The 144,179-nt window shown below is 33.7% G+C and overlaps 1 protein-coding gene and 1 pseudogene across 1 annotated transcript; both read right to left on the bottom strand.

The window, feature by feature from the left end:
- Positions 1–73,566: 73,566 nt before the first annotated feature.
- Positions 73,567–73,680, bottom strand: LOC128999187 (U5 spliceosomal RNA; annotated as a pseudogene).
- Positions 73,681–91,592: 17,912 nt separating this feature from the next.
- Positions 91,593–137,474, bottom strand: LOC128997854 (enhancer of polycomb homolog 1-like). Its single transcript, XM_054423623.1, has 13 exons — positions 136,920–137,474; positions 130,098–130,236; positions 127,602–127,702; positions 122,619–122,759; positions 117,000–117,259; positions 113,296–113,425; positions 111,974–112,174; positions 111,641–111,798; positions 111,161–111,328; positions 109,310–109,442; positions 106,272–106,827; positions 105,310–105,427; positions 91,593–98,715 (listed from the first exon to the last, which is right to left on the bottom strand). The coding sequence occupies exons 1-13, from the start codon at positions 137,070–137,072 to the stop codon at positions 98,607–98,609; spliced, it is 2,367 nt and encodes a 788-aa protein (XP_054279598.1). The 5' UTR covers positions 137,073–137,474; the 3' UTR covers positions 91,593–98,606.
- Between the last annotated feature and the right edge of the window lie 6,705 nt (positions 137,475–144,179).

Genomic DNA, 144,179 nt, shown 5'->3' with positions numbered 1-144,179 from the left:
GGTACAGTTCTTCCTGTTGTGGCCCGAGCCGCCACACCTGAAACAATTCTTGGATAGGTCGGGTCCTTTACAGTTTCGGGAAGAGTGACCAAACCCGAGGCAGCGAAAGCATCGCGGTACAACCACCCTCCGTCTGAGCCTGCAATTGACCCATCCAATTCTCAGGTGTGTGAGATTAAGCAGCTTGCTGGCATCTTGGTTTCGCATTTCAGCGATAGCTATGCGTTGCTCGCTGCGGTTGGGCCGCGTAAGCCATACTTTAAGGGAGTCGGCATTTTGGATATCAGGGATGGCCTTGTTGATAGCCTCCCTGACTTCAGCCTCAGTCGAAAGACCGTCAAGGTCCCGGATCTCCACCGAGGTCCTAGGCTCGAGTTCCCGAACAGTACCGTGGTCCCCCAGAGCCTCTCTGACCTTTGCAGCAAAAGCCACTCGGTCACCAGATTTCCCCAGCTCGAGGAGAACTTTCCCATTCTGGGTACACCTGATTGACTTAACAATCGTATCCGTCTCCTCTGGCTTGGCCTTAGACTTGAGTCGACCCAAGACTTCAGCAAAAGAGCGCCCCCCTAAGGGGTTGATCAGGATTGCCTCAGCCCTGGGCTTTCTCGGCCTGGGTTTCTTTGAAACAGGGGGGGCCTTTCCACGAACCTCCCTCGCCGGAGCAGGATCAGCAATCTTTCGATCTCTTGCTGCAGGTTCTTTGTTAGAGACAGCCTCCATTCGTCTCAATTTCCTCTTTTCTTTGCGGGAAAGCCTCTTCTCCCAGTTACCCACATTTGATGGTGCCACAGCAGAGTTCATAGAGCTGCTTCCGTCAACCGTTGGGAGAGAGGCAAGCTCCCTGGTCTGCTGAGGGCGCTTCTTTAGAGCTGGAGTGTGCTCAGTAGGGGGTGTCATCTGGGTGGCCCTGTCCTCGACCTTCTGCTCAACATCTGACAGAGGCTGATTGGCCAATTCAGGAAGATCGGGGCTCTCCGCTGGTGAGCTCCTTGCCCGTTTCCTTTGATTCCCGCCCTTGTCGTTCAGTTTAGGGGCTAAAACTTGGTTCACAAGCTCCCGTTCATTAACTAAAGCCTGTCTCATCAAGCCTTTAATTTCGAGAACTCGGGCAACCCGATCCTTCACCTTTGGGAGACCGTCCTTGATTGACCGGTTTACGTTGGTCCGGAGCTTCAAGGTTCCCTCCATATTATTGATGAGGTCCATCATCTCTACCAGGAGGTCAGACTCCTCCTCATCAGCATCGTCGTATTGTTGACGGTAACGCTGAAGTTCAGGATCCGACCTCTGGGGGCTGATTTTCGGCGCTGTACTTTCCAGGAGGGTTCCCGTCAACGCCGGTTCAACGTCTACTTTTCCTTCTCCACTTGTCAAAGGAGATCTTAGTGGGGGGAACTCATTTGAGCCCTTAAAGGTTGCAGGTGGTGGAGTTGCCTTAACGTTGTTCGCTGGTGGCGACCTCTTGACCTTGGAGCTACGCCCAAAAGGGCTCCACTCCTTTTCCGACTTCGATTTTTGCTCATTTGAGCTGCTGTTAAATAATGTGTTGGGTGGGGGGTTTTGACAAGCCATACATGTGTTTACCAGCGCATCGTGCGGCAAGAGACGGCCCGGATTTAGTCAGGAGCGGGTATACCCTCGGGGACAATCTCCTACCCCAGTTCCCCGGGGCCCGACCTCCGTTTGCCCAGCACCGGATACCTGACGTGCCGGGGGTCACCTGTTGCAATGCAGAGCCCGACCTCTGCATCCATGCCGCACTTCCTGACCAAGGACCGAAGTGGCTGGCTCCTCACGACACACTGGGAATGCCCATCGGCAGTGCAGAGCACACATCAGCCCCTGCAACACAACAGGGGCACTCCCAGGGACTCCCAGTGAGGACGTCAGTCACCCTTTTAGTCGCCTCTTACGACAAGCCCGGGAGGGCTGCGATCCTATTCTAACCCCGAAACCGCAGGGGGTTCATTTCTGCATAGTGAGGCAATGGCAGAACTCACTGTTAATAAAATACTGTTTTAAATTAAAATATGTTGTCTTCACGCTAATATAACAATGCCTTATTCGGTGAATGACTGTAAAGTGTGGCTAGACTTGGATTCAAATTTATTTAAAAAAATTCTTTTTAGTGAAAGACATAGTCTTTGATCTATTTTTTATACCTGTATAAAAGGAAAAAATATAGACTCGCCTTTCTAGTTTTGAATAAAATTTTGAAATGTATAATGTATAGCTCAGTGTTTTGTTACGAGTTAACACTAATAAAAGTTTTGCTAAAAGGTAAAGGTAAAAGGTAAAGGTTTGAATAGTTACGATTAAAAACATCAAATTTCGTTGATTATTGTAGGACCTTGGATAGAAAGCCATCAACGAATTAGTTGTAAAGGGGATAATGACAGCCTTACGCTTACATACACGGTCGTCAGTCATGTCAGTAAATATCTGTTCTTACATCCTCTTACAATCACAATCATCGAAAAATCAACGCAGTTTTTAATAGCAAATGGACTCTTAAACATAAGTTGCCAGAGTGATTGATTAGTTACCGAACAGTTCATAGTCTGCACCCCTAGATGATTGATTAGTTACCACACAATCCATAGTCTGAACCCCTAGATGATTGATTAGTTACCACACAATCCATAGTCTGAACCCCTAGATGATTGATTAGTTACCGCACAGTCCATAGTCTGAACCCCTAGATAATTGATTAGTTACCACACAGTCCATAGTCTGACCCTCTATATGATTGATTAGTTACCGCACAGTCCATAGTCTGAACCCCTAGATGATTGATTAGTTACCGCACAGTCCATAGTCTGAACCCCTAGATGATTGATTAGTTACCACACAGTCCATAGTCTGAACCTCTATATGATTGATTAGTTACCGCACAGTCCATAGTCTGAACCTCTAGATGATTGATTAGTTACCACACAGTCCATAGTCTGAACCTCTATATGATTGATTAGTTACCGCACAGTCCATAGTCTGAACCCCTAGATGATTGATTAGTTACCGCACAGTCCATAGTCTGAACCTCTATATGATTGATTAGTTACCGCACAGTCCATAGTCTGAACCCCTAGATGATTGATTAGTTACCACACAGTCCATAGTCTGAACCTCTATATGATTGATTAGTTACCGCACAGTCCATAGTCTGAACCTCTAGATGATTGATTAGTTACCACACAGTCCATAGTCTGAACCTCTATATGATTGATTAGTTACCACACAGTCCATAGTCTGAACCTCTATATGATTGATTAGTTACCGCACAGTCCATAGTCTGAACCCCTAGATGATTGATTAGTTACCACACAGTCCATAGTCTGAACCTCTATATGATTGATTAGTTACCGCACAGTCCATAGTCTGAACCTCTATATGATTGATTAGTTACCGCACAGTCCATAGTCTGAACCCCTAGATGATTGATTAGTTACCACACAGTCCATAGTCTGAACCTCTATATGATTGATTAGTTACCGCACAGTCCATAGTCTGAACCTCTAGATGATTGATTAGTTACCACACAGTCCATAGTCTGAACCTCTATATGATTGATTAGTTACCGCACAGTCCATAGTCTGAACCCCTAGATGATTGATTAGTTACCGCACGATCCATAGTCTGAACCCCTGGATGATTGATTAGTTACCACACAGTCCATAGTCTGAACCCCTAGATGATTGATTAGTTACCGCACAATCCATAGTCTGAACCCCTGGATGATTAGTTGATATAACTAGATGATAAAGTTACCGCACAGTCCATACATAACAAACCAAGCCCATAATAGATTTTTGAGGAAACAATTGTTTTTATTGAAAGTAACCCTGTCCTAAACCAATACATTTAGTTGACCAAATAAAGTGATTCAAACAGTAATTTTTGATCTTATCCTGGTAGACATTTGTTAAGAAATGAATACAATTTTTTTCTTTCCAAAGTATAGCAGTCTGCACCTTTGTTAAAACCAACGAAGTTTGCCTTTAATTAAGGAACGGGCAGGAGTAATTGATTATTACAACAGACCGAAAATATAACTGCTCTAACGGCAAGGTAAATTGCGAACTTTTATATTGGTAAAAAAGAAATATTTTACGACGTTATTATTACAACCCTCAACTGTCCAATCACTTAATATAAATAAACTAATAATTAAGCTCAAACCAATTTAAATGTTTAAATTTTGTGCAAGAAATTGAACAAATAAAAGAGTATCATAGCTTAAATAGTTGGGAGATGGTATTAATTTGGGAAAACCTAAAAAAATACATAAAGCTCGGTAAAGCTTGGAATGGGTGCAATAATTATCTTTACAATATGAAACTATCTTCTAAAACTACAAGTTTAATATTTTTATACGTCCACGAAGAGGTTTACATTTTTGATTCTTTATTACTGGCCTATTTATGCATCTAAAGCTTTGAATCTTTACACAACTATAAAGTAGTTTTTTTATTGTTTTGTAAGAATTCCAGCTTCCTTCTAATTGTAGAAACAACATGGCGGCATATTAAAGATTGTATTAATTTGGTTATATTGTCTTTACATATTACCTAGTTTGTTTACTGCGTTAAAGTTTTACACTTATTTTTGAAACAGCTATTTGATTGAAGTACATTGCTTAAACCGTAAAATGTTAACTTTAACCAAGTGCAGTTTTGATGAAGCTTGAGTTAAAAGAATTACTTTTAAGCAATTATAAATGTATTACAACACTACCAGTTTCCAGCAAAATATGTCACCTTGGTTATAGGTAGATTATTTAACAACTGTAGATAGAACTAGGTACTAGGTACTGTAGGTAGAACTAGGTAGATTATTATGGTGGTACAACTATTTAAGCAATGGTCTAACTGCTTCTGTGACGTCACCAATAGAGATATTCCCCTCACAACACTTTATTTTTAAAACATTAAACATCCTTCTTCGAACTAAAATTTCACTAAAACTGCACTCATGAGGTTTAGGTTATTTTTTTCTGCCTCAATGAATATTTTTTTATCAAACTGGATTTAGATAATAGAGTGAAAGTAGTTTTGTGTCCGCGCGCGTAATGTTGAGGTAGGCGATTGGCGGCGGCCGTGTGACGGGGCAAGCTAGCGCCCTTTGACCCGGCTTATCAGTCTGGACCGTCTGGACAGTCCAGTGGAGACGGTGAGCGAGGAAGTTTGCGAATTTTGCTTGAGTGTGTGTCGTGGATCAGTTGTGTAGTAAAGTTGGGTAACTTAGTCACGAGGGACGAGTTTCTTTATACTTTGGCTGAAGAGATGACAGGTAATATCTGAAGAATAATTATTCCCAATTTTTTTTTACAAGAGTTAGAGTTTTAACCGCGTTGGTATTATCCTGATACCATAGGTAGGGTTTGTGTTTGTCAATGGTAATACTACAGTAGGGTATATCCCTATTGGTTCGGGGCATGTGCTAAAGAACATATAATAAACTATTATTAAGTTTTATGATTATTATTTTGCTATTTACTCCCAGTTAATTATTTTACTGATAGCTAGTTCTATGCCACAGGATCCAGCGTATACAGATGACTGCACGTGGCCAGTAGGCATTAACTCGGAATAGCCTACTAATAGTATCCCAGCTTATAGCACGGTGATGGTAGTAGTGTTTTTATAAGTTGATAATGTTATGATAATAATTTAACCAGACCGCTTGTTTGTTGATATCGGTAGCTTGGAGAGGGTAGTAACGGCTATATGACATATTGAATGTATCTTATTTATCACACTGCTACTTGATAGTTCAATAATTTAACATAGGCTAGATTGATTTGGATTACGGACACCAGCTACTAGATGTTTAGTTACCGTACTTATACTTTGATTATTGTATATTGTGTAGACAACTGTTTGATTGTTGAGTTGTGTATGGGATTTTAGTGGTCGAGTAGAACCCGCCTGCGCCTGGTGATAACGTGCATTTTACGCCACCCAAACCGTGGGTACGGATACGTTTTATGGTGCCGACACGCCAGCTGTGCTGCCCGCTAGGGCCCCTGGCACAATGGGAGGTACATGGTACGTGCTAACTATGAAAATCATATCGTTTGTAAAAGACTGATATGTATAATGTTCTTCTCTGCGGATTGAAAAGAAATAGTACCGTTTCCCAATCAAGAATGTAGATTAAGTAGTTAAATAGCTTTTAGTGGGAAATGCTCCTTTAAAATAACAAGATCTTATTACCTAAGACAACCACAATTTTTTTATACTACATAGGAGGAAGGTATTCTCCACACTAAATTGGTCAGATTTGAACCCAAACTCTTCAGTCAACCACACGCCGACTACTAGAAATTCAATAAACGAAAATAAGGTACAGATTTTAGGAGTGCATTTACAAAATAACTATTTTGAGTTATAAAAACGAGATGTATAAAAATGATAAAAATAGTTAATGTACAAAAAATTCAACGGGTGTGAATTTACCTCCAGGATGGAACAGCAGATTCTAAGTTCTTTCATTTAAACCGAATGCATAACTAAAACAGTAGAAGGGAATCATGAAAATATGGAATCATTATATGTGCCTAGCTCATTTTTTAATCTCACCCATAAACAAACTTTTACAAGGTTTGGTTTTATTTCTAAAAAAAAAAAACACGTGTTTGATAGCTAATGTGTTGATAAAATAAGGAACCTTAATAATCAGAATTTCTACTTTAGGTATATGACACATAAAATTAACGATTCTTATGATATGAGTAATTTTTGTATACATCATAAATTATTTCTGTGTTCTCTATAAATTCTATAAATTTCCCAAACATCACTTAACTAACTGTTTTAGTTTGCTAAAACGTTTTTCTCTAAACTATATGAATAAAATGGTTTTTATTACATTTATACATCCAAATAAAGCCCTTATATTCTGTCATTCTGTTGTCCTTATTCAGAGCGCTTAAAAAGATTAACTGTTTTATCGGTATTTTATTTCAGGATTCACGGCCTGCAATGAAAGTCGCATCGCATTGCCACTTTTATTCACGGTTAACGTTCATTACGTAATATAAAACCCCAGCAAAGTTTAGAGGGAGGGTTGGGTTATGAGTCCCGTTTTTCATACAAACAACCATCTTTATCATGCCTAAGTAAATCTGACTTTAGCTAAACATGCAGGGATTTAATACCGGTGAATAAAGGTAACTACTCAAACTATCTACCTAACTAGTTATAACAATCGTCAGTCATAGGTACAAAAAAGATATTAGACCATATCACATTAATCAGGGTATTTTTCGTGTTTACATTTTTCCTTCTCAGATGTAATATTTTATACATATTTTATTTATAACTGATTTCAGTAACCGCGCCTTAGCCCAAATTCTTTACACATAAAATACATTAATATAAATTTCTGTCTGTAACATGATCGTACTGTACCTTGAATTTTCAAATTTGTATTGTTAACGTATTGTTATAAATTTCTGCCTGAGACGTGGTCATCCCTTGAATTAACTAATTTGTATGGTAAACGTATTGTTATAAATTTCTGCCTGTGACGTGTTCATCCCTTGAATTTCCAAATTTGTATCGTAAACGTATTGTTATAAATTTCTGCCTGAGACGTGGTCATCCCTTGAATTAACTAATTTGTATAATAAACGTATTGTTATAAATTTCTGCCTGTGACGTGGTCATCCCTTGAATTAACTAATTTGTATAATAAACGTATTGTTATAAATTTCTGCCTGTGACGTGGTCGTCCCTTGAATTACCTAATTTGTATGGTAAACGTATTGTTATAAATTTCTGCCTGTGACGTGTTCATCCCTTGAATTTCCAAATTTGTATCGTAAACGTATTGTTATAAATTTCTGCCTGAGACGTGGTCATCCCTTGAATTAACTAATTTGTATAATAAACGTATTGTTATAAATTTCTGCCTGTGACGTGGTCATCCCTTGAATTAACTAATTTGTATAATAAACGTATTGTTATAAATTTCTGCCTGTGACGTGGTCGTCCCTTGAATTACCTAATTTGTATGGTAAACGTATTGTTATAAATTTCTGCCTGTGACGTGTTCAACCCTTGAATTTCCAAATTTGTATCGTAAACGTATTGTTATAAATTTCTGCCTGAGACGTGGTCATCCCTTGAATTAACTAATTTGTATAATAAACGTATTGTTATACATCTCTGCCTGTGACGTGGTCGTCCCTTGAATTTCCAAATTTGTATCGTAAACGTATTGTTATACATCTCTGCCTGTGACGTGGTCGTCCCTTGAATTACATCATTTGTATTGTAAACGTATTGTTATACATCTCTGCCTGTGACGTGGTCGTCCCTTGAATTTCCAAATTTGTATCGTAAACGTATTGTTATACATCTCTGCCTGTGACGTGGTCGTCCCTTGAATTACATCATTTGTATTGTAAACGTATTGTTATACATCTCTGCCTGTGACGTGGTCGTCCCTTGAATTTCCAAATTTGTATCGTAAACGTATTGTTATACATCTCTGCCTGTGACGTGGTCGTCCCTTGAATTACATCATTTGTATTGTAAACGTATTGTTATACATCTCTGCCTGTGACGTGGTCGTCCCTTGAATTGCCTAGTTTGTACCGTTACTATATCAAACATACCAGCATTTAAATACTTGGTATGTTGTTGGGTGAAGCTGAGGCCAACATCGAGGGCCGCATTCATTTTTCTTACAGCCTACAGTTTTTATTACCGGACCAAGAATTAAAGTATTGAACAGTTTCTAGTGAAAATTTAAATAATTCTATTATGTATCAACAAAATACTATTTGAATGCAATTAATACTTTTACGCCCTGTTTTAAGACTCCATTTTACCACAAGCTTTGTTCCTGTCATTACTTATCACCGATATATAGAGTATTCCGTCTTCATCTTCTAGACAGGGATCTAATTCATTCTAATAATTTAATTTATTTTTTTAATTTCATTGACGGTTAGTTATTTACTCCAACACATTGAAATTGTTTCATGATAAAGAAGCTACAAGTTTATATCTTTTAAACCCCCCCCCCTGTTTAATCTTTTTTACGGATTAATTTATCAATCTTATTAAATTATTTTCTTGAAACAAACTTTAACTTCTATTATGATTTTTGATACGAAGCCGTTTTACCGTGTCCTTAACAATCTGTAGGTTGCCAACTACTTAAAAAATAGTCAAGGTGATGCAATACCATTATACTCGAAAGTAACTGCATATTATTAATAAAGTTGTTGACGATTCCAAGCCAAAAGAACCAATAAAACCTACGGAAACGAGCTTGCAGTTAGGATCGAAATAGAATAGGTAATGTGTGACTCAAATCGTAAAACAGTAGCATAATGCTTAAAAGACTTAAATAGGGCTATAAAATATTCATAATTATTGTACTTGAATAGCCATTAAAATATCGGTTGGGTTCAAATGTAGAATTAAATCACACAAGTTAATTATTTAGAACAAAAAGTTCGTCTAAAAAATGCAATAAAATATATACGACTCTATGTATATTTACTATGTTTGGATAACACATGTTTTTATACCAAGGGAAACGCGAATAGAAAACCGCGATGGCATTACTATGACCTATGAACTTCTTGATCAGCATTGTGCACGTTATTGAATTTACTGAAGCACCTAAAATACCTACACCTGAAACATATATTTACACTTATACTTTTCACTCACAAGACGGTAGATGATGATCGATTTTGCCTATTGGGTCTGATGATGATTGGAATGTCCAATCGAAATCGATCACCACTAACATATTTTATATGTATATACCATCATGTGAGTGAACAGCATAAGTCTACATACACGTGTTGTTTGACGTATTTTTATGTACTTTTGGTACTATGTAACTAAACATTAGATCAAAGATTAATCTAAACAAGGCTAAACATGTAGATGCCTACTTACCATAGTTAAATACCTTCTAAATATCATCCAATCTTTCTTAGCTCAACATTCGGCTCACAATTATACATATTTATATAAATAATATTAAGAGAAGCTTACTAAACTTTGAAATTGGAGATATAATTAATGTAAAATTATCTAATTAATTTATTCCAGCTAAATCTATTTAGTTGTTACATGACTATACACAGAATAGACTTCCCATGTGATAGGTTTGAAGCCAAGAAAATAGATCAAGTTCAGGACCATCTCACCGGAGTTTACTAGTGTATTGGGTTGAATATTAATATTAAAACCAATGCAGTATCATAGCAAACAGCTGATTGATTTATCACTTTACACATTATATTGTCATTATTTGGCAACTATCCCAACATATTGCACCACGTTATGGTTGTAGGTAAGCATAGTATTTACTTATTGTATTTCAGACACAACAACATCACTGAGACTGGATGGACTCTAAACAACGCTTGATTCCATAGACTTGACTACCGTACTTGTAGAACACGAGCGAGCTAGTCTACTAGTAGAGACAGCTTTGGGCTTCTGTTCTTGAGGTACCTTGGTTCAAATCCCGTCACTTACGAATGGCGTTTGGTTATATTCATCAACCTCTCTGGCATGAAGTATTGTGTAAACCGGTCCCGGGCTGGAGCCTAGTGTACCAGGATGTGAAGGTATGTCATAAACAAACAAAAAATATATAAGTACCTATATCAAATACTTTGGCTAAACAATAAACTTAAACCATACTTGTATTTATTGAATAAAAATATGTATTGTTGTAGTAGGAAAAATAAATTTTAGCCATATTTAAATCATATTTAGTAAAATTTAACAGCTAGGGAATTCAACTCTGACATAATTATTTTACTCATTTATAGAATAAAGATATGTATTGTAGTAGAAACAATAAGTTTTAGCCATATTTTATTCGTATATAATAAAATTTTAACAGCTAGGGAATTCAATTCGGAGTATATTATTTGATTTATTTATACAACTAAGATACATATTTGTTGGGGTTTTTTACTTATCAAATCAACAGCCCTATGTAATATTCAGGTTCTTTGTGGGGAGTTCACTTATGCAGATATGTATAACTTCTGAAAACTCAGGCAACATGCAATAAAACACAATGACCAAAAACAATGCATGCAAATAATGCGGATCACTGTTTCAAGCATAAGAGAACCAGCCTATACAGGCGAAGACATTATAATTCATAAATATGGAAGTAATTGTAACAATGGACAGGTATTATGGTAATGAGTAAAATAAAATAAAATACTAGAGCAAAACGTAAAATACATGACAATACTGTGGGCCATATCAAACATCGCAACATTTAAAGTATGAACTATAAAATTCTTAATAAAATTAATAAATAAAAATCATAGAACAGTACGAGCTATGACAGGTGTTTTATTAAACCTATAGAATGCAGATGTATCAGATTGGATAAAAACTAGATAACAAATATAAATCAATAAATAACAAACAAGCATGGTATTTAAAGCAGTTTAGTCTAATCTAACATGAACAGCATGCTACAATCAGTTTCATACAACTCATTAATACTGTAGAAGGGATTTTCAGCATACCAAACACTTATATTTTTCTTAAATTTATCGAACGGTACTAAGTGAGCATTAATGGACAGCCTATTAAACAGTCTTATACCAGTGTCTTTATATGAGGACTGCACCTTTTTCAGTCTGATGTAGGTCCGATTTATTTTAAACCTATTCCTAGTTCTTGGTCATGCACATGCCAGGTAAAAGTATGACTAGAAACATTTTTCTTAACATGCAAAATACAAAACAGTATATACAAATTTATCACAGTAGGAATCTTTTGAGCACAAAATATAGTTTTACAGTGTGCATTGGGGTTTGACGGATACAGTGGTAACTTGGGTTAGAGATTTTAGAGATCCTTGATTATCAGGACCGATGTTTTCGCAAATGTTAGGCATTACAAGGGATTAGTAACAAGCAAAGTAGTGTTGATAATAGTTGTGGTTATGCTCTACTGGATATGTTGGTACATATAATACGTAGTTGCTGCGCTATGCAAATTTAACAAGTTTACATTCAAATTTTTAGTGTATTATGCATTGCCTTTCCACACACGAAGCACGTCGTCAAGGCTCACAAAATTTTAAAGGAAATAAATAATTCAACATGTTCCTTTATTTCCTTGCTACGTTGCCTAAGTATGCTTGTGTACTTTTTCGGTATAAATTATCCCGCAGCATATTTTACAAAAAAACCTTTGTTGTACCCTTAATAGCATTTTTATTAGAGCTGATATCACTACAGTCTTTGTATAAATATATATAGTTCACCCGGCTTTTTGTGGTCTAAATATATTTACAATTAATGTCGTGGTTTCCTAAATCCAAATAGAACAGATAACCAAACGCTAAATATAAACTGTACAGATAAACCACAATGAATCAAACAGTTTAACGTGAGTTCAATTTTGAAAAGGAGTTTTACTACCTTAAGATAACTCTTTCATCCAAAATCAAATGTTTTCAAGAGAACACATTCGTCAAAAGTATCCAAACTAACTTTTACCAAAATAAATCATTGTTGCTGTATGAAAAAATCCTGTGATGAGAAGAAACTCTTTTTTTCACAAATTTGAGATTTTGCTAGACTGCTAAATTATTAACGATTGTTCCAAATAGTTTTGTTTTTGGCAAAAGAAATTAAATAAATCCCCAAAAAATATAGTAATATTGAGAATACGAGCCTCCTGTTACAGTAAAATAAATATAACTAGTAAAATTACCATAAATAGGTGTGGTAGAATTTCTTTTGTAAAATTTAATAATAGAATAGTGAGGTAAGGACGTAGGTGGGCGTATGCTCCAGTAGCAGTGCAGCAGTGTTCGGTGCAGCAGCCAGTCACTGGACGACGGTCAGCAGAATCACACTGAGGACGATGGACGACGATCGAGATACAAATTTCTCCAACGTACTTTCTACAACGTTTTTCACAATTTTTAACATTTTCTTCCACGCGCTGCTGATCCCCTTCAACGACACCTACTTCAGACGGACAGGGATTGAGATTAAGATGATTCTGTGCTTTTTCTCCTGGGTCCTACTCGTCGGTGCCGGTACGTTACGACTGATATCTCAACACTAGATGAATGTCCTAGTTTATTAATACTATATTTAACAGTTAGGATTTTTGGTGTGAATAAATTTTCCGCGAATCTTAACGAAGGCTACTGATTTCCAAATTAAAACTTACCAACTAACTTCCAGCTATATTTTCAAGGACATTTTTGCAAATTGTCTAATTTGTGTGAATTTTGGTGTTAATTTGTTATAATTAATATTTGTCTTTAAAGCGGGTAAGTATTTTTCAATACACTTATAAGTGACATCACTAACTTACATTTTTTCGTGGTTCAGTAGTAAGTGATAGGTGATATTTAGGTACACATTAGTGCATTTTGTATATACAGAAAAATCTGCGAGATATGGTACTGAGTAGCCAGCTTATCTTTTTCTACATGGCCCTTTACATTTTAATTTATATTCCAAATTAAAGTGCTATTTGTACTTGTAAATGTAGGTCCCTTATAATATTAATGTGTGTAACGTGTACACACATTAATATTATACAGGGTGTTTTTTTAAAAACTTGCATCTTTGTTTATGTAAAAACCGCAATAGATAGAAATATGCAGTTTGCGGGAATCATCTATTGACGTAGGGGGCCCAATTGTTTTGAATTCTACGTTACATTCACATTCCCCCCCTTTCCCCCCTGCCACCAACTTAATTTTTTTGAATAGCAAGGTACCCCTTGTGACATATCAAATAAAAGAGCATGAAAAAAGAAAATGTTTAATGAAAAAAATTGAAAATCGGTTCATAAATTTGTGAGATATCCCCCCTCCTCCCCCGAAACTTAATTTTTTTTAATAGCAAGGTACCCCTTGTGACATATCAAACGAAAGAGCATGAAAAAAGAAAATTTTTTGGTGAAACAAATTTTAAATCGGCTCATGAATTTGTGAGATAATCCCCCCCTTTTCCCCTACCCATAACTTGCTTTTTAATAGCAAAGTACCCACCCTTGTGACATATCAAATGAAAAATAAATTTCACCAAACATTTTCTTTTTTTATACTCTTTCATTTGATATGTCACAAGGGGTACCTTGCTATTAAAAAAAAAATAAGTTCCGGGGAGGGGGAGGGGGAAATATCTCGCAAATTTATGAACCGATTTTCAATTTTTTTCATCAAACATTTTCTTTTTTCATGCTCTTTCATTTGATATTTGTACAAGGGGTACCATGCTATTTAAAAAAAATAAGTTGGGGGCAGGGGGGAAAAGGTGGGGAATGTGAATGTAACGTAAAATTCAAAAAAATTGGGCCCCCTACGTCAATAGATGATTCCCGCAAACTGCATATTTCTATCTATTGCGGTTTTTACATAAATAAAGATGCAAGTTTTTAAAAACACACCCTGTATATAAGAGGCTTAAATAAAAAAAATTCGAAACTCTTTAGTAATTGTTAATACTATTAATAATCAATAGTTAGTAATGTTTTATCTAAATACAGGGTGTCCAGTCATAAGTGTTAAATACATCATAGTATAGTGATTGAATTATGCCATTTGAGTTTCCCAACTCAATAGGTAAGGGAATAAAAGATACATTAAGATTTTTTTTTATAATGGAGGTTTTTATGAAAAAAGAAACTTATGTTACTTTGCAAGAAAAACATGTTTTGTTAAAATAAAGGTCATTTTCTAAATTAACGAAAAATTTACGATAAGAATAATCCATAAACATTGTGGTATTGAATGATATTTTACTAAGTATTTTAACGAAGAAAACAAGAAATAAATATGAAAATCCTTATATCAAGGTTGAAAGGATTAAAAAAATGACCTTTATTTAACAATACATTTCTTTCTCGCTTAGAATAGAACCAAGCTGTTTTTTTAAGCTTAGAATAGAACCAACTTAGTTTTTTATAAGCTGTGTCATAAAAATTACCACTATTCAACAAAATCTTAATTTATCTCTTAATCCCGTTTGAGTTTGGGACCTTAAATAATCGTCCTTCAGTCACCATTATCATGTAGCTTGGCAGATAATTATATTAAACACTTATGACCGGACACCCTGTGTATATAAGTTCTTGATATACCCTCGGTAGCACATTTAAGTTGTACACTTTGTATAGGAATTTATTGAGGGATGTTTATGAACTAGTATCATACATAGGTGCTAAACTTGACCATTTTATTTATTATTAAATCATATTGTATATTTTCTTTACCGAACAGTTAGTCAAACGTCATATACCTATAACTAGCTTATACTACCAAGTGTTAAAATAGCTAATGTGATTCATCGGTCACCTAGGTACCGCAGCCTGCAGCAATGACTTATGTTCCATTTTCACAGTCAATCCTGTGCTGGAGTCGCCATTAACGACTGTACGTGCTCTAACAACAAACATCTCTAGTTAACAACCGGCGTTTTAAATCAAAACCTCATTATATACAGCAATAACTCCGGTCTCATAACAAGGCTCCTTCGTGGGGACAATAATGTGGTTGTTAATGTGGAAGTGACGGAGTTTCATTGGGTCCGAATTGGATTTGGTATTTTGGAATGTTAATTCATAGGGATTACTGATATGTTTACTACTCATAGTAGAACTTTGAAATTTTAAGTGTTTTGGGGGGTCACGACTCGAAATCTTTGTAATCTTTTAGGTCCCTACACAAAAATAACAATACAATTAATCATGTGGGGATGCGTCTTAAACTTAAAATTTACAATATTTAGAAGAAAGTTACAATAACATAACCTGATAGATTATAGTAAATAAACTGTATCTGCAGTGTGATACAAACTTTCTCCTATTACCTATGTTTTGGAAGTTACTGTGGCATTTCATAAGGAAAATCACAAAAGTTGCTATAACCTTTGAACCGTAATTTTTTCAGCTATCGGGATTGCACTATTTTGTGTCGAGCTACAAACAAACTAAATTTTTCAAAATTAGTTGAGCAGCTTTTTTTAATCCTATTAGACCGTTATTTAATGGCTTTTTCTCTATATACTATAGGTTTAGGGGAAGATAGTAAAAATCCTCCTTTGACCATCTAAGTGAGCTTTTAAAATTAGATCTAGTGTTAAAGTTGGGTTTATATGGCAGTTTGGGGGTTTCCTTCAAAGGATAATAAAGTTATCTGAACTCAAATAAAACACACGAGTTTCTAAATAATATTGAAATTCTTGAAATTCTTAGAAAGGTCAAAAAACAATGTTTGAAGCTATACTGAGTTTTACTGTTATTTGGCTTTAAACTGTAAACCTGATTCATTCTATTATTTGAACCTACGGGCCAACATTAAACATTAATAAAATATATATTCTAATAATATAAAAAAATATCAAATTTCAATATTCCCTTTGTAAGTTTTACTTTATAGAGCTCGACGATGACTTTGAACATTTGCGTGGTGCTAGTATTAAACGATTATATATCACAATATGCACATTGTGATATATAGTCGTTTATATATATGTTGTTATGCCATTCTCTGTTAGGCATTTTTGGACTACGGACGCGAGACTGGTTGAGGTTCCCGGTGAGGTTCAAGACTTTAATATTTGTATTTTACTTACATTTACGACTTTCCTGTAACTATTTATTATTTTATTTGGGGTTCTTAAATTATATTTTAAACGTTGTCGCTATTAAAATAGTTGATTGATTATATAAATGTCTTGTTTATTAAAAATATAAATACTTTGCTTCCATTTGCTTACTTAATACAGTACTTTCACATAGTTCTTCATGGGAGATACACTGTAAGGTAGCCTTTTAAAACCCCTAACACAGTTGGCCTTAAAAGATTTACTGTGTTGTGGTAAATACAGCATAGCCTTGCCTCTGGTGTCATGTGTTGGACTCTGGTGGTGAAATCTGAAAGATGTAGTTTTGTGTGGATAAGTAGTTGGTAAATAAACAGGTTTATTACTGTCACGATATAAGTCTGATGAAGAACGGTTTGAAGAGTTCGCATTCATCCACTTTACACATAGTTCTCAAAATTTTCTTTTGAAACGTGAAAATTCCATGTACCCATAAAACTATTCCATAAAAAATATAAGATTGGACAAAAGCAAAATATGATAGCCTCTAATACTCATCCCTTACAGATTAAAAGGCTCTAAGCTTCCACATTAAAAAGGACACTCTAAAAATTTTCTTCCAAACACCATCTATATAATCATTCTAACCAAGTCTAAAATCCAAGTGAAAACCAAGAAGCTTTACGGATTTAGAGTTAATAAAGTTGGGGTTGGATAGTATTATCAGGATAGTACTGCAGATAGTTAATACTTAGAGTTGTAATACTTTTACCTGCAATGCTTAGCATTGCAAAGCAACTATTTTGATGCAAACTAGACTTGAGCAGTGTTGTAAGCATGATTAGGCTCTCCTCAAGAGTGTTCAGATTGAAAAATGATGAAAGTAACGTGGTATCATCATATGACTGTCTTACAGGGTATGCTGCAAGGTAGGTCATTAATGAAAACTATATAAACAATTGTCTAAGAATTGAGCCTTGCGGAACACCAGTTAGTTGTTATAGTTAATGTTGTAGATCGGCTAAAATAAAAAGAAACATATTGTTTGCGTTTAGACGGATAGGACTGCAATAGGTTCAGAGAAGCATGTGAAATAAATGACATAGTAAGATAGTTTGATGTTCAGCAATAATCAAAATATTTACTTAGATCACAAAGCTAACTGACATGATTCTTTATTTTCGAAAGCAGTAAGAATATTGTCAAGCAGAGCAGACACAGCAATGGTTGTTGATTTCTTTAATCGAAACCCAAACTGGTAGGGACCAAATAGATGATTAATAATTTCGAAATAATGATTGAGCTTTCTTAAAATATCATTGTTTTACCGAGTTTAATTCAACTGTTTTAAGAACTCACCTCAGTTATTATTTAAATAATAACCTGGAAATTATTAAGGAGGAGTTGAATTTGCACACGCAAGTACATGCGTCTTACATGCATGCATATGGAGCGGGTGTATAGAAACCAAGGTTAATAATGATGTACGAAAAGTCGTATATTTTATGAGGTAGGCTAAACACCGCCCTCTTCTAAAGGGAACAGCCAATCGCAAAGCTGATGGAACAGTGGGCATCAAGAGGTGATGTCATACCACCTCAGTGAGTCTTAATACTTCAAACCGCTTTAGAAAGTTATCTATTGATAGAATAGTTAAGGGTTCTAATTCCGTTCAAATTAATGCCCTACTGGGTCAATGTCTTTCAGGGATATAGAGAAGTATTTATGTTTGTATTTTTATTTACTTTTATGGTCCATAACAAATTGAACATAAATAAGTCATTGAATGCACGTCCTTAGTTTTTCAAATAATCTAGAAGACCATCACCGATTCATAAATTGTATACCTACTTCATTTGTTTATAAGTTCACATGTTTTAAGCCTTAAATTTCAGAATTCGTTTACGATTCATTAATGCTTCGGTGAATAACAAGGTCAAGGAGATTCATAACTAGATATTAGCTAAAATAATATTGGAAAGAACATTATCAGAAAGGGAATCTAAATTCACATGATACCTATACCTGTTAAGGGATTTGCAGTAAACTGATATTTTTGTTACAGGAGGGTGGCTGATGCATCTAGGATATAGAATCTACCTAGTACACGAAGGCAGAGAACTGGAGTTTGAGAGAACTGTCCGGAACAATGAAACACCTCACGCCCAGGACCAGGGGACTGCAGCGGGGGTAAGTTTGATGCTGTTTTATCGTGTTATAAACACTAATTGGTACGTTTTCTCTGTTTCCAAGTCGAAAAACAGAGAAAAAAATCCAGTTAGCTTCACCTTTACATTCGGTTGTCATTTCAAAGTAGATTACAACTTTGTCTAAGGCAATTTGTCGTTTAAGTCCATCCAATCACATCAAAGCTACTGAATTGAGGGGGAAATGTAATTATGTCAGTAATAAATATCCTAATCGAATGAAACAAATATTAGGTATCCAAGATTCAACAGTTAGCAGTCCACATAAAATCAAATCAAAATCAAATCCATTTATTGCCATCAACATTATAAATACGTGTATAACAACGTCATACAATTTCATCACAGTATGTCTATTAGCCTACTTAATATGTTCTACAAATTCTTTGACCTTATACACACATAAATCACACAAAATCTTTCTAATATTAAATTTAAATTATTGTATTTCAAGAAATTTAATGTGAGCAGGTAACATATTATACAATCTTTTGCCAAATTCACTAAAGTTATTGATTGTGGTCATAAAATTACATTGGTTTGGACGGAGAAAAGTGTTTTGTCTGGTAAAATGGTTATGAACCGAATCATTTGTAGGGAACTCTCTAATATTATTTTTAATATACAGTAAACAATCTAAAATGTACAGAGAAGTGACAGTTAAAATTATAAGTTTCTTGAATAATGGATTACAATGTGTTTCACTGTCAACATTGAATATTGCCCTAACAGCTTTCTTTTAATTTCGTCAAACATATTAAGATATCCAGACGAAGGGGCAATATATGTAGCGAGTGTAACAACAATTAATTTACCATCAGTGCACCAGGTTCGTTATTTGGTCTATCTGTAACCACAACTACATCATTCTGTCGTTTGAAAACGTTAGTTAAGTAAATTCATGACAATCATACCTGTTAATATAGATGCGTTTTTTATATAATTCCATTCATTCAAGCTCTCTATAGGCTGGAGTTGTGAACAAATATTCCTAAAAACAGTACTACTATTTTTGGCTGTAAATAAACTCGTTCCAAGAGGATTTTTTGTTAGGTTAGGCTAAGTTACGATGGTCTAAGTATTGTTGAATGCGCAATCTAATATAGTTTTCGAGACATCAGGGTTTTACTACAGATCAACATATGTTTCTTCTAAAGTATTTGTGGTATAGTAGGGTCTAGTTTTACGCTAAAAATGCAAACTTGAAACAAAAGATATAGATAACTAAACAACTGTACGAAAATATAATGTTAAATGCAGACAGAGTAAAAAAAAACACCGAGAATGATAATACTTATACCGGGGGATTAGTGATTGATCGTTAAATGTATGGTTTAATTACGTGAATGAGTGATAATTTAAAACAAGTTAGGTTAGAAACTGACAAAGAACAGAAACTTTCTATTCCATAGAAACATGATATTGTATTGCATGTGAAAGTCACCTTAACCTAAGAATACACGGTACTCAAATGAATGGAATCCAATTGGTGTGGAGCACTGAAATTGCTCAGCTATGACAACTGCAGAATGAATAACAACAAACGATCATAAAATGTTAAATTTAGCGGTCTTTACTGCGCGCACCTGCATCACCTAACACTTACAAAGGTAATCTGGAAATTCGTTTGGAAATTTATAGTTGTAAATTTATAGTTTTTGCTTCATAAATACAGAATAATTTCAAAAATTTGGATAAAGAAAATCTTTGTTACGTTCTATTTATCCTGCAAAAGATCAACTAATTTTGTAGGAGTTTTGATTCAAAAATTAAATCATATATTTCATATATTACTTTAAAACTCTGTTTTATGTAGTTGTATTTATATTTCAACGTATATTTATTAAGTCATATTTATTTGTTGCTGACTTATAACGTGATGAACTGTTTTAGGGAAGGTCTTTCAGAGATAAGGCACGAATTATTATTATTATAACTATTATTTGCTTAGACTACAAATATATTTGTGTATAGAAATATAATTATAGTACTCTTTCTATATTATTATCACTAATGTGATGTTTTATTTTTCATCCATCCACACTTTTTAATCTTCTCTTATAATTGTTGTTGTTTTAATTGTGTAAATAATATACACTACATTATTATTATATGTTGTACAGATTTTGTTGTGTTTTGCCACTAACAAATAATTATGTTATTGTTGTGTCATTGTACTTATCAATTGCATGAGCTTTAGCTAGTTCTGTTCTAAAGCTCATGCAATTGATAAGTACAACGTAGTGCTGCACAGGGGGAGCGAGCTGGCCTAAAGCTAGTGCGTGGGACTTCGGTGTCTGAGGTCCCGGGTTCAAATCCTGCCAAATCACCAATAAATTGTATCCAAATGATAATGCGGTAACCTCTACAATGTGAAAAACAATCCCGGGCTCGTGTCTAGCGGCCTATGACAAAAAAAAACTAGTGCTGTACTGATACCATGGCGTTACAGTAAAAATAACACATCGCCTGGGAGATCGCCGACCTTGCACTTTAGGATGAAATTGCTAGAAAACATTGTACCGATCAGATTAAATAATGAGGGGGCTCTTCTTGAATGAAAACCCGTACAATAACAACGTTAAGCCTACGTTTTTGTAATCTCATGACATGCAAGTCTGGACAAACACTTAAACATTATTTTCTATAAATATTTTTTATTTTTGTTCTGTCACGTCAAATGCCTTGATTAAGTGTTCAGTATGTACATAGGTATTTTCTGTTTCTATTTATCATGTTAAACTTTACAAAACTCTCTTAACTAAAAGTGATATGGGTGAGTAAACTTAACCTTTTTTCTAGGCATATGATAAAACTTCCCCAATATATATCGCTTGAGTCATCGTCTCTATTATTTGTTTTATTAATTCTTATACTGTCAAATACGTTGTTATATAGTCTGTTTTTATTCCTTATAATCGTAATTGCCATTTTTAGTGGCTTTAATAATTTTTTAATAATAAGGTATATTGTGACGGATACAAATGAGGAGCTTTCATTATTAGCATTTGATATATTTATATTAGTTACGTTTTGCCCAATAACACTTCAACTGTGATCACGTACATAAAAGATCTAATCTGTAATACTGTTGACAAAATTTAATTTTTGAATGGTTAAATGTATTACAATATTAATAATTTTGTTCAAATCCTACATACATTAAGTTTAGAAAAAACTATAGGGTGGGGCAGGGAAATATCCATACTTTTAACATGGCACTGTGAGTAGTAGGGGTGTGCTGGAGGAATGGGGTTAGGCTCCAATGAAGCTTTTGTTTTGGGAATTTCTAAAAATATCACTATCAGTAGTAGATATGGCTTGTTCGAGTGAGCAATGTGCTTTTGCACTCGAGGTGTATTTTTTTTTTAATCAGTCTATTGTTGCTGTGCAGCTACCATTGGCTGTCAGGTTATCGGGTGGCCTGTCGCAAAGCTGTTACAATTTGGTGAGGATGAATTACTTTCGTGTATGTGGTGGTGTATTGCGAAGGATATTTGGAGCTCAAAGAACCGTCCGGAGTCCTGAAAACATTGACCTTGTCAGAAGATCGATTTTGCAGTCTCCTCAAAGTTCTGCTTGTAAGCATGCATCCGCGCTGGCGTTGTCTAATCGTACTGTGCCTCGTATTCTCCATGAGGACCTACACCTCCATCTATACAAGAGGATAGTTGCTCATGAACTCACACAACGGGACTGGCAACAACGAATGCAGGCATGTGAAATCTTAATTGCGGGACTACCTCATGTTGCTTGTGTTTTGTGTAGTGATGAGGCACACTTCCATATTCCTGGAACGGGTAAATAAGCAGAATGTGCTCTATTGGAGTGATGCTAAGCCTAGGGTAGTTCATGGGAAGGCCCTAGATGCCTTGAAGGATGCAATTCACCTTGAGTTTTGCCTCTTTCCACAACACATGCTTCACAAAGTTATTATGAACTCCGGAACCAGAATACAGCAAAGCATTTAAGATTAGGGACACCACTTGCAGGATATGCTGTTTAAAACCAAGTAAAGTAACTCCCAGATGTAACCTTTTAATCTCAATAAAAAGTTTGGTTCTAACATTTTTGGCTGTCTTTTAATTTACCTTTAAAATTAGGGATACTTCCCTGCCCTACCCTGTATTTTGACCAATTACTAAACATTGATACAATTTCACAATATGCGATGCATAATATTCACTGCTAGGTAAACCACCTAACTTAACAAACAATGCCAAAACAAATACAAAGTAAACATATCTGACAACTGTTTGCAGAATATTCCCCAAACCACAACTATGGATCTACCCTCAAACCTCAACAACGCAGGGGAGAGCAAAGTATCTCAAGCTCCTAGAACGTCTCTGCCACGCTTCCCGAGGAGGTTGGTCAGTCTAAACGATCTCAAACTCGACGCCCCGATCAGAGACCTGAAACTAACCAATTTGGTAAGAATCATTTTCCACATTTAGTTTCAATTCGTGGAAAGAATAAATTATACTTTCATATGTATCTAATCGGTTCAGATGCATTATAGTGTTATGCCTCGAAATACTTGGTGGTATTTACAAGGAGCTTTAGCTGCCAAATCATAAGTCATATCTATTGCTGAGCATAACAAGGTACCTAATAAATTATATAGTTACTTTTAAATCACACTTAATGTGTTAAAACAAAACATATTTTAATTCAATTTATAATCATTTTTTAGGTGGTCAACTATAGTAATATATTTCCTGGTTTTGTAGGGACTATAAGAAATTAAAACCAAAATAATTTAATGTACTATGAAATTGGTGAATCATCAGCCTCTTGAATATCATCATCTGGGTTAGTTGATAAGATTGAACAACAATAGCTCGATATATGGTTTAACTTTAAATTGCTAGAATGTAACAATCTCATAATTATATTTTTACTTTAAAGTTCAATGTCTTCAAGTGACTTGTTTAATTGGACCAAGATAGTTCTAATGTAGCAACGAACTTGTCCAATTATATTGACACTTGATTATATCTTATTATAATTTGCAGCGTAAATACGATGCAGCAAAGTGTCCTATTCCAAAGCTACCAAGGCAGAAATCTGTGGTTACGAGACAGACTAGACTTGCTCATCTAGAAAACATTATGAAAACCCTGGAGGAGAAAAAACTACTCATCCCACCCCCAGACATACCATCTGGAACCGTGAGTAAACAATCTATTACATGGGATTTTTCTGTCAGTTTCTTAAAATTGATTTTTTTTTTGTTATACTATTTTTTAATGTAAATCTCAGAGTTTTCAAATCTTCACATTTATTACCTTTAGTAACGTGGGAAATTAATGAAACGCCAAACACATTTAACACAAACACACACACAGAAACACATTTATACAATGGGAAGTCATTAAAAAGATTATATCATGATATAAGCGGTAATAGTCTTGGTTTTAGTTGGTTTATAAAAGCAAAGACAACTGTAACTGTCAGAAATAGTGTGTGTTCTTCATTCAAAATGTACACACAACAATATCATTTTGTTTAATACTGTAACATTTACCTAAGTTTTTCGTATTTAATCTTGAAACATTTTCATTCACTAATTGACCATCAATATACATTAATAGTCGTCTTTTAATTGAACAGCCTTGACACAAATAATTTTTAATTTCATGCTGGACACGTTTCTGACTTATGACAGTTCATCTTCAGCAGCGTTTAATAATTTATTTAAAAATTACATAGCACGACTCTTGACGAATATTTACACACGTATATAGCCTAAAAAAAATAATCAGCACTTCGGTATATTAGAGCAAACATATTGAGACCGGTCAACATTCTTAGCCATAACTAATTATCATTATCATTATCAATTGAGATTGCACTGTATGTATTTCAACCCAAATATGGGTGAAGGATAAGTGTAGAACGTTGAGAGATGATCTGTATAGCTTTGTTACTGACTATGATCAACCGTTTCATTAGACATGACTAGATCATTTTCATGAACAGCTGGGTCCAGTTTCGGACTATCAAAAAGCTGCATACTTTTCTCAGGATCGAACCACTCAGCTACCAAGCAATATAAATTAATGTCAGTGGTTCTATGTTTGAAGACCAACCAAACTATCCAACTTCCTTTTAGGACTTTGCATCATTGTATATTTCTATAATATAAGCACCAATCGGCATAGAGTGAATGGAATTGAATTTAAAAAATGGAAGTTAAATAATTAGATAAATTTATTATTGAATTGCAATTGAATTGGAGCATTGTTCGTAATGTTAATGTTTGACTTTACTTACATTGTGGATGTTGAAGTGCTGGCTTTCGTTTCAGAACAATGGACTGGATGAAAATATAAAACCGGATCAAGAAAGAAAAGAGGAAATATCAAACAATCAGGAGCTTATAAATCAGGCATCAAAACGAAAGATGGAAAACGAAGAACGAGAAAAGAGTGAATCTTCTTCAGAGGAAGTTGAAATCGTCTCCCCCCAGGTAGGTTAGAAAATCTATTTCAGTAGTCAAAACATTAAGCAGTAGAGAATTTCTAAATATTAAGGATTTATTCAAAACGTGACTTAAATATATTATAAACGAATATTATTAAGTGAAGATATCAAATGTTGTTTCAGCCACCGAAGGTCAAATTCACAAAGAAAATCAGAGCAATGTTCGATTGTGCTAAAGGAAAACCAAGGAAGTTTTTCAAGGTAACGTATGAACAACACTCTATTACATGTCTTTCACGACCGCTTCATTTAAATTATGTATTTTAATTTCATTTAATAAATGAACCTAATTGCATTGAGTGTTCAATAATAATTTAATTACGTAAGAGATATAAAGAATTTATAAACGAAAATGGTTCGTCGTGATCTTTAATTATTTTCAATAATTTTTTTCTGTCACCTTGGCTTATATTTTCTGTTTCACAATACTATATAAGTGAAAAGATGTATAAGAAGTTTTGGACTGTTTCATGTTTCATTTAGAAAGTATTTTTGTTTCAAAGTAATATTCACCAAGAAGTAATTTCGATGCATTCTTTATAAACGTAATACTCTTAGTTTTATCCATAAATGCAAGAATAAAACATCCAGTACATTGCATGAGAAAAACGTTGATAGTAAGGTGAAGACGTTTTAATAAAAAAGTTAAATTTAATAAAGTAAAAATAAATTAAATAAACGTTTCATTTTAAAGTTCACTTTCTTGTCAACTTGAATTTTGTAGCTGTCTACTTAAAAATGTATACAGAAAATTTAAACATTTGTTTTATTAATAATCCATAATAGAACTGTATATATACTACGAAGTTATATACAGGGTGATTTTTAAATGAGTTCCCCCCTACTTTTTTCTACATTTCTTAAGATATCAACTCCGGACCACGTCAGATCATTGTAGAGTAGTAAGTACTTCATTTTGACTGGGTATAAATTGTTGACCGCCATCTTGGATCCGCCATATATTGGATACAAAGTTTTTTTTTCAAATGTAAAGGTAGGGTTTTGACCCATTATTCCAAACTAAAATTTTACGCTGATTACAATGCCGCAAATAGTTTTTAAAAATCTTAATCCGTTCTAAAGTTATAAGGACTTTTATAACTTTATTTTTAGCCCATTTTAACATTGTGCATTAACAAACTAAGACCATAATCTCTAAATAGTGCTAGATAAAGATAAGTATACACCACCAGTCATTGTCGACCTATTTTCAATTGGTTATGATGGATGTATTTTTTTCGGCCGCCATCCTGGATCCGCCATATTGAAATGTGACAAATTAATTTAAATATGAAGGTGGTGTTGTGACCCATCATTTTGAACTATTTTTTTATGCTGAACTCAATGCCGCAATCCGTTTTTGGTTATCAAGCTTTCTTAATGAAATATTAAAATTATCTTATTTCAAATTTCAATTATTCAAAAACCAAACATGCAAATGAAAAGCTGATTGCGGCATTGAGTTCAGCATTAAAAATTAGTTCAAAATGATGGGTCACAACACCACCTTCATTTTTAAATTAAGTTGTCACATTTCAAAATAACGGATCCAGGATGGAGGCCGAAAAAAATACATCCGTCATAACCAATTGAAAATAGGTCGACAATGACTGGTGGTGTATACTTATCTTTATCTAGCACTATTTAGAGATTATGGTCTTAGTTTGTTAATGCACAATGTTAAAATGGGCTAAAAATAAAGTTATAAAAAGTCCTTATAACTTTAGAACGGATTAAGATTTTTAAAAACTATTTGCGGCATTGTAATCAGCGTAAAATTGTAGTTTGGAATAATGGGTCACAACCTTACCTTTATTTTTGAAAAAAAAAACTTTGTATCCAATATGGCGGATCTAAGATGGCGGCCAAAAATTTATACCCAGTCAAAATGAAGTACTTACTACTCTACAATGATCTGACATGGTCCGGAGTTGATATCTTAAGAAATGTAGAAAAAAGTAGGGGGGGGAACTCATTTAAAACTCAACCTGTATATACTACAATAAACGTGTATGGGTAGTATTGTGATATTCTACAGTTAATGTATATAGTTAGTATTGTGATTGTGATATTTTACAGTTAATGTATATAGTTAGTATTGTGATTGTGATATTTTACAGTTAATGTATATAGTTAGTATTGTGATTGTGATATTTTACAGTTAACGTATATAGTTAGTATTGTGATTGTTATATTTTACAGTTAACGTATATAGTTAGTATTGTGATTGTGATATTTTACAGTTAATGTATATAGTTGGTATTGTGATTGTGATATTTTACAGTTAACGTATATAGTTAGTATTGTGATTGTGATATTTTACAGTTAATGTATATAGTTAGTATTGTGATTGTGATATTTTACAGTTAATGTATATAGTTAGTATTGTGATTGTGATATTTTACAGTTAATGTATATAGTTAGTATTGTGATTGTGATATTTTACAGTTAACGTATATAGTTAGTATTGTGATTGTGATATTTTACAGTTAATGTATATAGTTAGTATTGTGATTGTGATATTTTACAGTTAATGTATATAGTTAGTATTGTGATTGTGATATTTTACAGTTAATGTATATAGTTAGTATTGTGATTGTGATATTTTACAGTTAATGTATTTAGTTAGTATTGTGATTGTGATATTTTACAGTTAATGTATATAGTTAGTATTGTGATTGTGATATTTTACAGTTAATGTATATAGTTAGTATTGTGATTGTGATATTTTACAGTTAATGTATATAGTTAGTATTGTGATTGTGATATTTTACAGTTAATGTATATAGTTAGTATTGTGATTGTGATATTTTACAGTTAACATATTTAGTTAGTATTGTGATTGTGATATTTTACAGTTAATGTATATAGTTAGTATTGTGATTGTGATATTTTACAGTTAACGTATATAGTTAGTATTGTGATTGTGATATTTTACAGTTAATGTATATAGTTAGTATTGTGATTGTGATATTTTACAGTTAATGTATATAGTTAGTATTGCGATTGTGATATTTTACAGTTAATGTATATAGTTAGTATTGTGATTGTGATATTTTACAGTTAACGTATATAGTTAGTATTGTGATTGTGATATTTTACAGTTAATGTATTTAGTTAGTATTGTGATTGTGATATTTTACAGTTAATGTATTTAGTTAGTATTGTGATTGTGATATTTTACAGTAAACGTGTATAGTTAGTATTGTGATTGTGATATTTTACAGTTAATGTATATAGTTAGTATTGTGATATTTTACAGTAAACGTGTATAGTTAGTATTGTGGTTGTGATATTTTACAGCGGACTAAGCACGTCAAGTCTCGTGGATCTCCACCCTTAATATCAAGTCGAGGAACATCTTATATCAGATTGGATAGTCTTGACCTGATCCAGGTAAATATATCACCCAACTAACCCAGAACGTCGCCTTAAACGTTTGAAAAAATACACAAAAATAAAATAAATTAATTTCATTTGATTGTTTATCACTATGTTTTTACAAACGATATTTTAAGTTATATTCAATAAAGGTTTAAAATTTACTTCTAAAAAAAGCTCCCCTTGCAACACATCTTGTTTTGCTATGATAACAGTAAGGGGATTTCTGCTAGAAGCAATGAAAATAAATGAGTTTTTCATAAATATGTATACTTTTTACCTATAACTTGTATATCTTGAACAGCTATCAATCTGCCTTTATAAATAATAAGAAATGCATGTAACTGTTATAATACACTTTACGGTTTAGGTTTGACAATATTCAAATTCCTACTAATAATTTGATTGTATTGTCGAAACTGACAAAAAACAAATTTGGTATATTTAAATGGAACCTTATTAATTTAAAGGTCATGTAACATAATAGATGAATATTTAATTTGAGGGAATGGTGTGTTACATATCTTCTTTCATTGCAACCAGCTATGATATCAAAACGCGATTTATGATTTGCCTAACATTTCCAAAAAACTCATTATTTTATGATGTAACAGTATTTCTAAAAATTTTTTTAAATATTAATTTAATAATTGTTAAACAAACAGATAATGTAAGAAACGTTTATTTTACCTGACCTGATTGAATTTCATAATAGATTTATAATTCTAATTAATGTTAAAATCTATTCCTAACCATCCAAATACTCAAAATATTTATGAAATTTTATTCTATGAAATATTGGTTATCAATCCATATACAGTAACCAAAAATAAAAGTTATAGTAGGTAATTTTAAACGTTATGCTAAATGATATGATTAAGGTTGTTTTTGTTCATGTAGGCCAACGATAAAATCGCTCTAGACCAAGTTTCGGACATTGACAATGATGGAACAAAGGCTTCAGCATTGATCCCAGCATCTAAGGTAAATGTACCAGTCAATCAAAAACCAATAAATAAAGTAACTTAAAGAAACCATTTTAATTTCATTTTGAAATTATGTAAAACAGTTATTGTGGTTTGTTTGTAGATACGCATGTCACTGTTACAGTGTGAAAATCAAAGCAAGTATGTTATAACATGTTGAAATTTATTTAAATAATCTTGGCTATGCAATTACAAGGCCAACAAAGGACTATTTTTCTCACTTGTTTCAACCCCAGCACATCTAGAGATGAGTTTGAAGAACATTTCTCAACACTGAACAAAACTTGTTCAAGAGAATATGCGGATGGAACGTTAGTTAATGGATATGAAACTTTTCCAAAAGGTATACTTTCAACTTTGGTTGGATTAAATGGAGCGTTATTTTGTAGTTCAATCGGATGAACCTAAGTTACACTTTATGTTGCAAAGAAAGAACATTTCGATTCTGTAAATGAATAACTTAATAGTGTGGCTCGGTAGGTATGTAATATAATTCTTTCTCGAATTAATAATAATTTTTTTTCTATTTAAAAAACAAAGCTGTAATTTGGAAATAGTTTGTTGCTATGGTATATTTCCTCATCAGGTGGGTAGCAACGAGCGGCCTCTGCCTGTGGGGAACTTTGCTGCTTCTGGGGGTGAAGAGGGACCATCTAAGGTAAAAAACATCGATACGATTGGTCTCATTTATAACTACATATCCTTGGACAGTATGGGTATTACTAAATATTCAACCAAATTAATTTGACATAAGTTTAATTTGACCTAGATTTAGAGCAGAGATAACAATACGTAATAATCTACCTAACCCATGTAAGAAGTGATAACCCTAACTGTAGTTTATATTTTTCAACAATACATTACAAAATACTTGTATTTCTTATACCAAGTGTTCAAAAAGTCTGGACACCTCTTAATATCTTTTTAACCAATTTTTTTCTCAAATTCGAACTTTGCACAACTACATGTATGTATAAAAACTACTTTTTGCAAGTATTACAATTTTTTTACTTCCACAGGGGAATGGCTCATGAGGATAAAGTACAAAATCCGTAATGTAAGCATAGGTTGCACGTAATTAAAGCGCTGGTTAAGCGGGGTTCAATGCCGGAAACCGCACCTCAAAAGGTTCACCCGTTGCAAAATGGCGGTCGTTTAAAGTTTCTATTGATATTGGTGTTCATACAAGTCAAGAACCCCCTTTATTTATTTTAGTTTCCGGCATTGAACTACACTTAACCACTAACTAGTTCTTTAAAATGATGTGCATATCAACCTATGCTTACATTAAAGATTTTGTACTTACTCCTCTTGGGCCGTACCCCATGGAGGTAAAAAATTGTAATGCTTCCAAAAAATGTTTATACATATATGTAGTTGTGCAAAGTTTGAATTTTCTGACCAAATTGATTAGAAAGATATTAAGAGTAGTCCAGACTTTTTGAACACCCGGTATAAACAATAATAAATATAAGTATTAGAGCTTCATTTACATATATCACGATATAAATAAATGAATAAAATAGCCGGTTTTATAATTGGCACCACTGTATACAAGAGTATTCTCAAAGTAAAACAACTAAATTGATTGTACTGTATTTACAACAATTTCTCTTCAAAATTTGGTATGTTAGTAAAATGGTTAGTTGTCAGCTGCTACTGATAAATAAAGGTAATCTTTGCCATTGATGAATAAAAAATAATAGGTTTATTTAAATAAAATACGTTTAACCAACCCCATCTTAAGCTTGTGTAACTTTAGACTCTTCAAAAACTATTAAATTAAATCAAAGAAATGTTTGCCGAAGTATTAAATGCATTTTTAAAAACATTTAGCTTACCAAGAGTAATATACGCTCGTTCAATTTAAATGCACGAGTGCATACATGTACCAAATAAGAAAAAAACTGTACAACCAAATTATTTTTATATTTCAAGTAAATGGCCAACTTTTTCCTTTTTCATCTTTCATTTGCACGGGAAAACATAACATTTTTAACAAATAAACTATGTATACCAACCATATAAACACAACTTAACCGAAAGAAAAATATATAAAACATAGGAAAAATAAAAAGTAAACAATCCAGAACAAAACAAAGACATACAGAAATAACAAATTTGATTGATTTAATCTAGTAATTTTGTGTAAGTACTGTAATACAATCATTTTACGTACACAATTGTTAAATTTGTGTTGTAGCCATTTTATAACATATCACATAGAAAGACAGCCATAAGATAAACATGAGTGTACGTATCTAACCTTTAACTACCATACAGTGAACATAACCTTGTTGTATATGATCGAATAGATACTTAGACAATAGTTATTAACAATTCTGACACTTGTTTAGCTTTGTTCAAACTAATATTTTATGTCACAGTTTAAGGAGTTGTCAGATCCTTCAGCCCGCCTTGGACATTTTCAGGACATTTGGAAATGGATGAATGGGTAAATGGAGAAGTCTCTCTACAGTACACTGCACTTAAGGATTATCTAATAACTCTTAAGTTTATATTAGTTTCATAGAGTAAGATAGTTCGTAAGGTGAAGCTCATTAAAGGGACCATCAAAGAATATTGAAAGTATATTTTGGTAAAGCAACTAATTGGAAACTTTATAAAATGTATTACAGCTTACAAATGTTGGAAATAAACTAAACTTGATATTCCACTGAAAATTACTAAACTAACAGTGTACTGAATATAAAATTCCACTGTTTGTGTAAATTCGCATACCTACTTTTGGAATGAAAATAAAAAATATCAAATTATGCCGTATTCAATATTCTAAAGAGGAAAACATTCCTCAGCATGTGTTGTGATAGTTCTTCAATAGTATAGATTTCACATGTTTTTTTAGTATAGTTTTTTGTATGGATATTTTTATGGTTGTTTGCTTCAACCACTTTCAAACTTGAAAACTATTATTAAGTTGGATACTTTTGGAAATAAAACTATATCAGTACCATATGGTACCCATACTTTTAATTTTTGTTAGAGGGACTACTTAAATGATTTACTCTGCTACAAGCTACGTCGTTATGTAAACAAACCCAAACAAAACAGCAAGAGTTACAACTACATGTTCATCGAATTGAAAATAGCTCAATTTGATTTCCTACAGTTTACAATGAGTAATTTGAAATACGGTTTTAAGGATACCTACTCATTATCTGAAATGAGTACTTAGATTGTTCAAAGATCCACAGTCGTTCTACGTTAGAATATACAAATTTTTGAGTTTTTCATGGGTAAATTTACTGAAATACCACTTTGAAAAAAAAATCTATTGTGTTCATTAAAATACAATAAATAAAACCATTAATTATTAATGATTTACTTATTTTGTATTTTAATAATGTCCTATATACTATGTTACAAAACTTGTACTATTAAATATTAAATTTTATAATTTTAACACTACCATTTTGTAAATGTATGACAAAATAGTACAATATATCACCAGAAACAGAGATGATACCTTGCTCCTATAACAACTGAAAACTAACCCGAATTCTCAGCCACCCGGACCTGAAGTAGGCCTTATATATGGTAATTAATTACAAAGTTTAGTTTATTTGTAGAGATTTGCAGAGGCAGTATTCGTGCAGATCCGTTGCCCATTTTTACATTCAACATGTAAAATATTAAGAGCTTGAGGGATTATTTTACTTGACATAGCTGTCACAATTTGGGCATTACTATCATCATCAATATACTACAAGGGGGTAAAGTCATATTACCATTATGCTAGTGCACCTTTATTTTGAATTAATATGTTAATCAGTAATCCATGAACTTAGTACTAGTAGTACCTTCAACCAGATATTAACTAGATATAACTAATTAAGTTCAGTAATAGAGTTCATTAGTTACCATTTCCCCCATACTTTGTATTCAATGGAAGCAATAAACCCTCAATATTTGACCTAAGTATAAAGTAGGCATGATTCTTTCATCATGAGCTAGAATGTCTAGGGGAATTCACTTTCGTGACCGAGATTTCAAAACTTGTTTCCATTTGTTTTAACCAGTAGTGTATACAATAGTTATCATAATAAAGTTTTCATAAGTTAATAAAAGTTAATAAAATTATAATTTGAAATTACAGTAGTTCAATGGTGTGTACGACTATAGCATGCTAGCGAGTGAAAGGTATAATAAATTACATAATTGTTTTGTTTTAGTTTGAAGATGATGGGAAAGAAGGACCGCCCGTCAGTCACTTTCAAAGGCATTATGCGATTCGGGTAAATAAACAATTGGCAGAACTAGATGCAGTAATAAAGATTGGGGCAGTGAAGAATGGTTTTGTATTACTTATTTTAACACTACTGTTATGTGTTAGTTTATTTTATTTAATACACATACAGTGGAACCTTGATAAGCAGACCCTCGGGCCTCGATAACAAGTCACCCTTGATAACAAGTGTAATTTTCAAATCCCCTTAAAATTATTTTACTCCTAATTACATGTTATTACAAACCTCGATAAGAAATCAACCTTGATAACAAGTCTTATTTTACAATCCCCATGAGAGTCTTGTTATCAAGGTTCTACCGTATTTCTCTTTGACATGTATATTGTATATTACGTTACTAATCCTAAAATAGGCGAAGAGTCGACGGTAAAACGTGTTAAGTCACTTTTTACTCATTTCTGGGTCGTGCTGTACTGGTGGCTGTTTTGGGGTACTAGTGTTCTGTCTGACCAGACAGCTGATGTGTTGTTTTGTTTGCCTGCCTTCGTTTTCCGGGAAGACACATACAGAAAAAATGTGTAAGGTTCTTAATAAAAAGGAAAGAACGTGTTAAGTCAGTAGGTTAACACGTTTTTTGCTGCTGCAAGAATAATAAGCACGTTTTCCCTAAAAAAGATAATAATCAAGCCTATATTTTTAGCTCATGTTCATTGTTGTTTTGTGTTATTATTATTTTTACATTTTTACAAAGTGTTGTCTCCACACTTGTGCCAAATTTAATTTTCTTACTACTTTTACTTATTTTTACTACACAAGATTTAAACCATTAAAACCGTCTCCTGTAAATTCATAAAAAGTGACTTGGCATGTTTTCCCACGGGATTACCATACGAGTCCGATATATGTACACATTATGGACGAGTGTCGTACGATATTTTAGGCCATAATACTCTAAGCTAACATAACAAAAAAATCCGTACGAATCCTTATATATTCCCACCGACTAAAGGACTAACAATGACTACTCATAACCTCAAAGAGAGGGTTATGTTTTTGTTTATAATCACTCATTGACAAATAACATAAGCTGGTTGGTGTCCGGTAAAATCTTATTAAAGGACAGTATTACGTAATTAAATACCATTTGATTAAGCTGGTGACAATCAGCTGTTTTCTGGAGTAAATCCTTGCGTTGGGAAGTTCGTTAAAACAGTGTAGTGGCGTAAAAGATTTTAAGAGTCTTAAATAAATACATAAATCTAACAAAAGGGAACAGTAATGCCCTTATTAACTGCTATGGATATATCTAACACATATTTACAGTGAATGTGGATAAACATTTTATAAAAACATATTTTTGTAATTTTTTAAATATTTCAAATATATATGAGGTGAAGTGAGCAGAGACAGTGCTTTATGATTTGGTATGGGTGATGCAAACCAGGGGTTGCAATGTTAATGAACGATTCAATTATTTGACAGTTGTATACTGCGTAGTATATAAATAAAAATGTCTTTATTGAGCAAGTGTTTTTCTGATACAATTTTGCTATTCAAAACAATGTTTGTTATTATTCTAATTAAACTACACAAAAACAATCTACGAAAACAATCGAATAAAAATCTGTATATTTAATCGATTTAAACAATCTCTGTTGATTGCACGAAAATAATTGGACAAAAATGGCTACATTTTCTGTCTTCTTGTATTTGTATAATAATTCCAAATGGAGAAATCTGCTTAATTAGTTGAGAGCTAAAGACACACTATTCAAAACTTTGGGTTCATACAGTATACAGAAACAAATACGGGTTCACATTTGTATCTTGTTTTTCATCTGACGAACTCGTGTCAGTTTTATGAAGTGTATTTCGATAAAAATTTAAAACACATGATAAGTTAGATATAAATTTTTCCTACAGTTACCTGACAATGTACATGTTCTCTCACTGATTTGAGAAAGCAAAGTGGCCAATTCGCTCATCAGTGAGACAATGTTAACATGGTCTCACTCTAATTACTTTGTCTCACTCACTCCAGATTTGCAACGTGAAGGCACGAAATAGTGAGCGCGTAACATGCAGACAAGGTCGTATGCGCGCGAAATACGTTGGCAGCACTGGCTGTAAATCAGCTGATCAGCCAGTTGTATCATTAAATGTAATATTAAATTAAAAGTTTACTTCTGTGTAAAAATATGTCACATTTCTTTACCAATTTATTTGTTTTATGGTAACTGTAGGAAAAATATAATGTGTATCTCAAGTGCAAAGTGCAATTGCCTCACTCGAGAAACCATTTCCGTGAGTAAGGATTTCTCTCGAGTGAGGCAATTGCTCCCTTTGCTCACTAGTTGCACAAATAACTATTTACTTTAAAGTTTGTTAGTTTAATTTAGTTTTCAATTTAACATAGACATTTTTGGTATGTTTCAGAGAAAAAACAAGCCACCGCCGCTAGATATTCGATCTGTTTCTGCAAACACTTTTGAGGGATTGCCACCTCTTGCGTTGAAGAAAAGAAAATAATCTTGGAAAAGATCATTGAGCGCCATGAATAGGCTATGACTGGCCCATGTATTAACTCCCCAACATCACCATTGTGGAAGATTAGAGTTTGAAATTTATAATTTATACAAAAACTATCACATCTATATTTTCTAGTTTGTTAGTACTTTAGCAATTCGGTTAGAAAACAACGTTATGATAGGTTAAAAGTGGATTTTAAAACAAAAATAAACTTTGATGAAACCCACAGTGACAGGATTTCTACTATTATATTAGATTAGATGAATAATATAATGTGTTTTGTACTCCCAGGCGAGCAGGTTTTATTCTCTTAAAGATGTTGTAAGTTTAATTCATGGGCTAGTTATTTTTATCGTATTTTAACGTCCGTATGACGTTTATATGTTGTATTTGATTTGTCTATATGCCCAGGGCCGGGATATGTTCCCTGTAAGTGCCTCTATGTTTAGATTAGCTTGGCCACAACCGTGTGCCTTTTAAATGTGAAATAAAGCCTTAATGTTATTCTTGCTTCTTCTTTTACCCAATTAATATTTATGTTTATAACGCGTATGGTTCGTTACCAGTTCAAGGGATCTAATCCAGTGGTGAGTAAATGTAATATGCAGCGAGTTCTAATACAGTAGATGTACAACCTCGTGCATTATTCTTATCACCATCCCGCTAAGTAATGTTCTGGGCAGTGAAAATGTCCGCAATAAGCCTTTGAACAATATTATAGAAAGCAAATAAAAATGGAGTATACAGTCTGTATCGATATAACATTGAATAATTCTGAATCAAATTGAAAGTTTTGAATACAATTATTACCAAGCAAAAGAAGTATGTTTTACTAATTTATTGTAGATGTTTAAGATGGAATTTGCTTTCTGCAAAAAAGAGGTGTTAAACACAAAAGCCCAGCTACACTTCAAGTATATCAAGTATATATTAAAGATTCATAAACGAGATATTGCTTACTAAAATAGTTTTATTTTGATATTTATAATATACTTTTGTATGATAACCTTGTTCCGACCCCTATTGTTGCCTTTGTTCTGGGTAGACAAAAGGAGTTACAAATTGTATTCAAGAGAAGACTTTTTGTAAGACGTAAAAGGTCTTCCTACGAACCTTACTTTGACCAAAGGAACCCAATAAATGACATCCTATCCTCAACTGATGTAATGTATTTTTACTTTCTTTTTTAAAACAGTAATTATTATTATTTTGTTTTCTCTATTACATCTTTTATATAATACTGATTACAGTAAATAAACAATATTGTATCGTTATGGGCTATGAAATTCAGATTCATTCTGGTAAGAAAATTAAGACATTCTTCTTTCTCTCTTTGGAGGCGTTCATGAGAAGAATATCACCAGAGTAAAATTATAGATAAATATCGCTTATACAATAAAAAAATAAGAAGAATGCAAATCACTCTTCAAGTAAAAGAGAAACTAAGGACCGTAGGGTGATATGAATATCTAGAGGCAGAGTTGAGAGACATTCCGTACAGAACTCGCACTTTCACGTGAGCAACAGCTTGATAATTGTTGCCGTTGAACTCGTTTGTAACAAATGTTTACCTTCAAGTACTAGAGAAACTAAGGACCGTAGGGTGATATGAATATCTAGAGGCAGAGTTGAGAGACATTCCGTACAGAACTCGCACTTTCACGTGAGCAACAGCTTGATAACTGTTGCCGTTGAACTCGTTTGTAACAGATGTTTACCTTCAAGTAAAAGAGAAACTAAGGACCGTAGGGTGATATGAATATCTAGAGGCAGAGTTGAGAGACATTCCGTACGGAACTCGCACTTTCACGTGAGCAACAGCTTGATAATTATTGCCATTGATCTCGTTTGTAACAGATGTTTACCTTCAAGTAAAAGAGAAACTAAGGACCGTAGGGTGATATGAATATCTAGAGGCAGAGTTGAGAGACATTCCGTACAGAACTCGCACTTTCACGTGAGCAACAGCTTGATAATTTTTGCCATTGATCTCGTTTGTAACAGATGTTTACCTTCAAGTAAAAAAGAAACTAAGGACCGTAGGGTGATATGAATATCTAGAGGCAGAGTTGAGAGACATTCCGTACAGAACTTGCACTTTCACGTGAGCAATAGCTTGATAATTGTTGCCATTGATCTCGTTTGTAACAAATGTTTACCTTCAAGTACTAGAGAAACTAAGGACCGTAGGGTGATATGAATATCTAGAGGCAGAGTTGAGAGACATTCCGTACGGAACTCGCACTTTCACGTGAGCAACAGCTTGATAATTATTGCCATTGATCTCGTTTGTAACAAATGTTTACCTTCAAGTAAAAGAGAAACTAAGGACCGTAGGGTGATATGAATATCTAGAGGCAGAGTTGAGAGACATTCCGTACGGAACTCGCACTTTCACGTGAGCAACAGCTTGATAATTATTGCCATTGATCTCGTTTGTAACAGATGTTTACCTTCAAGTAAAAGAGAAACTAAGGACCGTAGGGTGATATGAATATCTAGAGGCAGAGTTGAGAGACATTCCGTACAGAACTCGCATTTTCACGTGAGCAACAGCTTGATAATTGTTGCCGTTGAACTCGTTTGTAACAGATGTTTACCTTCAAGTAAAAGAGAAACTAAGGACCGTAGGGTGATATGAATATCTAGAGGCAGAGTTGAGAGACATTCCGTACGGAACTCGCACTTTCACGTGAGCAACAGCTTGATAATTATTGCCATTGATCTCGTTTGTAACAGATGTTTACCTTCAAGTAAAAGAGAAACTAAGGACCGTAGGGTGATATGAATATCTAGAGGCAGAGTTGAGAGACATTCCGTACAGAACTCGCACTTTCACGTGAGCAACAGCTTGATAATTTTTGCCATTGATCTCGTTTGTAACAGATGTTTACCTTCAAGTAAAAAAGAAACTAAGGACCGTAGGGTGATATGAATATCTAGAGGCAGAGTTGAGAGACATTCCGTACAGAACTCGCACTTTCACGTGAGCAACAGCTTGATAATTGTTGCCGTTGAACTCGTTTGTAACAGATGTTTACCTTCAAGTAAAAGAGAAACTAAGGACCGTAGGGTGATATGAATATCTAGAGGCAGAGTTGAGAGACATTCCGTACGGAACTCGCACTTTCACGTGAGCAACAGCTTGATAATTATTGCCATTGATCTCGTTTGTAACAGATGTTTACCTTCAAGTAAAAGAGAAACTAAGGACCGTAGGGTGATATGAATATCTAGAGGCAGAGTTGAGAGACATTCCGTACAGAACTCGCACTTTCACGTGAGCAACAGCTTGATAATTTTTGCCATTGATCTCGTTTGTAACAGATGTTTACCTTCAAGTAAAAAAGAAACTAAGGACCGTAGGGTGATATGAATATCTAGAGGCAGAGTTGAGGGACATTCCGTACGGAACTCGCACTTTCACGTGAGCAACAGCTTGATAATTATTGCCATTAATCTCGTTTGTAACAGATGTTTACCTTCAAGTAAAAGAGAAACTAAGGACCGTAGGGTGATATGAATATCTAGAGGCAGAGTTGAGAGACATTCCGTACAGAACTCGCACTTTCACGTGAGCAACAGCTTGATAATTGTTGCCGTTGAACTCGTTTGTAACAGATGTTTACCTTCAAGTAAAAGAGAAACTAAGGACCGTAGGGTGATATGAATATCTAGAGGCAGAGTTGAGAGACATTCCGTACGGAACTCGCACTTTCACGTGAGCAACAGCTTGATAATTATTGCCATTGATCTCGTTTGTAACAGATGTTTACCTTCAAGTAAAAGAGAAACTAAGGACCGTAGGGTGATATGAATATCTAGAGGCAGAGTTGAGAGACATTCCGTACAGAACTCGCACTTTCACGTGAGCAACAGCTTGATAATTTTTGCCATTGATCTCGTTTGTAACAGATGTTTACCTTCAAGTAAAAAAGAAACTAAGGACCGTAGGGTGATATGAATATCTAGAGGCAGAGTTGAGAGACATTCCGTACAGAACTCGCACTTTCACGTGAGCAACAACTTGATAATTGTTGCCATTGATCTCGTTTGTAACAAATGTTTACCTTCAAGTACTAGAGAAACTAAGGACCGTAGGATGATATGAATATCTAGAGGCAGAGTTGAGAGACATTCCGTACGGAACTCGCACTTTCACGTGAGCAACAGCTTGATAATTATTGCCATTGATCTCGTTTGTAACAAATGTTTACCTTCAAGTAAAAGAGAAACTAAGGACCGTAGGGTGATATGAATATCTAGAGGCAGAGTTGAGAGACATTCCGTACGGAACTCGCACTTTCACGTGAGCAACAGCTTGATAATTATTGCCATTGATCTCGTTTGTAACAGATGTTTACCTTCAAGTAAAAGAGAAACTAAGGACCGTAGGGTGATATGAATATCTAGAGGCAGAGTTGAGAGACATTCCGTACAGAACTCGCACTTTCACGTGAGCAACAGCTTGATAATTTTTGCCATTGATCTCGTTTGTAACAAATGTTTACCTTCAAGTAAAAGAGAAACTAAGGACCGTAGGGTGATATGAATATCTAGAGGCAGAGTTGAGAGACATTCCGTACAGAACTCGCACTTTCACGTGAGCAACAGCTTGATAACTATTGTCGTTGATCTCGTTTGTAACAGATGTTTACCTTCAAGTAAAAGAGAAACTAAGGACCGTAGGGTGATATGAATATCTAGAGGCAGAGTTGAGAGACATTCCGTACAGAACTCGCACTTTCACGTGAGCAACAGCTTGATAATTGTTGCCATTGATCTCGTTTGTAACAAATGTTTACCTTCAAGTAAAAGAGAAACTAAGGACCGTAGGGTGATATGAATATCTAGAGGCAGAGTTGAGAGACATTCCGTACGGAACTCGCACTTTCACGTGAGCAACAGCTTGATAACTGTTGCCGTTGAACTCGTTTGTAACAAATGTTTACCTTCAAGTAAAATATAAACTAAGGACCGTAGGGTGATATGAATATCTAGAGGCAGAGTTGAGAGACATTCCGTACAGAACTCGCACTTTCACGTGAGCAACAGCTTGATAATTGTTGCCGTTGAACTCGTTTGTAACAGATGTTTACCTTCAAGTAAAATATAAACTAAGGACCGTAGGGTGATATGAATATCTAGAGGCAGAGTTGAGAGACATTCCGTACAGAACTCGCACTTACACGTGAGCAACAGCTTGATAATTATTGCCATTGATCTCGTTTGTAACAAATGTTTACCTTCAAGTAAAAGAGAAACTAAGGACCGTAGGGTGATATGAATATCTAGAGGCAGAGTTGAGAGACATTCCGTACGGAACTCGCACTTTCACGTGAGCAACAGCTTGATAATTATTGCCATTGATCTCGTTTGTAACAGATGTTCACCTTCAAGTAAAAGAGAAACTAAGGACCGTAGGGTGATATGAATATCTAGAGGCAGAGTTGAGAGACATTCCGTACGAAACTCGCACTTTCACGTGAGCAACAGCTTGATAATTATTGCCATTGATCTCGTTTGTAACAGATGTTCACCTTCAAGTAAAAGAGAAACTAAGGACCGTAGGGTGATATGAATATCTAGAGGCAGAGTTGAGAGACATTCCGTACAGAACTCGCACTTTCACGTGAGCAACAGCTTGATAATTATTGCCGTTGATCTCGTTTGTAACAGATGTTTACCTTTAAGTAGCCCCAAAACTTCTCATTCTCTTTTATTACCCAGGTCAGAAACAGATTACTGTTATATCACTTTAATAGAATCAGGCTGGCCTAAAAATAGTACTTAAACAAAATAAAAAGGATAAGAAATTGGTTTATTTTTATTTTGCGAATATTATTTGTTCTATAAGATATTTTTTGATTATTTCATTTTTTTGTATAATTCGAGGTAAGATTATTTTCATGTACTTCTTGTCTTAAGTCAATACCTAACAAGATGATTAATAATTAACAACTTTTTATAAACTACGATGTCAATATAATTTTTTTTAAATCTATTTAACGTTTGCATTTGTAAGACGTGACTATACAGAAGAGTTCTACAGCCATAAGTACATTTAAATATAACTTAGGAGTAATCTTTGTGTGTTTACTTTTTGCATTCAACATATAGTTTAGTTTTAGCTGACCATTTTACTACTTTGCACTCCTTAATATTTTTTTCTACATATCCTCCCGTAAAATATCATCTAGTAATATCTGGAGTATATCTGGAGAGGTTGGCGTTAAAACTTATAATCTGCACTAATAGCTAATTTTTAAATTTGGAACTTTATTCTATGCCAATATGAGATATTACCGAGATGGCACAAGTATTGTTTAATCTCTTAAATACAATAATCTAATCATGACCATCAATGAATGTTTGACTTGTACTGCAGGCTGATAGGTCTGATGAGAGATTATCTGATAATTGTGCCCCAAGGGATCAAGATGTTGTAATGTGAACGCCTAATATGTTAATCGAGCAACTAATTATATGCTCTCAAGTGTTAAGTCAATCATTCTGATTTATGTCAGGTATCATAATAGAATACACATATATTCTACAGGGTGTTTGCAAATTGTCTGGACATATTTTGTAAACTTGTTCCTTGGGCTAAGACAAAAATAAAATGCCACATAAGTATGGGTCTAAAATGCCTGGATTTCTGTTCGTCGGTATGTTTGTAATTTTTAAGAATGATTTTATATCTTGGGCATTTTTAAAGACATAAACTTCAAAATTGGTATAAATGTGTATTTTAGTAGGTAAAAAGACCTTACAAAGATTCGTTCCAATATCTCAAGCCGTTTCAATATGGTGGCCATTTAAAATGTTTAATGCAACGTTTCATAAAAACCATAAATATTAAGAAAATTGTTTTTGCAGATCAAAAAGATAGAGAATCTAAATCCAAATCAAATGAGGTCTTGTTTGTTAAAATCGGATGACAAACGACCGAGTTATCAGTTTTCTTCTACATTCGATTACGCAATTTAATAGGACATCCATATTGTTTATTATTTGTTATTTTACAGAGCACTATATGTTCCCAATTACTATCACGTTTTTGAATCCTTTTACAACAACAATTAACTCCAAAATAATAACTCGAAATAAGATTTTTTTAAATTTTTTGTCCTATTTATTTTATTTGTAAACTAACTATTATGACAATACATTATTTCATACATCGTTTATTAAACCATAAACATAGCTCTTATACGCACCATTCTCTGTATAAGCGGTTTAATAATTTACTCATTAGTTAGCTTAAGGACTGTTCACACCGGCGTAGCCAGACGTATTAATACTTTTTCGGAATACGTAGCTGACGTAGCTCTTAATGTAATTCATAGAGAGTGTTCACACCGGCGTATTAATACGTGAGCTACGGAAGCTACGGCGCTGCCGCTACGCCGGCTAGCTACGCGTAGCTCGCATCGCCGAATACGCGCATGCGCACTAGCACACCGGACTGTCACCGCCACCCTCCCTCCACCTTATAATAAATTTATTTAAGCGGTAAATGTTGGATTATAACACAAAAATTAAGAATCACTTTAAAAAATCATTAAATCACTATAACAGGTTTATACTCAATGCTATAACATAACAACCAAGAAAACTTTATATGATCAATATAATAATACTTCATCATACGAGTACCTAATGTTCACTAACATTTTGCTTGTAAATCTCCTTATCAAAAAAGTCTCTCTATGGCTTATTATGGTTCATATTGTGGGCTGATATTTATGAAACATTAATGAATTATTTTTAGACATAGGCCTACGTCTTACTTACACCATAGAATATTTTATCATGTAATCCATGGATGAGCAAAATTATTGCATGTTTTCTGATAATATTTATTTTATATTATAATATATCACAAGTTTTATAGTCTACTACTGTATATACGGCCTAAAATTAGAGTGAAACATGTTTATCAACATTAACTCATTAATCAACAGACTTTTCAGGGTATACTATAAAAGCAGCAATTGAACCGTGACAATCTTAACTGAAATCCATAAAACGCTAATAAAAATAAACAATAAAATTACAAAAAAAATATTATAATAAAATAAACCAACAACAGCCGGCTCACCGGCTACGTAGCCGTCAGACGTAGCTGCGGTGTGAACAGTGCACGGTCAACGTATTAATACACCGAATACGTCTGCAGACGTCGGGCTACGCCGGTGTGAACAGGCCTTTAGCATACAAAGCTATTTTTTTATCACTATTTAATTACCTAATGGGCTATAGTAAAATGTTCTTAAACCATATGACAGGCCAATATTCTCAAACCTAGTTTCTTCTATACCAAACGAATTAATGAGGATTAAACATCTGAAACGGTCACAAAATATTTGTTAAGCTTACTTTGTGCATTGTGTAAAGTTTCAGATTTTTGTATATAAGTAGGCAGGTAATGCGAAATAAAACCTCTGAACCACTTCTTGGGACATCCTATACGTGTGTATATTAATAATTATCATAATTACTTTTAATAAAATGCTTTAGATACTAATAATATCCCAAATTTGGGACTTTCGCAGAAACAGTACTGAGATTTTTACCGACAAGGTACAACGATTTTAAAATTAATGTGTTGTAGTACAAATTGAAGTAAAACATTACTGCAGCTATTTTGGATGCCAAACTACATGTATAACTAATAAAAACTGCATTTATCTACAGAAATACAAACAGAATAAATTCAAAATTATGTATATTTTATGTTGAATTAATAGTTGTAGCCTATTATTTCATGGAAACACGAGCAATTATGATTTATCAAAGTGCACTTTCATGCTAAAACGTTCTGTAGCTTGATATAACCTAACTGCACAAAGTTTGTTCCAAAGCTTACTTACGTTTTACCAATGAGAAGATTAACAAACTTTATATATTGTTGAGGTGTTTTAATGTCAGATCTAGGACTAAGAGGTTTTCAGTGTTCACTTTGACAATATAAAATGTTTGGTAACAGACATGAATGATACATAATATAGCAATAACGTTCATTATAATTAGTGTCTGTAGTCCTAGTGGAACAGCTAGGTTCCCTCGTATATATTTTACGATTATTTACTGACAAACTCGAATCGATTGGTTTAAACTTATCATTAAAGGTTCAAACAGTTTTCCAAACTAAATCACCATACATGATGTGTCAACCTAAATTAAACGAGCGTTATTTGTAATTAGAAGAGCCTCACTAATCTCAAATTACAGTAATAGTCCTCTCCTATAGTTAGAGGATGTTGTAAAATATGCTGCGAATTCAACAAATAAATGACAAGATAAACAAGTATAAGTATGAACAAGTATAAAAAGAAATGTTTTGTAAACAGTTTTGCTAATTGCATAATTTGTAAATAGATTGTTAAATATAGTAAATTTTAGTTTTGTTTTCTTAGCTATTCCCTAATGTTACATCATGACTCACAAAATAAATTAGTACAATATACTTCGAGCATTATTGTTAAAAAACATTTACCCATTGTTATAAAGATAATGGCACATTAATAGTAATTAAAAATCTGTGTGCATTACGTATTCCTATTGATATAAATAATCCTTTATCGTAATAAATAAATATTTGTACAAATAATAAAATTAAAAATAAAACAAAATAACACTACATACAATACATAACATATCAAACGCAATAATTATAAATTTAAAAAAACATACGAATTAGTGTCCGTCCTAAGTGTCAATATTTTTAAAACATTCGTGTTTTTAATAACAATAACAATTGTGACTGTATAAGACAAGTAGGAGGCGTGTAACATTCACTGTTATTATGTAATTTTGTGGTTAAAAGTTTAGTAAATTATGTTCCTTAATAGAAGCAATTACAAGGCAAATCTTAGTTTGACGCAAAGATATAACTAGTAAAGTTTAAGACCTCATATAAGATAAAGTTAAAGCATTTACGTTTGAGTGATTCAAATGGTAAAGTCGTTTGCGGTTTAGTGAGTGTGAAACAACGATTTGAGTTTAATCGAATGGAAACTTAAGTTCTCTTAAATGATTTGCCAATTTCTGAGACCGAGAGTATGATCTAAGGCTGATCTTAAGACGTTATAATACACTCATGTCAAAGAATGTATGGATACATTTCGAAATGTATAAAGTAATTTGTGTATAAATATAGGCTTTGGGATTTAGGATGTCTACATTTATGATAAGACAAATATTCGTATGCTAACTTGAAAAAAATTGTAAAACGGCTTTGGTATAACATGCATAAATAACACTATTGGTCACAAAGTAGCCTCTTACAGGTTTACACATTTCAATAAAAACATTTCAAACCCTGACGAAGATAGTCTTCCCCTCATAGTATTATCCTTTTATCCATCAATACAGGTCACAATAAGGTCACTCTTGGTTTTGGCGTTTAGTTCAAGTTATTATTTTTTATTTAATAAAATGTTTAACCACGCAATCTCCCCGAAATTATGTACATATTATATACGTACAGAGTGATAATTAAGTCTTAGGACGACTTTATAACTTTAAAACGAAAAGAGATGTCACAACCAAATTTGACAGAGCACTCCTGGTAATAGTAGGCTACCTTTTTGTGGCGATTGGATGTCACACGCTATAAGGTACGCTAGTTGCAAATTCAATGAATCTTTGAACATCTTGTCATTTTTTAATCGATTGTCCATTCGTTGGTCCGAATTGTGTCAATTATTGTTTTTTGCTTTAATTTAGCTTTAATTTTAACCTTTAATTTGATGCACATATCAAATTATGCTTAACTTTGAGATTTTCAACATACTCCTTATGGGCAGTCCCCCATAAGTGACATCTAATCACCATGTAATCATAAAAGTAGCTTACCATTACCAGTAATGATATGACAAATTTTGTTGCATATTTTTTTTTTTAAGTTATAAAATCGTTTCAAGACTTAATTGTCACCCTGCGTATGGGTGTAATATATATATTAATTTCTTTAAAAACTCACGCACTTTGTTCAAGCCGAAAATTAAACAGAAATAAGTTTAGGCACCAGAATGCTTAAACATACCAAACAGAGAAACAGTGAAACAAATGATTAAACAAGTAAATAAAGTAACGAGTTAGGAATGAAGAATACACTAGATAACACACCGATCGGATCAGAACTCCTGACATTTTAAATTTATTTTAACAAGGATATTTGATTTACTCTCTTCCTACACAACTCTCTTTCCTATAAATCTATATAAAAGCAATTAAAATTAACAAGGTTTAGTTATTAAAGTTCTTACAGAACATTTTCTTCCCATGATAAATAGCAAAAGATCACCATTTAACTTTATACGATAATTTTTATTTCAGAAACGTCAAATATAAAATTCCTTTGGATAGTACAACTTATTTGGAAAATATATTTCTACTTACAAAACGAAACAATAACGTGCTGCCCAATAACCTATATTGATCTCGACTAGATAATTTGGAGATTTGGCATTTTGTGACATTAATATGGTGTTTTATTGATGTTTAACACAATAAACACAACTCGTTGTGATATCACAAACCAGATATCACGTTACGGATTAAGACATAAAATAAAATCCATAGAGTTATCAGAGAATCAATTATATCTAACGATGGAACCACGTTCGTTGCTGAGCGGTCGAAATCGACCGGTGCCGGCTGCGCGCCAGGTTCTACGCGGTCGAAATCGGCCGTTCCCATGATTAACCTTAAAACAGTCAGTGTGAGTTCAGCCATTGACACGGAACTTAGAAGCCTGTAGCTTAGAATGCGAGCTTTATTTTGGTGTAGATTGGTACTAAAGGGCCTCCCACAAGTTCTTTATCATTCTACTTTCCTCATTATGATCATTTCAAATCAAACAACTCAATGTTTATTACTATTTGTATATATTTTGTGCATAATAATACAGTATTATTATTATGGCAAAAGTATTAGTTATGAATAATTAATTAACAATTAGTTAAATATATCTCCTCTCGTAAGGTTTATTTATTTGCGGTATGGATATAATTATATAAACTGTTTATAGAGTAAGTTTGAATGATTGAACTGTTTAATCATGTAATGGAAATCATATGTAAACGTATTGAAATATTTGACAGTATAATATTTTCTATCATAAAAATGATCATTAAATATCATCATAATTTTTAAAATATAATGTAGTTTATTCGTATTAACTTTTATCAAAAATATAAATGCACTGCCGAGTGATTTATTTTACAATTCTGGGTTTTGTATCGAAACTGTTGAAGGAATGTAATAAAACGTCGCATCAGAATATCTTGAATATTACATGACAAATTGTTGGTATTCGTTTAGGGGTTTCGTTATTTTTTCTTGTTGATTTTAGTTTTTTAGAAAATTTGTATGTTGAAACATTTCCTTACCATTCCATTTTTTAAGAGGTTGGTGGCCTCTTTTAACCTTGCATTCGCCCGTAGACTACAGCAAAGCAAGGTGTATTGCTTATTGTATTAGTGTATTGTATACCTAGCCGGTACAGTACAATGGTGAATGACCAGGATTCGAACCCACGACATCGCCGCCTCGGGCCCAGAGTCAGTGACGCCACCAACTGACCTCATCAATCACCTGATTGAAAGTTATATTTGAACTAATCGGCGTAAGCGATATTGGTAATTATGATTAAATACAAATCATAAGTATTACTAAGCAGAAGAAAATAATGTACTATAAAAAGAAACCTCTATAGTATAAAATATAGTAATAAGTATAAAATGAGACCCCCTATTATACCTCACGATTTCTACTTCTGATCAAGATAGAATGAACCGTAAGCTGACATTTGATCTTGTTTGTCTGCACTAAGATTATAACTTGCCTTTGACAAACAAGTTTTGTCCACAAGTTTGCGCTACGTTTGACATTTGTTCAACAGTCTGTAAGCTTCTACGAATCACATTTAGAAGCAGTTGTTAATCTTGCTGTACAGTAGGCCTACTAACGCCTACATCGGATGATTGGTCAATGTTCGTGGAAAAGCTCATCACGAAACTGTCTTTGCCAACAAGAGGAGCGCCAATATACAATAATATTTATTTGAGAAACTAGTGCGGTTTGTATAGTGGAGCCCAGTGTTTAAAAGCAGCAAACTGGATTTTATATCATTTATGTCCATAAACCATCGCTAGTAAATAAAATTCACAAAACCCTATTTTCAACAGTTCGTTGACTTATGACACGGTTCGGATCTATTTCCAGGGAGATTTCTTACAAAATAAAGATAACAAATGAAATTAAAACGGACCAAGTTAAATTTAAAATGTGCACAAGTGAATAAATAATCTATATGTTTATGGATGGAAAATAGTCTAATCCAAACAGTAAGTTTATACTACAGAATATCTACTCTAATTATATATGAAAAGTGAGGGTAAAACTGTGTCAGGCGACGATAGAATAATCAACTAAGACAATATCACCAAATTGCGCTATAGTTGGCTACACCAGGACTATTATTGCTGGTACGAAGTCTCCTTATACTTCATAGCACATGGCTGGGTTAAGTTATGTTTAAATTGACCAACCAAAGTAGATATAATACCAGAATATGACCCCACTTTCGGCGTTTTAGAGGCACTTTTAGGGCACTTTTTATAGGGGAAAAATGAGAAAAAAATGGAAGAGCTTTTTTTGGCCACTTTTTTTAAAGACCCAGCTCTCGACCTATACACCCCTATATAAATTTTCTACTTTTGTTAATACTAAAAATCACGTCTGGAAATGGTGAGCTTTTTTTGGCCACTTTTTTAAAGACCTGGATCTCGTCCAATACAAGCCTATATAAATGTTCAAACTCCATTAAAATTTCAAATCCACATCCATTCCCATGTATATTTTCAAAATCATGTGAGGTTTGTGCGCGAACTTGGGCACGCTTATGGCTATGTGTAAACTATGCCTGACTCAAATGAATGACTGTGAGTGTAACCTAATGACCCCAATCAAAACCAATTGTCAACATTCTCTGTCTGTCTGGCGCCAGTTTGTCTGGGGCAGGTTTAGACAATTACCAAATATGTTTGATTGATTGACCTCAATTATTCAATTGTTCAATTTCAGTTTGTTCAATTTCCATTGTTAAGTTCTAAATTAATTTAGACAATTTTGTGGTATATAAGGGGGGCATTCTACGGAATCATCACTAACTCTTCCACCTGGATCTTCTTGTTTTGGTAAGTCTTTGACATCTAAGCTAGACTATTGTAATATGTTGTCGCGTGTCGGGTCATGGGATCAATTGGTGATGTAATTGATGCTTGTACTCATAGGCCTACTCTGTATTTCTTTTAACTTAGGAGTGTAGCTAATTTCCCGAGTCCATTTTTCAAAACTTAGCCGAATTGAGTCACTAAGGAACTTGTAAAAAATGTATATAAGTCTATTTTTAAACACTTAGAGTATTTTGAACAGTCACTAAGGAACTTAAAATGTATATAAGTCTATTTTAAAAAACTTAGCCAAATTCACTCATGACTTTGAGTCAAAAGTTTGTACAAGTTATTATTTAAAAACTTAGCCGAATTATACTCACTATATAATTTTGTCGAGTTCCTTTTAACATAGGTAACATAGTCTTCTCTATAACTAACACTCACTCTGTATATATGTAGACTCAGCATTCTGAATTGCTAAAAAGTATTTTTACTTAAGATTTTGGATTTAGTTTTGATTTAAAAAATTGCAATTGCCAAATTTTATTGTATGAAATTGTTTTGAATATTAAAATTTAAAATTCTGATTTAAATTATTATTTCCCATTAATTGAAATTGTCTAAAATGTAATTTCCATCATATAGAAGATGCTAACTTTGTTTTTTAGTTACATGTCAACTGTGTGCTGCTTCTCTATCCAAAAAAATAACTTATTTTGTTATTACTATTTTTAAGTGAGTCAAAAGTGCTAAGTTTTTAATTATATTCACTATATAATTTTGTCAAGTCTCCTTTAAAATAGGTAACACTCACTCTGTATATATGTAGACTCAGCAATCTGAATTGCTAAAAAGTATTTTTTATTTAAGTTTTTGGATTTAGTTTTGATTTAGAAAATTACAATTGCTAAATCTTATTGTATGAAATTGTTTTGAATATTAAAATATAAAATTCTAATTCAAATTATTATTTCTCATTAATTGAAATTGTCAAAATGTAATTTCTACTATATAGAAGATTCCAACCTATTTTTTAATTACATATATAAAAATGAAGACTACATGTCAACATTGTTTTGCATCGCTCTCCAAAAAAAGCAACCTGATTCGCCACTACAAGGTAATACATAAAATGAAGGTGAAACTGTGCAAAGTTTGTGATATAATCTGTGATAATAACATGGCTCTAAAATCTCATATATTACAAACTCATAAGACTTGTAATTTCTGTAAAAGAAATGTTGTTGGTCATTTTAAAAGACATGTAAATTCTTGTAACAAATGTCCATATACAATGATTAAATTTGTTGGTGAATCGATTAAAACTGAACTTAAAAGTACTCTTCAGTCTTGTCCTCTACCAATAAAATGGACTTTAGTAAGGAGAATCAAATTTATAAAATATACAATAGATCAAAATGGAAAATTAGTTAATGAGAAAGAATGTATTGCAGATTTTAGAAGCCTTACTACCTTAACCATTGAGAAGAGAGATTTAAAGCCTCAAATTGAAAATGCCCTTTTAAAGATTGATGCTTCCATACACAAATATCAAGCCGAAGGCAGTGGATGGATTTATGACCATACTAAATATTGGCAGTTGCACGTTTACAAGTATAAGCCCCTAACTCCAAAGTCATACATTCCCACACCAAAAAGTATTAAATTGACAAAAGCAGTTTTAAATATAAAGAATGTTGATAATAAATGCTTCCTTTGGTCAATTTTAGCAGCTTTACATCCAAGGAATGCTAAACATGCTAATAGAGTCTCTAACTATGCACCCTACGTAGGTAAGTTGAACATGACAAATATAAAATATCCCGTAAAAATATCTGACATAGATCAATTTGAAAGAAAGAATAATATAAGTGTTAATGTATTTGGAGTTGAAGACCAAAAATTTATATATCCATTAAGAAGAACCAAACTGAATAGTAACACTCATATAGATCTATTATTATTACAACAAGGTCGTAAATCACATTACTGTTTAATTCGTGATTTTAATAGGTTAATGCTACGGTCAACAAAAGATAACAGTAAAAAGCATTTTTGCAAGTTTTGTTTACAACATTTTTACACCAAAGATAAATTGGAGTGTCATATAACATATTGTAAAAACTTTGATGTCCAACGAGTGGAAATGTCTAAACAAGATACATTACAATTTAAAAATTATAAATATCAACTTAAAGCCCCATTTGTAATTTATGCTGATTTTGAGTGCTTTATAAACTCTAACAACCACACTCCATCTGGATTTGCATTTGTCGTAGTAAAAGATTCTAAGATTATTTCTGAAGAGTTATATAGTGGCGAAAATGTTATGGATGTGTTTTTCGAAAGGTTGTTTGAGACTTATGACTTCATTAAAAATCAAATGGCAATATATATCCCCCTTGTAATGACTCCTGAGCAAGAGGCATCTTTCCAAAACTCAACACATTGTCATATTTGTGAAAAGCCTCTATATTTTGATAGGGTACGGGAACATTGTCATTCAAATGGCCAATACCATGGAGCTGCCCACAATGATTGCAATTTAAACTATAAAGTAACAAAGAAAATACCAGTATTCTTTCATAACTTAAAAAATTACGATGGACATTTAATTATGCAACACTTGGGAAAGTTTAATCGTAAATTAAATTGCATAGCCAAAGATATGGAAAAGTACATTTCATTCTCTGTTGATGATTTAGTATTTTTAGATTCCTATAACTTTCTGTCCCTTCCATTATACAAATTAGCTTCCAATTTAAATACATTTAGATTCATAGACAATCCACTACTACAACGCAAAGGCGTATTTCCCTATGAATATATGACAGGACCAGATAAGTTTGCAGAGTCTCTACCTCCAATTGAAAAATTTTACAGTACTTTAACTAAAGAACATATCTCTCCCATCGAATATGAACATGCTAAAAATGTCTGGACCCATTTCAATATACATAATTTACAAGAATATCATGATTTATATCTTAAAACAGATGTATTGCTACTGGCTGATGTGTTTGAGACATTTAGAGACCTGTGTTTAAAGGATTACAAACTTGACCCCGTACATATGTATTCACTTCCAGGACTAACATGGGAAGCTTGTCTTAGAATGACTGGTATAAAATTACAATTATTTCAAGATATTGACATGCATTTGTTCATAGAAAGTGCAATCAGAGGAGGAGTCAGTATGATTTCTACACGTTACGCTAAAGCCAATAATAGATATATGGGCAAACATTATGATCCCAATCAAGAAAGTGTGTATTTAATATATTTAGATTGTAACTCGCTATACTCCACAGCTATGTGTGAGACACTACCCGTGGATGGATTTCGTTGGACGAATGAGATAGACTACAAAAACAATCAAAATGATGAGTTTGGATATATCTTAGAAGTTGATTTAAAATACGATAAAAGCTTACATGATTTACATAATGACTATCCATTAGCACCTGAGAAAATGAATGGCAAATTAATACCTAATTTAAATGACAAAACTAAATATATTTTACATTATAAAGCATTACAAAAATATGAGGAATTAGGTTTGGTTGCTACAAAATACTATAGAATTTTAAAATTTAGACAATCAAAATGGCTTGCACCCTATATTAATTTTAATATTGAAAAACGCAAATGTGCTAAAAATGATTTTGAAAAAGACTTTTACAAATTGTTAAATAATAGTCTCTTTGGTCGAACAATTATGAACCAACGCAAGTTTCGTGATATATATCTCAAGGATGAGTCACTATTAACAAAATATGTCACTAATCCAAGGTTTGACTGTAGCAAAAAGTTCGATAACAATTTACATGCTATACATTTAAATAAATTAGTTGTAAAGTTTAATAAGCCGATATATTTGGGAATGACCATTTTGGATATTAGTAAAGTAATAATGTATGATTTCCACTATAATTATATGTCAAAATTTAAGAACAAAAGATTTCTTATGACTGATACAGATTCTTTAATGTATTCTATAGTTACAGAGGACTTTTACAAGGAAATAGAAAGTGACTTGCACTATTTTGATACCTCTGGATATAGTAAAGACCATTTCTTATACTCTGATAAAAATAAAAAAGTCACAGGCAAGTTCAAAGACGAATTAGATGGTCATATTATGTATGAATATTGTGGTTTAAGACCAAAGTTATATTCTTATATTCCTCTAAAATGGTTATATGAAGAAGACAAGCAAGCTTTAGAGGTGAAGAAAGCTAAAGGAGCTGATGGTGCCACTGTTAAACATCTCCTCAGACATCAACATTATTTGAACTGCCTTGCAACTGGGCAAGATTACTATGAGAATGTGACAAGAATTAAATCTACAAATCATCATCTTCAAACCTTGACCATGAATAAGAAAGTACTATCCTTTGACGATGACAAGAGGTTTATTCTGGAAGATGGTATCAATACTCTTGCGCTTGGTCATTATAAAATTGATCAAACATAAATCTATATTTGCCATTATTCTTTGACCTTTCTTTGTCTATTACAAAAAAGCCATATTTAGTTTTATCCCAGCATTGGTGGCAGAGATTTCTAAATTGGTTAAATGAAAAGTCATTACCAACATGATTGTTATATACATGTTTTAAATTTAAATCATCTTGTTTAAATAATATTAGGAAATTTACATTATCACGTAAATGTTTGTGTACTTTGCTGTAAGATTGACACAAGTAAAAACAGTTAATATTTTTATGTCGACCCATTGAAAAAAATTGTGTAATATTTTGACTATTTATGTCATCAAATACAACAACTGACTGTGATTTTACATCATTTGGTGTGATTTCACAGTCAGTACACGTGTGTAATTTCACTTCGTCCCACAAACTAAATATTTCAATTATTTTTTTATATTTTTCTTGTTCTAAAGATTTAGATATTAAATATAAGTTTGTAAATTTTAATGTTTTCTTACAATTAAATTGTAAATTACAACCGTCTTCCCACTTCCACTTGGACCACAAATAACACATCGAATATTGGTAGGAAATAGACCCAACTTCTTTGGTATATTTTCCTTAGTATGTACTATTTTAAATTTATGTTTTTGTTGAATAAAAGACATTTTTTATATAATAAAAATGGTGAAAAATGATAATAAGAAAACATGTAAAAAAGGCAAAGGTTTATTCTTAAAGCCTTACAGGGGTCGAGGGCTATTGAATACTCTTATAAATAATCTTCCATTTCCACTTCACATACCATCATATCGGTACTGTGGACCTGGAACGAATATACGTCAAAATCTAGCCAAAAATGTACCTCCAAAAAATAAGTTAGACTCTTATTGTAAAGAGCATGACATATTCTACATGAATAATCCCGATACCGCTGCTCGGAACAAAGCAGACATGAGATTAGCAGACTTAGCTTGGACTAGAGTAACGGCGAATGACGCAAATCTTGCTGAAAGAGCTGCAGCTTATGCGGTGACAAATTTGATGAAGGCAAAAGCAAAAATGGGAATGGGATTAAAATTTAATAAAAAAGATGGACAACTACCAGCTGTTAGAGGCCGCAAAAGACGTGCCTCACTTCCGGGGGGTGTACCTAAAAAACAAGCTAAAAAATCTAACACCAAAAGTAAAAGAGTGCGGAATAGTTAATTTAGACAGTTCATCTGGCACACATTGGACAGCATATCGTAAAAATAAAGATATTGTAATTTATTTTGACCCATTTGGAATCCAACCTCCAAAAGAAGTAATTAAATATTTTGAGGGACATAAAATATTCTATACAACCGATCAAATACAAGATTTAAATAGTTCTATTTGTGGAATTTTATGTTTATCATTCATAAAAAATTTTTGTTTATAAAAATGGATTCATTTACAATAACATTTTCGGGTACAGAGCCAGAGCTAAAGTCAGTGTTCTTTCCTCCCATAGAATTAAATGATGATTATGTAATTGGATTAGTTGATTTTCAAAGTTATAATTCTATATTTAATGTGAAAAAACCTCTAAATACTTTAACATATTACAAAGTAGAGAAAAAAACATTACCAAAGGGAGAGATCTTAGTTGATGATTTAAACCAGTTATTAGATGGTAAACTTAAAGTTATAATACATAAAAATGGAGAAGCATTAATTAATACTAAAGTCAAACTTTTATTCAAAGGGCTTATTCCAAAATTAAATAAACTTAAAGGCAACAAATTAACCATTGGAGAAGGTGATGATGTTTTCTATTATGACCACAAAGCTCCAGTTACAATAGAAATTTCTGAAGGAACATATGAGGTGGTTGAGCTTGCAAAGGAAATTCAAAAGCAAATCCCAGACTTTTTCCTTACAGCTAATAATAAAACTATGAAAGCGACATTACTTTCTAGCCACGTGTTTGATTTTACAAAACCATGTTTAGGGTCTGTTTTATTGGGATTTAAAGGTGTTTCTACTCCTGGTGTACAGTTTGAATCTACAAATAAAATAAACATTAATAATGTAAATGTGATTAGAGTAAAATGTAATATTGCAAACGGGTCCTATTTAAATGGAAACAAATCACACACCATACATAGCTTTTATCCAGAAGCTCCTCCTGGCTACAAAATTATTGAAGTTCCAAGAAATATTATATATTTTCCTGTAAATAAGAGAAGTTTAGATGTTGTCAGTATTACATTTGCCGATCAGCATGACAAGGCAATTGACTTTAATGGAGAAGAAACTACAATTACTTGTCATATAAAAAAGATATGAGAATTTATAAGAATTTATCTATAAGTATACAAAATGCTAGGTTCCTACGATCAATAGGACTAAAGTTAAAATTTTCTATTAATAAAAATGGAAGATTTTCTAGACGTTACAGGGAAATCCCAATTCGACGATAGTGTGGTTAAAATTACAAATCACTCCTATGTTCCCCATAACACTTTAGCAATAAATAATTCTGATGAAATTCGAATATGTATTAATAATCAAGATTTGCTAACTCTCCCATGTAGGAGTTATCTGTATATTAAGGGAGAAATTGAAAATCATGATAAAGGTCATTTTATAAATAATGCATTTGCATTCTTATTTGATGAAATTAGATATGAAGTCGCAGGTAAAGAAATAGACATTGTAAGAAACCCAGGAATTTCTAGTCTTATGAAAATATTGAGCTCTTACAATAAAACAACTAAATTGTCAAATGTGGCATTTGATTCTGACACGAATTTAAAAGAGTTCCATAAAAGTGGCAAGTTTAGTACTTGTTTGCCATTAGAACTGTTAATGGGTGTATTTGAGGATTTTAATAAGGTATTAGTAAATGTCAAACAAGAATTGGTGTTGAAAAGATCCAAAAATGATTTGAATTGTATATTAACAACCACTAGTGCTCCAGCCAGTGGTACTGCTGATGCAATTCCCAAAATTATACTTAACTCAATTCAATGGGTGATGCCACATGTAATACCATCAGATGGGGAGAAGTTACAATTACAAAAGATGTTATTGCAAAATAAAAATTTGCAAATTGCATTTAGAAGCTTAGAGTTGCATGAACTTCCATCATATCCCAATACTACAAGACATACATGGTCAGTAAAGACATCTTCAAGTTTGGAGAAGCCTAGGTATATTATATTTGGTTTCCAAACAGCTAGGGATAATAGTGCACGAAAAAGAACTGATGAATTTGATCACTGTAAGTTAAAAAATCTCAAAGTATTTCTAAACTCTGAATATTATCCTTATAGTGATTTAAATCTCGACTTTGAAAATGGAGATGTCTCTAAAGCTTATGAGATGTTTATGAGGTTTAGAGAGACTTACTATAATACTATCCCAGATCCTATGATTAGTAGGGCTGAGTTTATGAAGAAATATCCACTAATTGTAATAGACTGTTCTAGACAGAACGAAACAGTGAAGGAAGGAATTGTTGATATTAAATTAGAGATTGAAACTGCAGAAAATGTACCAGCAAATACATCTGCATATTGTTTAATAATACATGATAAAGTGTTTGAGTACAATCCTTTGTCAAATGAGATAAATAAAATGTAAATAAAAGATGAAAAACATTCAACAAGAATTGGTTGACTCTGCAAATCAAATACGAGAGAAATATAGAGCTTTAAAACGTGGCAAGTTTCTAGAGGCTGAAGAGAGGTTTCAAACATTCCAACCTTTAATAGAGCCATTACAAGAATTAAAAAAAATCGCCAAAACAGAGAGGCCTCGAATGGAGATTCTCCCAATGACTCCATCTAGAATACCAATAATACCAAGATTACAACCATTACAGCAATCCACCCCACAGAAATTAGATTTTGGTCTTTTAGCATCAGACTATTTAGGAAATTACCTCAGTAAAAGTAGTATGACAGACACTACATATGGTATTAGACGAGAAGCAAATAAATTTTTTATTGGAAATAAGGAAGTTGACATTGCCAATGATGATATTACAATTGCAAATAAAACCTACAAGGGGACAAAAGGTTTGTGGCAATTGTTAACTTTAAAAGAACCTGAGGATTATACTCCGGCTGATTTGCAAAATTATAAAGAAATTTTGGAAGCTACAAATGGACATTTAAAGAGTTACAAAGATGGTGCACCAATTTCAAGTAATAGACATACTAAATATCTTAATATAATTAAACCTCTATTTAAGTCTGTTGGTGAAGGTTTGAGACAAGTGACTGGTAATAAAATAGACTATATTTATTGGGATGATCCTAATGAGCTTGTAGATAGGTTAAGACTTCTTTGGCTAAGTCGCCAAGCCGGTAACTCAGGAGTGGATAATGAAATAGATTCCATTATTGAGGAATTGAGAGAAAGTGGAATTATTTACTAAATAAAAATATGTTTATAGATAAATTTTATCGTTTATATAATCCATATAATAAGCCTGCAGAACCCAGGGCTAGTAGTGAACCTACTTTAAATTTACAAGACGATAGTTGGAATGGTTTAAACCGTAAAATTGGTAACGTTAAAGATGGAGAGTTTGTAGATGATGTATCAACTTTGGGACAGACATTAACTAGAAAAGGTGATGTCTTCTTACAAGGTAGAACTAAATATGAGTTTTTAGAATCTAAGAATAAAAATTGGAATGCTAAAAAACAGAAAATTACTAATGTGGAAAAGGGTGAAAGTTTAGATGATGTGCCCACTTTACAACAGACTTTAATACGAACAGATGGTGGTACATTTGTACAAGACAATAATAATTATGAATTTTTAGAATCAGAGAATGGTATTTGGAATGCTAAGAAACGGAAAATTACTAATGTAGAAAAGGGTGAAAGTTTAGATGATGTGCCCACTTTACAACAGACTTTAATACGAAAAGAAGATGGTAAATTTGTACAAGACGATAATAATTATGAATTTTTAGAATCAGAGAATGGTGTTTGGAATGCAAAGAAACAGAAAATTAGTAATTTGATGGAAGGTACAGATAGTAAAGATGCTGTGAATGTTTCACAAGTTCCAAAAATGGAAGCAGGCTATTGGAGTTTTAATAGTAAAAGGTTAGTACGTGTTAAACCTGCCATTGATGACACTGACTGTGTTATAAAAGAACAGACTATAACTTTTGATAAAAAAGAAAAATGTTGGGATGCCAAAAAACAATTTATAAGAAATCTACCAGAGGGGGAACATTTGGATGATATTTGTCTAATGTCACAATCTATGCATTACGATGGATCAAAATTTGTATATGGAGAAAAAAATTTTAATTTGATGGAATATAATCCTGATTTATTAGTTGCTGACCCCACATCTTTGAGTGGATTTAAGTATATAGATAATAGACCATATATACCAGAAAACTATGTATTTAAAAGAATGGAAGATAATCTATTGATTGGGGCTAATGGTGATGTATTTAGAGTTACAGGAAAGGATGATGTTATAAAAAATGAATGAAATTGCATACGAGCTTCATAAGCCTGCAAGAAAGAATTTCATTAGAAGGTCTTTTAAAGTATTGGGTATAAACGAAACCATACAAATAGATTTAGTTGATATGCAAAACTATGCTAGAGAAAATTCTGGCAATAAATATATTTTAACTTTAATAGATACATTTTCTAAAAAAGCTTATGCTGCTCCACTAAAGAATAAGACAGGGTTAGTGGTTACAGAAGCCATTAAAACCATTCTACCAAAGGGGGTTAAAAACATTCAATCTGACAATGGAAAAGAATTTTTTAATCAATATTTTAGCAAACTAATGAAAAAATTAAATATTAATCACTATCACACATTTTCTACAACTAAGGCTGCAATTGTGGAGAGGTTTCAGAGAACTTTAAAGAATTGGTTATATAGAGAATTTAGTGCTCAGGGGAGTTATAAATGGTTGGATTTACTTCCAAAGTTAATTCGAAAATATAATAATAAAGTGCATAGATCTATAGGAATGAAGCCTAACCAAGTGAATGTTAAGAATAGTAAATATGTGCATGAGAGGTTGACTTCTAAAGTAGTGCAAGTTAAAAAGCCAAGATATAAGGTAGGTGATAGCGTAAGGATTTCCAAATATAAACATGTTTTTAGTAAAGGTTATACTCCAAATTGGACAGGGGAACTATTTACAATAGCAGAAGTTAAGAATACAAAGCCTGTGACTTATATCTTGAAAGATGAAAATGGCAATATAATCAGGGGAGGCTTCTATACAGAGGAGTTGTTAAAGACCAAGTATAAGGACATGTATTTGGTAGAGAAGGTAATTAGGAGAAAGGGTGATTCATTGTATGTCAAATGGCTTGGGTTCCCAAGTAGCCAGAACTCATGGATTTCCACTAAGGATGTCCAAGGGAGCACATCATGAACTCGGGCATGCCCGAGTTCACGCACAAACCTCACATGATTTTGAAAATATACATGGGAATGGATGTGGATTTGAAATTTTAATGGAGTTTGAACATTTATATAGGCTTGTATTGGACGAGATCCAGGTCTTTAAAAAAGTGGCCAAAAAAAGCTCACCATTTCCAGACATGATTTTTAGTATTAACAAAAGTAGAAAATTTATATAGGGGTGTATAGGTCGAGAGCTGGGTCTTTAAAAAAAGTGGCCAAAAAAAGCTCTTCCATTTTTTTCTCATTTTTCCCCTATAAAAAGTGCCCTAAAAGTGCCTCTAAAACGCCGAAAGTGGGGTCATATTCTGGTATTATATCTACTAACCAAAGGTCAAATAAATTAAACAGTGCAAAAGTATCGTTTTGCTGAAGTTCAATACTTATCGATGGCCTAATTTAATTGGTTCTTGATGAAAAATATTATGATACTGCACTGAAAAAGTATGTACAATAACTTATATTCTCATTTATTCGTCAAATCAATGGTAGGATTTAGATAAAACTTTTAAAGGGGAAATAGTTTTATTATATGGTAAGACACTATACAGAGACACTTGTATTGTAGTAGTGGTGAACCCAGAATATGACCCCACTTTCGGCATTTTTTGGCTCATTTTTAGAGGGCATGGAGACGTTTATAGGGGCACTGGAGACGTTTTAGAGGCTATATGTTGGCATTTTTGCACTTTTTCTATGAGAAAAATTGAGTATATTTTTTTAGCCACTAATTTCAAAAATCCTGATCTTTGCCCATAAATCCATTGTAAAACCTTATTTCTTACTTATTCCCTATATATATATATTCGAAATCAAGCTTAAAAAGCAATTTCTTATATTTATTGACCCATACAAGTGTAAATTTAGAGTAGTGGTGAACCCACAAAGATACCTCACATTCGGCGTTTTTGGACCCAGGACTTTTGAAATTTTTTGGCGAAAAAACACCCCAAATAGATAAAATATGATGGTTTTACCCCATTTTTGGCGTTTTAGAGGCTATATGGGGGCATTTTTTGGTCAAAAAATGTTATTAATACTGAAAAAACAAGCCTGGAAAATGGCTCATTTTTTGGCCACTTTTTTAAAGACCCGGTTCTCGGCATGCGAACTCGGGCATGCTCCTAACCCATAGGCACACTTCTGATCCCCAGCGATGACAAACTAGAAGTCTTATGAAAAAATGTTTGAAACAAAAATTGAGTAACATCTAATCATCTATAAAATTCTGTTGTAATTCTGTCGACATCTCACTCTATTAGACCGGTTTGCGACATTATTTGGGTGTGACAAGCAAGTAACTGTTTTATAAGATTTTCGATTGTATAAACATTAAAAAACCATTTATGATTGTTGTTCGAATGTGAGTTAATAGAAAATGAGCATACGCATAACCACTGGTACGCCTACTTCAAAAAGCTATATGAGTTAGGAATAGCTCATAAAATATCTTTTTCCTACAGTCACCCGACAAAGTAGGCTTCTTTGCACAGATTATAGTACAGAAAGACTTACTTTGGCACACAGTTTTTACTTTCGCACACACCAGTTTTCCAACCAAACAACACAAAAACAGCGTGCTTTTATTAAGCACGTAATCCGTGTACGCTTGAAAATAAGTTGGCAACACTTAAAGATGTTACGACTTCGATCAGCTGGTGTAGCGTTTCCCATTTCGTTCAATGTTTGGATTTAACCTAACCTTAAAACGTGTTTTACTGTATTTGAAAGACTAATCATTTATATGATTTATAGTAACTGTAGAAAAATTTTATGTGTAACAGTGTGCACGAGTCCCAATAGTTACACAAATAACTATTTCTTGCACATAGGCCTAATACAAGAGAATAACAATTCCATAACTTATTAGGATCTTTTCTGGCATCTAGTTACAAATTATTAGTTAACTGTAATTTAACGACTGCAAACTATATGTCTCCATTTTGTTTTGTGATTTGGATGTGATTCTACCCTCAGATGAAAAGGTACAATAGTTATTTGTGCAACTAGTGAGAAAAGTGAGCAATTGACTCACTCGAGAGAAATCCTTATAAATCGAGTGAGGCAATTGTACTTTGAACTCGAGTTGCACATTATACTTTTCTTACAGTTACCATAAAACAAATAAATTTGTGAAGAAACATAACCTATTTTTACACAGAAGTGAACTTTTAATATAACATTTATGTGAAGTGACAAATACAACAGAACAACAGCTGACCAGCTGATTTACAGCCAGGGCTGCCAACGTATTTCGCGCGCATACGATGTTGCCTGCATGTTACGCGCCCACTATTTCGTGCCTTCACGTTGCAAATCTGGAGTGAGACAAAGTAATTAGAGTGAGACAATGTTAACATTGTCTCACTGATGAGCGAATTGGCCACTTTGCTTTCTCAAATCAGTGAGAGAACATGTACATTGTTAGGTAACTGTAGGAAAAGATTATTTCTATGTTGGTACACAATTTAGCCTTTGGAAAATTGTAAAACTATTTTGAAAGAGCCTCTGAAAATACAGTTGTTACGGTTCTTCCAGTGAAGAAATCATTGTCAAATCGTATACCACACGTATATATTTTCACTATCGCACCCTTTTTAAACGTCTGTGTATGAAAATAGTGACGCAAAAAGAGATAGGAATAATATTAATGGACCTTTAATTTTTTTCAACGATGTTTCAAAAAAAGGTAGGGTGGCATGTTCCAGTTTCCTGACATCGCAGTACCGGATATGTTGGGCGTGTTTCGTGTTTGCTTTGGACATGTTCGATAGTGTGTCGACAGATTAGAACAAGTCGGACGTGTTCAATGTTCAGTGCTCGTGATGTGATAGTGATGTTCTATTGACAAGTCACTAGTACAGTAATGATTGCAATATCGATTTACACTTGAACACTGTACCATATTTGAAACATGAGTACAAAAATGACTTGCAAACAGATACTATTTTACTTCCTGTACTGTAAAACGTTGGATCTACAGGACTTACAATACTTTTTTCAAACCAGTAATTGACACTGGGTAAGACACGATTAAAGTGATTAAATTAAACTTGCATTTAGACGCATATTCCAGAATGAAATACTGTAAAAGATTTAATGTGCTTATTACTTGAAACCTCTTAATTTATATGTCCTTAGACGGAGAAAGGAATGCAAATTGCATTTCCATATCAACTGATTGCCCGTTGTTATTTCCCAAACATTTTGTTTATTTTCATTACTGTGTTGTTGTTGGAAAAATGACAACCCCACAAAAAAAATTATTTTTGTTTTATTGCCAGCGATTTCAGTCAATATTAAATACAACGAGTGTGTCAAAAGACGTTGCAAAGGCCATTTGCACTCGTGTTACACATAATATATTTCCTATAGTCACTATAAAGCGTATAATTAATTAGTCTTTCAAACACTATACAACATATGTTAGGTTATGTTAAACCCAAGCGTTGCACGGAATGGGAAATAATGAACCAGCTGATTGTAGTCGTAGTATCTTTAGGTGTTGCCACAGAAAACGTACTAGTACGTTTTCTGTGGTATTACTTATTTTCAAGAGTACACGTATGAACGGTAATAATCAGTATACACAGAATAAACAAGTAATTTTGTAACTTTCTTACTTACGCACCAAGAAGAAAACAGTTCGTATGCTCGTTCATACTTCTTTTTAGATGTTTCAAGAAACAGGTTTAATGAAACACGTTTTGCAGTTTCTGCTATATATTTCTTCTGGTGTACACATATATTCACAATCACTGAGTTCATTATTCTCAACATATTAGGCCCACTTATAATTATTCTTTAAAATACTACACTTAAGGTTATGTTCAAAACAAGCATTGAACGAAAATAGAATATAAACACGAAATGACAGGTTAAATCATAGTATCAATAGTCAATCAGCTGATCATAGTAGCAGTATGTGTTGCCAACCTATTTCCAAGTGTACACGGATTACGTGCATAATAGAACCACGCTGTTTTGTGTTGTTTGATTGAAATACTGATGTGAGCCAAAGTATAAACCTCTTTAATTTAAAACGCCCTACATATTGAAGCAATTAAAATGGCGGATAACAAAGTCTAGAAGTAGATTTAGCTCACCGAGTTTATGCAAACAATTATATTATACAGTTAAAGGCCTTTGGACATGTTTATATTGAAAATATTTTTTTGCCAAACTGATATTATTTTATGCTAAAATGAGGTAAATGACAAGAGGATGGCAGTGATAATGGACTGAACTTTTGATGCTAATCTGTTTATGCTCTTTAAGTGACGCTTTTAACACCTTTTATAAGGAGCAATAAAAACTGCAAAGATTTAGAGTAATAGCATTAAACATTGTGTAATAAAAAGATTCTAGGTTCTGGCATTTTTTACATAATGTGTACGGTATGCAATATACAGGGTTAGTAAAAAGTGTGGAGACCCCCTGTTATTTTTTTAACGGTCCATACTAGAAAAACTAAACTCGGCACACCATTATGGCATGTTATGAAGTACTTTTTGGGCATAACCGCCACTTGGCGTTCATCCCCACAATAGGGAATTTTGGGGGAAACTCAAAAATTTCAAATACAAAGACCCATCGAGTGACCCCTCATTTCGAAGGTCCTGGTAAAAGAAAACCAACAACGCAAACTAGAGGTCTCTATCTCAGTTCAGTAAAAATTGGCAGCCAATTGAAATTCTCATAAGTTCCCAAACCCAAAATGGGGGATTTTGGGGGAAACTCAAAGATTTTAAATGATTATCCCCATCGAGTGACCCCTCATTTTGAAGGTCATAATAAAGAAAAAGTAACAACGCAAACTATAGGTCTCTATCTTAACACAGTAAAATATGGCAGCTAATGGAATATAAAATGCAAGTTATTTCCGATTTCTAAAGATTTCAATCAGCTTCCATCTTTTACTGGATTGAGATAGAAACCTCTAGTTTGCGTTGTTAGTTTTCGTTTACCAGGACCTTTAAAATTAGGGGTAACTCGATGGGTCTTTGTATTTGAAATTTTTGAGTTTCCCCCAAAATCCCCCATTTTGGGGATGTGCACCAAGTGACGGTTATGCCCAAAAAGTACTTCATAACATGTCATAAAGGTGTCCCGAGTTTAGTTTTTCTAGTATGGGCCGTTAAAAAAATAACAGGGGGTCTCCACACTTTTTACTAACCCTGTATAATATCTTTCATAATGTTATGTTCATAACCTTACTTTAAAAATTTTCATTCCAAATAGGATTTATGTATGCAGAACAAGGCTTAATGATTATTATTAACGTTAATTGTGTATTTATTAGGAACAATAATATACAATAATGCAATAATACAATAATACAATAATAACAATAATACAATAATAACAATAATATTTAAGCTAGTTTTTACTTTTACGTTTATACAATCATATAATACTGACATTTTTTTATTATTTCGGAAACTGTAATTTTTATATTTGTCAGTTGTTGTTTAGCCATGATATTCATCATCTATGTTCGCATGGTTCCTTTGTTCCCCATGACCAAAACAACAGTGTGTCGACAGGTATTAATGTAGTATGTATGTCAATGATTAATTATTGTTAAGCACAATATATCTCCAAGGAGCACCTGACATGTTGCAACAGGATGAGGAAGGTGTTTTGATGGGAGAATCTAAAATAGTTTAGGTCTTCATCAAGAATTATTTGAACCCGTAATAGGCAAAACATCTGATAATGAAAGGAATGTCATTGGAACTATGCAATTTCTATTACTATCCTTTATTTATTATTTTTCGTCTAGTAATGTTAGTTATTTTTTCAAAGTTAACTTATTTATTATGAGCTACAGTCCTTTACATATGGACAGTGATTGCACTGTTTTATAGACAAGATTAATGGGCCTGGACAAAAATATAAAATATGTTGCTTCGTGTTTAAATTTTACCTAAATAAAAAAAAACAGTATGCAAAGAGAATCGAATAATTGCAAGATTGTGTGCTCAACGCAAACACTTTGTGGCAAAACAGTATTACAGTACTAACATATTAAAATATTGCCATTGATTATGTGTTAATTGGATTCAGTACTAAGAAGTGGACAATTAAACCACACAACCCTAGTACATAAAGTGATTTGTGCTCTGATTAATAGTTCGATTGAAAGACTTTCTTATAGCCTTATAAGCCTTATTTTAGCAATCTACTTACACATAAATTATGTGTCATCCATACATAATAAATGTCTCTTACTCTTCTACCTAGGAATTGTATGATACAATTACATATACGGGTTTTGGCTTTTAGTCACAGTCACAGGATACTGGAATCAAACAGGTAATAAATGAGATTTGAAAGGGTTCACAGAATCGAATAATAAGGTTATCTTCGAATTATACTGACTATGTGGTTGACATTTTGCATAAAAAAATGTAACGTGGTTTCCTTCCCCCCATGCGTGTAACTGACAAACTATTCAGGATATTAGTATTCATATCATTCAGGGTCTATATATAATATTGTTGGGATATCCCCTAGAGAATAATTAATAATTTGAATTAAATGTGATAGATACTTCAAAATTGTAACTATTTGGTGTCATAGTGAGGGGTTATTCCGGACTTTTTTCCGTTATGATTAGTAAAAAATAAGTTTTAACGACGTTTCGTGATTTAAAATCCAACCCCGTCCTCAGGTGACAAAGTGTATAATTATAACAAGATTGCTAAACATACCCAGCTACCGCTGGAAACCCACTTCGGAAAACCACATAGAAAACTAAGTAGTCAGAACAACATAGAAACAGTAAAATCTTAACAATACAATAAGTTAGAAAAAAATGGGGACTTGATAAACAACATTTAAAATAAAATCAATTCAGCCAATTTATAATCGTGAACGATCCCCAAATCATGGCTTCTTTTACAGACAGCAAAGGAGGAGATAAAGTATATTTTCCGCTCCAAAAATATTTGTTGTACAGTGACACATTGCTTCATTACAGCACCTGTAGAGGTACATTGACACTTGTCATTACTTGCATGTGACTTGTAATAATTACATTATCTCTACGTCACGTCAAGTGACAAATTACTGTACAGTGACACATTGCTTCATTACAGCACCTGTAGAGGTACATTGACACTTGTCAATACTTGCATGTGACTTGTAATAATTACATTATCTCTACGTCACGTCAAGTGACAAATTACCTTACAGTGACACATTGTTTAATTACAGCACCTGTAGAGGTACATTGACACTTGTCAATACTTGCATGTCACTTGTAAAAAGTACATTATCTCTACGTCACGTCAAGTGACATATTACTGTACAGTGACACATTGTTTAATTACAGCACCTGTAGAGGTACATTGACACTTGTCAATACTTGCATGTCACTTGTAAAAAGTACATTATCTCTACGTCACGTCAAGTGACATATTACTGTACAGTGACACATTGTTTAATTACAGCACCTGTAGAGGTACATTGACACTTGTCAATACTTGCATGTCACTTGTAAAAAGTACATTATCTCTACGTCACGTCAAGTGACATATTACTGTACAGTGACACATTGTTTAATTACAGCACCTGCAGGGATACATTTGCATATACTTGCATGTCACTTAATGTTACTATTAGAGATAAGTACATTATCTCTACGTCACGTCAAGTGACAAATTAATGTACAGTGACACATTGTTTGATTACAGCACCTGCAGGGGTACATTTGCATATACTTGCATGTCACTTGTAATAAGTACATTATCTCTACGTCACGTCAAGTGACAAATTAATGTACAGTGACACATTGTTTGATTACAGCACCTGCAGGGGTACATTTGCATATACTTGCATGTCACTTGTAATAAGTACATTATCTCTACGTCACGTCAAGTGACATATTACTGTACAGTGACACATTGTTTAATTACAGCACCTGCAGGGGTACATTTGCATATACTTGCATGTCACTTGTAATAAGTACATTATCTCTACGTCACGTCAAGTGACATATTACTGTACAGTGACACATTGTTTAATTACAGCACCTGCAGGGGTACATTTGCATATACTTGCATGTCACTTGTAATAAGTACATTATCTCTACGTCACGTCAAGTGACAAATTAATGTACAGTGACACATTGTTTGATTACAGCACCTGTAGAGGTACATTGACACTTGCCAATACTTGCATGTCACTTGTAATAAGTACATTATCTCTACGTTACGTCAAGTGACAAATTACTGTACAGTGACACATTGTTTAATTACAGCACCTGCAGGGGTACATTTGCATATACTTGCATGTCACTTGTAATAAGTACATTATCTCTACGTCGACCATTTGTGAGCTTTAATTGTCTCACTAAACATTTCAACGAGTTGATACAATTAATTGGCCTAGGTAGGAAAGCAGTCGTTTTTTGATGATTCAAAGATTAATGTTTCCCCTTCCAGTCCTTAATTTACGGTCACTTAACAGCTTTGCTCTTTCTAAAAGTATTGTTTTGCTTCGCCTCTAATTTATCACTAGCTTATCAAACTCATTCCCCTCCATTTACCACACAACTTTTGTGCAAACAAAAATTCTTTCAGGAATTCCTCTTTCTTGTCGCTTTTATTGTTTTGAGCCTCCATTAAGGGCCAATTCATTATTTTTCATGTTTTTTTACATCCGTTTACATTGTAATAAACCATACCATAGTACATTATAACATATTAATACAGTAATAACAAGAAAACAAGTAAAAAATACTAAGTATGAGATCAATAAACATTTTATACCTGAAAGCAATGTAGCTTACATTATAAACCTCTTGTAATCAGACCAGTTAGACAACTTACTCCTTTGTCAACTACATACTATAATTCACACCCACACACTGGTCATGTTGTTTCCAGATGACATTAACAATAATCACACAAGATACCGAAGAGCAAATACGGTTGTTTGATGAATATTTTAAGAGGGTCGTATTATATTATATTTGTTTTGTAAAAATGTTATTTTGACTGAAAGTTTTCACGAAGGAATAAAGTCCCTTGTGAAGATAAAGGAACTTTCCCAAACTGAAAGTCTTTCCTAGGGGGCTCTGTTGTGTCCAAGCTTCACATTGGAGTTGTTGATAGGATTTCATATTAACGATCTGTTTTTAATAAATGTATTCACATAGCCAGTGTTCGAATATATTTTGACAAATAAATTAAGCATCATGTGCCGCTATAAGATTTTAAACGATTGTTCACTTTTAAACCCATGAACACCATTTAGTTAGTAGCCCTGGATTTTGCATATTCCATTGCTGCAACCTCGCTTGTGCTTGCATCCCCTCGACTTATCGAATGTCCTTCTGTATATAAAGAAAACTAGGGTTATGATGGTCTATGGTGCCTCGGATCGTAGTTATAAACTCGACTTCATAATGACTTTCTTTGAAAACCACATATGAAAATTTTACTTGAATGAAACGTATAGAGTAACCAAATTTGTTAAGAAATCGTAAATACAGCTTTTTTGAAAACAATGTTCGTACTTGATTTTTAGCTATTCTTTTATTTTACCTTAGTCAGAAAAGTCAAAACAATATGTAGTATACAAAAGTCGTCAACAAAGATTCATTCAGTTAATTTAAAACTGGTAAGAGTGTTCTTTTTTATTATTTCCTAGGGTTATGGGATGAACAAAACACTATGTATGCATATACTAAATATTGGAGCAAATGTGTGAAACCCAATTTTTTAAATCGAAAACCATGTTTTATACCTGTTATATTTTACAGTGACTTAATGTCCCTTCTCTTGCCTTGTTTTAACTGTGTAAGGTTATTACGTTTCATAGATATTTTAGACCCAAGTTTCTAATTGTTTATGGATTTATTGTCGTTATAACATATAAAAATTCCTATGTAGGACGCAACATCATAATTTGTAATGTTAATTACTGTGATTCCACACCAGCCATAAATTTCAGTATGAATGAATAAACAACAAAAGTAAAGTATAACAAAAATGCCGTTAATTTTTTATTGTATTTATTTTTTTTTAAATACATCACCAAGTAACAAAATAAACTGTATGTGTTTATTGTATTCAGTATTATGCTATTTGTTCGTGCAAAGGATGTATTTAGTGAGTGACTGTTAACCCTTTAGTAAACTGCAGCCCCTTCCACATAGATATTTCCTAAACCTCCCCTTAATGATCACCGTTTACACATATTGCTTCCCATTAGACCCTTCCTGCCAGCCTCAAAAGTGCCACGAACTTCATTTGTACTTATTCCAGTACATTTATAAACTGGAATAAAGACTTAATTCATTAATAAATTCGTAATTTTAGGATAGGACAATCTTTCAAATTAATTAGTGAATGTATATTATAGTTAACAAAGAGGGCAGTCCATTGTTTATATACTTAACATCATCATTGCTTTCTATTACTTATAAATTAAAACCTCATTTTATATTTCATTTCCTTACTTAAATAAGCCATTCTTTTCATTAATGTAACTCTATGCAAAATTAAGTTGATTTTATTTTATTTCATTACTCTTAACGAACATTTATATAGTAATGTATTCTGTTTAAATTATAAATAACATTTATTTATTTTGTTTTATTAGTATATGTGTTTTACTTGATTTTTAAAATTTAATATTTTTATGTCAATTTGTCATAACATTTGATTTATTTGGCTAGAAGTAACATTTACATCTACTGTGTTTTAAACTTTTATGCCGTGAGCATCTATTGAAATATGCAGCTTGGATTTGTGGCAGCCAGCAAGGAAGTTTTCCCATCAATTGTATAATGTTTGCTTGAACTATTTTACCCTAAAAAGATTTTCGGGTTGATTCCATAATTACTTTCTAATACAACTTTTACCAAAGTATGAAATCGGTTTGAAAAAGGGGAAAATATAAAGATAATGAGATTTCTTGTTAATTAATTAGATTTTTAGTTTTTATTTAGTGTTTAAACAAACAAATTTCTTTTGAAATAATATTTTGTTAAAAGCACACATTTTGCTACGACGTTTCAAGCAACTACATTAAACAAAGCCACATCAAAACCTAGAACATTATTGCAACTGTTTAGCTAAAATTCAAATCCCTAATGATCATAATAATTAAATAATATTAAGTAGTGTAATATTAAGTGAGTGTAGCATATCTTTCGCAGAAATTCACTTAATACAAACCAATCAACAAATGCACAGGTATTGACAGTTGTAACTTGGCCAAGTTTTGCAAAGTTTGACGCACAGCCCACCGATACTTAGATGTTCTTCTTGACAGGTTTAAGCTTTTAGGGAAATATGTCATGTGTACTTTAAAGTATTATATTTAATATTTGTTTATATAACTAAAATAGTACTTACAGTTTGTGTGTATACAGAATCTGATGTAGGTACGCTTGACCAATCTTCAACACTCTCAAATGTACAATTATGTGGGGGTGCTTAGGTTATATTTGTATGTCTAATGTGGTAACTATCGGGGTTTCACTTTTCTAAAAGCCTATTACTTCAATCAATAAACAATCACCTCTAAATGAGTTTATTTCAACTAATAATTGTATGATTTCGTACAAATATATTCCGTTGTACATACACATATCCATTTATTTGTGTAATAAATCTATTATAACATTACGTTTGTCACACTAGTTTGCACCGGATTGCTTTCAAACTAAGTGACTGGCTCACGAGCAACATATAACCATTGAAAATAACGTTAAACTCAATGTAGACTTAATAAGTACAATAAAAACGCGTTATTTTATTTTTATAACAAACTATTTTTTACTGCTTGAAAAGTAAGATAACGTAAAACGTATCACACAAAACCCTTGGTACAGTTTTTTGTTTTTTTTTTGTCCTAGGACGCTAGGCACGAGCCTAGGATTGTTTTTCACATTACTTCAGGCTAGACCTAGGGGTTGCGGCATTATCACTTAGATAAAATCCATTGGTGACTTGGTGGGGATCGAACCCGGGACCTCAAGGACTGAAGTCCCGTGCTCTAACCACTACGCCAGCTCGCTCCCCCTTTTATTTTATTTTTTTTTTTTTTTGTGGCCCAATCCCATAAGGATCGGGTGCAGAAAAGAAGAAAGTAGAAGAAGTAGAAGAAATGGTGAAGAAAGTATTAAAAATTTGTTTATAGACTCACCGTGTGTTCCCCTCCACGGAAATCTTTAGTAAAAGGCGAAAGATTTATTCGTTTTGAAGGGAAACCAGAGTACAGTAAGAGTTAATATTGATAACTTAACCTTAGCCATCAAAGGATATCAGAATGTCACTAGTTTTGAGGCGTACTAACCTACCTTGCTAACCTGTTGGTTACTCGGAGTGCAAAATATCCATCTAAATGTTTAAAATAATTTAATGAACTGACATTAAAACCCATGATCGCAGTAGTTAAGATAGATGTTATGCAAATTTACATAAAAAAATAAAACACTTAGTCGGAAGAAACCCGAAACCGCTTATAGAATTTTCAGAACTCAAACGCATACACTAGTTTTTTGTAGGTTTTATTTTATGAAAATCCGTTTTAGAAAGTGTTAAGTAACTCCTTCTAACCTGTCAACGTCATTCCATTTCATATTAAACTGACGCAAAACTAAAAGCCTTCTCAAAATATAAAGAGTTTGACGTGCTAATCTTGGGTCCATTAACGGCGCGATCTCGTTCGTCCTGTTCTGACTCTATCAGTGTAGTGTAGTTTCGTCCTGTTCTGACTCTATCAGTGTAGTGTAGTTTCGTCCTGTTCTGACTCTATCAGTGTAGTGTAGTTTCGTCCTGTTCTGACTCTATCAGTGTAGTGTAGTTTCGTCCTGTTCTGACTCTATCAGTGTAGTGTAGTTTTTAAATCCTAGCACTATTATGGTATCTAATATCGAGAAAGTATGTTTCAGGTTTTTAGTAACACATACGTAATAATAAATATATAACCATATCGTGATAATGCAGCAATCGTTGTTTTCTTGGCAGCTTCTTTACCTTTAAGACCACTTAAAGCCTTTAATTGGGTATTTTCTCGGAAAGAACACCTCTCGTTAAGTTTTCTAAAGACGATGCTGTAAAGAAAGCTAACCCTTACTGTTCGGATTTCTTTCATTTTGTGAAATAATCCTTTTTCTATTAAGGACACACAAAGCCCTTCAGAAGGTTAAGGAACGGATTTTCTCGCAACTTATAAAATTAATTACCTTCTTTGGCTCAAGGACAACAGATAGGTTGTATAAGGAAAGCTTCAAAAGCTTTAAATTTTATGGGTTTAAATTTATCAAGGATTTATTGATATTCTGTAGTTATTATTTTAAACATATACATTAATTGATGCTACTCAAATACAATTAATAGTACCTATATTCGCTGTAATTTTAGTTTTAAATTATAAGAAAATAGCGCGTTGATTTTAGCGATATGTCTTAGCTCAAATTTGCGTCATTGTATTTTATACATACATAGATAGTTAAGGATTGCAAGCCCATCAAATCTTCCTCAAAGATTATCTTTAACTGTAGAGTTTTCACAATGAAAAATCATAAATATTAACACAATGTCCACCCAAATAGGAGACCATTATGTATTTTAACAAAAGACACTCCACTTTGATGAAAACAGAAGCGTTTAAACTTCAAATCGGATCCAAAGTAGAAAAGCTTTTAATGTAGCTCCTTCCAATATATATATTCAAGGACAAAATCAAATACTCAGCTGAAGATTACGACCCAGTCTAAGTTCCTGGGTTGATTTTAATATTTAATGTTGGAGTTTATAAGGAATCTCAGTAATTTTTCGTTACCGTACTTGTATTCCAATCTTTGTTTACATTTTCTCATATGTAACTCAATTATTTACGTTCACACATAGTTACGTCATTCGTATATAGATTGTTTGGAATTAAGACTAGCTAAAAGTAACTTATTTCTGAAAAAAAAGAGAAAGTTACATTGCGAGAAGGGTCTAATAGGGAACGTTTAGTTTAAAGGTGCCCAACGACTGGTCATCTGTTTAAGACTAGCTATTTCTTTTCAGTCCAGAGTTCTTGCTAAACACATTGACACCCCAATATGGGTGACCATTTAGCTTAATTAAAATGTCTAACACTTTGAAGCAAAATCTTGCGTATTTTGGGATTGTGTATAGTGATAAGACTTTCCAAAACATAGTTTGCACAAAATGAGTTTTTAAATTGCCTCAAGAGTTCCATCAGATAAAAATGTTTCATAAGTAAAAGTATAATATGTTGGAGTATGTGGGGTTACTAAAATGTGTGTATGATGACTAAAATAATAATACTTACGCATATTTTCAAAGATTTAACCTTATCCATAGTAAATCAAATCCGTTTATACAGGGTGATTTGTTCTCAGTGTGACAAAATTTTCTTGATATAAGTACAAAGTAAATGAAGTGTGATGATGCATATGAAATGTTCCAAGTCTCAAAATCAGCGTCCCAAAAATTATTTTATGTTTTTCAAAAATAACCATGCTTTGAAACTTAATACAGCAATTTCTCAATTACCTGTATATGGATTTGAGTAGATAATGTAATTTTCGTGTTCTACATTAAATTTTGAACTCCGACACTTTCTTGTATACAGGGTGTGAAAAATGCAATAGACCATTGTTTTTAAAATTTTTATCAAACATCTTAATTTTTATCTTTGAATCTATTTACAATGGAGTTTTTACAACTGATCCTCCGTCATTTTCTATTATTATTGTTCAAAATTTAATGTAGAACACGAAAATTACATTATCTACTCTAATCCATATACAGGTAATTGAGAAATCGCTGTATTAAGTTTAAAAACATGGTTATTTTTTAAAAACATAAAATAATTTTTTGGGAAGCTAATTTTTAGACTTGGAACATTTGATATGCATCATCACACTTCATTTACTTTGTACTTACATCAAAAAAATTTTGTCACACTGAGTACAAATCACCCTGTATAATAAATAAACTAGGTTCCTTAACATGTTACGTACTAAAATACTTATATCTTTGAACGAAAAGTAAGGGTCCAACTAAAAATTAGCCAACCACTTATCAACATTATCAAACAGAATTGTACAATTCGTAATTCAATAAGATTTTTACCTTATTTGAAAAGCAAGAGGTTTCAACCTATTCAGCCTTTGCCAAGCAGAAAGCACTTTAACCCTTCACGTCAGCAGAGGCAGCAGATATATGCATTATCTATAACTGGACTCAGCACAACAGCTGTTTTCTATGGGTTCACCAATATATCATTAGTTCGACATACTAGTATTTATAAAGCAGTAAGCTTGAAATAGTATTACTGTTTCATTCTAACATTTACTTCATTAAAACAACTATGATATGTTCGTTATTCTGTAATTGTTTTTAATTAATTAAAAGATTAATTTGTTAGTGGTACTATTCTTATTGATTTTATACCAGTCAATAATTTACTCATCGACAAAATCAATATAAAACTGTGTTATCCTATACCAACGTGTGAGTAGGGTTCGCGGGCACAACGTTTTTGTATTAATTAATGTGTTTACATTTTTTTTACTACTTAAACTGTATTTATTATCCGTACCAAAAAGTAATTTTAAATATATATAGAAATTTGACGTAACTTTTAAAGTATTCACCCGCCATAGTTTATCATCACCTTCAGACAGGAAAATCACTCATTTAGTTGCTACATATTTCAGTAATTACTGTATTGTATTGTAACTCTGATCTCATGCTGTATTAGCCATCTTGCACACCTATTACTTTTACAAATCTATATTCACTGTTTTGGTTGTTACCATTAGTTGAATAAATAATAAATAAGTTTTATAATTTAATTTACAATCAAATTATATAACTAATTTAAGTTATTTAGACTATTTCAATTATTTACAAACAATATACATACAGGGTGTCTCACGAGAGGTGTCTCAAATTGATTACGGAAAAACGGCTTAACGTACAAGGATGAAATTAAATTATTTCCCGCTAAATTGACCCAATAACGTAAAAATATTTTTAACTTTTTCCCAATACAGGGTGTGCCAAAAAGTGAGTGTCACTAGTTCGAATCTCGGAATTTTCCTATATCAAATGCATGTTATTTGGGTGGCCCAATTTGAAACCCAAATAACATGCATTTAATATAGGAAAATTAGGTTTTTTGTTATTTATGCAAAACCTAATAGAGATACGAAGTAAGTGTAAATTACAAAGTTGTTAGGAATTGAAAAACCTATAAAATGATGTGCCACTTGACATATGTTGCTATTTGATTTTTTTTTTTTAAATGAACATTTGCAAATTTTCAAAAATATTTTTTTTTTAATTTTTATAATTTCAAAAAACCGTTACTTGTAGCATATCAAAGTAAAGCTAATTTCATAACGAGTAAGAAAATTCAGCCGGAGAAGGGATAAATGCATTGGTATAGGAAACACAGAGTATTAAAAAAATATAGTTTTTTTCCAAAAAAAAAAACTGCCGTCATTTTGAAACAGAAAAAGATACCTAATTTCTGTTTTGCCAAAATGTTTGTCTATCAAATACCTTTAAAATGATGTATAACATGACATATGTTTACATTTGAAAATTCCGAGATTCGAACTAGTGACCCTCAGTTTTTGGCTCACCCTGATTTGGGAAAAAAGTTAAAAATACTTTTACGTTATTCCTTGAGGTTGATTTAGCGGGAAATAATTTTATTTCATCCATTTACGTTAAGCCGTTTTTTCGTAATCAATTTGAGACACCTCTCGTGAGACACCCTGTATATTACAACATTACTGAGGTGGGGTACGTTATTTCAAGGTATATTTTAAACAAAGCTTACAACATAATTTTTATATTCTGTCTGGTCGAAACATAGATTGAAACTAATACTGAAAATTTAGTAACCAATTGCATATAATTGATACCAGATTTGATGGCGAGCACATCAATATTGCTTCCAGTTCGCTTCCAAACCCGGTAAGTAAAGAATGTAACTCTATATTATATACACTGAGAAGTTAAATTGATATAAACCCAAAACAAATGAATTACACAGTCATATTTACTTTGATGGTTCGAAGTTGGGTCTCGGGCCGAGCATAACAGGAGACGATTAATCGTTTTACTTGAAAAATAACTTTTAATTGGGAAACTTTGATCGACTTCAGTTAAATTAGTTTCTAGCTCGTGTGTTTGTGACATTAACATATTTTGAAATTTTGAAGTTTATACAGGGTGAGGCAATGAGAACGCCACAATTTGTTTTAGCTGTCACATGTTAATTGTTGCAACAACGAATGATCAGCTGTGCTTATAATATCAATTAAACTATGTCATTTTAGTAAATATTATGCCTGAGGCTATTAACACTGAGATTTTGGTGTGGAAACGTATATTAAAAATAGTGATTCCTGTGCAAAAATCCAGAATTGTTTGGACCACATTCCATCCTTGGTCAACATGGCACTGTTCCCGATTGGAAAACAATGGTGAACTGGGTAAAATTATTAAGGATAAACTCTTAAACCTAAAAAATAATCGGTGGGTGCCGCAAAACTCTTTGTATACCATCAAATGTTGAAAGAGTGCGAGTCACAGTAACTCAAAGTCCAAAGGGATTTTCCAGGAAGCTTTGCTTGAACTGAAGCTAAGAATCGTCCAAAAACTAAAGTGAACCTGAAGAAATGCTGGAGGAGTATTTGATGGAGTTGTGCCTTGAAAGGAATGTCAAGTAGGACAAGGACGTCACTTGCAGGATTTTGTTCACAAGGAATGGCAAACGACTTTGTTAAGTTAAAATGGCAAAAGATAAGCTGTGTTTTCATGTGCTATTTATATCTATAGGGTGAATATTATTTAGTTTGTATAGCTTATAAATTGGGGTGCTTTCATTGCCCCACCCTGTATATGAGTTAATTGATAGAGCTGCTTGTTTTGTGTGGTCGTTAGGTAGAAGAGTGAAATACCATATAACATGTTTTGGGAAAATCTTTCATGGATTTTAATTGGGTAATTGAAATAGTTAGAAATTACTACTTAACATAAATCGATATTTACAAGTAATAATTGTCTACGGGTAGAAAGTGTAAAATCAGTAGCCTGCTATCCTTGTTATGAAGAACAAAATTAATAAACAATAAACTATCATATTACTTTTAGACGAGGGAACTCTTGAAAAAAAGTTTGTTCTCGTTTGAAAATGTGTATCACCGTACTCATTGACGGGGTTCAGTCATCACTATAACCAGTTATTCCCCAAACTAACCTTTAATGAATTAGGTTAATTCGATGTAGCGGGATTAATCAAAACTAATTTATTATTTTATTTACTAGTAAAACATATTTGTTGACAAAAGCAACAGTCGTAGGAATATACATTTGGGAACCGTGAGAAGGACAGCATATGCAAGAGACAGACATGTAATAATTTATAAAGCCACTAATCCCTGTGTTAAATGGAATTGAGACAATGCATTAAACTGTGTTGTTAGAATATCAGTATGCCAAATCTTGTATAAAGTAATTTAATATAATATTTTAAGTGTCAAAATATTTATAATGTACGATTTTATGATTTATTGTAACTATAATAGTAAAATTGAATATACCATGAGCAAGTACCTTTCAAATTCTTTTGCAATACTACATAAAAACTTAATATCCTTTGCAACGAATAAATCAAAATCAAATAAAATAAAACCTACTAGATAAACAAGTATTCTTTTGTATATTTTAAAATATTCAAAATTATTTTATCATACAAAAATACATTTTAGTTTGAAGATTTTGCTTAGCGAAACACAACGGCGAAAACCCGACTCTAATAGCATGTTTCGTTCCGAAGTTATGATTTTTAAAAGTCTAAAATTAAAATCAATGACATTCCATAGTAGAGATAAATTTAAATACCCAAGGACTACGTCGCGAATGAATGGCGTTCCGCGATAAGGACCTTTAAGCCGATAAGATAACGGAGCTCATTCATGCGTTATCTCTTTAATGTTTAAAAACCTACCTCATATATTGTTGCTATTTTATCAATATTCGAAATGCTGCCATTTTTGACTCGGTTGTCCGTTTGAGGTCGGGTTTGCGGCATTGTATTTTTGTAAAATACATCTTTAATTTGATGTGCATATCAAGCTATGGTTACCTCGCAGATTTTCTTATGATACCTGATGAGGTACCAGAACAAATGATTTTTTAACAAATCATCACTGAATAATGCTTATAATATTTTAAAACCAGTGAATTTGTCTACCCATGCTGCTCCGCAGCGTTGAAATAAATATTATATCCGATAAATAATCAAATTTATGATTTTTGATTGAGTAATACACATGGGCACATACAGGGGGTGCAGCGGGTGGCTAAAAAATAAGAAATAAATTTAATACCAATAATGTTCTTTAATCACCTGGGTTTAAAAAATTATAAAAGTATGTTCATAATGTATATGGTCATTACTACAAAATGTTTCAAACTGATGTTTAACCTCAAATAATAGTTGACTCACAGATTTACCATTCTTTTATACTTTAACAAAACTATTCGGAAAACAAAACTTCAACTTCCGTGACTGTTATCTAGCCTTTATTCAATTGTAAATTTATTTTTCAGATATAAATATATTTTCAGATATTTTCCTGGGGAAGGCCCCGGACTACCCAGACGTTCGTTGGGCCTTTATATTGCACTCCACTGTTCCAAATCCTGCGGGCGCCCATGGTAATAGGCTACAATATCTTGAACTAACTGATTTAACCGATCAATAGCTTAAATTAAATCCTATAATTTACTGATTGTTTTGAGTCTAAAACATATAAAAAACTATAAACAATACTGGAGCTAATGATTTTTAATCATAGAAAACCCTTATAAAAATAATATTTATGTTGGTTTTTCACCTTACGTTTGCTTGAAACTCGTCCGGTTTGAATAACTAATAGCTTTAAATGAAAGCCGGTGTTTCAATTAAGGTTCTTAAGACCAAAATATATAGGATTATATAATTATAACTGGTGAAATACATCTTGAATTAAAGTAAGAATTCGAAAATAAATCAAATTCATGTTTTTTGGTCTATTAATACAGTAGATAAATATATGCTTATGCTTGATGTGAAATTTGTGCGTGTGTATACCTCAATCATGAAAATCGGTCGGGTTTAAGAGCCAAACGAAGTCGGAAAACAAAAACCAAATTTAACTCACATAACAAATACTTAGGGAGCAAGTTTTGTTTACATAAGCCATTAATTTTAATCTTAATCTCATTAATCTTAATACTATTTAAATAGGGTATAAACCTAACACTTTCCAGGAAATATTTGGAGAATACTCGTTATATATATATATATATATAAATTATTGTTATATCTAAAGAGTGATTTTCTACTGAGCGTGTTAACTTCGCCAGTACGTTCTATTCACTAAAAGGAACAAAAAAATCCTCTAAACCTATGTCCGATTTTCAACCGTTTGGCTGAAATAGGGGGTTTTGTGTGTGTGTTTTTTTTTTTATTAGACTTTGCCCAACAATTTATGTAATAAAAACATAACCAATTACTCTAGAGAGTTATAGTTAAAATCATAGGAAAGAATATTAAATTTGCTATAAATCAAAGGTTTCATGCAACAATTATACCATTACATAGTCCGGTTCATATCCAAAATAAAGTAAAGATGCTATTTAATTAATTAATTACGTTAATTTCTATGACCCCACTTTGATACATGAACCTACATCTATGCAATGTTGAAATGCATAAAAAACTTAATCATTTAATAATCTTTCAAAGATATGCTATTCAATGCTATTATTGCTATAAACCAGTGAAATATTATTAATAAACTTCAATAAAACACGTCTACAGATTTTGTTTTTGCAGAGTTTTTACTGTTAATAATAATTACTGTATTACACCATGTTGTATTATATTGAAAAATCTGATACAAGTTGAACCATTATTTTAACTTTTAATTATTTATTAAAATTAACTAAATTCATAAAATGTATAAACTGCAGTTATTTTGCATTTTCAAAGATGTAGTTTGTTTTATTCTTAAATGCTGTATAACTAGTTTTTCCTTGTACTTGCTTTAAGTCAGCTGTTATTGATTTGTCATCTATAGCTAGATATTATATGACATTCGGTTTTGGTGATATCACAACACATTTTAAAGTACGGTAGACTCCCTCTTATCCGGACACCTTTTAACCGGATATCGGTTTGACCGGACTACACTCGGTAAGTGACAACTCTTTATCCGGATAATTTTTATCAGCACATCGGTTTATCCAGACTAGATTGGCAGGAAGTGGGCGGTACTGAAACGACTGTTCTTGTGGGAAAGATTTGAGACCAGTGATTACGTGTCTAAATACAATGCTCTCCTAATTTTAAGGCAAATACTGTATAGAGTAAGCATTTAAACGGTCCGTTTTAACGAGATTTTGGGATCGTCGGTTTAACAGGGAATACGTTTTTATGTTTACAAGGATGTAATGGCTTAGATATTGTACCTGGATTTAGTCAAGAAAACCTTTTTACTCGATGTTAAGAACTTGAGCGACTTCCTTTTATAAACCTGCCGTTACTTAACTGATGGGGCGAAACAGCTGTCTTTGTCAGCAAAGTCAGAGACTAATGTTTCTCTTCACCTTTTTTTATTTATTTATAACATTTAGCTTTTTTATCGTCCTATCTTTTAACTCACAGCTCCCCTTGTTCAATTTTTCTCTCCATGGGCTTGCATACCCTTATAAACTACTGTTGCATAATTGACTCATTGATTTTCTTACTCAGGGATATAAACACAATTTTCCAATTAAATATATATTTTTCGTGGGTACTAGACTGTTAAATTAGTACAAGTATATTTCACCGCAAGTACAGAAAGTGACATTTTCCAGTGCGCGTTTAGGTTTCATATATGAGGAGCACCAAATTTAGCAGGTCGAAGCCGTGAGAGTGAAGTCGAGGATGGTAATAATTGGAGCAAGTGCCGGAAAATCACTTTCAGTAATTGATATAACCGATACTTGTCATCACGTCGCAAAGAATACACACATATAAAAACAGACTCAATTAAATTAACATCTTTCCCAGTTGAGATTTGTTGTATATAATAATACAAGAAAATTAGTATTAGAAAACCTACTTAACAACGTAAAAGTTCAAGGTTATATTTACTTGTAAAACTAGATTATGCCTGTTCTGTTTACATTCTAATTGCAAAACAGTATAACAGCTGATTTGAATAATTAAAATAAATGGCAAAGAAATATTAGCCTGCGTAGTGTCCAATAATGATCTAGTGGTAGAGTGTGGGGATTCAGTGCCCGACATCCCGGGTTCAAATCCAGCCAATCACCATGGATTTTATCTATGTTATAATGTCACAACCCTCTAGAACTAGCCTGAAGTAATGTGTAAAACAGGTGCGGGGTAGAAACTTGTGTCCTAGGATATGAAGGTGATGCACAAATGGAGAACTGATCGAGACACAGCCAAAGTAAATGTAGACTTTCCCTAGCTCTAAATCAGAGCTAGGAAAACAATTATATTCTTTGATATCAACTACCATCGAACTTTTTGTATGGAGTAATGAAAAATTATTTTAGTTATCTTTATAAAATAACATTCAGATTATGTATGCAACTTGTCAGTTCATTAACAAATCCTCCAAATTATGCACAGCCCGAAAGTAAGCTACTCGGATGGTAAAAGCTGCCGATAAAAAACTAAACAGTAATGAAACAAAAACTTTGCTCCATTAACATTGTGCACCGTGGACCATTAACTTCATTGTCTGCCATTTACAGACAATACCTCCAGCAAAGATTAACCATTAATAAATTATCAATGCAATGTAATGTGTAGGGTATTTTAATGCATTCACATGCCTGGTTATATGTTTTATCAAAGTGTGTTCTGCAAACAAATCGGATAATATCACTAATTACATATTTATCATCATTATATATTGTTCTTTTGTACCGTAAGAAGACCATAGATGAAGTAATATAATATTAATAAACAGTAACAATTGTATTTTCGATGAAGATTTTTCAACTTTAGATACATTATTGAAATTAGTTTAACTCAGTTAAATTAAATGCACGATTTAGAATGCATTTTAAAATATGCAGGTTAAGCTGAAACCCGCTGTGAGTTTGCATATTTTCTTATTTTCAATCTTCTTATTTTTGAAAGACCCAGTTTAATATAATAAATATATAAGATTACTCGCTAATTATTATTTCCTTTGATGTAGTTTACAAAAATTCAGAAGCACAAAGGAAATATGCAATCTTTTATATAATAAATAAATAAAAATATGTGTATACAAATTTTAAAAATTTTGTTTTTGGCCTCTGGGGATATTTAAATAAAAAAGTAAATAGGTCCAAGGTCTAGGTCTCACCATGCCCCCTAGTAATAGCTTCTTCCCTATAGAGAGAATTCACTTAAAAAGGAACCGTTATCGGATTAATTCTGTTAAGACCTTTAAAACCATTTACTGAATAATAGAATAAATAGGTTAACTAATTAATTAATTGTTTTTAAAGTTAACTAGACTACTTTATGTTCTGTTTCTGGGGATTCAGGTGTGCATTAGCTTTTTAAAGATAGTACGGTGACAAACAATGTTATCACTGTTTCCATCCAGCTCATTGCAGTTTGAGTTATTTGTATCAGGTTACCTCAAGACAACTTAACTCCAACTTAGGCTATAATATGGGTTTGGTTAGGGGGTCGTTACTACAATACTAACCTTAGCATCTTTTAAATAAAGTGTGTTTAACAGAACTCTTTATTGAATACAATTGTTTAATTATTGCTAAAGACAGTACAAATTTAGAACAAAAATAATTATAAACAAAACATAATATTTAGTGGATAGCACAAATTATTTTTTGGATATCTTGAGAACTGGTAATTAATGCTTATATGTTACATGAACCTACTTGTACTTGTCCTGATTTGATATATTCGATGTAAGAAAATTTTAGATGCATCTCTTCAATAAAATAACATAAGATGTAAATATTAAACGTAAAATTTTTCTATTTGAGAAAACCATCACGTCTGGACTAATATAATTATGTCTATTCTGTACTAAAATCCGGCAAATTTTTAATGATGAATAGATAATAAACCTTTATATGTTTCCTAATTTTGCTGGGTTAAACCTTCAAAGGAAATAAGTAAAACACTCAGTCATTAGAGGCTAAGAGACGTTTCAAAATTGTTCAGTCGCAAATGCTAAATAAGGCTAGGGATGAAAAATAAAATATTTCCTTTGTCTTTTCTTCATGTTTAAGAGATTTTTACATCAAAGGAAATTGGGAAATAATCCGTCATTTGAGGCTGTATTTTAAGGTTAAACATTTATATCTCAAACAAAACTATCCAACTCACAAACACTTCAAAAAATATATTTAAAGGCCTCATTTAACTTTAATGATCTGTACAAAATAGAAAAATAGTATGGTAAAATACCCTGCCACAGTAGTCTTACATAATAAGCGAATTTCCATTTGCCTGATTTGATTTTCACTTAAATCTATTTAAATAAAATTTTGTTTAACAACTACCTAGGTTTTTTAAGACAGTGTAATAATGTGTGTTTTTCGTAAAATATTGATAGCACAAAGTAAATAAAGTTGCCAAGTTTCATTTTGATCAAACTTGGAAAATTTTATTATATTTTCATATACATAAATATAAGCAAACTACAACAGTTTACTTATTCTCCATAAGAATGTTGTGGGAATTTTAAGTAGATAGTTTATTTTTATTTTACCCTTACGCATAATAACGCTTCTATATTATTTTTTTGTGTTTTATAAACTCTTTAAAATAGTTTGATAGAAATTGGTATTTTTTTTGTTTTATAGTCAAAAATGGGAAAACCCATTTTTTACCACACAAATCCCTGTTATTAGTTGTTTAAAGTCTACAAAAAGGTTGAACCTAGTGGGAAATTTTATGTTATGACTCTCAAAAATGAGAAAAATTAATTTTTACCCATAAACCCCGTTTGCATGGTCCGATCATGCTGATTTGCAAACTTGTTCAAAACAAACTTGGTTTTATATGTTTGTACCAAATTGTATCAACATCGGATGATTTTTGCTGGAGTTATCGTGCTAACAGACACATACTGTATATGAAAATAAATACAGGGTGTCCTGGTGTCCACAAAGTCTTGGTCTGGTAAGGAAACCGCATAGTATGAAAACAAGTGATAGTAGGATAAAGATTTATTTACAGATATAACAGGTTACTTCTTAAGATTTTATAACTATGTACAAACATAACACAACTGTACGTGTGCGCCTCCAGTGGCTTGCAGATCTTCTATCTGTCTTTTCAGTTTGTCCCAGGTTTAGGCAGCATATCCTGGGTTACAGATGCCACAGAATTCCTGAATTTCTCCCGCAAGTGTGTGTAAATTATGAACCGGGGATGAATAGACAGTGTCCTTTCCAAATACCCACAACAAGAAACCCATGGGGTTTACATCGGAGGAACGAGGTGGCCATTTGGTCGGGTCATCACGCCCGAGCCAGCAACCGAGGAAGTGAAGATGAAGAAATCCCTCTCACATTTAGCCCAATGAGGCCGTCTTGCTGAAAAAATTATCATAATAAGTTGCAGTTCTTATAATTGAGGGACTACATACAACTCCAACATAAGCAAGTAATAGCTTGTACAGTATGTGGTTTATCTTTATCTGGTGGATTGTTGCAACAAACACCTTTACAATTCTGTACTTTTGGCTCCGTTCTTCCTAAAAAGACAACCACTTTTACACCCTTTTGCACACTTAAATGAGATTGTGTTGAGAAGATCTGGAGGTGCGGCTTCAACACATGTTGGATTTGGAATTATCCCATGCTTAGATGACTTTCAGCTCCAATCAGTAGGCCTTACCTTCCGCGTGGTTGAATTGAGTCTTCATTAGTTCCTCGTAAGATTCCGCCGAAGGAATAAATACATTGCAGCCAGTGTAAAGTTGATGAAACAATGTCCCTCACCTTGCCATAAGAACACTTTCTTGCAAATGAAGGAAATAAACACAATCTCATAACATATGCAATGTTCAATAATTTCTTAATAAAATAATTTTATTTAAATTACTATAAATAACTTATTATTGGTTCGATTTTCATCACCAGATACTCAATAGATGCGGAATTTTATGCTCTGCAATTCCTTAACGTTGTGCTTTTCTGTAGGTTGGACGGTTTTTGACGTTTTAGCAAAAACTAAAAAATGACCCTAAATTTCAAGGTTTTTGTGGTCCCAGGTCAGAAGCTCACCTGGTAAAATGGAACAAACTTCAAATCCTTTTCCTTCTATATCAAACAAAAGGATTAACCCTTTGCGGTTGAACGGCGAGTATAGGTCGCCGCCCGCCATTTTGCCGACTGCTCAAAAATGGCAACCTATAAGGAAAAAAAAAATCAAAAAAGTTAATTTTTTGAGGTCGAATGGTGAGTATAGGTTGACCGAAAGCTAAAATGGCAAACTATACTCGCCGAAAAATGGGGGGAAAATTCGACCTCAAAGGGTTAAAATGATTTCCAGCTTTTCGGGAATTATTTCCAGGCACGGCCAATTTTCTAACTAATTTTCCTGGCCTATATAGGGGATTGGGTTTTGTGAAACAACAAAACAAACTGTGATTTCTCTTGTAAACTCGCCATTTCTGATTTGTTATTATATTGAATCATAACTGTATTGTTGTCAATCAACTGTGTTACCTATTTCATTAAATAAAACTTGATTAAATTCCCTTCAAAACAAGGCATACAAGTTAAGTGTGGCTCTAATGGTTTTCGTACAGCAAATCTATTAAATCAGACCAAGACCTTGTGAACACCCAGTATATACTGTATGAATTTGAAGGGATGATGATATAAATAAATATACAGGGTGTCCCGGAACTCTCTACCAATATTTTAGGGCATTGTTCCTGGGTAAGAAACATATCTAAATATCATATTTAAATTGTCCAGAAGTCCTTATTTACTCAGATAGCCGCCATTTTGTTTTTTTCACTTATTAATTTTTTTCTGAAGATTGGTTAAACATACGAAGTTGAAACTTTGCACAAACATTTATGACAACTAGAAAAAGCTACAAAAAAATTATGACGATTTTTCAAATTCATAAAACAAAATGGCGGCTGTTTAAAATTTTGTTTCTTAAATTACTCGAAAACCGTTGATTTTACGAATATTAACTGAGATATGGCAGTTTTAGTGATACGTGACCGCTTTCAGCATGCGCTGCAACTAATATCCGGCGGTCACGTATCACTAAAACTGCCATATCTCAGTTAATACTCGTCCGATCTTAAAGATTAAGGTGTCGATCGATTTGTAATAAAATTGCCTTAAAAAAGTTATTCTTGTAAAATATTTGTAAAATCAACGGTTTTCGAGTAATTTAAGAAACAAAATTTTAAACAGCCGCCATTTTGTTTTATGAATTTGAAAAATCGTCATAATTTTTTTGTAGCTTTGTCTAGTTGTCATAAATGTTTGTGCAAAGTTTCAACTTCGTATGTTTAACCAATCTTCAGAAAAAAATTAATAAGTGAAAAAAACAAAATGGCGGCTATCTGAGTAAATAAGGACTTCCGGACAATTTAAATATGATATTTAGATATGTTTCTTACCCAGGAACAATGCCCTAAAATATTGGTAGAGAGTTCCGGGACACCCTGTATATATGAACTGAAAAAGTAAATCGGTCCCGGGTCCAGGTCTTACTATGAGACAAACGGTAATAGCTTATTCCCTGAAAAATTCGAAAAAAGATAAATCATTAAACTGATATTTGCAGATACATTATATCAAGTTAAACATAAAAATTATTCAAATTGTTAATGGACGAATTATATATTTGAAGTGAAGTGCTAATCATGAGCTGGGCTTGAGGTGCCATTTATAGAGAAAAAAATTCAAGACCTCTTTCTGTTAAACTTTGTATAAAATATTGCTGTGGTAGTGTTGTTTACTGTTTTTTGTGCTAATTGAATGTTAATTAAGTATTCAAACCAACTCTTTATATTTTATTTGTTTACAATACTTGACAAAGTACCCTATATTATAAATACCATAGTCTGCCAAACGTTGTCAACTCATTGCATGTAAAGGGAAAATCAACTAAACTTGCTCCGGCGTCCGGCACCCGGCACTTTCACCGGTAAGTGTGTCCCTGGCCTTTCACCTTCAAACCAAATTTCATTGGACAAAATTACTCAAGTTATCGTGTTCACGGACGTGTATATATATACAGGGTGTCCCGGAACTCTCTACCAATATTTTAGGGCATTGTTCCTGGGTAAGAAACATATCTAAATATCATATTTAAATTGTCCGGAAGTCCTTATTTACTCAGATAGCCGCCATTTTGTTTTTTTCACTTATTAATTTTTTTCTGAAGATTGGTTAAACATACGAAGTTGAAACTTTGCACAAACATTTATGACAACTAGACAAAGCTACAAAAAAATTATGACCATTTTTCAAATTCATAAAACAAAATGGCGGCTGTTTAAAATTTTGTTTCTTAAATTACTCGAAAACCGTTGATTTTACAAAAATTTTCCAAGAATAACTTTTTAAGGCAATTTTATTACAAATCGATCGACACCTTAATCTTTAAGATCGGACGAGTATTAACTGAGATATGGCAGTTTTAGTGATACGTGACCGCTTTCAGCATGCGCTGCAACTAATATCCGGCGGTCACGTATCACTAAAACTGCCATATGTCAGTTAATACTTGTCCGATCTTAAAGATTAAGGTGTCGATCGATTTGTAATAAAATTGCCTTAAAAAAGTTAATCTTGTAAAATTTTTGTAACATCAACAGTTTTCGAGTAATTTAAGAAACAAAATTTTAAACAGCCGCCATTTTGTTTTATGAATTTGAAAAATCGTCATAATTTTTTTGTAGCTTTGTCTAGTTGTCATAAATGTTTGTGCAAAGTTTCAACTTCGTATGTTTAACCAATTTTCAGAAAAAAATTAATAAGTGAAAAAAAACAAAATGGCGGCTATCTGAGTAACTAAGGACTTCCGGACAATTTAAATATGATATTTAGATATGTTTCTTACCCAGGAATAATGCCCTAAAATATTGGTAGAGAGTTCCGGGACACCCTGTATATACAAATTTGGGGGTTTCATTACGTACTACTGTACCGTAGTAATACGTAATGAAACGTATTACTAAACGTAATAAAACATAAACAAACGTGCCAACTAGTGGACATCATCTACCGAACGTGCCAACTAGTGGACATCATCTACGGAACGTGCCAACTAGTGCACATCATCTACCGAACGTGCCAACTAGTGGACATCATCTACCGAACGTGCCAACTAGTGGACATCATCTACCGAACGTGCCAACTAGTGGACATCATCTACCAAATGACAATTCTTTATTGCACATAACATCTGTTAAAGTTATTACAAACATAATACACAGACAGGTACATTGTCAAGGTTTATAATAAATAAGGAATTCTAAATATATAAAAAAACCTAAGATTTTGCCAGTAAGGTACCCCTACAAAAGCTACAGCATTGTGGAACTGTTTATGTTAGGAGAGGTTGATGAGAGAATGGGTGTCTGTTACCAGGAGTCGTTGAAAAATTCCTCAAGAGTGTAATATGCTTTTTCTACTTAAACTGTTTTGATTTTGTCTATAAACGTGCCAAGTAGTGGACATTATTATTATAGGACATTAAAAACAAAGTTGGCACAGGAATATCCTGCTCAGTTGGTAAGTTCTGATGATGAATGTATTTTGTGTGAAAATCAATCGTACAAATCCCTTAAAATCAAAGATTTAACGGTACTACCTTAAATTAAATAAGAAAACATTAGAATTGATGTATAAAATTTCATTTTATTTTCAACTGAATGTTTATTACATATGACAGGTTGCCGATATAGACCAGCAAATTAATTACAAATCAAAAACTACAGAATACGTAAGATCCTGCCGATAAAATCGGCACAATTTGAAATAATACATTTATTTATATATTTACAAGGAAATATTTACACTTTGCTAATAGTGTACAGTGTTGGTTACAAAAGGTATTTACACATTTGAATAAAGAAATACCCACCGATAGTTTATTTTAAAGTTATCACAAGCCTGTACTACCACAGTTTAAACATAATTTCAAAATTGGCAGCAATTATCAATATTTTACATATCAAAACCTATCATACTTGCGTATGCAATCATTTACAACTAAAATTCTGTACAGAAAACTTAAAAAAATTGGTTTTGATACAAATACATTTATTATCCATAAGTTAATTTCATAAATAAATAATTTCTTACTCATTTGATATCAGCTAAAACTAAATGTAAAGAGATATAACGGGTACTTACTCAAAATAAATTATATCAAGGTAAATGAACAAGGAACAGTTTTCCACATGATCCAGAAATATAATCTTTTGTCTCTTCACTGATCAAATTGTTTGATTAAAACTATAAAAATGATCAAATATCTTTAGCATTAAAAATGTTGTTATATTATTCAGTAATTTAAGAAACATAGTTTTACAGGAAGAAATTAACAGTTCACTAGCAAACACTATGTAAAGCATACCAGGTAATTTATACATGGTTAAATTTGTGAATTTTCACATGGATACATTCCATTACTCATATCAAAGTCACTGCATCAAATATCAAATAATTCATTAATTTTAGTGTAAAAAACATGTTTGTAAATGCAGCACATAATTCAGAACATAATTCCACGACCATTCATTACAATGCATAACAAAGTTTCACTTCAACATACATCACACTTCTCTGCAACTCCTTACATAATGTGGTTTAGATCCACCTTCTAAAACCTGCAACTGTTTAATCTTCTCAATGCATATTTATTACAAAGGCAATAGCATAGTTGTTTACCCAAATTCTTGAGCAAGAATACAAATTAAGATACCAGCAACAACCTGGGGGGGACACTTGTTTGTGCACTCTAATATTGTGATAGAACTATAGAAAAATATACAGAGCTTTGCATTTTTTTACATTTAGGTTTTAAGGAAAAAAATTTTGAGATTCAAACCTGGTGAGCCAACTTATAGAAAAAAAGTGTCAAGTTACATGTTTTACCTGTTTTTAAAACTAGCCTTTTCAGTTCAGTTCTTAGAATTAAAAAGATTAAGTTTACAGCATTGTTTACTAACTTTAAAGCGTGGTTATTTTTTACTTTACAACACTAGTAACGGACAAAAATAAGGTTCAATGATTGAGAGAAAAGAAGTATTTTTTAGGAGTTTAAATTAATTGATCTGTGATATACTCGAGTCTTTGATACAAAATTAAAAGGAAGACCAGACTTTGACAAGGTGGATTAAGGCTGATGGAGTTTTTTTTAAACCTTTCTTTGTATTCTGTACTCAAGACTAGAAACCTTTCAAAAATAAATACCCCCACCTCAGCAAACCTGCAGACTAAGTGAATTTCATTTTGTCTTATTATATTTTAACTAAAATATTTATATAAACAAAACATATTTATAAAAAGCATTTATATAACATTAGGGTAAAAAGTGTTTTCTTGAAGAAATGTTGATAGTATAGGATGAAAATAAAAGAATTGGCCTAATTTGATGAACAAACATGCATAAACAAGCAAACTAGAACAGTTTTCTCTTTTTCCAAAAGAATAAATCTTAAATGTACAGTTTTTGGGATTATCTCCGTAACCTTTAATTGTACAACAACGCTTCAATTTTTTAAGCTCATCACGATTTTTATAATAGCACTTCCTTGTTTTACGAGTAAAAATTTTGAAAAACCACTTTATTAAAAAGTAAATCGGTCCTGGGTCTAAATCTTACCATGAAACCTATGGCAATAGCTACGCCCCTATTGGGGAATTCGCTGAAAGACTAAAAAAACCCTTAGACACAGTAAATTGTCTTCAATTTTAAAACCCAAACTTCCTTTCACCTAAAATAAAACTTGAAAGTAAAAGAATCTAGATATATCTAAGGTATTGCTTTTGATACTTATATTTAACATTATATGAGTTTGTTGAAGTAAAACTTATTCGTTACCTATTAATTACATTTGTAGATCATACAGAAGACATTTAAAATCATACAAATCCCTAACGCACCTTGTCAGCTTCAATCCCCATACAACATCAATCAGTACGAGTGTCATTAAAAATCTTATAATTGTATTACAAATCCCAAATCAATTGCCAAAATCTATATTGTTGAAACATTACAAATAGACCAATACATGTTCATTTGTAAATTTTCGACAATATCAATCTAATCCGAAATTAGAAAGCTTTCAGAAGAATAAACAAATTAAATATGATAAAATATACGTACATTCATTCGTTGCACATTTATTTGAACTTGAGTTAACAGATTTCATAATTGTATTTCATAGAATCAAGTCACATCTTCGTCAAAATGGTTCCACAGTAAAATAAAAAAAGCTATTGCATGCATTTTTAAGTGTATTATTTTATTTTAACAGGTTTAAATGATCAATAATAATATTTAGACCCATTCTCATTTACAACTTAAGAAATAAAAACAATGATCGAACAAGTAAAAATGATCAATTAATGTCAGTATTTTTAGTGAGGATAGCAGTCTTACCTGAATTGGGGGAATTTAAACTGACACAAGAAACACAAAACTTGACATGTTTTGTTGTGTCTCTTGTGTAATTTTGGACTCCTTCCCATTCAGGTAAGACTGCTATCCTTACTAAAAATCCCAAAAGCCTTGGCTCTTGTGCTCTATGTTGCATCCTTAACATCAATTAATATTATTTAGGCATGCTATAAATTCATTATAAACATTGACAAAAAAGTGGAAACATTGGTAAATCAATTAAAAATTAGACAAATCTACAGAGTTATAGTTTGTCAACCTGACTATATGTATAATGCAATAAAATGATGAAAATAATAAAAAAATGAAAACATAAGCATTAGCCTTTTTGAAACGTTGGTTTACTGTTTCTACTCCAGCAAACCCGCAGAAGAAGCAAATTTCCAAATGCATGATTACATATTTTTAAAAGTCATATTCATCTTGAATTTTAATAACATTAGGAACAAGTGCTTGGGTTTTTTTATTAAATTAATTTGCCAAAACTGAAGTATATCCATGAAGAAGTAAACTACCATTCTTCATAACAATGGAATTCCATATGTACAGGTTTTTGAAATTTTCTCTAAAGCCATTAGCGTACAACACTTGACAATTTCAAATTATTTGGGGGTTTTAAAGTTTTACATGATGAGTGTAAGGAGAATTGAGCATTTTTATGTTTTTAGGATAGGTCAAATCCTATAAGTTTGAAAAAACCGAATTTTGAAAAATAAGAAACACACAACACCCATTTCTTTTTCTTAACACCCAAACTTGCTGGTTTGCGACCGCAAATACCCGATATAGTCCTTGGGAAGACATATACATGCATACAGTAGAGTCAACTATCGAAAATGATTATGGATTAGGGGCGTTGGGATAGGTTTTATCAGATTATCGGTCATTGACGGGAAAATTAGAATGATATTTAAACCTTCATCTTAAAACCTAAATGTGGAACTTCTTTACTTCTCTGGTTCCTGACAAGAAGTGTGTGTGACTAATACACTTTAAACCATGAAAAAGTTAAAAACTCTTGACAATAACAAAATCAAAACAAACACTTATTAGTGGTCGATATTTATGACCAAAATTGTTGACAGATTCGGTTTTGAATTCCAAACCAAACTTGCCACTCAAATCTTGAAACCAAAATGTATTTGCGGGTTTTGAGATAGGTGGTTTGGTTTTGACAAATCACTATTTTGAATCATAGCACTTAAATTTATTTTACATGTATTTTTTTATTGGTGTTGATTGTCACCCGCGATCGTAGCAACACTCTTGACACCAATGATTATCTGTTGATATCACGGATCATCCGTGGGTAGTGATCATTCATTAATCAAATAAAACTAATGATTGGAAGTGTTTTGTTTCTTTCTTCCTTTTGGTTAACCGATGTTTCTGATGACTGGGCTTAGGATAGTTAATGCTCTACTGTATGCAGATGTATATATATAGATATAAATTAACATTTGGTCTCTACACGTTTAAAGTGTCCAAGAATATAAAGTCACAAAATAAAATAGTAAAAAGATATTCTTAATGGATTTGACCCACTTTGCGGCATTAATTGCTCACATAAAAGTTCATTGAATGTGTTGTAGCCAATAATATCTTGTATATAATTAATGCATTTTCAGCAATAACAATCAACAGATTATAAATTAATTAACATTTTACCTAATTGAAAAAATGATTAATAAACAACCCTAATTTGTTTTCAATGATCCTTGTTGCTTTACAATTGTGCAACAGTCAATCTTCTGACTTGTTGTAGTGTTCTATTCACATTGTTGAAATCAACGAATAGAAATGTAATCGAGACAATATATTAAACTATATTTTAAATAGGTGATGTTTTATATACATCTTTTTATGTACACGAAATCACAATAAATAAAACTCTTTCTAACGTCTGAATGTGAAACTACAAACACGCTGATAACAAATTTAAAGACCGCTATTTGACCAGCTAAACTAACAAATTAAAGTGCTGAGCTTCAATTATCATACCGTCATATAAAACAATGGAATTAAAGACAAAAGTCAAAAATGTTCCACTGAGAGTAATATTATAAATGAACTGTACGTCTAGTCAACAGTAATTTATGAATAGCATACCAGTGATGTAACATAATTAATAGTTAACAGGTTTTGAGCAAACAAGTGCCACCTAACCACGATATACCCCAGCATTGGAGCGAATGAATCTTTTTAAAACATTACGAGAAATTAGTTATGACTTTCTTACTAAGGTGTTAGCAAAGATATGACTCGACTTTTGACTTTTACCTTGACTATGTATAAAACTAGATACTCTATTCCCAAGTTGTAGCCAATTTAAGAATGAAAATGAACATAATTGATCTGAGCCACCGACAACGTGAGCTAATGTGAATTTCTGATTTATATAAAATGCTCAAACTTTTAACCCATTGACACAGAAATTTGTTTTCGATTTCTATATCGACATGACTTTTTAGGTTATTTCCTCTGCGTATTTTATGCCATACGTATTTCTTCACGATACGTCCATATTTAGCCAAAAAAGAAAAATCTGTGTCCTCTTCATCTTTAGAAGTATGAATAAAAGAAAGCAAAACAGGTGTTGTTTGCAATCCCTATTGAACTCAATGCTGCCAACTTTCACTCAAGCTGGACAATGCTAAGTCACTATTGTCACCGTCGGCCAACAGAGACGTGTACCACTAGCGCTACTTCAGTGAGTTAACAGTACAGCTACTGCTCCAATCATAACACTGTGTCAATGGATTAAACTAAGTCAGACTGAAAGGACAACTAGTTGTAAATACTATCTCGGTATCAAAAACTAAGGATGAAAACCACTCTCTATGATCAGCTGATTCAACTATGTTATTTTTTATAAAAAATTGGCTACAGCTGGTCCATATGGATATGATGTCTTAATGATAGGTACAAGACACCAACAGACTGGAGCCTCTTCTTAAAACTGATTAAATTACACACAAAATAATGGATTCACAGTTAAGTCTGATGTCTTTTATTAAGTTAAATGATTGAAAGTTATACGTATACAGTAGTTGAGCTTTTATCTTCCGAGATAACCAACAACATGTAGGCCTATTGGTTTGAAATAATAGATCTTGAACAGGGACTTGGCGCTGGAATAAAAAATAACTTTGATCATTATATTGGAAAAAAGTAACAGAGCAAAGGGAATGTTTACAAAGTTGAATGTCACAATATGACTTCCAGGTTTGAGTTTAGAAATGAGGAGAAAATCTGTTTACAGTACAATATCGAAATATCGTACATGGGTTTCACAAAGGGATACCAGACTTGACTGCGAAATATCAAACTTACCATTAAATTCCAACAGAAAACCATTTGTCTGTGACAAATTATATAAATATAAATATACAGAAATCGACCATGCCATTCATTTTGGTGTGTAACAAAACAAGCTTATAGATCTAAAACTTTATAATATTAGTTAAATTTGTTTTTTACATTTAGAAAGTACAGCTATCTTCCGATTTTTCACGAGTGGAATAACTTTCCACGGATTAACCATATAAAATAAGCTCATAAATAGGCTCTCCAATATTATGTTTTTGTAAATATAAGTGTGTGTAACTACATTAAAAGGCATCAACACTGCATTTAAATGTTTTATTATTACCTCCTGTATCAAAGTTTAACTATCCATTCAAAGTCAATGTTAGTTATTTCCCGGACATTTTAGGTTAGGTTTGCATTATCCACAATTGTGATTATCGACAACAATTGAGCCGCTCATTATCGTGGATAATCGGAAGTTTACTGTTTAATAATATATTAAAATAATAGTTTCTAGCTTTTTGGTAGATCAGATTAAATAATTAATTATTCTAAGAACACTTATTATAAACAAGACCAAACAGATATTACACAGTCTTAAACTGTGTATGGCTTGAGTAAAAATCGGATAAAATAAATGTAAAATAAATCATCTTTTAATGCACAAATACCCATTGCATGAGACCTACAACTATTATTATTTACCCACAGTTCCATATAAAAAAAGAAATGTTTCAAATTGTAAAGCTTAATAGGAGTTTCTTGTCTGACAATTACAAGAAGCCTGTAGATGGGATTCAACTAATGACGTTCTCTTTATAGTTTCAAATATTTCACAAGGAGTATCCTTTAGAATTACATAAAAGACTTATTCATTTGTTAGTTTTACATTGACTCGTGAAATATTTGGGTGGTATCTTTTAGTCTTGTGTTACTATCGGGTAATGTGACACTTTGATAGAATGGGGAAATACTAATACAATCAAGTTAAATTTAGGCAATGGATCAAAACCTTGGGATAAAAATTAGAATTGACTAAATAACCGATTATGAGTCTAATACAATAACTAAACAGCGGCAGAAGCACAGCCAAATCGCACCCGTCTCGTTTTTAACGACGTGCAGTCAACAATTCTACGCCCTTCATCAAGTAACTTCCATGGGTACCTGTGTCGCCTTCCTCATGAGAACTTGATTGGTGTTCTTATCAGGCATCACTTGGGAGGTGACCACGGTTGTCTCAAGCATCTCTCCCCTGAAACAACAACAAAATTGTGATTACCTTCTCCTGTCTCTACTATAACTATTCAGTAGGTAGTTACAGGATTGACAAGAGACAAGCGTCATCAAGATGGCGCCTACTAGATGTGGCTCGGCTGATTGCAAAAGAAATATTACGAAGAACAGTAAATGTATCAAGTGTTTTGGATATTGTCTGTCGTGGTTTCACATTTCGTGTGCCGGGCTATCAAACGAAGAGTTAAATATTTTTAAGGAGTTAGGAGATAAGGCTTTTTTCAAGTGTGATACGTGCCGGTCGTCATCCGCAACGATGCCGCCGCCGTCGTCTGCTCCCTGCTCAGCGACAGCAAGTTCTGTGAAAAATGACGATGAATGTGATGTACCATATTCTGATGACTCATTTCAATCTCTCTCGGATAAAGTGTGCAATTTAATTATCACGCAAAATAAGATGAGTGAGCAAATTATGTTTTTACTCAGTGAAAATGACAAGCTGAAGAACGGACTGAAACACCAGTCTGAAATCATTGGTGATATCGTTTTTGACAAGTCTACTAATAACACGTATGCTAGCAAACTAAAATCACAGAATTTAAAGAGAGGTGAAGGTAGTATTCAAAATCTAACTTCCTTAAATTGTAATCTTATCGATAAGGATATTCTTAAACCTAACCCTAGTATGCTTGACAGTAATGAAAATGTCAACAACAACAACAACAACGTTGAACAGACAGCTAGTGACAAATCTGTTGTTAGTGGTCATAGAGTAAAAGAGTCGACTATGACGAGCTCGTTGCTTCGAAACCCAGAAGGCCGACCGACTACATCCAAGTCTGAATCTGCAGCAGCGGAGTCAAATAGGAGTGAGATGGCAGCTGAATCCGATTCGTTCCAGACAGTCTCCTATCGGAAGCGAAATATGCGTCGTGACTTTCAACAACATCAACAGAAGAGTCAGAATAATGGAGGCCGTGGCGTTGGAAATGTCAGTTACAGACAAAATCAAAACAATAACAAACCTAAATTTATTACTGGAAGTTCAAGTGCAGCTGATGGCGATAGGCTTAAAACTGCCGAAAAGAAGTCGTTCCTGTTTGTATCTAGGCTATCACCGGACACTGACTCTAAGGATTTGGAATCTTTCCTATTAGAAAAATTTAGCAATGAATCGTTTAAAGTAGAATCACTAAATTCTAAGTACCCGGAGGAATACTGTTCATTTAAAGTCACCATTCCTTCCAGGATTGACGAAGTAGTGTATAAACCTGACTTCTGGCCGAAGGGAGTGTTTGTGAACAGGTTTGTTGTCAAGAAATCTTTAAACTTACAGGACAAACGAGTTGTACCTCCAATGTGACTGACTTTGAAAACCAGGTAAGCACTGACGTAGCCAACCCTTGTGCACATATAATTGACGTAGGCCTAGGCCTAAACAATTTTAACTTCAATACCTTGCTATGGAACTGCCGTAATCTTTGTGACAAGGTCAACTTCGTTGAAATATTTGCTAATGACGAAAACAGTGATGTTGTTTTTATTACTGAACATTGGCTTTTGGATTCTGACATAAAATCATTACATCTAGAAAACTTTACACTATGTTCAAGCTTTAGTAGGCCTCGGTTAGAAAGAGGAGGTTCAGCAATATTTATTAGGGACAACAAAGCTATTAATTGGTCTCCTGCGCCTATTATTACCAGTTTAGCCTTGGTAAATGTCTTTGAAATTAGTGCTCTCTTCCTAGACAATCCGAAGATTTTATTGGTGTGCATTTATCGAATCCCAGACAAAGACAATACTGAGTTATTCTTGCTCAAATTCGAAGAACTTTTAACTGTAACAGCATCCTTGGAATGTGATGTTCTTATAGCTGGTGACTTCAACATCGATGTTAAAGATAACGTATCTCACGTCTGTCAAGATTTTTGTAACTTAATTACAAGTTTTGGGCTCAACATTATGCTAAGAGACGAAGTAACTCGACCCAGCCTTTTAAATATGCTTGATGGTTCGTGCATTGACAATTATGTAACCAATTTGCATCCCTCGAGGTGGAAGGCTACTGTTATTCCGACTACGGCGTCTGATCACTACATCGTAAGTTCATCTATGTGTTTGGACTTGGCTCCTGCTTCCACACAGTCACATCCTCCGAGGTCCATGGGTGCGTCACAGTCCAGGCGCAGGGTGTCAGACAATAACGCTGGTGTTTTTTGTAATCATATCAAGGATACAAACTGGAATGAAATCTACAGCGTAGATGATGTAAATACTAAGATATTGTTATTTCTTAATCTAGTCATTATTTTTGTAAATTGTTGTTTTCCTTACGTTAGGCCAAGATCTGCTAAACCACGCAAACACATTGGTAATTGGTATACTGGTGAACTTAGGAAGTTAAAAGAAGAATGTTTGAATTATTTTTATCTAAGTAAAGATACTGGTTGTGAAGCTTTTAAGGTTAGGTACAAGTTATTAACTAAGATCTATAATAAGAAAGTAAAGGAAGCTAAGTTATTGTTCAATAACTCATGTATTTCTAATGCCTGCAACAAGCCCAGGGTAATGTGGAATATTATTAGAAAAAATATCTCAACAAATGAGCGCCCAGTTGTTATATTACCAGATGTTGATTCACCTTTAAACTCAGAAAATTTTAACTCTTTTTTTGTAAGTAGTATTAATGATATTGTTGATAACATTCCTGTTAGTTTAACCAGTGCCGATGAGTATATGTCTAGTGTTCCTTTGTGTAATGTTAAATTTGAATTTTGTGAGGTTTCAGTAGAATGTGTACATAAAGCTATTTTGTCTTTAAGCAGCAGCAGCAGTCTTGATATTTTTGGTTTAAGTTCTCAGATTCTAAAGTTTGGTAGTGATTATTTATGTGAAGTCATTGCACACATCATTAACTCCTGTATTACGGGAAAAACTTTCCCAGACAAACTTAAAATTTCTAAGATAGTGCCAATATTTAAAAAAGGTAATAGATTGGATGTTAGCAATTATAGGCCTGTGGCCTTGGTGCCCACTCTGTCGAAGGTCATTGAGAGGGTGCTTTCATGGCAAATAGTTAACTTTCTGGATTCAAACGGTTTGCTTTCGTGTGCGCAATTTGGTTTCCGCAAGCACCGATCCACTACGGAGGCGGTCTTAAATTACATTCAGGACACTCTAGAGGCCATGGAAAGAAAACAAGGTGTTTGCTCAAAATTTTTTGATCTCTCAAGGGCCTTCGACACTGTGTCTCACAGTGTTTTACTAGGCAAACTAAAGTCATTTGGTTTTTGTGATAATGCCGTGTCTTTGATTGAGTCATATCTGAGCAACAGATTCCAGGCTGTTTATTTCCAGGATTCACTGTCAGAGCTTAAACACACTCCCCACGGAGTGCCACAAGGGTCCATTTTAGGCCCCCTACTCTTCATTATTTATGTTAATGACTTACCTTTTAATGTCCAAAGTAATGATGTTTCATGTTTTATGTATGCAGACGACGTGTGTTTGAATATCAAGTCTACTAAGTGTATGCAGGACAGTGTAATTTCTGAGTCTGTTAAAACAATGTCCGACTGGTGTAAGGCCAATAAGCTGTCTCTTAACGTAAACAAAACTCAAAATCTGGAAATGACCTATGGTAACTCTAAGAATTCTCAAACTCCAGTCAAATTCTTAGGTGTGATGATACAGAGCAACCTAAAATGGTTTTCCCATATTGATTTTACCGCTCCAAAACTCTCCAAAGGAATTTTTATTTTAAGAAATTTAAAATCAATTGTTTCTCAAGATGTATTGTTAACTGTGTATTTTAGTTATGTTCATTGCCATTTAGTATATAGTGCCATTCTCTGGGCTAATTGTAGCCATGCCAACATCTTGTTTGTTTTACAAAAAAGAGCCATTAGACTGTTAAGTAATGCTCCCCCACGTAGTCATTGTAAGCCTATATTTAAGAAATTGTCTGTGATGCCCTTAACCTGTATTTATATTTTTCAATGTCTGTTATATGTTAAAAACAACTGTGATATTTTACTTTGTAATAAGGATGTGCACAAGTATGCCACAAGGAATTGTAATAATTTAAGAATAGATCAGTGCCTTTATGCCACCACTCAAGCTAGCTTCAAATATACCGCTACCAAATTGTACAACAAGTTACCAGTTAAAGTTAAAAAGTTACCATTAAATGTTTTTAAAGTAGCCATCAAGAGAATTCTTCTAAAAAACTGTTTTTATAAAATAGAAGATTATTTTGCCTCAACCTTAGATTAGTTTTAAGTTGTATTATATTGTTGACGCAGCCTATACACTATTGTACTTTTCACAATTTGTGTCTATGGAATAAAGATGATTTGATTTGATTTGATTTGATTTGATTTGACAGCAAAACATTTTTACAAAATTCTCAACACTCTAAGTGAAAGTGGATAGTCATAGTAATTTCAAGTTTAAACACATCTTCAAAACCAACTTGTCACACTTAAGTACAGTACACACAAAAGCAAGATCTCACTTTGAAGCAACAGTATCAGCAACCTGATACGTACCACAGAGAAGTAAGTTACGGAGGAAACATTCAATAGTGCTCTCAAGCGGTGTCTAGGGCTCCAACACCGCCACTTCTCGTAACCCCCCTTAACTCAGTTAAATTCTTTTTTTTTATAACCTTCCATCACGGAAGTTACCTCCGGGTCACTACTTTTTTCATTATAAAAACAAAAGTATGTGTTTGGCAGGGCTGTGGCCTGATTTACCTCACTAACCTCTTTTTTGCAGAAACGGTTTTGTATACTCTTACCCCTTTCCCAGTTGTCAGTCGACCTTGGGGAGTGGTTCGCGTAACTACTGGAAGTAGCTTCCATGTGCGCCCTGTGATGCAACGGGTTTCCCGGAGCCTAGTTCCGTGTGCGTCCTTGTGCTTGACCTTATTTAGCGATATTATAAAATGGCCGAAGAAGAACTAATTGCAAGATTGTTGGCTAGTGTTAAAAGGGAAGACAAGGAACAACATTTAGTTAGAACTAATGGTGCGTGAGTTTGGAAACTTTAAAAAACAGAACTTTGACAACATGTGTAGTCCTTCTAACAAATGATTTTTTGCACTAAACAATAGGTGTTTTATTTCAAACAACATTGGAACTTTTTCTATAGAGCTTTGACAAAGAAAGCTGTCCTTATTAAAATTATTTTTTTTTATAATAGGCTACCATAGGTGTTTTTATTTCATACACTGATGCAATTTTTGTCTAAGAGCTTTGATTGAATGAGTTGTCCTTGTACAAAATAATGATTTTTATTAGACTATGTACATTTTTTATGTCATACAATATTAACATTTGTTTTCTAATATACGATAGTACTGTATAAGTACAAAAAGTAAATCTTTTTTATCCACAACACTTACACATTTTTTTTATTATAACATTTTCTATTTGATATACAACTTAAGTAATAGTGTAATAAATCATAAAACATGTTTTTCTTACAGTGTTATTGTTATTAAAATGTGTTTTACTCATTATTGTATAGTTTTTGTACTCCTGAAGGTAACTTCCGTGAGCGCCCTTTGGTGTTTGAAAATCAATGTGCCCGACAGAAGGTTAAGAGGTTGGCTGCCTCTTTTAACCATGCATTTGCCCGTCCACAGTCTATTTGCTCGTGCGTGGAATGTATCCAGCAAGCAAGGGGCGAGCCAATACAGTACAAAGATGAACTGTGCTGATAAAATGTTTGCGGTAGTGACCAGGATCCGAACCCACGATATCGCTGCCTTGGGCCCAAAGTCTGTGACGCTACCGACTGAGCCATCGACGCACCAACTCGTTTATTTCCACGGTAACACCATTTTACAAAAATGTACAACAAAGCTATATCAAACTAACCCCTCACCATCATGTACTGCAACGCTCACGCAGGAGGAAGTACCTATGCCCTTCGTGATGGGAACTTCCTTGCTTGTCACAAGTAAGTTTCCCTAGCATGACACACTAGAGCTGAAAGCGCAAGGCCAGCTTATAAACTAGTTTCCTCTGTATCTAACATCTCTGTGCACATACATATCCCATTAGCTTGTCAACTCTTATTATGGGCAAACAGTGGAAGTAACAACTGACATTTTATGGGGAAAATCACTACGGTTGCAATAACTTTTGGTTTTGAACCGTAAGTTTTACAGCAAAGAGGGTTGCAATTTTGTTTCGAGTTAAAAAGAATGTAATATATTACATTTTAATCAAAATCGTTTTAACCGTAATTTGTAAAAATCCGTTATTCTGTTATTTAATGGGTTTTCAGGGAAAATCACTATTAAAAATCATCAATCATTAATTTGAAAACCACTTTTTTGGGTTCAGAGGGACCCAAAACGTATATTTCTACCCAAAACTGTAGGCCTAACTAAAAAATCTTTACAAAAACAATACTTTCTCCATAAAGGTACTATGTATAGGAGGAGAAAGTAAATATGTATATAAATTTAATGTGAATGTCTCATTACTTACTTTGTCAAATTGAAGTGGGAATTAGTGTTTTTTATTTGATTAAAATAGACCAACTCGGTCCATCTGCTAATTTTTTAGGTTACGTAAAAACTAAGAATTAAACTTACGCATTTTCTGGGATCCTCATGATTAACTTGTTGTTCATCCCATGACTATGTAAATTATGGTTGTTCTTTTTTCTATATGGCGTGTAATGTCTTGACGATGGGTGTCGGTTATTTGCCACTGGAAATAAAATCTAGTAAGACGACTCAAAATAAAACCAGTTCAAAAGAAAATATTGACTATTATTGAAAATAGCCTTTGCCGCAACTATCTATAGAGTAGGCCTATGTATATATCCAAAGATATGTGGTTGGTAACATTGACAACCATACTTCAAATGGAATATTAGATTAATTTAATTGAATACAATATCAAAACCAATCAAATTGAAATCTAAAATCAAAATTAATAATCAATTTCTTTGATCCTATCCATAACAAAAGAAGACAATTTAACCATCCTCCCGACAAACAGAAATCATTCATGCCAACACCACAAAATTACAAAATTTCATCCACACATTAACTGACAATTACAAATCTTATATTTAAGTGTTCTTGACATTTTTTCATAAAACCAGCCATTTTCGAGTAATTTAATTTTTAAAATTTTAAATGGCTGCCAAATAGAAATTTGAGGTTGAATCGAGATTAACTTTTTTTTCTAACACGGGTCCCTTCTACCTTAACATAGCCTACATACCAAGTTTCATAAGGATCGGCTAAAAATATTTAAAAATAAAAATGTTTGTGTAAAAAATACAAAATGGCGTATATTTGGTTAACAAAGCGATTTTGGAAAAAATGTTATTCCTGATTTTCCTTTATTTTGACCCAAGGAATCACAAGGTAAACTATGTCCCCACCTTTTTTGAACACCCTGTATAATTACTTAAGGATAAACAAAGACTGAAAATTGTTTCAGTAAAAAAAAAACTTACTTGTTTTTTCTTACAAGAACATTAATAACCACTCAAAGGACCAAAACTAACCTAAAATTTATGAGACAACCTTGGATTACTCACATTCAGAGTTGATTGGCCCGTTGGCATGGATGCATGCCAGAGGTGGAGGTGTCTGTGCTTCCTTGGGAGGGGTTGGAGGAAGATGGGAAATCTCTTCTACAGTCTCTACACTGACCGATTGTGAGGACACTCTACACGTAACCACAGCTTTGGCTTCAGACAGGTTACCGAGCCTCGTGTCCGTCCACGCATTGCATGTTCTAAATGCTGAACTTCCAGATTTATCTCCTACGAAAGGCTCCAAGACAACTGGCGGCTTGATCTTCTTGACCGGTTCTGGAGGAGGACTCTCGAACCTCGCCCATCGATCTAACAACGAACCACTCTGATACTCTTTTTTGTCGATGCAGGCTTTCTTTAAGTTCTTGGTTGCCATTTCGATTCCAGAATCCTGGCTAAGAGTTTGGGGCTCCGACGATGCTGTGTCGGTCTGGGAATTGTTGTCAGTCTGGGACGATGTTGTCTCAGTCCGTTCTGAGAGTTGTTGCTCACTGTCATCGTCATCAGACTCTCTTAGTGGCAGGTTGGGGAAAAGCTCATTTAGATTGAGATGAACCTGTGAACAAACATAAAAACATTAATTCTTTAGGTAATACACTTGCGATGTAAACTACAAACAAACCTTTACACATAGCAAATGAACTATAAATGTAAGCTAAAAAAGAATAAATTCAACTACGGGGGAAAAAAATAAATTAAAGAACAGACACTACCTCAATATTACCAGACCAGAACCTTAAACACATTGTTAGTTGCTGGTCCACAGTACAGGCACTATTTTGAATAAGGAATTTTTAATTATTTAAAGTATTAAAGAATTAAGTTTTAAAGTATGATTAAATTGAATTTCCCTGATCTTCTGTCTAGAGTCCAAGTTGAAATTTACTTATGTTTCTTTGCAATCCAGTGCAGTACAGTAAAAACAATTCTAAATTGCTCAGTACATTTTTTTCATTTTTTTTGTACAATGTATCTTTTGAGGGATGGGAACAATCACGTTTACTTGAGGGTTCTGATTATCGAGGGGTGAATAGACGGTGTTTATTTATTTATTTTAGGAATGGACGAGATTGGATTTTTAGTTCGAGACGAGACGAGATCGAGACGGGATTTCCCTTCTCATACACAACGGGAAATGCACGTTCAAAAGTTTTACCTGATTTTGTAACATTGTTAGATGACTGTTTAAATACAAAAATAATGATAATAGGCAAGAATATTTACAATCTTTTATTAAAAAACATCAGCATAACATTTTTTTATTAATCACGCCTAACTTATTAAAAATGCCTACGATTAGGAAACATAGTGATATCAGTTAGGATAGAGTTCAACTTATCCTAAAATAAAATAAATCATAAAATAAAAGCAATATTAATTTTGATAAAATAGTTACTTGGTTTGACTTTTTATAGTAATAAAACATTCCTCACACTGCTTACACTTAACAAAACTTCTCAAATGTTATCAAAGTAATATTATTAAAATAATTGAAGTAATATTTACATGTAAAGAATTAATTAAATAAGAGCGCCTTCACAAAGGAAACGCAACTACAACACACTCCTGTATTGCAAGTATTGCATTGACTTTCTGCAGGCGTTTTTAATTTTTTTTTCCAGTCTTGATAAAAATCTCGGCCAAAAAGAAATCTCGTCTCGTGTAACGAGATTTAAAATTTCCCGAAAATTTCCCAAAGTTTCGAGACTTGACCATCCCTAATTTATTTATTTATTTTTTTTCCAACGGTTTACACCAGTTAACAAGAATGGATACAATGTTGTAAGATGGCAAAATTCATGCAACAGTAAAAGTGGTACAGTAAAAGTAGTACAGTAAAGTGGTAACAGCAAGAACCACAAGTGGTGGTGATAGAATGAATAACAATTAACAAGTAATAAGTAAATAGATACTATATAAATAACAATCTTGAATAACAATAACAATAACAAAAATAACAAAAGCGACAAGGAATAACGATAACAATAAAATTGGAAGCAGTGAAAATAGTTTTTGATAAATAATACAATGTGGCAAAAAATTAGATTTACCAAAAAAATAGCATGAGTGGTGATACTTGGCAACAACAACAGGAACGATTAATTATGACTAGAGCTAGGGAAGGTAAGATTCTACAGTACTGACTAGAATTTGCCACTAACACCATAGCCACCAAGCTTAGCTATCAGAAGGCGATGATTGACTTTGTCAAATGCCTTTGACAAGTCAAGATAAATGCAGTCTACTTGGCAGGAGTCAACGAAGGCACCCATGATAACATTTTGAAATACAAGTAGGTTGGAGATGGTGGATCGGGAGCGAAGGAAGCCAGGTTGCTCAGGAGAAATGCATTTACGCAAATTAAAATAAAGAAAATCCAGTACTATGCTCTCGAAGACCTTCGCTATTGCAGTCAAAATTACAATGGGTCTGTAGTTTTTGGCATCATTCCGATCGCCTGTCTTGAAAATGGGGACGACAAATCCTATTTTAAGACTGTCAGGAAATACTCCGGTTCTCAGCAGAGCCTTGAACAGTATAAAAAAGTGGGGTGCAAGAATATGTGCACAGTGTTTACGTATAAGAGGAGGAATATTGTCTGGACCAGCTCCTTTGTTGGGATCAAGATTTTCAAGCTTACGCCGTACGTCCATTGGAGAAAACAAACACTGGGAGATGCAGAAGTTCCAACGAAAGTCAAAGGAAGGGACAGCAGGGGACGCATCACTGAAGACAGATGAGAAGTGGTTTGCAAATAGCTCACGTGTCCCCCGCAGACTTGGCCACTCTAGAATCAAGGGCCATATTTGATGGAATGTTGGGCAGCGTTTAAGACTGCCAACATGTGACCAGAAGGATTTTATGTTCCTTGGAATATCGTCTTCAACCTTTCTCATGTAATCAGTGTAACATTTCCTCGCCATGTCTTTACATCTTCTCCTCTATTAGGTGTTCTACAGTATTAGAATAATTTCAAACGTAGCTATGCTGATACGAGACAGTGTATATTTAACCCTGAGTTGTAGGCTTTTACTTACAGGTAAGAGATCAGACGAAGGCTCCGTTAAGTCCTCCACAGCCAATGATAGAGAGTTGCCACTTAAAACATCCGTTACATCTTCCTCCTCCTCGGGATCGGTCTTCAGCGGCGACTTCGGACGGAAATGAGGCCTAGAAAACACATTCATAAAACTATACTATACAAAACTATACAAAAAAAAGATCACTGATTAACAACCTATTTTAAAACTTCTTACATTTTTAAATCAGTTGAGCCCATTAGCTTTCAATTACTTATTTGAGTTTTAAGTCCTATCGCATTGATAAATTATGGACATGCCTTGGTTTTCCAAAAACAAATTTTTTGAGACACACTTTGGTAATATTTTCATAAAAATTATTGATTTTATACCACATCAAAAAAATCCATCCAAATTGAGGAAATTGAACATTATAAAACACTGTTGAATCTTAGTATTTGGAAAGGAAGAATGAATTGACGAAGATAGTGGCAGACGTTTCAAATGCATTGCAGTAATTCGTCTTCGGCACAAACTATAATTCAACTGGAAACTTGAGTCTTTATCCTTGCCAATTGAACAAATTTCCCAAGACCAAGACTGGGGAATCCTACAATCACAATCGAAAAATGATTATAATTATATAATGCAAATCACAAGGTGTCCACAAAACTGACTCTGTATTTTCTCAACAGTACCGTACTTAAAGAATTCCCACTGCATATTTAATGCAACTTAACTTTTTGTATATGCTAAGCTTGTATAAGAAAATAATTGAGCTTTTTCTAGAGGATCTCTACTCATAGGTAGCATTATAGAAGACCTCAGACCCATACTGAGCAGTGTAGGACACCGCAACCATGTAGTCGACAGATTGGGTGTGATTTTGATTAATTTAAGACTAGGTTTAGAAACTAGCAGCTATAACATCTGCAGTACGCAGTTTGGTTCAAAATTAGGTGAGTCTTTTTTCCGAGCCATTATGTAAGCTTATAATCTTATTAAATTTGTTATAAATGTACTTGCTTGTTTAGAAATATATACATGTTATTTATTTATTTGTAGTCATCTTAGTCACCAAATAATCTCCCTGCTAAGTGTAATTGTTTAGACTGATTATTTGTTTATTTACAAGAAACATTTTACTATGAATAGAATGTTTAATGTCATTCTTGCTGAAGACCTAGTCATGTTATTTTAAGGAGATTATAGCCTAATTTGACAAAATATATTGTAACAAATGTTATTTTTTACAATTAGTAGATAATTAGATAAGATTTTAAGACTTGATTCGATCACAACCAATGTCCTTTCCTTAGTCGAGTCTCCACCATTGGGACAACAGTGAATTTAACCTTTTCATTTGTTAAAAAAGGCAAATAATTTACTGTATTGAAGTGTTGTTGTATGCTTCATTGACCCCTGGTGGTTACAGAGAAAATTCCTAAATTACATTAAATTTAAAATGCTTACGTTTTTCTTATAGAGAGCAAGTAAACTGTTGTAGTTTGCTTTTTAATGGATATTTTTTTAAGAAATTAAGTAAACTTATTTATTTCATACTAAGCTTTTAATATAAAAAAACAACTTAACAAGCTCTCCTGTAGGCCTAGCAGCAAACCTAAGTAACTTACTCGTTAAACCTTTGTTTTAAATAGCGAATAAATCTAACATGTTAAAAGAAAATATTTTTGTGAAAAACCAATCAGGCAAATGGAAATTCAATTTGTCGGCAGGTTTGCTGTGGCAGGAGTATTAATTTTCAATATTAGCGTGAGTGTATGGGTCTGGTTTTTCTTGAGATTCCCATTGTGTGGACACCCTGTAATAAAGACGTTATTTTTAAGGAATAGAAATGAGAAAACAAACCAGTCTTGGAACAGGTCAGATAGCAAGGACCTATCATCCATTGGAGGTTTCTCATCGGTGAGCCTTTCTTCACTAACAGGTAGTTTTTCTTTGATGTTATCATGAATCGTAAAGTCCTGAGAGGCCCAGAAGTCATCCATAGGAGGTCCAGCCCTATCTAGGATCACTCTGTAACAAAGGTCATATGTCAAATGGCCTTCAATACAAGGCGTATTTCTTGCGATGTCTTCTAAATCCATTAACTTACGATATCCAATTCCTGAACATTAAGGGTGTCCAGTTCTTGCTTCATATTAGCTTCGCTAAATTAACTACATTTTTAGTCCTCTTCTTTTAAAGTAAAAGTGGTAACATAAAAAGAACATTATGGAACCTTATGGTTAGCCTTATGGAAATTAACGTTTGTATTAGGGGCCTGCAATACAGAACTCCATTACTTTGTTTACAAGTATACATGACAGTTTAAGCGTGATTGCATACCTGCCACCCCTCCCGACTCTTCTCCTTGCCAACCCCACACAACGGCTGGTGTTTGTCGGGTGGGTGATGGAGGTCAAGCTGAACCTGTACCTTTGATCTGCTAGTCCTCCGTCTTCCCGGTTACACCAAGGCCAGTTGCCTAGTCCAGTCGTTAGAGGCTGCGCAAACAACAATCTTACACAATCTCAAATATAAAACACGATCAAATATCTATAATATCTGTGAGAAACCGATGCAGGAGTTAAATCCACATTACAAGTTCACGATTATTTAACCTTTTTTTAGAGAACAAACTGATAATCTTTGAATCTTAAATATGCCAGTGTAACATACCGCATGGTAAAGACATTGACGTTTCCGCCTGAACGCAAATGGTGCGTCGTCGTGTGCAGGAGATGCAGGGGAGATATTTAGTCCGTCGTCGTCTCCAGATGAAACCACACCGGTGACTTCGCTCATCACTAAACTCGAGTTGATGTTTTTATGTTTTCTCTTCTTGTACTGTCTTTTTTCTTTGCGTGGTATATATTCATCCTGAAACACAAACACCAGTAAAATTTGAAAGGAAACCCAATTGATTAAAATAAGGAAATTTTAAAGGAATGAAGTTAAGCTTAATTTCTCAGGTAAGCTAGATACTATTCCTTTTCAAAAAATTCAAAACTAGAGTTAAGTTTTTAGGAAGATGCATTTAGTGGGGATTAAAGAATCATATAGGATGGAGAGCACACAGGAAGGAAGGAAGGTTGCAGATGAGTCACAGCACAAATAAATTATTGTACACATAAAAGACTTGATCATTTTGCCTCTTTCAAAGGCTTCTTTGGTTGTCTATGTAACAGCCATCTACTTCTGAAGAAGCCTCTGGAAGAGGTGAAACATCAAGTCTTTTGTGTATATATAATTAATTTGTGCTGTGACTCGTCTGCAACCTTTCTTCATGTGAGTTAGCTGTGTGCTCTCCATCCTATATGATTCTTTAATCCAAACTAGAGTTAAAGGCGTCTTGGATTTGGAATCTATATTTGACCTGCAACAGAGATGTTTTGACACTTCATACTCAACCAAAGTTGATGCGACTAGTATTTAACAATAAGCGTCATTAACCATCGATACACGATACTAATGGATTTTGGGTAATGGCTCACGATCCATTATTGTAGCAATAGAGTGGAGTTTCAAGATACTTATTTTATAAAACAGTAGACTCCAGATTATCCACGAGTGGATAGACCACGCTGCGGATTAACCATGATCATAAAAAAATAAGATATATGATGCTAGTTAAATGATTGATAAAAGCTTAGAGTAAAAAGGATTGATGCTTGCTTCCGAACCACAATTATTTTAACAATTGATCAGAACATATCTTTTAACACATGTTGGTGGGTAAACTTACAAAAAGATTCACTAACTAGCTGAATTATTAACAACTGTAACTAGTTTATAAAGTAACACTGTAAATATTCAGTAGTTGTCGCTTAGTTTACAGACTTAGCGTAGATCACAAAAACCTAGATTTGACCATTTTTAGTGTTTTATTTTGGACTGTATACTTAATGAATCAGAATCATATATCTGGATATTGTATCCCTTATTTGTATTTCTGTTGTATCAGCAAAGTCTTAGCTTATAAAACAGATCTGTAACAATACCTTAACTGGTTTAGCCCATGATGTTCCGTGATTGTACTGATTTGTGTAGAGAGGTGCAAACGCAGGTCGTACAGTCTTCATAGCCGAAACTTCAGCCAATAAAGATCCTGTGTAATCCTGGGCTTGATACCTGCAATAGAAAAAACACTTAACAATGGCCACTGAACACTGAAGAGTAGCCTCAACCTATAGCAAGGTCGGATAGCAAAAAAGGTCAGGATCCCAAGATCGGATGGTAAAAATCTACTGCAAAGGGTGTACAGTAGAGTCTCTATAATCCGGCCGTTCATTAGACCGGCACGTCCAGTAATCCGGCACTGTGTTTCCGCCAATGAGTCAGTAAATTTTCATGTCTAGACTTGAAAACGCGAGTGTCCACATTTCACAACAGCAGTACACTAACGACTGATGTCTGCTACGGGTAGTTGCGTACAGTGTGTGGCGTGTGAGTTGAGTGAAGGCAGTGTTGTGAGTACAGTGTACATACTATACAATCTACAAGTGTAGTGCGATGTCGGGAAAACGTAAGCATGTAACGCTGACTTTAGATAAAATGTATACGATTTTAAAACGTTTGGAAAAGGGTGAAAAGTTGGCTCATCTGTCTAAGGAATACAATATCGGCCGTGCAACTATACACGACATAAAGAAGAAGAAGGAGCAAATCGAATCATTCTTTAAGGCCCGTCCAAACCGAAGCGGGAAAGCGGCGGGAGCGGGAAGGTGGCGGGACGAGTTCCCGTGCGGGATTTTAAAACACATGGTGTTAGATGTGAGCACCCACACTAGAGCGGTACCGCTCCCGCCGTCCCGCAGCGTTGTTCGATCGTCCCGCCGGTTTGAAACATGTTGGATTTTCTGGCTCGTACCGCCGCAGGAACACATGGGTACATGACTTATTTGGTACCGAGACGTTTGAGAAGATGGCTGAGGATTATTCCAGTGCGTTGTTCATTAAACAGTTCATCAAAACACGCGATGGTCATCCTAAAATAAATATAAAACCATCTTTCGTCTTTGGATCCGGCATAAGGGTAACCAAATACGCCAAATAAATGACCGTTTAGATTGATTTCATGAACCTAAACAGATCGCCGTCTTGCAGCTTCATCTTATCTTCAGCTGTTGCTAGCAAAAGCAAAGCTTCTTCTTCTTGTACATTACGATTCATGACATGAACGCATAAAATACAAACATTCACTTAACACAACCGAACACTCTGTAGCTAAGATGGAAATGAACTGAGGAGTCGTCCCGCTTCCCGCTGCCTGCAGCTTCGGTGTGGGCTACCTCTTTCCCGCCACGTATCGCTGCCGCTGGTTCCCGCCGGTCATTCGCCCCCTTCCCGCTCCCGCACCGCTCCCGCCACTTTCCCGCTTCGGTTTGGACGAGCCTTTAAGAGGAGTAGTGAATCATCTTCAAAGGTAAGAAATACATTAAAAATGGGCGAATTTCCGCAAGTAGAAGTTACACTTTATAATTGGTTCATGCAAGAAAGGAGCTGACACACGCCAATTTCAGGCGATATTATAAGGAAAAAGGCAAAACTGTTTTATAACAAAATTATGAAAAAGGACGACTTCTGTGCCAATGTTGGGTGGCTGGATAAACGACGCTTTGGAATTTGATTGCTAACAATGACTGGAGAAAGGCTTTCGTGTGTTGTAGCAGTTGCAGAGCCTTTTGTTGAAAAATTTAAAGAAATCGTGGTGAAATGGACTTAGGCCCAGATCAGATCTACAATGCTGACGAGAGTAGTCTGTTTTGGCGTCTTTTGCCGAAACAAACATTCGTTCATAGAGAGGAAGCTAGTGCCCCAGGTCGCAAGTTGGCCAAAGATAGAGTAACTTTTATGCCGTGTTGTAATGCTAGTGGCACGCTTAAATTAGAATTGCTGGTTATTGGGAAAGTCAAAAAGCCAAGGGCGTTCAAAAACACACAGTTGCCAGTTACATACACAAACTCGACAAAGGGATGGATGACAAAAACTCTTTTTTCGGAATGGTTTCATAAAACTTTTGTTCCATCAGTAAAAAAGTTTTTGAAAACACAGAAACTGCCTCAAAAAGCACTTTTGTTGCTTGATAATTGTCCTGGACATCCAGATGAGGATGAGTTAAAAAGTAGGGATGGAAAAATCACTGCTTTATTTTTGCCCCCAAATATAACTCCGATATTCCAGCCCATGGACCAAAATGTGATCTAAACTATAAAAACAAATAACAAAAAAACCCTGTTGTACAGTGTTTTGTCAAAAGAGGGGAGTGTTGTTACATCTCTAAAGAAAACCAACCTGAAAGATGTTGTTTTTAATCTTGCAAGCGCATTGGAAAAACTTGCATCAAAAACAATGTTTGTTCATGGGCGAAGTTGTGGCTTCTCTTGATTTATTAGAGGTTTACAGAAGACAATCAAATCCTCAAACGACAGTGACAACAGATCCTGAGCTAAATGGTTTGAAAGAAGCAATAGCCGAACAGTTAGTGTAGTAGACGATCCAGAAGATCTGACATCAGCCAATGTTACCGCCTGGTTAGAAGGAGCAGACGACGAGCAGTGTCAAATCATGACAGACGATGAGATCATCGAAGATCTTCTAGACGGCAGTGACGTGGAGGAGGGGGATGAGGAGGGCGGAGTGGGCGGAGCCAGTACAGCTGCAGCTGCACACACAGTCAACACGGATTCGGCGCTCTGTGCCTACGCAACTGCAATAACTTGGGAGGAAGAAAACGGTGCTTCAGCTTCCTATATTATGACACTAAAGAGGCTCCAGGAAAATGTTTTAAAACTTTCTTTTAATGCAAAGAAGCAGAAAAATATTACAAACTATTTTGCTGTTGTTTAAGTAGGTCTTACATGTAAAGTGTACAGTAGGCCTACAGTTGTGTAATTTTCATTTTGTACACGTACAGTATTTAGTGATTATCTTTGTTCATTGTCTGAAAGTGTATTGTACTGTTGTTTGCTGTTTCATATCACTGTTTCTTTTTCACAATACAGTAATACATTAAACAACATTTCATTAGGCCTATACTGTACAGAAATTCAAATGATTGTTATCATAGTTATCGTAGTTTTCGTTTTAATAAAAATGTTGTTTATTGTAAAACTACTTCAATTTCTGATGCATTTCCACTAATCCGGCATTTTCTATAATCCGGCCCTACTAATCCCCATATAGGGCAGGATTAACAAGATCCTACTGTATACTAATTTTTAAAATTGAAATTCCAGGTTTCTTCCTGGATTTTGAAAGCTGTTCCAGGTTCCCGTGGGAATGTTTAGCTATAAACGATAACCAGTTCAAGACCTACAGCTTAATTTTTCTTTTATAACATTAAATGTATATTTCTAAATTGTTCCAAAGTTCAGTGAGTTAGTGTTGCAAAAATAATACACTTTAATATTGTGATCATATTTATTATCATCTTCAAAACATAAAGTCATGAAAACAATGGCCCCCCTTGGTTCAGAAAACGTTATCATCGTCATCCCCCGACACGGCATAATCCTGAATATCTTGCACGAAAACACTTAATTGAAAGTTGGCTGGTGACAAGTGGTAAATCAAAGACAACTTTGATGTATTTCAACTTAGTCTTGTCATGGACAGTTCATTTACTTTCATTCTGTGTATTTATATCCCCGTTTGTGTCTACGTACTAGAAAATAATGTTTAAGATAGTAGAAAGATAAATTACCTCTTTTCAAACACTTCGACCGTAAGGTGAAGCAGTTCTCGTTTGGAGTTTTCCCTGCGTTTAACCAGCTCCAGCAATGTCACAGCTCGACTGAGGTCCCTCTTTAATTTGACCATTTTCTCGTATGTTGACTCGTCATTCTTCCTGTTCTTCCTAGTTTGCATCTTCTCTGTTCTTCGTCGAAAGGCAAGGTAAGGGTTGTTGTTGCTGTTACTTCCCCTATGAGCTTCGGTTTTCACACAGGGAATCAGTGCTTGTTGCTACAACATCAAGTGTTCATTAACATCAGAAACTCATCAATAGCAGTTAAGGCTTACTCATATAGGCTGGGCAAAAACGTAAGAATTATCACTCCGATTATCACTCCAAATTACATAAAATGTGTTAACAATAGTACTGTCTCACACGACTAACTTGCCTTATACTTTGAATTTATAACAAATGTAATATGTGGACTCGCAATCCAAACAGGGGCTACTTTCAGTGTCTGATGTTAGTAACCAGAAATAAAGCAGTTGTAGTAAAGCCACGAAAAGAATCACATTTACTTGGTAACAATCACCCTGAGAGCCCTTTCATTATAATTTGGATTTTCATAGAGGCTTTACTGTTGTGTCCTTAACTGGTACTACTTAGAGAACTGAAATCCTCTGTTCCATTCATTTAACACGTTCAGTGCAGCAGGCATTCCAACAGGCGCTCGCTATTGGCGGCGAGGCCCGGGCGAAGCCCCGGCGCGGTACCGTGACAGCGAATGCAATTGGCATTCAAATATTTCAATCGGAAAAATAACAAAAGAGCAGCGGCGATTGTACTGCGTTACCCCGAGATTGGATGTAGTTCCCTAAAACACCCAAAGGTAGCAGCACTGCCTGGATCAGTAGTCAGTGGCTTTGTAATATGGCTTGAAGAGAGAAGATCCCCGAAACCGGGACAAAAGCATTGTCAGACGGGATTTTACCGGAAATTTTAGTACCAACCTACACCAAAATAAAGCTCACATTCTAAGCTACAGGCTAGCAAGGATTTTAACATTCCCCAGCAATGGCTGAGCTCATACTGAACTAATGTAGTGGAGGTTGCGCAACTACATCAATTGATGTAGTCAGCACTGAACGTGTTAATAGGCAGCAGATACTGTCAATTGTTATTAAGATTTGTCACACTTTCTGGGGAAAAGCCTGAGAGCGCCGTTCCTGTGTACCTTTAGAATTCAGTGCTAGTGCCCTGTGATATAACTCAACACAGTATTTGCTCAATAAAGTTTGTACATTCTAACACAAAGATAGATGGCACTTGCTAATAGCTTCAAGGCTCTCAAAGAATACCTAAAAAAACATGAACGCTGAAATGAAATCCAGCAAAAACTGACGTTTTACGCCTCTATCTGTAAGACTGGCTATATAAAATGAAAAGCTTCCATTTTGTAAGAATGTCTATCTAAAATGAAAAGCTTTCATCAGTAAGTCTGGCCATCTAAAATGAATAGCTTCCTCTAAAATGAAAAGCTTCCATCTGTAAGACTGGGTATTTAAAATTAAAAGCTTCAATTTGTAAGACTGTCTATCTAAGATGAAAAGTTTTTTTTGTATTAGGGATGGACGAGATTGGATTTTTAGTTCGAGCCGAGACGAGACGAGATTTTTTATTTCTCATAAAATTTCGAGACGAGATCGAGACCGGATTTCCCTTCTCATACACAACGAGAAATGCACGTTCGGAATTTTTACCTGATTTTCTAACATTGTTAGATGACTGTTTAAATACAAAAATAATGATAATAGGCAAGAATATTTACAAATATTTTATTAAAAAACATCAGCATAACATTTTTTTATTAATCACGCCTAACTTATTAAAAATGCCTACGATTAGGAAACATAGTGATATCAGTTAGGATAGAGTTCAACTTATCCTAAAATAAAATAAATCATAAAATAAAATATTAATTTTTATAAAATAGTTACTTGTTTTGACTTTTTTTACAGTAATAAAACATTCATCACACTGCTAACACTTAACAAAACTTCTCAAATGTTTTTAAAATATTTAAAGTAATATTTACATTTGAAGAATTAATTAAATAAGAGCGCCTTTGCAAAGGAAACGCAACTACAACACGCTCCCGTATTGCGGGTATTGCATTGACTTTCTGCAGGCGTTTTTAATATTTATTTTTTTTGTTTTTTTTTTTATTCTCGTCTCGATAAAAATTTCGGCCAAAAAGAAATCTCGTCTCGTGTAATGAGATTTAAAATTTCCCGAAATTTCGAGACTTGACGATCCCTAATTTGTATGACTACCTAACTAGTTTGAAAAGCTTCTATCTGTAAGACTGGCCATCTAAAATAAAAAGCTTCCATCTGTAAGTCTGGCCATCTAAAATGTATAGCTTCCTCTAAAATGAAAAGCTTTCATCAGTAAGTCTGGCCATCCAGGTTTGCTGTTACTGGGAGGCTGATAAAGTGTGTTTTTTAGTAAAATATTAGTAGCTTAGTATAAAATAAATAAGTTTGCCAAGTTTGATCAAAATATTTCCATAAACAAGCAAACTACAACATTTTACAACATTCTTCATGAGAATAACATGGGAATTTTATATTTGCTATTTTTTCAATTTTCTATGTAATCAATAACCGTACTAAAACACTTTGGTAGGCTATACTTAATTATTTGGTTTTTTTTTAGCTCTTTAAAATTATCTAGAGACATATTGGGAAATGTGTTTTGAGGGTGAAAAATATGAAAAAACAATTTTCACCCCATAAAACCCCGTTCACATTGCCCGATCATGATGGTTTGCGAACTCATTCAAGTTTATCCCGCCTTAGGCCTACACCTTCAAACCAAATTTCATCATAGGGAAACCTATACGGAAATTTGCTAAAACTAGATAAAATAATACAGTCACAACTATTCTTTGAATAAATAATCTAACATTTTTCATGTTGCACATTCAACAAGGCTGATATGGATATGTCAGTCCATTGTTTACATATCACCTGGCAGTGTGCATTTTGTAACTTAATTGCAATGTTGGCCAAGAGAAGACTGTTTATTATACCCATAAAGAACTTGGGAATAATTGGAACACATCTGTTAAACCTTGTGCAAACTCAATTTGAATATATACTAGAAATTAAGAATTTTTTTTACAAACCTAATGGGAGACGAGCTATTTATCAAGTCAATAATAATCAAATGATAATCAAATATGATCAATTTAGAAAGAGGAGAAATGACTGAATAAACTTGGATATGAAGTGAAGTGAGTAAAAACGTTTCCATTTCATGTTAAGAAAATATTTGAGGCTTTGAACTCCTAGAGTTATATCAACACTAAACAATAGCAAAACTAGAGCCCAAATTCGGGGGAATACTCTACACAAAAATGCCAGGTGAGATTCCTTGCAGGTAGTGAGGATCTCTATGATATTAATAAGAAGCTGGTAAAAAGAGGTTTAGCTCTATAATTGAAATGACTTATCATTTACAAACAGATCAAGTAACAGGAAGCCAGTCGCAGCAAGGATGATGGAGAGAGCACTTTACAGCTATAGAGACTCAGAAGTTGGAAATGTTTAGGCAAATGGGGAGCTGGAAAGCGCCAGGATTTTACAATACTCCCTATAACATTTTAAAAACAAACCCAAGCATTTTATAAACCACGTTAACACCACAGTTGAAGTAGATATTGGAAAAACTAGATAAGGTACAAAAATAAAGTATCTTAGTAAAATAAGAGTTCCAATATTTAAAGATAACCGGATGAGAGATAAAAAAGGTAGTAACCAGAGACAGATCTAAATGATTCCTGTGCAACATTTGAGTCAAGAATAGGACATCTTGAGATGCTGCAAGATGCAACTGAGTGATTGGGGGTGGCTAGGTGACTTTAAGTACCGGTACCAATAAACGTAATAAAGACTCCAGGCAAGAGACTCAACTTCCGTGTTACCAACAGGAGTCCGCTTTTTGTGTTTACTATTTTATTTTATCGACCGTATGTGTATGCATATATATGTTATGTATCAAAAACTTTTAAGCCTGATGACCTTCATGTGAAGACATCATATTATCCTTGTACACACCTGATGATGACCTCATAGCAGGTCAAAACTTGTTGAGTGCAATAAATGGATTGGTAATCAAACCATATCATTAGTTTGTATTTACAATCCGGAGGCTATTCATACAACCTAATGAAAAAAGATTTGTCTATTGAGTTTTTAAAGGTAGGCCTTAGAAGAGAATCTATGCTTCATATCTCATATTTTTGTTATTATAAATCAAAATCATTTGTGAGGCTACTTGTTTGAAAATACATTTTAAATAAAAACTAAACTACTATGTTTCTTGTACAAAAGTAAATCAATTGTATCAGTTTCTAACTCTTTTATTTAAATTTTGCATACCAAATTCCAAGTAGTCCTAATTTTATAAATGTCTTTGAAATAGTATTATTGTTTATACTATCTTTATACAATACATCACTTTCTGGCCTCACACTAATACTAATGTTCATCTCAAAGATGGCCATGGAATAAACTGAAAAAACTCAAATTGTAATGATTCGTCTCACAGACTACGGCACATTTTAACAAATTCCAAACCTAAAAACCAATTACCACACACTGAAAACTCATGCGGGAGTGTCGGAGTATGACATCCCCTCTAATCCACAACTACGCCTACCATATCAGCTGATCTTAGCAATGTTGCGTCGTCTGTCAGAAAAATGAATAAATTATCACCATTATTTAAGATTTACGGAATGTGTCTTGCCTGCTATTATTCACAACGATAAGAATCTAAACTTAACTCCTCTAACTCTTATACCATGCTTAAACTCTTACGAATAAAATTTACAAAATTTCTTAGTGACAAATATGGAATCATCTTAATACGATTTAGAATATATTTTAGAGAGGGTTTTGTGCTCTTGTAATTAACTTAAAAGTAAGCAAATTATATAATCTGTCTTGAAATAAATAATTTCAGAATTACATAAAGCTGTCATAGGCCTACATTTAAGCTAGGGACACATTTAGATTTAATAAAAATATTAAAACTAAACTTAAGCTATTGAATACAACACAAATATAGAGAGAAATAGTACTCAACCAACCTTCAATGTCAACATTTAATATCATTGAAGACCAAGAGGAATGGTCACGCCACACTCACACACACAAACACACCTGGTGTACAAACACATGTTTGCCTGGTCATCACATCTATTTCCAGGCTTATTAATCAACGCAACACATTTCCAAAGCAAATACTAACAACAATGAAGGAAAAAACTTAACCCAACTAATTCAAAAATGTTTCAATGGCGGAGTGTATTAGCTCTAACTAACTATATAAATACTCTGTGTGGACAAAACAAGAGGATTACAATACAGAATTATCTCGCAAGTATTGTCCAATAGCTTTAAGAGACAAGCACAACATTGTTGGCGTTGAGGAATGGCAGTGAAATGTGAGATGTTGATTCGACAAAGCGGAAATCATCTTTTAACATATTTAGGTCTCCTATCCTCATAAGAGTACATGTTTGATATTTTTCCACAAAGGAATTCAAATTTAAATTTAATCAAGTCAAAAAACACTTACTGTACGGAGTCTTTTGTTGAGCCAATAATCATACACAGCTATGATTAAGTCGTCGTCCTCCTTCAACAACACTTTGGCCTCCGCTTGTGTGACGACAGAATGCCCGCTGTTCTTTTCCAGGCGATCCATCATTTCTTCAAACTGAGGAAAATAGAAAAAGTTAAAACTCGGCTATCTTCTTCTCTTAAATCAATTCAAATTTGATAAGCATGATGTATTATTTGTTCATTAATGCTTGCAATTTAAAAAAGGGTACTCTGTGATCATTTTTACTTACTACTATAGTCCTTGTTGTTTAACAAATAAGTCTTCCTAATCATTATAACTTGCTTTATACACCATAGAATAAGTGCTATAATTAATCAGGAACAACACTACTTATTTTATTTATCTACTAGACCTATTCAGTAAAAGGATATTTATTGATATTATACGATGTTGTAAAAGTTGTCCTTTGCTTCGGTGAAACACAAGTGTTAATTGGGCTACATGGTAATGCAGTGTTACCCCTCAAATAATGAGAAATGTTGTTAGGTATTGCAAATTATCTTAGATTACCGAATCCTGGATTAATTATATAGATTACCGATTTAACATTAACTTTATATAGGATATTTTCTACCAATATGCCTAAACTTAGTTGTAGCAATTCTTCTTAGTTATAATAATACTTTCCCAGCCCTTAAAACTTGACAAAACCATCAAGATATTACCGACATATAAATAAAATAATGACCTACTTTTTAGTGCTAGATAAGGTACGATGTAGACTAACAATGCCTACTACAGCTCCTTATTTCAATTTTAGCTATTTTAATGGTACTTAGAATAAAAACACTACCTTACTTATCTTATTTTGCACGTAGAATTTGATTCACCGGAAATAAAAAAATACACTAATCCAGCTAGTCCAGCTAATCCGAACGTCAGGCCAGTTTGGACCACCTCTTGGGAAAAAAGGTAACTGTATTTAAATTTGTGTTTGTTTAAAGGAAAAAAGCATCTTGGCTGTGGAATAATTATTGAGGAGAAAGGAAGGATACTAACTCACCTGAATAAAGAAGTCTCAGAAGGTCAAGAGAACACATAAAAAGTACACATTAAGCTGATATTTTCAGGGGCTTCTTCAGAGGTAGAAGTTAGAATGGCAGTTGTATTTAAATCTTAAAAGGGTTAGAAACAAGAAAGTATTTTGTAATACTAAGTATGGCGTCCAGCTGATGAGGAAACCAGGTCGATAACTACGGATGGTTCCGTGATCGTGGAAGATGCACTGTGTCGACGTTATCGCCGCAGCAGTAGGTATACTGCCATTTACTCATTAAAATGAATGTTTTATTTTATTGTACATTAACAATGGCAGGTAACCTAAGTTACCCTTATTTTTTTATGGGAGCAAAGTATTAACAAGACGGTTGTAATATGAGTTAAGCCTAGTTTCCGGTCGTACATGTTACCCCTATTTTTTACGGGAGTAATGTATTAACGGGACACTGATGTAATATGAGTTAGGCCTAGTTTCCGGTTATATATGTTAAGCCTATATGGGAGTAACGTATTAACGGGACACTGGTGTAATATGCCTACTTTTCAGGCATTTGTTTAGTTCTCAACCAGCTGAAGCTGAACAAAGAAATTGTTGTTGTTGTTGTTATTGTTATGAACATGGCATCACATCTTGATTGAGTCTAAAATAGTACTAAGTTGGTAGGCTAATAAGATTTGTTTTCCGTGATAACATAACTGATGGCTTCAAAATTGTTTTTCAAAAGTTTTCACCCATAGGAATGTCCAAGAATATGTGGTATCGAGAATCGACACATTGCAAAAATTTAAATGTTGTATAAAAACTCCCATTGCTACAATACTGTTCTAAAAAAGTTGATAATATATCAAGTTGGATGCCAGGTTTTTGTCAAGTATTTATTTATCTTAGTAGTCTATGCCTCAGTCTATTAATACTGGATCTTTGTATGTATGACAAACATATTTTGAAATAGAGGTTCATTTCGACACGGGAGCTTAACTTTAACAAAATCTTGAAATTATATTTTTATTCATTTCAAAAAAATCTAAATTCAAAAATCTTTTGTTTTATCTATTTGTTTGCTTTTATTCACTGTTTGTCATGCATTCCTATTTTTTTATATTATCAAAACTTTAAACGATTGAAACAGCTAAGGAATAACAAAGTCTGGCAATGAAGAGGGACTGTAGGCCACCAAGCAATGTGTAAATCTTTCTAGAGCCTAGACCCTAATCAAAATATATGTATTTGTTTAAGACATATTTTAAGACATAGTAAGACATATTTTAATTAATGTTACTGAATGCTAAAGAACAAAAAATTCACAGAGAGAAAAAGTGCTGATCGATTAACACGTTCAATTAGCTCTGCTCTCGGCACTGATGGAGCAACACCAGTACAATTTTAGTCAAAAGTAAATACGTGTACAAAATACCATAGACTTTCCAAAAAACCAAAGTGTGTGTATGAGAATAATATAAATATGAATAAAAACTTGTATTGTATCGCGTATTGTACATTCATCGCTACAATATTTCTCGAGCTGTGGTATTTCTCGACTTGTCATTGTTGATTATTATGTGCTTCATCTATGGCCAAGCTCATTTAACTGTGTAACACAGTGGATCACATACTGCTAATGATATCTGCAAATACAACCAGTTTGAACAGAAAAAAGGATATTATGGTTTGGGGAAAACATCTTCCACCACCTGATAAAATAACACCTTCCACCCGGTACTCAAATACCATTCCAAGTGGCGCAAGTAGGAGTTTTATGGATCAGTGTGTGTAGCAAGACAGGGTACTCAAAATCTTTTTAAATCAAAAAATTAGCCTACAAACCAAAGTAAACGTCCTATTTTTTGTTTACTATTCACTTTACATTTTACTTAGACAACTTCCTCACAAAAGAAAACCACTCGACCCAAAAATTTAAATTATATTTAAATAATTTCCTTCCGGATCAACTGTCATTAAAACATCAGTTGATGTGTTCACGTATTTATTTAGAGTAGTACAGTAGACTCTCTCTTATCCGGACTTCTCGTGACCGAGGCCAGTCCGGGTAACAGTTTTTCCGGTTAAACCGACGTCCCCAAAAACTCGTTAAAGCAGACCGTTTAAATGCATGTATACACTATTTGACTTAAATTTAGGAGAGCATTGTATATAGACACATGATCACTGGTCTCTAATCTTTCCAATGAGAACAGTTGTTTCAGTACCACCCACTTCCTGCCGATCTAGTCTGGTTAAACCGATTTGCTGATAAAAATCGTCCAGTTAAAGAGATGTCATTTCCGCCGAGTGTAGTCCGGTTAAAAGGTGTCCTGATAAGAGGGAGTCTACTATAATACATTTGTAACAAACTGTTTATTTCAGGGGTTTAAGAATCTGTCGCTTAAGTCTATTGATGAGGTAGGGGCAGAGGCAGAGCGAGGTAGCGCCCTTTGCCCGGCTTTAGCGGCGATCGCCAATAGGACCACATATAAACTCCTAGTAGGATAGAAACCCAAAGTTCATATACCAGTATATTTATAGTGATACAGTGTTTCGATTAATATTTTTTTGTATTTACTACAAGTTAACTGATAGCTCTAGAGGCCCAACAAACCTACTATGCTACAGGGTTCAGCATGCATAGTTGACAGCACATGGCCAGTAGGCTAGTAGCGAACTGTTAATAGCCTACCAAAATAGAAGCCCAGATAACAGCAAGTTGATAGTGATATTGGTTATAATTAATTATTAATTTTATGACCGTAACTTAATTTAACAGATTTTCCGATGGTCCGACACCTAATTTTGAAAGCTTGGATGGTTACAAGGATCAGCTATCAGACATATTTACTTATTAGCCTACTTGGAAGGTATTATTACTCAAGGAAATTTATCACACTACCACCGAGTAATTTAATTACTTATCAATACAGTAGTGAAACTAACATGTTTTTAGTTTTGTGTGAGTGGCAGATACCAGCTTCTTAGTATTTGGTTACAGTAATTGAATTTATTCAAATGTTCTATTACTGTTGGATTGTTAGCTTGGGCATTTTAGAATGGTAGATTAAATTCTATTGTGACAAGCACGTAGGTAACTTAACTACAACGGCCGAGTAGACCCCGCCAGGTGTTGAGGTTATCGTCGTCAAGCCTATGTGTTCACCCTGGTCTGAGATATTGGTTAAAATGAGGACAAAGCCAAAGTTACGAAATCAGCAACAAATCCTTGGGAGAGAAGTGACTAGGCAAAGGTCTGGTGCTAAAAAGTGCTCTATTGTTAGGTGGCTCATCTAGACTTGTTCACAGTGCCCATGTATGAGCCAGTCCTACAACTGGCTACATAAGACTCGGCTTTAAGTCTAGTGGGTTCCCGTATCGCACCCCTGAAATTTATCCCAGTCGTAGTAGGCTAAGCTATCTTTGGAACATTTTTTATTATTGTATTTATTTTATGTGGAACTGAAGGTCGGTTTCATGACCTTTGCTGTGAATCGTACAGGTATTGCCAGTCTATGGTATTCCTAGGTCACTGGATTCTAAATTGCAAGAGAACTATTTCTAATCAAAGTAAAAATGACTCACGTCTCATAATTTATCACAGTACGGTAACAGTGTGTACACCAAATTTTCAATTAATTCACAGGAAATATTGGTATTTCAACAAAATGCTATGTCAAACCTTAAAAAGCAGATGTTGAAAAAAGCTGTTTGGCCTGTATGAGACAAAATACAAGCATAATGAAAGTACCTCATAAAAACACTAAACTTACAAAAAAAACACAAGAATTTACAGTTTGGTGGTGGGTATCAACATTTAATTAGTTATAAAAGTTACACTGTTTGATGAAGTCAATGAGTTAACGCCTAAATACATTTGAAGATTGCTCACTGTTTAATTTTGAATGTTCTTTGAAATCTACATTTTCTGAACACAATTAAACCTTCCACACCTTTAACTCATCGATGTCCAGGGTTTTGCGATGTACTGCCAGCCATTTTTCATCCTCCGAATCCATGTCGTAATCTGGAATATCTTGCTCCATTGTGAATGCTAGAAACATACCAATAATGTATACCTTAGACAAACATTTATGAAATCACTTTAACAGTTTGATTCAATAACATTTTACCCTTGACTATTGATACAACTAAGACATTTCATCCCCATGTTTAAGTTGTCTCCAGGTTTTTTGTCGAATTTGTTTATTTATTTATTTTCCAATAATCACATAACATCATATTCAGACAGGTGATTCGTCATTACGATATTTTATAGTCTCTATTATACTAAAATTATTACTAAAACACATTTCATATGCTGAGCCTTAACATCTACACAGCTCCCATATATTCCTCCAATGAGAAGACACAGCTTCCATATATTCCTCCAATGAGAAGACACAGCTTCCATATATTCCTCCAATGAGAAGAAGGCCTTCTCCAAAAGGAAGTTTATTAACTTCTTTTTGAATTTAGGCAATGAATTGGTGTCCTAATTGAAGAAGGTAATTTGTTATATATTTTTGAGCCCATGTACTGAGGAGACAAATGGAGTACTTTAAGTCTGTGTTGAACTGGTTTTATATTGTTTTTAAATCTAGTGTTGTGAGGATGCACATGTTGATCTTCCATGAATGTGTCAAAATCACTTTTAACCATTAACACTAATACCGAAACCCTACCTAGGCTGACGTTAACCGAAACCCCCGGTCTGTGAGACCCCATTTGAAAAATAATGGATCCCGCTTAGAAACACACAAACCGAAACCCTCGGCCTGTGATACCCCGCTTTAAAATACACTAACACTGGGCTTCTGAGACGGACATGTTATGAACAGACAACCTGTCAAGGTTACGGCACCCATGCAAAATGAACAAACAATATATCAATTGGTAAGGGAGGAAAAGGGGGGAAGGTATTGGGGGAATGGAATCTCCCAAGTAAACAGTGTTGCCAACATGCGTTTTTGAAAATTCCCGTGGGCGTGTCAGACGGTGTTTTGGTATTAGTGTTAAAGCCAGTTTAAAGATAGGCTATAAGAACTATAGGCCTACAAAGTAAGCATATTAAAATGAATGAAAAACTTTTTACTGTGAGTGATTCGAGACACTTTAGCTAAGACTCTAACTGCTCTTTTCGGATAAAAATTTGTTCGGCATGACTAGAAGAACCCCATACCGTTAAACCGTAATTCATAATGGAAGAAAAATAAGCATGGTAGGCTATACTGCTAATTGTGTGTCTAAATTTGTAGTATGTCGAATCTAGCGCATTCTGTGACTGGCTCACACTAAGTACATTCTGTTTTAATAATGAATTGGAGACAGCTGGTCCATATAGATTGGATGTCTACTTCTTTATCCAATAGTCAATGATTTTACTGACTAAATATAAATTAAATTTCACAAAGTAAAACTGACATCAACATTTTGTAGGGTGAGAGTAGAAAAACTATTAAAAATAAACGGTAGACCTATCAGCAATCTGACACATACTTTCTCCCATTAGCTTTATCATGGGCAAGCAACCTTTATCATGGGTAAGTAGTGGAACATGATATTTTATAGGAAAAATCACATAAGTTGCATTTAATTTTGAACCGTAATTTGTACATCAGGGGAGGGGGGGGGTTGCACTATTTTATTCAAAATCATAAGGACCACTAGTGACCTTATATTTACCTTATATTTTAGTTATTTTTTTACATACAAATTTCAATCAAAACCGGGTTTTTTTTTCAAAAATTCCAATTTATTATAATTTTATATGGGAAAATAACATTAGTTACAGTAACTTTTGAACCATAATGTTTACAGGAATGGGATTTACCATTTTGTTCAAAACCTAAAGGGCCAACAAACTCAATTTTAATAAAAATGGTTCATGCCGTTTTTGAGAAAATTCTATTCTTCTGTTATTTGATGGGTTTTATGGGAAAATCACCATTAAAAATCAAAATTCAAAAAAAAAAATGTAAAAAACCCCTGGAAATACCTTGGATTATTACACACCAAATTTCATAAAAATCAGACTACAGGTGTGATCTGTAGCTCTAACCTACAAATCCACACAGACATCACTTCAAAAACCATTTTTTTGGAATCAGGGGGACCCAAAACAGATATATCTAGGCCTACTCAAAACTGACACTCAAAAATTTTGACAAAAACAATACTTTTTCCATAAACTATGAATAAGGGGAGAAAGTAAAAGGATCAATGATCAAACTCAACGATCCAAGCTTAATTTTATTAAGTTGAAACGTAATTAAATAATGAATGTTCTTGGTATTTTTTAACAAAAGTATGGTTATGTTTATGTTAAGGAAGGACTGAATCAAACTGACATCATATGACTTTTGGAAAGTGATTACATTTTTCAAACAGCATCAAAAGTGAAAAAAGTAATTTAAAAATTTTTTTTTCAGCTCTCATAAAATACTCACGCTGCATGTGGATCAGTTGCCTCGGCACTTTGTAGTTGGGTGAGTACAGGCGATTATAAGCCACCATGTCTCCGATGTGTATCACTTCTGGAGTGGGGATGAACTGCCCAGTGACGATTGCTCTTTGAAGATGATGTTCCTGAAAGATAAAATAAAAAACTTATTCAATTACATGCACTTTTTCTGTTTGGAAACATCATTTTTGTGGTATCAAAAGCAAATGTTAAAAAAATATAGGTGATAAAAATTAAAGGCTGCTAGGAACTAGATTTGAGGAAGAAAACTGAAATCATTTTTAGACGCTTTTTGTTGGACTAAACACTGTTGATCCAACACCAGCTATCAGCTATGCAGCTCAGAATCAGTGAGATAGCGCTGTAGCTCCCATGAGGAGAATAGGCACAAATAGGCCTATGAAGAGAACTATCCGCAAGCTTATTTCAACAAACTGGCAATCATTTTTTAGTTTTTGAGCATAGCCAATCCGGAAAAGTATGCCAATAAACTAATAGTAGTTTACACAATGATCGTGTAAGGATAGTCTTTACCACACTAGTAGAAAATTAAAGTTACTAGCCTTGGCGAGTGCCTTTAAAACTTTTACTAGTGTTGTAAAGGCTAATTGCGTGAGTGGCGTACACTACTGTACTTTACCTATGACTGGTAAATATTGGACTTTATATGCAGACGACCACTGCCATATGGTGTCGGACATAAATTATTCATCTGAATCGATCAAGAAGACTTAGTCTGGAGTATAGGACTACCTTGATTTAATCAGGAATTCAATACCTGGCCAGTAAAGTTTTAAATATAAACAGATGTAACAAAAAGGTGCACTGAACAAAAGGCATTCAAGAAAAAACTGAAGACCTATTTATTGGAAAGGGCCTATTACTCTCTGGATGAATTCTGGAAAGATGAAGACATGAAGCCTATAATGGTGTTAATTTACAATTACAAAGCTTCGCAAATTTGTGTTTTGCTGATCATCTAACACCTAAAAACAGATTTCTCCTCTTGTAGGCCTACTTCTTGCATTTCAACTATATTAATTCAGCCTATGCGCGATCGTAGAAGTTGTGAAGGATTTTATCATGGCCGCGGGAGTCAAAAATCATGTCCGTACGCAAACTTGAAAGATCTTCTTTGTCATGATCAAAGAAGACAAAAGTTTATGTCTACGCGCTTGCAAAAGATGTTGACTATTTCTCCGCGCCACAGAAGGATTTCATGATTCCGCCATGATCGGAGGAGACGAAGATGATGTCCCTGCGCTCGCCCGAGATGTTAACTATTTCTCCGCAGCCATAGGAGACATTCGTGATATCACCGTGATTGCAGAAAACGAAGATGATGTCTCTGCGCTCGCGCGAGATGTTAACTATTCCTCCGCAGCCATAGGAGACATTTGTGATATCACCGTGATCGCAGAAGACGAAGATGATGTCCCCGCAATCACACATAGAGTTGTCACAAATGATGAAGATGTAGGCCTACATGATCCCTCCGCGAACACGGCAGATGTCCGAGATATTACTGCGAGCCCGCAGAAAACGCCTACAATTTGACCACAATTACAGATTTTGTATCAAACGATTATATTAGGCCTAACTTATATAAATTATATATTTTAGCCCTAAACCTGGCAGTCATTTTACTCTGTAACTTAGAAAGCAAGGGCGGTTTAGGCGCCGCGCAAGAATTTTTTTAAACACTTTTTTTATCAAATAAATACGCCTAACCCAGGAAACATATTGTATTAACTTATATTTTTATCAGGAAATAAAGAAGGAATAGGCCTAATATAATTGATTATAATTGTGTAAGCTTAATTATTCTTTTAAATTTTCATCTTCGATGCTATTACCAAAGAACAAAAAAAGTTATCCTAGTAAACTTAAGGCTAGGAGAATACTAACTTATAAATTACCTAGGTTTTGTAGCACACTTCTCACCAATGTTCTAAAATTCAAGTTTTTTAAGTGCAAAATAATATGAAAAAAATATATACTAGGCCAAAGCTTAATTTCCTGTTAACAGGAACATTCATACTATCAAAGACTTTTTTTCCGATTCTGTCGATATTTATGTTTGCCTTTGGGATCCATATTCCTTAATATCTTCAAACTTTTAAACACATTTAAATTTTAAATTTCATTTAAAGTGATCTTGATTAGGCAAAAATAACATATTATTGATTAACCCTCCAAGTGTCCATAGTGATGGCATTAATGTCGGCCCATTTATTGCGCAATCGCAGGGTTTTGTTAAAATGTATCTTGGAAACTTAAAAACACTCTACCCCTACAGTAGAACCCCCCATATCCGGCCTTGGTTTTACCGGTCCTCTGTTTATACGGCCCCTTCCAGGAAGCCAATATCAAAATGTTTTTCTCACAGCCTACAGACGTTTAGATGCAAGCACTAGTCTTTGTGACTGCTCAAGTCATCAAATAAATTGTTCTCAATATTTATCTGTTTGTTTATACATTTTTTGCTGTGTCACTATACTAAGTTGAGCTAGTAGGCCTAATCTTTGATCAGTTGATTATTTCCAAAGTAGGGTTAGTACAGTACAGTATATTATTAATTTTGTATTTTACAAAATGGATAAAAATGTTGAGTTGAAATCACATTATGTGGTTGAAATGCATGTACCATTTAAGTCCTTATGATTTTCAAGTCCAATTTATAGTAATTTTTACCTTCATTAATAGTTTTTGTTGCCTGGAATCATAATATTTGTACGTTCTTCATTACTTAACGATTTTAACCTACAAATATTTTTTTCTTCTTACAAACATGTTTGTTTTTTTAAATAATCCCAGAACAGACTGGAATGATACTTTTCGCTGCATATATTGATTACCTATTGTTATAACTGGTATGAATTACCATTTTCATTGTAGGTTGGTTTATCCAGCCAAATCGTTATCCGGCCAGGGGCTTGGTCCCGCGGTGGCCGGTTATGAGGGGTTCTACTGTATGCTGTTTTATACAGTAGAGTCCCGCAAACTCGGCGTAATGTGAACTGAAAGGGTGCCGAGTTTGTGAAATGCCGGGTTATCAGGATCTAGGGTTAAAAGTATAACAATACTATTTTTAAGCTTATGAACCGCCTTTGTTATTAAAATTTATACACAAGTCAGTATTAAGTCATCAGATATAGTACAACAAATCCTTGGTACGAGTTGTGACTTGAGCTGGCCTGAGTCCATGTTTAACTCGGACTAAAAAATTACTTATTTTCTGAGCCAGGTGATGACCGAGTTATCCAGACTGCCGGGTTATCGAGAGCCGAGTTTGCGGGACTCTAGGTACTGTATATCATTTTGTTTGGGAAATTATGGGCTTCAATGTAATATATAAAACATTACCTACAAAAAAAGTTTTCTACGATTTTTGTGGGGTTAACATTTCTCAAAAATTATAAAATAAATTTAAAAACTTTATGTTTGCGCTCAATAAATTTTTATAATTTTAGGTCTACAAATATTTTAAAATAGGCCTAACCACCTTTGTTCTAAATTGTATGAGGATTCCAAGAATATACCGGTAATAATAAAAGGAAGTAGGTAGGTTTGCAAATAAATAAGTTATAGGTGAAAAACAGATTTTATACATTTAGCGTTAGCTAAGAATGCATATATCCTAACCATAGCTAGGAATCTGGCGGATAACTTACATTAATAGCCTAGACCTACTTCTTCAGGATTATCAACCAGCCCTTCAAAATCACTTAAATATTCTTATAATGCACCACATACCTATATCACTACATTTTATTTTTAACACTAAAACAACAATAAACGTAATAAAACACATCAGTCATCGGTGCTAGGTTAACCAAGTTGTCACGTCATCTGTCTGCTACAATATTTTCGGAACTAAAATGAAAAATGTCTAGAAACAGACATCAGGAGAAAGCTTAGAATCTGCTGAAAGCAACAATACCAATCTCGATCCAGTTCAATCTGATTCATTCAGTCCCAGAGCCTTCGCCGTAAACGATGTTTGTGTGTCGCAAAAGCGACACATAACACCACGGCGGGTGTGTTGAGCGTCGATTACGCGACGCTTAACACTCGGAGGGTGAAGTTGATTTTTATGATTAGGCTAAACTTACTTGACCTATCAACAAAACATTTGATCATCCTTTAAGTTACAGGTAGGCCTATTCTTAGGTAAAAAACAAGAATGTTTGTCCATATAAGTTACATACTGTAACTTAAGTTATATTTTGTCTTGTTTTTATTTCTGGGTTGAACTTAGGCCTATACTTATAACCTCATTGCTGACTCTGTCATAAGCATGTAGGCTAGACTACTTGTTAGGTAAGATACCGTACCTTGCAAATTATTAGGCCTACAGTTTAAAAAATTTTCCAATTTCTGATTAGATCAATAATGCAAAGTTTATAGGCAGATGCTACGCGTATGGTAACCGGACGTGGGGTGTCCAGCAGTTAGGCCTACTGTCATTAGGGTACTGTAACCTAACCTAACTAACCAAACTTGCTGATAGGCTAATGAAAAAAATTAATGAAGGTTAAATTCTGTTCATAAAATAAAATTATAAATGCCTCAAATTCTAACAAAAGATGTAGCCTAACTTACAGTTATTAAGAAATGGCATTCTAAACAAAATCTTTGACAAAAAGTTGGAGTCACTGATAAGATTCGATCTAGACCTAGGCATAGCCTAGTTAGGCCTACCTCTTGTTCATCAGCCGACTACTCTATCCACTACACCACGAACACCCGCTGTACATCACATCGTATCTTTGTGGTAATAGTGTCCCGGGCCCCTACAACCCGGTGACGTCAACGTATCCTCTGAGAAGTTTATATATCTAATTTAACGATTAGGCCTAGGCCTAATAACAAAAATTATAAAACAGTGCAGAAAAGATCTTAGGCCTACTTTTGCCTATTATTTAGACCTATATCGGTTAATAAACACAGGTTCCCTGCGCAGCTGTAAGTTAACTTACCCAGTTGAAGTTAAATTAGGCCTAAATTACCTATGTTATTAGGCCTGTTTATTTTGTAGATTGCAATATAATTTTTCGATGTGGAAAAGCGATTTAACTTAAAGGGAATAAGGCAAATACTTACCTTATTTACACTGGGATATGATGTAATTTTTATATGTCTAATTACAGTATTTTGAACGCTGAATCCAAAAATACAATCAGTTTTGGTCGGAGAGATTCCTAAGTGGCAGTAGCGGCCATAAAACGAAGGTTAGGATTACGAATCTAACAAGGATAATTGAGCGGTACTGAAGGTAATCAGTAATGGTACTGACTGTAATATGGCGTGGTCAGGACGGGTCCGTACCATTGTCCGTACTGAGTGAAGAGTGAGGAGTGAGAACTGAGTGAGAAGAGCAAACAACTGTTTATACTTGATCTAATGCGGAATGAAATCAAATCAATTTGTTTTGAAACCAAATGATCAGTTCATCAGTTCTTATTTAGGCATGTGAGGAAGGTAGGTCGGGTTTTATGCGGATTCGTGACTGTATTAAGTGTTTTGAAGTGAGGTTAGATTAGGAAGGTAAAGGTTAGATTATAATGAACCGATTCATTAATTTATGCAGCTTCGAGACTTTTTTGCACAATTAAATAGTGGGTGAAACACAATGAAATAACGATATCAAAAATGCCCCAGCAAAAAAAAACCACTTATCGTTCAATTTTATGTTTGAATGACACCTCGGACAATTCGTTTCGTTATTTACAACCCCGTGCTTAATTAAAAAACTTTTAAGTTATGCCTAATTTCATTATCATCAAACACAACTGTTTCATAAAAATTTTGGTCACACGCATTGCAAATATCAGCCATTACTAATTTCTAAATCGGCAACAATAATTAAACTTACTTGATAATTAATAAGTTGCTATTGCAGATGTTATTAATCTGGATCTATTTTCTGGGCGCATTTTAGCGTAATAATCCATTGGTTGGTTAGCAAACTACATTACAGCAATTCAGTAGCAGTGACAGTTGACAGTATCAATTTGGCAATGGTGATGCGGTCGTGTTATTGTATAGACTAAAAATCCTAGCGTTTTACAAAAATGAAATTACATTTATTGATTAATGATAAATGTTGATTTTATTAATAGTTCATGTAAGCCTAAGTTATTGTTTTTGTGTAGGCCTAATTGTATTCTCGGAACGTCTTAGAAGTCCGTCTGCTTTTAGAAATTGAATCATTTTAAAATGTTATTCTGATTTTTACATGTCGTGTGTTGGGTTTGTCTGTTTAGTATCGAATGTAAACAACTGTCAGCTGTTTCCACTCCACAAACCTTCCACCCCTTTTAGTGTTAGTCGCCACTAGAACTTGGACTCGTCCATACCACAAATGTGTTAATAAATCAACAAAACTGAAGCTTAATATTAATTATATAACTGTACGGCCACTTAGGAATTTCTCCGCCCAAATTTTTGGATTCAGCGTTAAAAATACTGTAAGTAGAAATATAAAAATTATATCAAATCCCAGTGTAAATATGGTAAATAATTACCGGGAATAAAATTATTAAGAGTATTTAGAAGTAGCGAGGGATAGGCCTCGAGTTTCAAAAACTAACCTATAAACCACAACTTTGGAGGATTACGGCTGCTAATATTAAATGAGTAGTGTACTGAGATGTAAATATGAAGGCTATGACATTAATCTATACTTTTCTTTAGCATTCATTGGCACTTAATGGGTTTGAATAGTATATAAAGCTCACTCTTATGAGCCTAGGAATTGGGCAAGATGGAGGCTAAATGCTTAGGATGTAAGTTCATAACTTACACATTCTTCCTCCTTTTTCATTCCACTGGGCATTTGAGGTACTGCCCGATTTATAGCTGAATATTCTGGAAGATCGGGCAGTTCTTCAGACATATAAATTGGCATCGGTTTTGAGGCCTCAAGGGGCCTAGCCCTGAACGAGAGCTTACTCATGTTGACAATAACATTGGCTTCACTAAACACTATAAAATTAGGCCCAGTGAAGGACGGGGGCTAAAAGCCCTTCCGAACTCAAAAACAAATATTCTAAATATTTTCCATTATAACTGGGATCTTGCACTGTCACCATAAAAAAACAATTATGTCTAACAATTTTATTGTAAAATAATGTCTTCCGTTTGAAGCAGCCATTATGGCGTTTCAATCCTCACTACACTGTAAGGCGCGGGAACAAGATTAATGAAAATATGTATTTCTTCCACACCACTCATTGAAATATGCATTCATATCAATTTCTGAACACTTAACAAGATGTAGTACAAGCTTTAAATTAAAATAAATTAAAAGTTATAACGATAAAACTTGATTCTACTCCATTCACACGTGTGCTGCTAAATTATTTTATTCTTTTTCTCATTCATTATCATGGCTGGCATACAAAATGGGACTCTTGTTCAGTATGCCAACTGGATCGAATGAACAATCTTTGTTGGCCAAATAGCTCACATACTATATCTTATGTATTATTTATACTATTCAATACATATTTTGTTCTATTTATATTTTGCTATTTAATGGGACATAATTAAACAGCACTTGATGTTCTGGTGTTTTAATCTTCAATTCACAGGATGGGTTATTTTTTCGATAAGAAAGATTTCATCTTTCGCTATATAGTTACAATACTTAATAATTAATTGTTTGTAGATAATAGTTATTGTATGTTAAAAGTTTGATAATTTCATAAAAATGTATTGCTGCTTCATATTTTTATATAGTTTTAGTCTTCTCAATGTTTTACACAAAGAGGTGCTGAAAAAACCAAATCAATATCGTAAACATATTACGTAACGCTCTAAAAGATGGGGGGGGGGGGTTCTACTTAGCGTCACGCAGCGTTACAGGGTGTAATATATGACATGCAGATTTTCATGACAAAGTAATAAAATCCGTAAACGTGATTACATGGCCATTAGTGCAGTCTGTGTCTGTATGTACGGTACGACGTTAACATGGATTAGTTAACTAACATGTTATAAATTCTCTTGAATGATGCGCAAGTAGACCTTATAGCGTATCCTAAATTCTGATTCTGTTGGTAACGTTTATAATGTGGTGACTAGGGTTTCACTTTTATTTAGGGTAGATTGTACCGTAGGGTTTGTATATGCATTAAATCGGTGCATTTAGTGAATGTTTTTTTTTACCAATTTAATAACAAGTTACAAATGGTAAACAGCAAAACGTCCTCTACATGAACCGGAAAGACCCCATTTTAAAATTGTGTTTTTCTGACCCATTATGAGGATACTTCTATGAGAGCGTTTAATGTAAGATGCAATTATGCCGTTTATGTATATTCTGTTTGTCTTCACTGACTTTGGTGCCAAAAACAGGGTCGAATTACTGAAAACGTTATACTGACCGAAATTAGAGGGGCGATCCCATGACGTCATGTATTGATGGTCCAATCCGGTTCCCATATTCTACAAATTACTTACTTAGGCCTACTTACTTCCGTCGTTTTCCCCACGATCCTTCAATCGGAGAGTCGTCATCAGTATTCTTCCATTGAATTTCTGGGTCTGTTTATGTTTTTTGGTATGATATGGGGTCTGTGTCGTAATTGTCTGCCAGTCTCAGTAGCTGTCAAACTGTCCAAATTGGTTACTTTTTGTCATAAGTTTAAAATAAATATAACTTTTTTGACGAGCTATTTGTAAGAAAAATGAAAACAAGTTAAACATTAACAAAAAATAGGTCAACGAAACTAAAAAAAAAAAAAAAAAAACACAGCCAAGTTTCATTCTGCAAAGGTTGTTGAAGTAAGGTTACCTTTTGAATTACGGTTTACGGCTCATTAAAGGCTTTTGACTCATAAACAACTGACGAATCGACCTTTTGATGCCTTTTGATGCACGGGTTGCGGCTCAGCAAAAGGCTGTTGACTCCTGAACAACCAACGAGTCGACCTTTTGAATTACGGTTTTGAGCCACCGGCACCACTAGACGGGCGTTTTGAGCCCCCGGCACCGTCGGACGGGCGTGTTGAGCCCGCGGGTTACCTGATGGGCGTGTTGAGCCCCGGGTTACCTGATGGGCGTCTTGAGCCACATTTACCACTGGACGGGCGTGTTGACCCCCCGGCACCGTTGGACGGGCATGTTGAGCCCCCAGCATCCCCGCATGGGCGTGTTGAGCCCGCGGGTACCACTGAACAGGTCGTGCCGAGCCCCCGACACCCTCGTATGGACGTGTTGAGCCCGCGGGTCCGTAGTTGTAGGTGTAGGGGAGGACTTATGTAGTCCCCCACCACCTTAAAAGCGTATACATAGGTATACGTTGAGTATTGATGGAGTTTACGTCAGACTGCAGACCAAGTAGACTGCATAGAGAGTGCTAACTTCTGAGCAAGTGACGCCAGAACCGTCTCCAGTGGAGAGCAGCAGCTAGGGGCCGAGGATTCCGGGGTGAAGGTACCAAGGATCTAGACCGCGGACCCACACTGATATCTTGTAGGAGTGTCGTAGACCACAGGGCCAGTAAGGACGTACGCAAGGACTGATCCAACCTCTGCCAAACCCTGAACACGAGCCCGGGAGACACTGCCTGGTAGGAGGAATACAGACCCAGGATCAAGACTGTATATAAAATTGAATATATAGAAACCGTTGTGTTAGAATAAGGAAAACACTGAATAAATGAAAGTGTAAGATACCCAGTCTTTTACTTTTCGACCCTTACCACCCTTGATAAGGCCTAGTGTTCTGGAGGAAACTTCCTCACCGCTCTTTCATATTAGTTATAAAAACAAAAGTAGTGGTGAACCCAGAAAGATACCCCACTTTAGACACGTTTTTCCCATGTTATTCTTATGGGGATTATTTTTGGCCACCAAATCTAAAATCCTGATCTTTGCCTAAATATCCCTATAAAATTGTCAAACCTTATTTCTTAGTTATTCCCCATAAATATATTCGATATTAAGCAAAAATAAAAAAAAAACTAATTATTTCATTTATTGACCCATGCATGTGTATATGTATAGTAGTGTAAAAACGCTATTCACTGCAGGATGAGGCGGAGCAACCCTAAGTTGTACCATAGCACCCTATCATGTGTACAGTTTATTGTGTATCTGTTTTGGTTTAAATATATATATTTCTATGTAATAACACTATTCAATGAACCAGGAGCACGTGCACCCCTCCAACTGTCCCATAGTATAGTAGTGTAAAAACGCTATTCACTGGAGGAGCAAGAGCAACCCCCAATTGTACCATAGCACCCCACCATGTGTACAGTTTATTGTGTATCTGTTTTGGTTTTAATATATATATTTCTATGTAATAACACTATTCAATGAACCAGGAGCAACACCGTGTTGAATTTCAATAATCAGATTGTTGCTGCCGTTTTTTTTTATTTGAGGTGCGGCATTTTTGGGCCAACTCCCCCCCCCCTCCCCCCTCACCATTCCCCTCTGCCCCACGCACAATTGCAAGTACATCTACCATTCCCCTTTCCAGTTGATATATTATATTTCTATTTCAAAATCATGTATGTGCGAACTCGGCTCATAGCGTGGGTGTGCTCCCGGTCGCGGGCATGCTCCTGCTTCTTGCCTCTAGTGGTGATGTTGTGAAAACGTCACTCACTTGGGCTTGCTCCTTGCTTTTTTTTGTCTCTAGTGATCTAGTCTTGGATCTGTTGAAGTAATTTTTAAAAATTTTAAATTTCTAGCTGAAAATTTAGAAAATTTCCAAAATTTTGAAATTTTCGAAAAGTCTATAAATAGAAGTGACATTCGGGTGATATTTCATTCTGGACCATGAGGCCCACCTGTCAACACTGCTCCGTGTCGCTCTCCACCAAAAGTAACCTGATTCGCCACTACAAGGTAATTCATCAAATGAAGGTATGTAAAGTTTGTAATTTAATCTGTGATAGTAACATATTGCTCTAAAATCACATATATTACAAAGTCACAAGAGTTGTAGTTTTTGTAAGAAAAATATTGTTGGACATTTTAGAAGACATGTCAATTCTTGTATCAAATGTCCATACACAATGATTAAATTTGTTGGTGAATCGATTAGAGCTGACCTTGAAAATACTCTGAAGTCTTGTCCTCTTCCGATAAAATGGACGTTAGTTAGGAGAATCAAATTTATAAAATATTCAATGGATCAAAATGGAAAATTAGTTAATGAGAAAGATTGTATTGCGGATTTTAGAAGCCTTACTATCTTAACTATTGAGAAGAGAGATTTAAAGCCTCAAATTGAAAATGCACTTTTAAAGATTGATGCTTCCATACACAAATATCAAGCCCAAGGCAGTGGATGGATATATGACCATACTAAATATTGGCAGTTGCATGTTTACAAGTATAAGCCCCTAACTCCAAAGTCATATATTCCCACGCCAAAAAGTATTCAATCAAAACATGCAGTTCTAAATATAAAAAATTCAGACAATAAATGTTTTCTTTGGTCGATTTTAACAGCTTTATACCCAAGGAACTTTAATGAACATGCTGAAAGGGTCTCAAACTATACACCCTATGAAAATCAGTTGAATATGACAAACATAAAGTATCCTGTGAAAATATCTGATATAGATCAATTTGAAACACAGAATAATATAAGTGTTAATGTATTTGGAGTTGAAGACCAGAAATGTATATATCCATTAAGAACGACTAAACTAAATAGTAATACTCACATAGATTTATTATTATTACAAGAAGGTCGTAAATCACATTATTGTTTAATTCGTGATTTTGATAGGTTAATGTTCCACTCTACAAAACATGTCCATAAGCAGCATTTTTGCAAGTTGTGTTTGCAACATTTTTACACTAATGATATATTAGAACGTCACACAACATATTGTAAAAACTTTGATGCTCAACGAGTGGAAATGTCTAAACAAGATACATTACAATTTAAAAATTATAAATATCAACTTAAAGCCCCATATGTTATTTATGCAGATTTTGAATGCTTTATAAACTCTAATATACATATTCCATCGGGATTTGCATTTGTCGTAGTAAAAGATTCAAAAATTATTTCTGAAGAGTTGTACAGTGGCACAAATGTTATGGATGTGTTTTTTGAAAGATTATTTCAGACTTATGATTATATTAAAAATCAAATGGCAATATATATTCCTCTTCAAATGACCCCTGAGCAAGAGGTATCTTTCCAAAACTCAACACACTGTCATATTTGTGAAAAGCCCCTATATTTTGATCGGGTGAGAGATCATTGCCATTCTTCTGGCCAATACCGTGGAGCTGCCCACAATGATTGTATTTTAAATTATAAAGTAACAAAGAAAATCCCAGTATTCTTCCATAACTTGAAAACTTACGATGGACATTTAATAATGCAACATTTGGGAAAATTTAATAATCGTAAAATTAATTGTATAGCTAAAGATATGGAAAAATATATATCATTCTCTGTTGATGATTTAGTATTTTTAGATTCATACAACTTTCTGTCCCTTCCATTATATAAATTGGCTTCCAATTTGAACACATTTAGATTCATACAAAATCCACTACTACAACGTAAAGGTGTATATCCCTATGAATATATGACGGGACCAGATAAGTTCGCAGAGTCTCTACCCCCAATTGAAACATTTTACAGTTCTATAACTAAAGAACATATCTCTCCCAATGAATATGAACATGCTAAAAATGTATGGACCCTTTTTAATATAAATAATTTACAAGAATATCATGATTTATATCTTAAAACAGATGTATTGCTACTGGCTGATGTGTTCGAGACATTTAGAGACCTATGTTTAAAGGATTACAAACTTGACCCCGTACATATGTATTCACTCCCTGGACTAACATGGGAGGCCTGTCTTAGAATAACAGGAATAAAATTACAATTATTCAAAGATATTGACATGCATTTGTTCATAGAAAGTGCGATTCGAGGAGGAGTCAGTATGATTTCTACACGTTACGCTAAAGCAAATAATAGATATATGGGACACTATGATCCCAATCAAGAGAGTGTCTATTTAATATATTTAGATTGTAACTCGCTATACTCCACAGCTATGTGCGAGCCACTGCCTGTGGATGAATTCCGTTGGACTAATGAGATGGACTACAAATATAATCAAAATGATGAGTTTAGATACATTTTAGAAGTTGATTTAAAATATGATAAAAGCTTACATGATTTACATAATGACTATCCATTAGCACCAGAGAAAATGAATGGCAAATTAATACCAAATTTAAATGACAAAACTAAATATATTTTACATCATAAAGCATTACAAAAATATGAGGAATTGGGTTTGATTGTTACAAAATACCATAGAATTTTAAAATTTAGACAATCAAAATGGCTTGCACCCTATATTAATTTTAATATTGAAAAACGAAAATGGGCTAAAAATGATTTCGAAAAAGACTTTTATAAATTGTTAAATAATAGTCTCTTTGGTTGAACAATTATGAATCAACGAAAGTTTCGTGATATATATCTCAAGGATGAGTCACTATTAACAAAATATGTCACTAATCCAAGATTTGATTGTAGTAAAAAGTTTGATAACAATTTACATGCTATACATTTAAATAAATTGGTTGTAAAGTTTAATAAACCAATATATTTAGGAATGACCATTTTGGATATAAGTAAAGTAATAATGTATGATTTCCACTATAATTATATGTCAAAATTTAAGAATAAAAGATTTCTAATGACAGATACAGATTCTTTAATGTATGCTATAGTTACAGAGGACTTTTACAAGGAAATAGAATGTGACTTACACTATTTTGATACCTCTGGATATAGTAAAGACCATTTCTTATACTCTGATAAAAATAAAAAAGTCACTGGAAAGTTTAAAGACGAATTAGATGGTCATATTATGTATGAATATTGCGGTTTAAGACCAAAGTTATATTCTTATATTCCTCTAAAATGGTTATATGAAGAAGACAAGCAAGCTTTAGAGGTGAAGAAAGCTAAAGGAGCTGATGGTGCTACAGTTAAACATCTCCTCAGACATCAACATTATTTGAACTGTCTTGCAACTGGGCAAGATTAC

Source organism: Macrosteles quadrilineatus, unplaced genomic scaffold (genome assembly GCF_028750875.1).
Source record: "Macrosteles quadrilineatus isolate MER2022 unplaced genomic scaffold, UCM_ALF_1.0 Scaffold_7__1_contigs__length_78375512, whole genome shotgun sequence".
NCBI classification, from domain to species: domain Eukaryota; kingdom Metazoa; phylum Arthropoda; class Insecta; order Hemiptera; family Cicadellidae; genus Macrosteles; species Macrosteles quadrilineatus.
The sequence above is the reverse complement of the archived record's forward strand: the minus strand, read 5'-3'. Positions and strand labels throughout refer to the sequence as shown.

What these genes read in the sequence shown, in the direction of transcription:
- LOC128997854 (XM_054423623.1), bottom strand. Translation starts at nt 137,072, where the DNA reads ATGAGTAAGCTCTCGTTCAGGGCTAGGCCCCTTGAGGCCTCAAAACCG. An exon ending in TCTGACCTGTTCCAAGACTG is followed by an intron (nt 109,443 to 111,160) that starts GTTTGTTTTCTC and finishes TGTGTTTTCTAG; the next exon opens with GCCTCATTTCCGTCCGAAGT. An exon ending in ATGAGGATCCCAGAAAATGC is followed by an intron (nt 98,716 to 105,309) that starts GTAAGTTTAATT and finishes TTGTTGTTTCAG; the next exon opens with GGGAGAGATGCTTGAGACAA.